The sequence below is a fragment of the Nyctereutes procyonoides genome, unplaced genomic scaffold (genome assembly GCF_905146905.1).
Source record: "Nyctereutes procyonoides isolate TBG_1078 unplaced genomic scaffold, NYPRO_anot_genome, whole genome shotgun sequence".
NCBI lineage: Eukaryota > Metazoa > Chordata > Mammalia > Carnivora > Canidae > Nyctereutes > Nyctereutes procyonoides.
The window spans coordinates 50,393,223-50,502,484 of record NW_026575133.1 but is presented as its reverse complement, the minus strand read 5'-3'; the positions used below and the strand labels follow the sequence as shown (position 1 = coordinate 50,502,484).

At 53.9% G+C, this 109,262-nt stretch overlaps 5 protein-coding genes across 23 annotated transcripts; 1 reads left to right on the top strand and 4 right to left on the bottom strand.

The window, feature by feature from the left end:
* The first annotated feature begins 701 nt into the window (after window positions 1–701).
* BIN3 (bridging integrator 3) lies at window positions 702–45,558 on the top strand. Of its 3 annotated transcripts, none has more exons than XM_055300330.1 (9): window positions 702–789; window positions 24,404–24,452; window positions 31,367–31,407; window positions 31,822–31,883; window positions 34,880–35,016; window positions 35,508–35,548; window positions 41,248–41,389; window positions 41,578–41,712; window positions 44,178–45,558. In XM_055300330.1, the coding sequence occupies exons 1-9, from the start codon at window positions 782–784 to the stop codon at window positions 44,322–44,324; spliced, it is 762 nt and encodes a 253-aa protein (XP_055156305.1). In that variant the 5' UTR covers window positions 702–781; the 3' UTR covers window positions 44,325–45,558. The 3 variants fall into 3 exon arrangements, with proteins under 3 accessions (XP_055156305.1, XP_055156306.1, XP_055156304.1); XM_055300331.1 differs by lacking the exon at window positions 702–789 and adding an exon at window positions 1,406–1,473; XM_055300329.1 differs by lacking the exon at window positions 702–789 and adding an exon at window positions 18,593–18,630.
* Window positions 45,559–45,706: 148 nt separating this feature from the next.
* CCAR2 (cell cycle and apoptosis regulator 2) lies at window positions 45,707–59,611 on the bottom strand. 3 transcript variants are annotated; one of them, XM_055300324.1, is made up of 21 exons: window positions 59,508–59,611; window positions 58,522–58,617; window positions 58,155–58,246; window positions 57,647–57,738; window positions 57,328–57,442; window positions 57,030–57,159; window positions 56,750–56,846; window positions 52,836–52,955; window positions 50,782–51,004; window positions 50,582–50,695; window positions 50,073–50,236; window positions 49,458–49,629; window positions 49,140–49,370; window positions 48,810–49,031; window positions 48,086–48,230; window positions 47,870–47,952; window positions 47,319–47,465; window positions 47,049–47,160; window positions 46,757–46,945; window positions 46,407–46,612; window positions 45,707–46,150 (listed from the first exon to the last, which is right to left on the bottom strand). In XM_055300324.1, exons 2-21 carry the CDS (start codon window positions 58,577–58,579, stop codon window positions 46,106–46,108), a joined length of 2,757 nt encoding a protein of 918 aa, XP_055156299.1. In that variant the 5' UTR covers window positions 58,580–58,617; window positions 59,508–59,611; the 3' UTR covers window positions 45,707–46,105. The 3 variants fall into 3 exon arrangements, with proteins under 3 accessions (XP_055156299.1, XP_055156300.1, XP_055156301.1); XM_055300325.1 differs by having other exon boundaries at window positions 47,870–47,949; XM_055300326.1 differs by lacking the exons at window positions 57,328–57,442; window positions 57,647–57,738.
* Window positions 59,612–60,414: 803 nt separating this feature from the next.
* CUNH8orf58 (chromosome unknown C8orf58 homolog) lies at window positions 60,415–65,009 on the bottom strand. 5 transcript variants are annotated; one of them, XM_055300691.1, is made up of 7 exons: window positions 64,865–65,009; window positions 63,309–63,820; window positions 62,806–62,946; window positions 62,523–62,649; window positions 62,284–62,417; window positions 61,955–62,061; window positions 60,415–61,403 (listed from the first exon to the last, which is right to left on the bottom strand). In XM_055300691.1, exons 1-7 carry the CDS (start codon window positions 64,911–64,913, stop codon window positions 61,292–61,294), a joined length of 1,182 nt encoding a protein of 393 aa, XP_055156666.1. In that variant the 5' UTR covers window positions 64,914–65,009; the 3' UTR covers window positions 60,415–61,291. The 5 variants fall into 5 exon arrangements, with proteins under 5 accessions (XP_055156666.1, XP_055156667.1, XP_055156664.1 ...); XM_055300692.1 differs by having other exon boundaries at window positions 61,955–62,037; XM_055300689.1 differs by lacking the exon at window positions 64,865–65,009 and having other exon boundaries at window positions 62,284–62,396; window positions 63,309–64,673.
* A 2,431-nt stretch (window positions 65,010–67,440) lies between these two features.
* On the bottom strand, window positions 67,441–84,869 carry PDLIM2 (PDZ and LIM domain 2). Of its 6 annotated transcripts, none has more exons than XM_055346405.1 (10): window positions 84,771–84,869; window positions 82,331–82,425; window positions 81,494–81,645; window positions 78,796–78,865; window positions 78,535–78,686; window positions 78,311–78,389; window positions 74,602–74,684; window positions 74,226–74,371; window positions 72,551–72,668; window positions 67,441–71,469 (listed from the first exon to the last, which is right to left on the bottom strand). In XM_055346405.1, the coding sequence occupies exons 2-10, from the start codon at window positions 82,421–82,423 to the stop codon at window positions 71,292–71,294; spliced, it is 1,071 nt and encodes a 356-aa protein (XP_055202380.1). In that variant the 5' UTR covers window positions 82,424–82,425; window positions 84,771–84,869; the 3' UTR covers window positions 67,441–71,291. The 6 variants fall into 6 exon arrangements, with proteins under 6 accessions (XP_055202380.1, XP_055202376.1, XP_055202377.1 ...); XM_055346401.1 differs by lacking the exon at window positions 84,771–84,869 and adding an exon at window positions 83,889–84,039 and having other exon boundaries at window positions 82,331–82,450; XM_055346402.1 differs by lacking the exon at window positions 84,771–84,869 and adding an exon at window positions 83,889–84,003.
* Window positions 84,870–87,274: 2,405 nt separating this feature from the next.
* On the bottom strand, window positions 87,275–108,934 carry SORBS3 (sorbin and SH3 domain containing 3). 6 transcript variants are annotated; one of them, XM_055346396.1, is made up of 21 exons: window positions 108,825–108,932; window positions 106,139–106,295; window positions 105,761–105,878; window positions 104,089–104,282; window positions 103,140–103,203; window positions 100,898–100,936; window positions 100,167–100,233; window positions 98,130–98,220; window positions 97,799–97,885; window positions 97,646–97,699; window positions 96,790–96,876; window positions 96,200–96,246; window positions 95,650–95,789; window positions 95,395–95,447; window positions 95,222–95,268; window positions 94,939–95,053; window positions 93,040–93,165; window positions 91,530–91,841; window positions 90,591–90,691; window positions 89,960–90,066; window positions 87,920–88,130 (listed from the first exon to the last, which is right to left on the bottom strand). In XM_055346396.1, exons 2-21 carry the CDS (start codon window positions 106,238–106,240, stop codon window positions 88,069–88,071), a joined length of 2,013 nt encoding a protein of 670 aa, XP_055202371.1. In that variant the 5' UTR covers window positions 106,241–106,295; window positions 108,825–108,932; the 3' UTR covers window positions 87,920–88,068. The 6 variants fall into 6 exon arrangements, with proteins under 6 accessions (XP_055202366.1, XP_055202367.1, XP_055202368.1 ...); XM_055346395.1 differs by having other exon boundaries at window positions 100,167–100,260; window positions 108,825–108,931; XM_055346391.1 differs by lacking the exon at window positions 89,960–90,066 and having other exon boundaries at window positions 87,275–88,130; window positions 100,167–100,260; window positions 108,825–108,934.
* Between the last annotated feature and the right edge of the window lie 328 nt (window positions 108,935–109,262).

Genomic DNA, 109,262 nt, shown 5'->3' with positions numbered 1-109,262 from the left:
AGTGGCCCTGGGACGGATTAAAGGCAGGATCCACCTTCTTTCTCAGGGTTGTGACCTTGAGGTTGCACAGGGCCCAGCACACCGCAGGATCCCATTTGTTAAATGACAGAGTAAAAGGAATGGGACCGTTCACATCCCCTGGGTTCTGTAAAGGGGAGCGGAGAGGGAAGGACTGGGAGACCTTTACTCTTTGTTCTCTTCCGTTGGGTCAATCTACAGAATGTTTCCAACCCAAAAAGCATCTATTTTATATTCAGAGCCTTGTGCCATCTTGAAGAAGGGAAGGTCCATTCGTGTCTGTGTTTGTAGGGGAAGGTCAGGGTGCACAATTTAAAAGACACAAAAATCCCATACGGTGAATGTAATCCCCCCCCCCTTTCCCCCAACTGGCTCCTTCCCCCATCAACAAGGACTACTACTGTCTCTGGATTAGAAAACTTTTCACAGAAAAACTGAGGCAGTAGCAAGGTTAAGAGGCACGAATGTGAATTTTACAAGTCGGTGTCTCAGGACCCGGGGTCCCCACGCCGCCCCCCCCCCCAGCCCCCCAGCCCCCCAGGCAAGGCGCGAGGTCGCGGGCCGGGGACACCGCGCGGGGCGCCCGCCGCTGCAGAAGGGTTAATGCAGCGAGGCCCCGCCCACCGCCCCGCCCACCGCCCCGCCTCTTCCGGGCACAGGAGGCGTGGTCGCGTCACTTCCTGGAGACTGGCTGAATCCGGAAGTGATCCCTGCGGACCCAGTCGCGGCCGAGGACCCCGGCGGCAGGGCCGAGTTCGGGACCATGAGCTGGTGAGTGAGGGCCGAGCCGCCGGAGCCCCAGGCCCGCCGTGCGCCTTGCCCGCGCCCGCCTGGGTCCCCTCGCCCGCGCTGCCCGCACGGACCCGCCGCCCTTGGTCGTTTGAGGGCCCTTGCTCCGGTGCTTTCCCGGAGACTCACCGGGAGTTGGGTCGAGGGATCCCCCTCGGCTTGGGATCCCGCGTCTGTTTCCTGACTCTTTCTGTTGCAAGGAACCGGTCCCGTCTTCTCCCGGCTGCTGGAACTGAGGAAGTCTCCTGTTTCCTCGTCCTGTAAATGCTCGTTGTGAGGTGGAGTCAATGCTTTCTCCCCCGTGGGCATCTCTCCACCGCTCCCATAGCCCCGGAGCTGTGGCTCTCACTCTGGCAGTCTGGGCCCAGTTTCACCGACCAAAAAAAATCCCCTCGCTTCCAGATGGCTAGCCTTTGCACCACTTCATTGTCTTGGAGAGACAGAACTTGCTTCTCTTTGGGGGTGGGTCCAGAGTTGAAAACCCACACCCACACTCCCAGTGTGGGATTGAACTAGCTTTCGTCGCTAACAGGGCCATTACCCCACTCACTGCTTTCTCTTTAAAATAGACATAGGTAAGCTTAAAACATGATGAGAACCAGCAGGCCATCAGAAAAGACGCTAAGGAGTCTCAGAGTAGTAGAGTCACCACTCCAGAGCCGGAAGGTACGTTGCTCTATGATGCCCAGCTCATAGTAGAGACTTCGTAATATGTAATGGTTGATTTATCTTGTAAGATTCGGTTTGCCCAAAGGGCCTTACCTTCAGGCCCAAGGACCTGCATATAACCACAACCGGAAACCTCAAGACGGTCCAACTATAGTTCGTTTATATGAATACACTGACCCCCAGAGATGTAGGAGATTAATCAAACCTCTCTTGGAATCCAAGGTCCATATGGGATGTGTTTGCCACTCTGCCCTCATATAGTCTAGCCTGTTTCTTTATGCAAAGTAAATGTAATATGACTAGTCACGAGTGAATGAAGGTAGTAGAGTACCCTTCAGGAAGGCTCTTGCAGGCTCACATTTGACCATTAGTGTAGTGGAAACTACACGCTAGCCACAAGCAGCTAATGGCAGTCAGCGTTGAGGACAATTCTCTAATGTAAAGTTTAAACCATTTCTGTCCCCTCCTCCCTCCTGCTTCTTAGACAAGATTGATGGACAAATGTCAGACAGTAGGTGCCAGCACGTGAGGGAAGCCCGGAGCAATGCCCTAATAAGCCCCGGCAGGAGCTGCTCCTTTTCCCTCCACCTTTGCTCCAGGAGGCCGATAGGGGGTTAGAGCCTTAAAAAGCTAACTTTCCCATCTTGTTATAACCTAGTTAGTGATGAGAAAAGTGGCAGTCCTTCGATTCCCTCTCCTTGAGGAATTACTTCCTTAAAGTGTCAGCCTGGATCCCCTGACCCTGTGATATAGACGTCCTCTTGCCAGCCACATCTTGAATCTTTGGAATTCTCTTGCTTAATTTTTCAAGGTAAAAAACAGAAAGTGCAAATGCTTTGTATTGCTTAGATTGGCATTTACAATTTTAAAAATCGATCTTTTCTTCACAAATGGGGAGAAGAACAGACTGGAGACCAGGGTAAAAGATCCTCTTGGTGATCTGAAGCATACTGTTAACACCTGTCTTGAGGAAGTCTTTTTTTTTTCTGAAAAAGTAATAGCCTGTTTCCTGAGGCCTGTCAGTTTGCAGAGAATTGAAATTGACAACCAACTGTTCAGCAAAAGCTGAGATTTTTATCCTGTAGAATTAATTCACTAGTCCATGTGCGGCTTGGCACCTCCCTAGACTGAGGGTCAGAACCAAAAGGGTGGCTTTGTCCCTCAATGCCGAGATTCCTTTTTCTTCCTCTTTAGAGGGCTTCTACGTCATCTCTTACGTGGACCCTGACCCTGTCTCACTAAGAGGGGAACAGCACCGGCGCCTGGGCACACAATCACACTCAGTTCCTGGCTCAATGGCTGGCAAAGGGATCGGGGCTGGGTCCTTCTGATTCACTCCTGGAGTGGTTTTCCTGCTCCCAGAATGAATCTATCCATTCATCCGAGACTGGAATTCTCAGTGGGGGAAGAGACCAGAGTGACGTAGGGCCATGATAGGAGGCCGATGCCCAAGGTCAAGTTCACCAAGCACATGGGGTATTCCAGCCATCATTGAATAAGGCCCAGGGGCACGCAGCACATGGTCCCCAGAGTGTAACCATTGTTCTGGGCTAGGCTGGGCTCTCAAAATGTCACAGTGAGAAATGTCCAATATTGATGCCCTTTGTACACTGTGGACTTTGCATGAAGAGTGAGCGGTCTTTGTTCCCTGCTTCCTCTGTGCATGCAGCTCGCCCACCGCGTTTGTTTAGTGGGTACCTGCTGCCTTCCTGTACCATCTACCCGTCCATTGGTCTGCCGACCACCCACATGTCTTCTCGCCAGCTGGCCCAGTGGTGTGCCCTGCTAGACAGAAGGCGTTTGATGTTCACATCTCAGATCACTGATCCACCCTCTGGGCCTAAGTCCAGTGCTTATCTCTCCTCTCCTCCTGCTTGTTTCCCCCTCTCTCTTCTTGTGTGTCCATGTCTTTACTGTTGTAAGGAGGGAGAACTCAGTAGAATTAAGAATATAATATATCTTGTTAATCTGGCTTAGCTGTCTCCAGTAATTGTAGCCTTCCCTGGAACCACACACCTTGATGCTCTTTAGGCTTAAGTGATGAGGAGAAAGGAGGCCTACAAGAAATCTTCCTCTATTAGGGGTGTAGAAGTTTGACTCAGGATGAAGGAAATGAGGGTCTGTACAGAGAAATCTGGCTGGGTGTTAGAGGGGTGAGTTCAGGGTCTGGTTCCTTCACAGCCTGGCCTGGGTAGGCATCCATGCTTCCTCCATCTTGTTTTCTCCAACTACGGCATGCAGAGGATAAGCCCGGCTGACGTTGTACCACCCAACTGTGTCGTGAGAAAAAAATAGACTATGCACATATGATTGTTTTCTGACTCTTCTGGGCTCTTCTGCCTCCCGCTGCCCCTTAAGTATCGGTATTCCTTGAAATCCATCCTTTTTCCCTCACCATGTTCTCACCATGTAGGCCCTCCCCCATCATCTTCAGGATAAAGGCCTGACTCTGGGCCATGACTTATAAGGCCTTCCTGGACCTGGCTGTCCATCTTTACTCCTCCCCTCATTGCCTTGTCCATCTGGCCAATGCACACTCATCCTTACAGAGTCAGGTTAGGTTTCACATCTTCTGAGGGTTTTCCTCCAACAGCCCCCCGCACCCTGCCAAGCCAAGTTGAGTGCCCCTCCTCTGACCCTCATTAGTGTCTGTACTTGAATTGTTGGTCTGCTTGTCAGTAACTCCACTGTGCATGAGGAAGGGACTGTGTCTTGGTCATCACTGTATCCCTAGCAGTGTTCCCAGCAAACAGTACATGTTTATGGGATGTATGAGCAAGGACTTTTTTTTTTTTTTCCCATTTCCTGACTTGCCTTAGCTCAGGAAAAATTTTCAGATAAAAACATGCGGAACCTGTAAGCCACTTCCTGAAATGAAGAGGCTCTAAAATTGCTGTTGTTAAATCAACGAGGGAAGAAGTGGCTTCAGAGCCTTTCGGAGACTGATTATTCTCTCTCCTCTCCCCCTGCCAAACTACTCTCTTCCATACATGCCTAGAACTCCTGTAGCACCTCCATATCCTTCCAGGGAGCACAGACGTGATCCTCTCCCGCTCAGGCTTTGTGATGGCAGGATCTACAGCTTCTTCACCTTTGTGTGTGTCTACTGTTTGCACATAGTAAGTACCTAATTGGTAATTGTCAAATGAAATGAATGGAATATAAAGAAAGGAAGGTAAACTGCCGAGTCAAACTGAACTACCCATTCTATTTCATACATGTTCTCAGTGGAGTCTCTTCCCTCTAGTGTTACCCTTGCTATTGCACATTTGTATAATGCTTTTAACTTTTCAAATGACTTTCCCATCCATTATCTGACTACATCCTCACATGTACCCTCAGAAGTATGCAGTTCAGGTCTTCTTATCTCCCTTTGACAGCTTATTAGAATTCATGTGCGGAGTACCCAGCAGAACTAGAACTAAAATCTGCTCCTGAGTATTCTCTGTGCTTGAACAGAAACATTAGAAGAATGGAAGACCAGGGGCATCTGGCTGGCTCCGTGGGCAGAGCACGTGACTCTTGATCTCAGGGTCCTAAGCTCGAGCCCCATGTAGAGTGTAGAGATTACTAGAAAAAAAATTTAAAAAGGAAGACCATTCCCAAGTAGATTGGGCCCCAAAGGAAGGTATTTTACTTTGACAGCGTGTATGAACTCTACCAGGGTGGTAGTGAATTACAAAAAGTCGCCAGTGTTCACACTCCAAGCAGTAGAGGAAGTCCTGTGTCCTACACAGCTCCACGTGTTCTGGACCATCTCACCTTCTTACTCTGAGGCCTTCCTGCCTTGGGCAGCCTTCCTACTCACTTCCTTGGACAGGCCAAACTCTTCCCAAGCTTTTTCCTCTTCTGTGGAGAGCATGGTCATGTCCAGAAGACAGGGTCCCCCTGGAGAGCCTGTGTGATTCTGTAGTTAACGTTGCTTTGGGCACAAATGTAAAGCATCTCACTCTTGTTTCTGCTGAAACATTCCCCTCTTGTAATGAGAGGGTAAGGGACTTTTTTTACATTTGGAAAGAGTCAAGTATCTTGAATCCCACAGCTTCTTTGTCAAAGATGTTTTGTTCTGTGTTATACTCTTTATGTGCATGTGTTGGGGTCACTTCGGAGTTGGCGGTTTAGTTATTAGGGTTGCTTCCCTGAACCCGTTATTTCAGTGGGTAATCCATTAAATATGGCCCATAACCTGTTGCTATACAGATAATGCTCAATAAATATTTGTTGATCTGATGCTCATTGAACATTTCTACTGTACAAGGGCCTGTAGTAAATGTTGGGGGACATTGAAAAGGCTATAAGCATCGATGCCTGTCTTGAGCCAGCGTATAGGAAGTGCCAGGGATTCATGGGAATGACAGCCAATCGCTAAATGTTGGGGTGACATCAAGAAAGATTTCAACCAGAGGATGTGATTTTAGCTGAACCTTGACTAGTGAGTGTGCACTGTCGCAGTGGGCAGTCAAAGAAGGGTCCAGGTAGAAGAATAGCCTTGACAAGGTGTGTGGAGACAATGCATCAAGTATTCGACACGGTCCATCAGGAGGCCAGCATGGGTTTCTCAAATAGGGATTTGAGTGGAGGCTTCGTTGATGACAGCTGGCCCCATAGTCAGGCCATGTTGTCAGTGCTTTCAGTGCAATGCCGAGGAACTGAACTGAGCCGAGGCTTTTGAAAATTGAAGGGATTTGAGCATGGAAGTGGCATGGGGAAAGCAGTGATTTAATCAGATGAATTTGGCGGTGGTCTATACAAGAGCTCAGAGGAGAGGAAGCATGGAGCCATGGGGACTGACTGGGACAGTAGCTTCCAAATTTTTTTGACCACAACTTGCAGTCAGAAATACCTTTGATATAACAGCACACATACATTTATACTTCAGATAAAAACTTTACATGGTATATGTCTAATGTACTCTAGCATTTTCTGTTATATTCTATTTCATGTTTAAAACAATGGTGTATTCAGTTGATCTCATGACTAATTTTGATAGGTTTACAATGGAGTAACATGTAGCAGCAAACGTGATTGATGCATGACCCCAGTTAGAAAAACACTGATCTAGGAGTTCATTGCAGGTATTCAGACTAGAAGCCAACGCCTGTAACTCCAGCCAGCTAAAGGTAGCATTGTTAGTTTATTTGTTTGTGTTTCGTGGGTTATAATAATAAACCTAGAAGGAGTAACTATAAAGAACCCCAGCTGTGTGCTTTCTAAGAACTTAATCCAGAGATGTGAAAGCTGTCAATCACTTTATAGAAAAGAAAACCCAAGTGGACAAAAGCCTTTACCAAGATGTTGGTTTGTTAGTAATCAGGGGAAAGCAAAGATGCCATTGCACAGCCATCCAACTGGCAACAATTTTAAAGTCAGGCAAGGGCCAAGTATCTTAAGGATGAGGAGCAGTGGGAGCTGGCTGTCCACTGGCATCAGGAGTGCAGAGTGGTGTGGGGGGTGGAGGTATAAATTGATACAACCCCTTTGGAGATTTCTACAGTGCCTCTGGCAGTAGGAAACATTCGCACCCCCTCACCCAGAGAAACTCCTGCCCTGGTGCAGCAGGAGACTACAAGGGAGGGTGAGTTGCTTCATTGTCTGTAGATGTCCAGCCTCTACAATGTGATATCTTTACATAATGAAACATGTAATCGTTAAAATGAATGAAGTAGAACTATATATATCAGCATGGACAAAATTTCAGAAGCATAATGCTGGACATAAGTTAGTTTCCAAGTGATACATTCAGTATTATTCTATTTACATAAAGTTCAAGCCTGTAAAACAATACTATGTTGTGCTCACAGATTTAAATGTATGTAGTGAAAGTATGGGAATAATGCCTACTGAATGCAGGGCAGCAGTTACCACTAGGGTGAGGAGGAGGAGGAGAGAGAAGAAGATGGAATGGGGCTGTAGCATTCAGGGAACTCCAGCAGTATTGGAGATGCTGCATTGCTAAAAGGGTAAGATCTGAAATAAGTGTGGCTTCATGTTAGAACCTGATGGTGCTAGGTGAATGCATGAGTGTTTATTAGTATTCTCTGTAATTTTTTGAGTGTTTACAATCATTTATAATAGTTTCTATTAACTTTTGTCATGCCTCGCCTGACTGGCATCACAGCTAGGGTTGACCTCACTGTTCATGGCAAGAGAATTATTGCCTTGCCCAGCCAGTGAGGATGACCTAGGGAGGTAGGCCTAGAAGCGAGTTTCCATCCCCCTTCTCTGTCCTGCTATCAGACCTTCTGCAGAGAAGGGAAAAGGTCAATGCAAGCTCTTTGTGTAATTCCCGATTGGTTAGAGACAGGAGTGAACATGAGATTAGAGGTAGTGCCTCAGAAGCTAAACAGTTGGTCTGGTGCTTCTCAGGGTCTGTTGGTGTCTGAACCACTGTTCGCCCATCAGAATGGGAAGCAGGCATTGGAGGCTTCTCTCTGGCTTCTTGAGTAAGCAGGATAAGCTTTTCACCTCAGAAAGCCTTCTGTGTTCCTTTTATAAAATGGGGAAATGCATCTTCTAAGGAGCTACAAAACAAACAAACAAACAAACAAACAGAATACCTCCCTGAATTGCCTTCCTTCCTTTTGTTTTCCTGACCTTTAGCTGCTTCATCAGCCTCCAGACTTCTGTCACAACTCCTTTCACTACTCAGGAGGAAGTCCCCATTCACTGTAGGCAAATGGATTAACTTGGGCCTGGCAGTGATGCACTATGATACAGGACTGCTGCTTGCCCCCAAAGCAGAAAAAAGCATTTCAGGTTTCCTAACCATACTTACCTCTGTGCAACTGTGTGTGAACCACCCCCTCAGGCCTCAGTTTGATCATCATCATCAAAATATCACCACCACTGTCTTTCCAGCAAATACTTACAGGCTGCTGAATATATGTCAGGAACTATTTTAAGCACTAAACTCATTTAGTCCTCTCAGCGACCCGACTCTACATAATATGTATGTTCTTGTCCAATTCTAGACAGGGAAACTGAGAGCCAGCAAGGTTAGGTAACTTGTCCAGAACCTCACAGCTGGCAGTCTGTCCCCCGATGCAGCACACCGTCTCTTGTGAGGAATACAGCAGTGGACCGCTTTAAATGAACTGATGTATCAGAAGCACCTAGCACAAACCTGCAATAGGAGATGCTCAATAAATGGTCACGTGAATTGAAGGATTTCTAAGATTTCACGTGCTGTGAGATCTCACTGAACAGTGTGATTCATTCTGTCTCAACTTCTCAGAGGTCAGCCTGGGGAGCAGTGGGGAAGGAGGGATCACAGCTGAGCTGGGGGACTGTTCTGATCCAAGTGACAAATCAGCCAAGTCACAGAGTCATGCCTTTTATTTTTAAACACACACATAACTCCTCGGACGGGTGGTAAGTTAGGGTAGCGTTGTGTGTGCTCTGGTTTTAGATCTGGCTAGTTTAAGGGAAAGGCTGACGGGAGGGGGGATGGTGGAGAGGCTGTGGTCAGAGGTGCTGGAAATGGCCATTTCACAGCTCTGTTTTCCTCCATTTCCCCTTCGGATGGGGTCTCTCACACCCTTGCTCGGGCTGAACTCTCGATGGCCGGGTGACACTGTGGCCAGCTGGCCTTACAGAGAGGATGACATCCAGCAAACAGCTGTTCTGCCGGAGCCAGCTGCCTCTCCATAAGCCCTGCCCTGGCCCCGGCCCTGTTTCCCCTTGGAGCGTCAAGGTGGTGGTAGCCTTGGTGGGCCCTCAGACCAGAGAAGGCAACGACCCAAGGATAGGGTAACAGAAGGATGGGGGGAGGAGGGGCTTGTCCTTCCAGCCTGCAGAAGCTGCTGCCTTTCGCCCACCTTCCTGCTCTCGCCCGAGACAGTGACTCAGGCCCAGACCACTCCCCGGGGAGCCAGGATTTCAGCCACTATCAACTGCCGCCTACTCTTTGCTCAGCCCTCCCTTCGTTCTCACCTCCCTCACCTCCTCCCTCCCCCCCCCAAAACTGTGATCCATCAGAAAGATGTGGGGTGGGGTGGGCTGAATCATTTCAGGGTTCTTTCCACCCCCAAGCCAGGCCGAGGGCTCATTCACATTCAGTAGAAACAACTTGCGGAGGCCAAGGCCAAGGTGAAGACCAGGGAGGAATGTGTAGGTTCCAGCTTCTTTTCACTCTTCATTGTAATGGAAGCGGAGGACTCTCTGAAGAAGGCGGGGCTTGAGGGATCTGCTGGGGTGACCAGGGGATCCCCACCCAACTGCCATCTGGGCCTGCCTCTTGTCTCTGCCTCTGCAGTCGAGGGGGTGGGGAAACAAAAGATTGAGAAACCTAGCAAATTGAAAATGCAAAAGAGCTGTTTTTGTAAATAGACATTACACAAGAGCAGGAGTTTTTCTGGAAAGGTTTTACTGAGATGGACAGAATTAGCCAACTGGCATCATGCTGCTAATAGAGATATTTACTGTTTGAAAAAGTATATTTGTAGCTTTGGAGAACATCCTGTTGACTTTTCTTTATTGTGAAAGTGAATTTTCCTCCTTTCCCTCTGTGCACATAGAACTTTTTTTTTTTTTTTTTTGAGGTGGAGCACGTTGAGGGTTGGAGAAGGGGAGGCTCAAGAGAATTGTTTTCTCCGTTTTGTTGCTGAGACCAAAATATCCCTTCTCCTGCCCTCTGGTGCTCATATTTACGGATTGGCAAACAGAACCAACCAAGGAATTCTCGTCCAGAGACTAGGAGCACCGAGCCCTCTTGATTTCTTCCGGAGCAGAGAGATTCTGTGGGGAGCAAGCCCTGTCTTCTCTCTGGACCTCATCTCACCCACCTGATGCCACAGGAAGAATCCCAAGGGGAGCTGTGAGGAGGAGGGGGACAAAGGTTCTGAGGCCCAGTGACCGTCTCCGGGTCCTGGAGGACTGCCAGCCTCGGCTCCACAGTTCCAGCTGGGCCAGGGCTCCACTGTCCTCTGAGATGCCACGATGCTCTTACTCTTGCCACGTGCGTTCCAGAGCAGCTGTTTCTCCCGAGGAAGTCCCTGCGTCCCAGCAGGGTTCTAGAACCACAGGGATGAGAGCAGGGAGGCAGTGTTGAGAAGCAGAGAGAAAAGGCAAAGAGCTGCTTGAAGTGTTAGTCCTTCTGCTCTGTCTTCTCACTCTCCCCTGGCCACCTTTCACCGTGTCAGTGGCAGAGAATCTGTTCTTCCCTCAGGGTACCTGCCCCAGTTTTCAGGCTATTGAGGGGAGCATATCTGCCATTTGGCAGCCTTGGAATAAATCCAGGAGACTCTCCTCCCGTCATATTTCCTCTTAAGCTCTTCAAAATATTAGTTTTGGGGGCGCCTGGGTGGCTCAGTCGGTTAAGTGACTGACTCTTGATTTAGGCTCAGGTCATGATCTCAGGAGCATGAGATGGAGCCTGAGGTTGGGCTTGTGCTCAGTGGGAAGTCTGCTGGAGACTCTCTCTCTCCCTCTCTCCCCCTGCTTGTGGGCACACTATCTCTCTCTCTCTCTCTCTCTCTCTCTCTCTCAAATAAATAAGTCTTTCACAAGAAAATAAAATAGTTTTCCCTCAACCCATATTCAGATAACATGTCTAGCCAGGCTTTACTGCCAATGCCAAAGGCTAGCTCTGTTTTCACAGTCTCCACCAAGTAAACTTTCCCCTGTCCCCAACTGTTGCTTGTGGCTGGGAATATCATCCTTTTAGGTTGGTTTTAGTTAGATAAGGACTGGGAAACCAAAGACAATGATACTACTTTTCTTTGTTGTTTATAAAGCCTTCTCTGAGACTAATTTTTTTCAGGAACCTTAAATTAAATGGGGGTATGGTGTTATATAGGGCCCTTGGGGCAACATAACCGGTTTACTCATTTATTTAGCCACTTATCCAACGCTTACTATGTGCATCAAACTGGACTATACACTCCCTGAGATCACAGAATGAGTCAGTCTTGTTCATCCTGATAGCCCTAGCACCTAGCATAGTTCTAGGTATAAAGGAAGCCCTTAGTAAATATTTACTGAATATTCATTCAATGAAAGGTACTTACAGAAGTTGCAAAAAAGCATAACATTCAGTCCCTGCACTTGAGGGCTTATGTGTCATCATCAGAAAGCAAGACAGATAAACAGCAAGTTGGTTAGCCTAACCCTTTACTGGGCAGAGTGTAACAGTGAATCACAGCACTAGGTCTGAGAGAACAAACTGGGCATCTAAATGCATGCTGAAAAAGCTGTGATATAACTCAAAAATCCAACCTTCATATCTTTTAGGAAACCAGGAACAAAAAGATATTTCCTTACTATTAGGAGGCTTCCTGGCTGAAACCAGTAGACTTTTTCATATTTAATAGTGAAAGGTCAGCCTCGAAGCATCCTTACTAAAGTCAGACATATTTTTCTACAATTTCAGGCCAATGCTACAGACAAGAAATGGGTACAAAATATCAGGAAAGAAAAGGGAAGTTTTATCATTATTTTCAGGTGCTATAACTATCTGTTTGGAAAACCTAATTCTTTTTTTCCTAGCTGAATTTCTCAGGCTATATAGGCTAAGTATGTAGGTGTGATGACTGGGTCAGGGTAAATATTTAATACCCAGTAGCTTTCCTGTGTACCAGGACAATAAAATGAAAGGGAATTCCACTTGCAGTAAACCAAGTGGAATTGGTTCCATGTGTAGGGCTAAAAATTTCACATGTAAGTGTTATTTTGGGATCTTGATATTCAGCAAAATAAAAGTAGAGGACCTATATGAAAAAACTCTTAAGACTAAAGCACATGATAAAAAAGACTTAAATGAGGGATACCTGGGTGGCTCAGTGGTTGAGCCTTCAACCCAGAGCATGATCCTGGAGACCTGGGATCAAGTCCCACATCAGGCTACCTGCATGGGGCCTGCTTCTCTCTTTGCCTACGTCTCTGTGTCTCTCATGAATGAATAAATAAAATCTTTAAAAAAAAAAAAGACTTAAATGAATGGAAAGAAATATTTTGGCCTTGAATGAGCCAACCTAATATTTGTAAAAATGTAGGCTCTTCAAAAGTTAATCTATAAATATAATGCATTTTTAGTAATAAGTATCCTGGGGTGGGAGGGCACACAGCATATGACTTTGAAGTTCATCTTAAATATCAAGACAAATTAATTACCTGAAGTGAAATGTAATGAGAAGGGATCTGTTTGGACAGGTATTAAGAACTCTTATAAACCTAAATAATTAAATCTATGTTATTGGCAAAGGACAGGTCTGTGGTATGGAATAAAAGTATTTAACACTAAAGAAATTATTTCTTGGGGATCCCTGGGTGGCTCAGTGGTTTAGTATCTGCCTTTGGCCCAGGGCATGATCCTGGAGTCCCGGGATCAAGTCCCACATCAAGCTCCCTGCATGGAGCCTGCTTCTCCCACTGCCTGTGTCTCTGCCTCTCTCTTTGTGTGTCTCTCATGAATATATAAATAAAATCTTTAAAAAAAAAAAAGAAAAATGATTTCTCAAAGATAGTTTATTTTTAAATTAGGTTAAAATAACTGGCTAACCATACACTCAAACTCTAAATAGAATAAGGATTTATTTTTTTATTTAAAAAAATTTTTAAAGATTTTATTTATTAGAGAGAGAATGAGAGAGAGCATGAGCGGGGGGGGGGGGCAGAGGGACAGGGAGAAGCAGACTCCCTGCTGAGCAGGGAGCCCTATGGAGGGCTTGATCCCAGGACCCTGAGATCATGACCCAAGCCTAAGGCAGACGCTTAACTGACAGAGCCACCCAGGTGCCCCTGGAATAAGGATTTAAATATAAAAAATACACCACTAAAATTCATTTGGAAATGCAAGGGACACAGAACAGCCAAAACAATCTTGGCAAAGTTGGAGGGCTTACTGCTTCTCAACCGCAAAACTCTCAACAAAAGTCCAGGAATTAGGAAATTGTGATACTACCATAAAGATAGTGTAGGTCAATGGAATCGAAATAAGAGTCCATAAATAAACCCTTAACATTTATGGTCAGTTGATTTCCTTTTTTTTAACAAGGATGCCAAGACAGTTGAATAAGGATGGAATAATCTTTTCAGCGGTGCCAGAATAACTGGGTATCCACATGCGAAAGAATGAAGGGAGGCCCGTACCTCACACCATACACAAAAATTAACTCAAAATGGATCAAAGTCCTGAGTGTAAAAGCTAAAACTATAAAATCTTAAGAAGAAAATATAGGGGTGAGTCTTCGTGACCTTGAATTTTTTTTTGACCTCTGCTTTTTTTTTTTTTTTTAAGATTTTATTTATTTATTCATAAGAGAGAGAGACATAGGCGGAGGGAGAAGCAGGCTCCATGCAGGGAGCCCGATGTGGGACTCGATCCCAGAACTCCAGGATCACGCCCTGGGCCAAGGCAAGATGCTCCACTGCTGAGCCACCCAGGCATCCCGTGACCTTGAATTTGGCAAAGAATTCTTAGATGTGATACCAAAAAGCACAAACAACAAAAGAAAAAATAGATTGGACTTCTTCAAAACCTAAAACTTTTGTGCTTCAAAAGAAACCACTAAAAGAGTGAAATAAACAACTCACAAATGAGAGAAAATGTTTGCAAATCATATATCTGATTAGAAACTTATACCCAGAGCAGCCCCGATGTCCCAGTGGTTTGGCACTGCCTTCAGCCTGGGGTGTGATCCTGGAGACCCAGGATCAAGTCCCACATTGGGCTCCCTGCGTGGAGCCTGCTTCTCCCTCTGCCTGTGTCTCTGCCTCTCTCTCTCTCTCTCTCTCTCTCTCTCTCTCTCTGTGTCTGTCATGAATAAATAAATAAAATATTTTTTTAAAAAAAGAAAAGAAACTTATACCCAGAATAGATGAAGAACTCTTAACAACTCAACAATAAAAAAAGACAACCCATTTTTAAAATAGGCAAAGGGTTGGAATAGATGTTTCTCCAAAGAAGATATTTAAACGACTGATAACCACATGAAAAGATACTCAACATCATTAGTCATGAGAGACATTCCAGTCAAACTGCGATGAAATAACCCTCATACTCGCTGGAATGGCTAAAATAAAAAAGACAATGACAAGTGTTGGTGAGGATGTGGGGAAATTGGAACCCTCACTGCTGGTGATTTTAAAATGGCACGGCCATGTTAGAGAAGTCTGGCAGCTCTGCAGAAATGTAAGCATGGACTTAACCATATGGCCCCAGCAGTTTCACTCCTAGGCATATACCCAAGAGAAATGAAAATATACGTCCATGCAAAAACATGTGCAGCATTTATAATGGCCAAAAAAATAGAAACAGCCCAAGTGTCCATCACCCAGTGAATGATAATGGAAAGTGGATTTGTGGATAAAGATGGTATATCCCTACAATGGAATATTATTCGGTGATAAAAGAGGAATGAAGTCATGATATATGCCACAATGTGGATGATCCTTGAAAACATTTTGCTAAGTGAAAGAAGCCAACACAAAAGACTTCTTATTACATAATGCCATTTATATGAAATGTCCATGCTAGGACATTCCATAGATACAGTAGATTAATGGTTTGCCTGGGGGCTGACTGCTAATAGATACGGGGTTTCTTTTGGGGTGATGAAAATATTCTGAAGTTGGATTGTGGTGATGGTTAACTCTCTAACGGTACTAAAAACAACCAAATTGTACAGTGAGTGAATATTATGGTATGTGAATTATATCTCAATAACGTTATTTAAAACTTAATAAAAATCAGCTTCCAAGTAAAGATGACAGATTGAATACATATATCTAAGTTATCTCCCTCACAAATCCCACAAAAAGCACAGTAAAGTGATTTTTTTTTTTTTTAAGGCACAGATCTACAAATTCAGGGAGAATAGAGACATCAGCCACATTTAGGAATTGGAATGCAGTAACATGCAGTAACAGTCTTAAGTTCCAAGAAAGCCAAATCCTAAACTGGCATTTAGGAAAACCAAGAGCCCTCATGACTTACATTATTGAATCCTCTAAAGTACAGGAATTGGTGGCAATAGGAACTTCTAGAAGTGGGGTGAGGCCAAGCACTCAGATCAGAAGGACTGCTTAAAAGTGGTTTCTGAGTAAATTTTTTTTTTTTAAGATTTTATGTATTCATGAGACACAGAGAGAGAGGGAGAGACACAGGCAGAGGAAGAAGCAGGCTCCCTGCAGGGAACCTGATGCGGGACTCAATCCCAGGACTCTGGGATCAGGCCCTGAGCCAAGAGCAGACACTCAACCACTGAGCCACCCAGGCATCCCTCTGAGTAAGTTTAGAGCCCTGCCATCTCCTCCCCAACTCCAGTGTCCCTGGGAGACTGTCCCTGCCTCACCCTAGCAAAAGAATGAAGCGGCCCCACCCCTTGGAGAGTATGAGACAGGGAGTTCCTCTACTAGGCACACAAAGGTGGATTTACTGTGTGAAAACTATTTAATAAGGTTTAAGCTTTGGGGCCCCTGACTTCCATGAACCTTGTCCAAGGCCCCAGAAGGAACCCTGGTGGTGTGTTCACATGATGCTGGGTTTTTGTAAACATCAAAAATATATTTATACTGCACTCAGTTAAGAAAACCTCTGCCTTCACTATCTCCTTTTTCTGCTTATTCTACTCTTGTCAGGCAGCTTTGGAGTAGCACAGCCCTTTCTGGAGATGTGACCCGAAGGTTGAACAGGGAGTATGCTGTTTTAGCTGCAATTTGTCGACATTTGAAAACTTTGATGAAACCATGAGATATTGCAGATTTCTGAATGGCAGATATACAACGAGTCCCTCTTCTTGTCCTCTTTAAATGTACTTAAAAACTAAGGGAAAGGGCACCTGGTTGGCTCAGTCAGTAGAACTTGCAACTTGATCTTGGAATTGTGAGTTCAAGCCGCACGTTGGGCATAGAGCTTACTTTAAAAAAAAAATTGTACGCCTTCAATTTTCACAATGCTATATATATATATATATATATATATATATATATATATATATATATTGTGTCTCAATAAATCTGGAAAACATTTTTAAAAGAAGAAAAAAAGCTAAGAGGAAAATTGGGTCAAAAATAATGGAACACAATATAAAAGTGACAAAGGTGAGCAATTAAATCAAGAGATTCTGAAATCAAAGTACAACAAAATATTTTCAAATTGTACTAAAAACTAGTGATTCATTATGAGAACGAGATCGGTTTTAAATAGCGGCAGTTGCTTGATAATCTAGTTAATAAAGAGGAGGAGCAAATCATGAACACATTGATAAAACATTTAAATTTTTTAACATGAAAGATAACGAAGATGACATAACTCATGATGTACCCTCTTCCAGGGACATCAGTGACAAAACAATTAACTCCACTAATTCAGAGAGTGGTTAAGATTAGTAATCATACAAGAAAACCTGAAATGTGTCCTAGAATCTTAGTTTATTTATGAAGGAAACATGGGATTTTCCTAAATTTTACAAGTCCTAAAATTTATAGTATATTTATATATTACTGGTAAGCTGAAAAAAAAGCTTTTCTAAACTGTCAGTAATAGAAAACAAATCTTAGTCAACCCTACTAGAGGAAAGCTGAATTACCTTTCTTTTCTCTCTAAGAAAATGATGGTACCCACTCTGTGTCATATAAAGAGGCAATCATAGACTACGCAGCCAAAAAAAATGTAGGGAAATAAATACAGAGGTGTGTCAGGCAGATGATTAATAAAAATATTAGGTGATTCTTGATTTTCTGATGTTCATGTTATTTGTCAGCTTTTATAACTTATAATTTGTTATGTTCTTTTCTCTGTCTAAATAAATACTTTCCTGCCTATTTTTATATTTGGGTTTTTTTTTTAAGTTTTTTTAAAGATTTCATTTTTAAGTAATCTCTATACCCAACATGGGGCTTGAACTCACAACCCCGAAATCAAAAGTCACACATGCGGGGATCCCTGGGTGGCTCAGCGGTTTAGTGCCTGCCTTCACGCCCAGGGCGTGATCCTGGAGTCCTGGGATCGAGTCCCACATCGGGCTCCCTGCATGGAGCCTGCTTCTCCCCCTGCCTGTGTCTCTTCCTCTCTCTCTCTCTCGAATAAATAAATAAAATCTTAAAAAAAAGAAAAAAGTCACACATGCTACCAGCTGAGCCAGCCAGGCACCCCATCTTGTTTTTATGTTTGTGAATTGGCATCCTTTTTCTTTAAAAGGGCATGCAAAATCACATAAGCTAAGAAAAAAAAATCACATAAGCTACAGGCCCACAAACCCCAGATCCATTGTAAGCCCAGTTGAAGGCCAGACTGCATCCTGAAGGCAGGAATGAAGTGAAGGAATGCATGGGGAGAGCTGACACAACCCTGCGCCTCATGTGTGTGTGCACGTGACCTCTTCTCACTGAGCCCTCAGAACACTCCATGGCGAGACAGCAGAAGAATCTTCTCTAGGAAAATTTACCTGCCCATGATTAGAGACAAGTACTAATGTCAGGGGCTCCCCCACAAAACTGCCCAGCCAGGCCACTCTACATAGTAGACAGACATCATCAGAGCACTCCCGGCTTCTAATCAGCTGCTTTGTCTCCTGTCACGCATGTGAGCAGACACCCAAGAATTACCATACCCCAAGGGGAGTGTTGAGAATAAAAAATGGAAACAAAAGCAGAAGACAACTTGAGGGGAAACTGAGACTACAGGAAGAAGAAATGTTTTCTAAAACTATCATTAAAGTCTTTACAGAGATAAGGCATCCATGAAATAAAAAACAGGATACATAAAAAATAAAAATAAATTAAAAAAAAAAACAGGACATCCTGAAAATTAAAAAGAGCTCTCGGAAATTAAAATTATGATCACAGAAACAGGTGCCCACCTGGCTGGCTTGGTCCGGAGAGCTTGCAGCTCTGGACTGGGGTCATGACCTCAAGCCCCATGTCAAGTGTAGAGATTACTTACCTAAATGAATAAAAACTTTGAAAAATGTATGATGGCAGAAATGGAAAAGTTGACAAGTGTTAGAGGATAAGAAAATGTTGAAAAATTGAAATTGTGGAAGCTACCAAGGAGGGTCTGCATTAGTATTACAAGAATTTCAGAAATAAGAGGCAGAAAAAATGGGGGGAAGAAACCACAACCACGTTTTTTTTTAAATTCCAGGACAGAAGATGATGAATTGCCAAACTGGAAGAGTGGCATTCAATTTCAATGAGTGAAATTAGACCCACAAGGTACATCGCTGTGAAATTTCACACCGCCACCGCCAGGGACAAACATGATCCAATAAAGTTGCGTGAAGAAGTAGGTCACCTACAAAAGATAGAAACCAGGGTACTTTAGACTTCACCACCACAGTAGTAACTGTGAAAGGAGAAGCCAGCAAAGCAATGCCTTGGAGATTCTGAAAGATAAAGCCCAGCCCACATTCTATACCTAGTCAAACTAACTGGTGTGAGGCAGCATCAGAAGGGTTTTGGTTATGCAAAGTCTCAGAGTATTTGGCACTCACTTTTACTCCGCCCAAACAAGGAGTAAACCAACAAAGAGGAAGATGTGGATTCCAAGTGTTTGAATTCCTGAGAGAAACAAACGGAATCTGGAATCCCTGTGAGGGAAGACATGGGGAGAGCCTGGGCCCCCAGCTGTGCACCAGGGCCTGAGCAGCTAGCTCACAGGCTGCCACCAACACTGCTTCAAAAAGTGAACCCCCATACAAATGAACGTATTGGTGGTAGACTGGGACAGCTGAGACAGTGAGGGATAAATACGTAGGAAATTCTGCACGTGCAAGAAAAATGACAGTTTCAGGGAAAGCAAAAACCTGCAATGTTATTAGTTATGTATGGCCGCGTAACAAATTACCCCACAACAGTAGTGTCTCAAAACAACAGTACCAGTTTCTGCAGGTCAGGAATTTGGGAGTGGCTTAGCTGGGGGGCTTGGCTCGAACACTGTCTTCTGAGGGTTTGGCTGATGCTGAAAAATCTGTTGGCCGCTGCCACGTGTAGGAAGGAAAAGAAATCACATTATTGTCCTAATAGTTTACTTAGTATTGATCTAACCAAATCACATAACTATTTCGAGAAGAAGAAGAGATGCAGATGTGCCTCTGTGTAGTGGGGGTGGAGGCCTAGAAAAGGTTGGTTTGTTAAATCTTCCTCTTCCAAAATAAAAAGGCAGGAGCTAGTGCCGAAAACATAACAAGAAATAGCAATAGAAGCATTTTTATTTAGAGATGCAAGGGCACATGCCAAAAAAACCAGTGGAGTTGAAAGCGCTTGTCTTGGGCAAGTGAGACAAGGGTGGGGAAGGGAGGATAGAACCGAATGTTTCACTTAACAAACCTTAATGTCTTATTAAACTATGCCCACGTAGAACTCTGATGAAAGCAAACTTAGATTAATAAAAGGAAACCAATAAAATAAATTTAGGTGAATTTTTATATATTGGGGTGGAGAGGGCAGTTCTTTCTCACTAAGACACCTAAAGAAGACATCATAAAAAAGATTTGGTAGGGATCCCTGGGTGGCGCAGCGGTTTGGCGCCTGCCTTTGGCCCAGGGCGCGATCCTGGAGACCTGGGATCGAATCCCACGTCGGGCTCCCGGTGCATGGAGCCTGCTTCTCCCTCTGCCTATGTGTCTGCCTCTCTCTCTCTCTCTGTGTGACTATCATAAATAAATAAAAAAAAATTAAAAAAATAAAAATAAATTAAAAAAAAAAGATTTGGTAGATTTGACTTCATACCGATTGGAAGCTTCTGTACATTAAACACATATGTACAGGGGATCCCTGGGTGGCTCAGCGGTTTAGCACCTGCCTTTGGTCCAGGGCGTGATCCTGGAGTCCCGGGATCAAGTCCCACATCGGGCTCCCTGCATGGAGCCTGCTTCTCCCTCTGCCTGTCTCTCTCTCTCTCTCTCTCTCTCTCTCTCTGTGTGTGTGTGTGTGTCTCATGAATAAATAAATAAAATCTTTAAAAAATAAAAAAAAATAAACACATATGTACAGAAGGGAAGGGCAAACACTAAGCCAGAAAAAGAAAAAAAAAATCCTGATAAACAGGCCAAAGGGCTAGTGGTAAAATGTAAACCATCTCAATCTTTTAAAAAATGTAAACTGTCTCAATCTGCCTCTAGGGTGATTTGGCAAATGTATCAAAGTCTTGGACATGTATATATCCTTTGACCTAGCGATTCCAATTCTAAGAATTTAGCCTATGTGACTAGTTCTTGATGTACACAAAGATTTAGCTATTAGAGTTTTTTATAATAGAAGAAAAATTTGAGACAGTTGAAATGACAACCAGTAAGTGATGTGGGACACAAAAATAAAATGGTGAATGAAGTACTAGGTAGCCTCATACAAGTTAGCCTGGTGACAAACCACATACTGGCATATAAAAGCCCTTATGAGGGGGATCCCTGGATGGCTCAGCGGTTTAGCGCCTGCCTTTGGGGCCTGGGTGTGATCCTGGAGACCCGGGATCGAGACCTGGGATCGAGTCCCACATCAGGCTCCCTGCATGGAGCCTGCTTCTTCCTCTGCCTGTGTCTCTGCCTCTCTCTCTCTCTCTCTCTCTCTCTCTGTCTCTCATGAATAAATAAGTAAATAATCTTTAAAAAAAACAAAAAGCCCTCATGATATGTTTCCTTTATTCTTTAAAAGTTATGTAAATAGGGGATCCCTGGATGGCTCAGCGGTTTAGCGCCTGCCTTTGGCCCGGGTGTGATCCTGGAGTCCCGGGATCGAGTCCTGCGTCGGGCTCCCGGCATGGAGTCTGCTTCTCCCTCTGCCTGTGTCTCTGCCTCTCTTTCTCTCTCTCTGTGTGTCTATCATGAACAAATAAATAAATCTTAAAAAAAAGTTATGTAAATAGGCATATATACCCATGTACATATATGTACACACAGATTCAGGGTGTTGCTGTTTATTTTTCTGTGTGTGTGTGTGTGTGTGTGTGTGTTTGTATTTTTCCATGTTTTCCAAGTGTTTGACACTGATCAGGTGTTATTTTTGTAGTCAAGGAAAAAACAAGGGATTTTTTTAGTTTATTTGAAAAATATGGAAAGTGCAAAGAGGAAAACAGTAATCACACACCACCCCAAATTAACCGCTACTAACATTTGGCATATTTGCTTCAGATTCTCTTCTTTCGCAAACTTTTAAAATATAATTAATACCAAAACATTAGCCTTGGTTATCTTTAGATATGAGATTGTGAGCTGTGTTTTGGGTTTTTCTCCTTCTTTTCCTTACCTTTCTCTCTCTCTCTCTCTTCCTCCCCCCCCCCATACTTTTCTGTATTTCCCAAGTTTTCTCTGATGATTGTATTTTACTTTTTAAAGGCATAAACTTCAATTAACTATAAAAGGTAGACTATTTTTAAATACCAAATAAAGTCTTAGGTATTTAGAAGAAGGTAAGCAAGATTTTGGACTAGAGAACAGCTTTGATCAAGCTGGGAAAAGGAAAGGCATCCCACCCCATGGATGGGGTGGCCATAGGTCCCAGTTGCCCTGGATGGTCCAAGTTTTATACCTGTCGTCCTGATGACATTTTGCACTCAGTTGACATGGTACATATAACCTGTCATTTGTGCAGAAGGAGCTGTGTTTGCACAGCCCCTTTCCTCCTAACAACACTGTTCTCTTCATTTCTTGTGTTTCCAGTCTTTTAAAGAACAATGAGCCCCTTTGAAATTCCATGGTGTTTTAAGGTTAGGTATTTTGATCAAATGATTTTTCTTACTTGCTTCAAATAAATATAACAAATTCATGTGAAAGAGTAGTAAACCATGAATAGCAGAGAGAGAAGTGGATTGTTTACTCCTGGTTTGGTTGTGAAGGAGCAGAATGACCCTGGGCTAGTCATTGGACCTCTCCAGATTGGCTTTCTCATCTACAAAATGAGAGGGTTGAACTGGAACAATTTCTATGGTAACTTGCAATTCTAAAAATACTGTGATTCCAAATTAAGATTTAGAGAGGCTGTGGCACCACAAGTAATGGCATCTAAGTTCCTAATTTCTTTGTAGCTAGTCTGTAGTATTAGACTCCAAGTCAGAATCATTTTGAAGACCACTCAGAATTCTGTAGAATTCTCATCCAGCTCCTGTGTTCCTGCAATGAAGATTCAGTTTAGAATTCAAGTTTTATTAGATGGGCTGAAGGGACCCTCTATTCCATCTCCTTTGTCTTAGAGTTTAAGAAACTGAGTTCCAAAGAGATCGTGATTTGTCCACTACACAAAACTAGTCAGAGACGGAGACAGGCTTTCTGATTCCCAGGCTAGAGCTTGTTAAACCGCAACATGCTTCACACAGAACAGAGTCCATCTTTTCTCAATGCCACTAGGGCCTCATTTGCACTGTCACCAAAATGGTCCTTGAGGGCAGTTGTTTGCTGTACAAAACCATTGTGTCAATCAACTCCAGTCCCTAATTTTGGGAAGAATAACTGGGGGCACGAGGAGGGAACTACAGAGCTTAGCTCCCCTAACCTCTGTTCTTCAGATCTGAAGAAGGGAAAGAGCAATTTCGCCTTTTCTCTCCTTTTCAGTTCCAGAGCTTACCTTTCCCCCCTGCTAATTATATAGCCACTGATTATTTGTTTACAGAAGCCACGTGAATCAGCCAGCCCCCAAAGGGTTAATGCTCCTAAATTACCAGGCTGGGTTAACAATAAACAGGATGTCCTCCAGAAATTAAATTTAAACCACTGTGACTCAGGCTGGCCCATCCTCTCAACCGGATCGTTGTCTGGGGTTATTATCCGTGGTTAATTATACCATTGGGTTTAGCAACAGCGTTGGTCAGTTTGGGCCAAGAGAAAGCAGGCTTGGGCAGAAGGGGGTGCAGAGGGAAGGGGCGGTGGATGGGTGGGTGCGGCAGTGGAAGCGGGAGGTTTGAATGGGAGGGACTCTGGCTCCAGGGCGTGCCCTGAGTGCTACAGGGAATAGGAGTAGGAGTGGCATTGTCCCCTCAGTGTTGTGGTGTCCCCTAAGTTGATCCCAGGGGGGCTTAACACACTTTTAGCTTGAGGGCCTCCCGGAGCCTCTGCTTCTCCAGCAGTTGGCACCCTGGTGTTTGCTTCTGGCCAGGCCACACTTCTCAGAATTGTAGAATCAGAATTTTCAGTGCCTCCAGGAAGCTCTGAATTATCCAGTTTAACCCTGTCCTTTCACAGAGCAGGAGATGGGTCCCAGGGCAGTCATTACCTGCTGAAGGGCAGCCGGCTCCTCAGAGGTGGAGGCGGCAGTGGGGCTGGTGCCTTGGTTTAGAGCCTAGACCTTGACCTTCCTTCTTTTAGGCCAACCTGTCGACCGTTTCCAATTGGGGAACCCGAGGTGCAAGAGCTTCCTAGCAAGTTGAGGACAAACTTGGGCTCGGTTCAGATTCCTCTCTAAGTTAGCCACCTTTCAATTTTGTCACTTCTTACTGGAAATAACCCAGCCTGGTTGGTTCTTCACGCCCCAATAGTTTGCTGTCTCCAGCCACATAGGAAGGAGGCTGTGTAGGGCTACTGTTCGTCCCTCTAGAAAGAAGTAGTGAAGCACCTAATACAGACGATAAGTGGTTCTTGTGGTGTTTTTTTAAATGCTTGTTTTCAAAGATGACAGCTACCTAGGCAAGCCTGTGATTTCTGACTTCACAGCCCCTCAGGACAGACTTACAGTGACCTGTTAGTGAAATGGCATCTCTGCTTTCCCACCTTCACTTCTGCAGTGTGTCTCAACACCAGAGTCTTGGTAGGAAAGATGGTCTGGGGCAGAAGGCTGCACCCAGGACTTCCAGCTGACACTGTCCATGGAAAGATCACTTTCCAGAGCCCAGCCTGGCTTCCGATGGCCTGAGACCCACGGGGCATGTGGCATGAGTGCTGAGGAGCAAGCCATGGCTGCTCTTTGCCTTCCTGGGGAATAGCAGCCTAGACTTCATCAATTATTTCCAGCCACATCCTTTCCCGCATCTCCTAAAAGCCCCCTTTGTCTCTTTCTCTCATAGGATTCCTTTCAAGATTGGGCAGCCCAAGAAACAGATTGTCCCCAAAACAGTGAGTAACCCAATTCTTTCATTTTAAGACTCTGTCTCACGTGGCCTTTGCAGAGAACCAGAACTTTGACTCAGCACATCGTGGCACTGGGAGGGCAGACCCTGGGCTGCCTTCTTCCCAGCCGCGTCACTCTAGAGCCTCACCTAGACTGGGACTTGCAAGGGGCCTCCTAGCCTGGGACATTTTCCTGCCGCAGATCAGCCTGGGCTTGTCCCCATCGTCCTCAGGCAGGTTGAGGAAGTAGGTGATGGGTGAGGAGAAATCCATTGCTTCTGAATGGCCCAGCTCTGCGATCTGGCATGACATCTGCACTTTCCTAAGAGGGCTCCTGAAACATAGGCCCCCACTGAAGACATGTCCCAGGCCTTTATCTCCAGCCACCTCGGGCTGCATGAAGACCAAGACGCTTCTCCAGGGGGGTCCTTTTCTCTCCACTGCCAAAGGCATGTTGGCCAGGACCCAGAGTCAGTGGGAGGGCATGACTGAATCCTGCCCCCTTGAAAGCCCACAGTGTTTATCCCTATTTTATCTCCAGAATGGGAGAGGAATCATAGATTCTTAGAAAGTTAGAAATGGAAGCCCTTTCAGATCATCTAGTCCAACTGACAAGAAAACCCAAGCCCAAGGAGTCACAGTGACTTCCTAAGGTTGTTAAAAAAAAAGACGAATACTGACAGAGCTGAAATTGGAACCCGAGTTAGAGCTTCTGTTCAATACACATTCCAGTTCTTTGTGCTACCTCACTCAGGTTGTGATGGTCTCCCTAGGTTTGGGAATTCTGGTAAAGAATGACGTCTTGAACACCCCCCCAAACCACCCTCCAAAAACCTAAGCAGGCTCTTGGTTTTACTGTGGGGAACCGTAACTGCACAGCGCCTCTCATCGTGACAGTTGCAGGAAGTGAGTGCTGTCAGCCTGGTAGACGTCCTGATGGTCCTCCTTGTCTTAACAACCTCGGCCCTCCTTGGCTCCAGCCTCAGAGCTACAGGAAAGATAACTGCTTCAGTTTGGCAAGAAGGGAAGTTCAGCACACATTTGACCAATGGCTTAGTCTTTGGAAAATCCAAAGTCAGGCCACTTAAAAGGAAATGGGCCTGCATTTCTCTTTCCAGTGAAGGCAGGCCGGGGACAGCCTGAGAGTTTACCTCCCATGCAGAGGCTGACCATCTGTGGAGGCTCTCAGCTGAAGCGCCGAGAATTTGGGCGTGCAAGTGTTGGGCTCTAGCCGGCTACAGGAAGTAGGAAGGTGTGGCTTGGAGTCTCCAGAGTTTAATCCAGGGCAGATCTGAAAGGGAAGTGGTTTTGAGAAGGGTCCTTTATTCCCAACACTCACTACCAAAAAACAAACAGACAAACAGAAAACTCTCCCAACACCCTTACCTTTGTGGAGATAGTCGTCGTTCTCCACAGAAAAGTCAGTTTCTGGCTTCCTTACAGGAGTTTTTTGACGGAAAGATCTCTGGGTCTTTTCCTCTGAGGAGTAGCAAGGACTCCCCAGAGAAAGGACAGAGATACAGTCCCAGCACCCTACAGACAGGCCCACGGCTGGGCCCCTGGCCTCTCTCTTCCCTCCCCACATGGCTCTTATTTGGGATAGAATCGCGGTCCTCTGACTTCCATAATCTGCTCCCCCGGACAGACTGGGCAGCAAGTAGTGGTTACAAAGAGGGATTTAGGAGGTTTCCTGCCTGGATTCCCACCGCTCTGCTGCATGCTGTGTGTGACCACGGGCAAGGCCCTCACCCCCTGAGCCTTGCTTCCCTTCTCCATAAGTGCGGATGAGCCTTGAACCTGTGCCATTGGTGTATTATAAGTCTTACATGAGCTCCTGCGTATGAAACACTTCACCCAGCGTCTGGCACATAGTGCGCCCCCAATAAATATTAACTACATGGTGGGAAGATAGTTGATTTGACTCTTAAACCACCAAGGACTCAGCCTGTCCCCAGGAGCCAGATCCCTAGTTCAGGGAAAGGGTAGGCGGGGCCTTTGATCTCTTACAAGGAATCAAAGCAGAGTTAGGGCTTTAGAAGAGAGTTATTTGCTCCCTCAACTCCCCAGAGGCACTGAAGTATAAGGAATGAGAGCCTGCCCCTTCGGTCTCATTCTCCGCCACCCCTCCTGGCCCCCACAACAGGCCGAGCCCAGGCAGCTGTCTCGGCGCCTCTGGCGGCTGCCCCTAAACAATGGTGACGCACTGCTGTTCTTGCCCAGGCACTGTCAGAAGGGGCCCAGATGTGGCTGCCTGCTGACTGGAAAGCCTGGTGCCCCTGTCATGGGAAGAAACACTCATGTTATCTTCAGGGAGTTTCAGGAGGTTTTTGGCTCAAGGCACCCAACTGTAAGACACAAAGAAAGCATTGTGCATGTGCTCTCACTGTTTGTTCTCCTGTGCCCAGGTCATGAACACGAATTCCATTATTGTCAAGGTTCTGGCTGGAATAGCATGTTCTCTGCAGGGGCTGGCCATTGGGATGGAAGTGCAAGGACAGAAGGTCCCCCAACTCCAGGTCTGAACCTCCTGCTCAGTCCCCCTCCTGCTCTTGCAGTCCCATAAAGTAGCTGGAGCATCTTGGTGTGACAAGAAGTAGCTACTCCTCCCTCCATCACCTGCAAGGATGGAAGAGCTCTTGGAAGCAGATAGCCTGGGTCTTGCGGGTGAAGGAAAGCACACACTCAGAGTCATAGCTACGTAAGTTCTCCACAGCATCGAGGCAGAAGAGCATCCACCGTATCGAGCCTTCACTCGAGAAAGATTTTCGCTTGCAAAGTGGAGCATGTCTCAGCCTCGTTTAATCTCGTTGCAACATACCAAAGGGATAAAGGGAAGCTGCTCCCCCCACCAACACCTCTCAAAGAGAGGCTTCTTAGAGCACCTTGCATGCCCCTTGCCTCTGCTCTGATCTGACACAGCTTAACTCCATGGCTAAAGCCCCAGCCCTGCCTGCCGGCCTCCTTTTTCACGTCACCACGCATGGCCGTTTGGCTGGGAACTGGGCCCACTCACCCACTTAGAGACTGAGGCCTGCCCTGGGCCAGCCTGCCCCAAGGCGGTGGCGGTTGAGCAGTGAGCGCACAGTCTCACCCTTCCACCTGCAGTATTCGAGAACACAGGGAGCAGGCGACAGGGTGGTGCTCGAGTTCCCCTGTGCTAACCCCGCCAGCCTGGCCCAGCCGCCCCTGACCCTCTGACAGTCCTGCACATGTGTTTACACTCGCATTGTTGACTGGGGGCCAATCGCCTCTTTGGCAAAAGCATCAAGCGTTCAAAGATGTTCCGATCTTTTGTGTTTGGCTCTTCCCTTCAGAATGGATATACCTCGGACTGAGGCTCCAGTGTGTCTCTTTATTCCTTCAGCCATTGTCTGAGGGGCCAGAATCCTAGCTGTGTGGCCTTGGATCTTTCCCCAGGGGAAGAGAAAGATCTTGAGGCCAGGGAGCTGTAGAAACAACCCACACCTGGCTTCCAGAAGCAGAGGAGGGAAACGCTTATGAACATCGCAGGCACGATGAGCAGTGGCAGAAGGACCAAGCCCCACCCTGACATACTTCTGAGCTGCCAGTGTGAGACCTCGAGTTTCTCACCAACCAGAGTGATCCGGCCCAGTTGGAAACCCACAGTCGCTCACTCTGTGTGCAAGTCCAAGCAGTCCCAGCTGGGGGGACCAGGTGCTCTCTGACATCCCACACACACACACACGCATCAGCACACGTGGGGATTGCAAAAGAGAGTGCCGGGAGCCAAGGCTGGAGCTCCGGTGGGTCGGCAGGCGTTCCTTGAGCCTGCCTCCCCAGCAGCAGCACCGACTCCACGTTCTTGATCTTCAGGAAAGCTGGATTGTGACCAGCACCTCCTTAATCTTAGTTTCATTCTCTTGGGAAGAAAAGACTTTTCATATGTGAAGACTCTGCTCAGCAATCATGTCCTATGAAGTAAGAGGTGATGTGTCCTGTCAAGGGAGGCACTGGTACCATCCCCAGGCACAGGATCCAGGCTTAGGCAAAGACAAGGTTCATCCTAGCTATCAACCAGCCACATGCTATGCACTGCCTCGCCTCTCAGCCAAGGGGCTACAGTCCACTCTGCACCCCCAGACTGCCCTGGGCTTGGCACGGACTCCTGGGAATCCTCCAAGCAAGCCAGTGGGGCCCCATGCTACCCCCTTGCCTCATTGGCTACCGGAAATCTTCACAGGGAAAAGCTAAACAAAGTTTTCCCATGCTACAGGAAAGAAACTGAGACTCAGAATGTTAGGTAGTGTGCTGCACAGCTGGCGTCAGAGTTCATGTCTCATCCATCTCTGCTCTCTCCTGTCCCCGACCGTCCTCGGAGAAAGGGCTGGACTGCCTCTATGCCAGCTTGCTGGGCCTGGGCCAGGCACCCCCCTCCCCGCCCCCCAGAACAAAGCCACTACCTGTAGTCACGCCAGATGCTCTTCAGTCCTTGGCTGAGACTTTGATTCCTGCCCAGCTACACATCCCCTGGGACAGGTGGCACTTGAAGCTTTTACCAGGAATATATGCTTTAGTGAGAGCAAATTTTGAATTTCTCTAGAGCAGCTTTTGATGGGTCATAAGGAAGGCAGTGATGAAGATGTCCAGTTCCTGGAAACAGAGATGGAGGGTCTATAGAAAAGAGGGCAAAGACTGTGGGAGGAGGAGAAACCAGGGGTGAATTTTACCTCACACTTTTGTGCCAGATCCCAGATGCTGGGATCATAAAGTAAGGAAAGACCCTGGGTTCCTGCCTTTAAATTTTACAGTTCAGATGAGGAGGATGAGGTATGTCTGTGCAAGGGTGACACATGGTCATGCCCTGGGACCCTAGCTACTCAGGTTCTCTGCACCATTCCCACGGTGTCATGTCCACCATTTGGGTTACATGTGTGTGCCTGTGTGTGAATCTGTTTCATCTCTTCCACAAGGCCCCGCGTCTGTTGTATTCACCAGTGGATCCCTCACACCTGGCAGAGTAGATGGTCATAAGTGTTTGTGGGATTAATGACTGTCATTTTCTCTTTTTTTAAATTTTTTTTAAAGATTTTATTTATTTGACAGGAAGAGAGAGAGAACATAAGCAGGGGGAGGGGCAGAGGGAGAGGGAGAAGCAGGCTCCCCGCTGAGCAGGGAGCCCAACACAGGACTCAAACCCAGGCCCCTGGGATCATGATCTGAGCCAAAGGCAGACGCTTAACCAACTGAGCCACCCAGGCACCCCCCGGAATGTCATTTTCAAAGTGGGGGAGGGTGCCGAGCTCGAAGACTGAATTGTAGCCTTGCTTTGCCACTAACTAGCCCCTACGTCCTTCTGTCAATCACCTCCTACCTCCAGGCTTTGTTCTTCTCATTCATAACATGAAAAAATTAGCCCAAATCATGTTCTATGACTATGTTGAGTTTACCTCGGTACACATGAGGAGTATGGGGTCCATGGGGCTCCCAAAAGCTCCTTGGCTGGGCACCATGAAGGAAGGGTGTGCTGGGTAAAGAGCAGTGAGGCCGTGACACTTTGCACGATTTCGCACTCCATGAGCATCAGCCTGCCTGTTGTGAGCATGAGAATCAGTTCAGGGCTCTCACTGGCCGGAATCTTGGAGAGCAGCCAAGAAGGCACCTTTCTGAGATCATGACTTTAATTCATCAGCAAATACATTTTTCCCCTTTCACTAGAATGCTGGCTAAGAGCACAGGCCTTGGAGCCAGGCCACCCATGTCCAAATCCCAGCTGGGCCACTCACTAGTGGTGTGATCTTGTACAGTCTGTTTCACTGTGTCCTAGGGAGCTCCTGAGTACGGTGAGGCCCATAAGTACATCTGCCTTCTCCAGGTGTGCAGGAACAGCGGTCCCTAGAAGCGCGGGGTGAGCGCCCTGTGAGCGTTAGCTGCTTTTACTTGAGACCCTCAGCCCAGAGGCTCAGCAAGCCACCCCGGGGAGCTGGTACTGCCTCTGTGGAAGGGAAAGAGGAGAGGCCTCGGCCCCCTCCTTTCAGCTCTCAGAGGTTGTATAACTCACGGGCCACTCTCCCGAGAGACCATTGCCAGGGCCCTGGTTGATGGATGGGGAAATTCAGGCACTAGACGTGCAGATGACTTTCTTAATTTCTGATATGTGGGCAGCAGAATTGGGATCAAGACTCACACGCATCTGGGGATCCCTGGGTGACTCAGCGGTTTAGCGCCTGCCTTTGGCCCAGGGCGTGATCCTGGAGTCCCGGGATCGAGTCCCACGTCGGACTCCCGGCATGGAGCCTGCTTCTCCCTCCTCCTGTGTCTCTGCCTCTCTCTCTATCTCTATGTCTATCATAAATAAATAAATAAATCTTTAAAAAAAAAAAAAAGACTCACACACATCTGATGTAAATATTGCTGGCATCGGGGAAATGTGGTAACTCAATCCAGAATTTTAAGAGAGCCTTGCCTGAGTCAGTAGTAATAGTATGTGTGCTGGGTACAGCACACAGAGCTCAGACACAGGATCTTTCAAGATCCACCCGGAACCTCCTTGCAGGTGGCAGGCCCTGTGAGGAAACCAGGAGCTGAACGGGACCCACCTGCTTCCCCGCTGGGCTGCCTGAGTCTCGTCACATTCTGAGCACCTCACCTGAGGGGAGAGGGAGGAGAGGGAACCCAGCTGAGTGCCTCGCTCCCTGTGGCAGAGGAACAGAGCCACAATCCGCTGCTACTTGCCTGGCTGGTCCATCTGGGAGGGGAGGCTTTTGCCCTAAATCCAACACTTAATTAATTTGGGAACACAGGGATACTGTGTCGTTAACGATCTGCTGGTGCTTGTATGGGCTGGACCAAGTTGTTCTCCACAGCCGGGGGGAAGTCGTGCAAGGAGTTTCGGGAGGCTGGAAGATTTTTTCCAACGTGTTGTCATTTCTCTGATGATTGAGTTATCTCTTTGGTTACAGGTGGAGAGAGATTTTGAAAGAGAGTATGGAAAACTCCAGCAGTGAGTGTCAACCCCCAGAAGGATGAGGGAAGCGGGGAGGGAAGGGCAGGAGCCTTCCGCCAGGTCTCAATTTCTGCTGTGCCCCTTCTGGCACCGCCAGTGGTGGGCCTCTCCTCTGCCCCACTAGTACCCTGGGAGCTGAGGGCGGCTCAGTTCACAGCCTGCCGGAAGTTCTCTGCCAGCTGATGGCTGTGGGAGAGTCGTTAACTCATAGCCTTTGGGTGCCTGGCTTCACGCAGAGCTGGTGGTGGCCCTGCGGTCAGTGGGAAAAATCCCCGCAGAGTTAGGGGCCCCTTCTTCTCCTGGAAGGCATTCCAGAGTGTCAGGTTGGCCTTAACTCAGGTGGATGGGAAGGAAGGGGGTTGAAGCAGGCTGGTGGTGCCAGGTGCCTGAGCCTGTGCCCCTGCCTTGCAGGCTGGAGGAGCAGACCAGGAGGCTGCAGAAGGACATGAAGAAGAGCACCGATGCTGACCTGGGTAGGTGGCGGATCCCCAGGCCTGGCTGGGAGGGGCGGGGGGCACACAGGGTGGGCCTCCGGCCCTCCATCACTTAGCACTGGCTCCTGTGGTCTGTGCACAGAGCCCCCTACCACTGCTCACCCAGAGGCTGCAGGTGGGTCTGAACACAATTGCCACGGCGTCTCCATACTGTGTGCACAGCGAGCCGAGGGTCTGATTTCGGAGCCCATCTGTCACTTGTTTTGTGGGTAGCTGCACTTACCTGGGTGGCATCTTTATCATTTGCCACTGCCTTTCTAGCACAGGAGAGGCTGCAGCCTACTGCTTCCTTTCCTCGGTGCTTCTCCAGACCACTGTACTGTCCAAGCACAAATGAAGGGAAGGTAGTGTTTTTATTGTGAGCAGCTTTGGAAGCAGTGGAGTGTCAGGGGTCCATGAAGTGGAGGGCGTGGTTGTCCAACAAAGAAATGGGGCGGGGCAGGGAGCAGTGCCCTGGAGCCCAGAGTCAGAAGCAGAGTCTGGGCAGGAAAGGCCCTCCTGAAACAGCGGCACCCCAGCCCAGCCCAAGGCCTGAGCCCCACCCCAGACAGTGTGTCAGAGTCTCCGGAAGGCCCACCCCAGACAGTGCCACTGCAGCTGCTCCAGGGACCCCATTTGGAGAACCACTGCTCCAAACAGTTGAGGGGAATCAAGTTTCCTGCTCTTGGAATCTAGTCCGCTCCCTGGACAAGATCTAATGTCCCATTCCATGTGCCCAAACCAGATCACCTGCATGTGACCAGTCCTGGTTGACCCTTACATTCTGAGGTTGCATTGCGGTTCCAGAGACCCATGTGGTGTCTAGACCCCTGCTTTCTTTAAGGTTCAAAGACAACCAGCCTTCCAGTTTGCATTAGGCTGGCCACACAGTCCCAATGCCTGAGGGTGGGGGCCCAGCGGTCCTTGGATGTGCTCACAGAGGCGGCTGAGGACTCCCAGGGGGCGGGGGTGAATTCCGTGCTATTAATGGACTTCAGATGGTTCAAACAAAGAACCCCCCCCACCAACGAAGGCATGAAGTGTGAAGGCTTTAGAAAAGAAAAGGAAAGTTGAGAAGAAAGTCTCCCCCCGACTTTTCAGGGATTTTTCCCAAAATATTAAAAAAAATTTAGAAGAAATTTTTCAGACATTTCCAGTTTAGTCCAAGTTTTTATCCTTTCATGACACTGTCTTGAGACCATTTCATAATCCAGGCAGGTGACGTTTGCTCCTTGGCCTGCAAAGTCACCTTGCAGATTTGAAAGAGGGGTTTTTTTGCTCCACTGCTTTGACATTTCTGGGAAGTTTACATTTCCAGGGTTCTCCTGTGTTTGGCCTGTTTGCTGGGTGACTGCAGCAAGCTCCCAGTTTCGAGAGGAAGCCAGGACAGGGTTCTGCCCAGGCCAGTCACCCACCTTGGGCCTCTTTGCTGGCCTGTGGAGGGGCCCAAGTGACGAGGGGCCTCTAGGTGGGTTTCTGTCTCTCCCCTTCCCCCCCAGCGGGCTAAGGCTGGGCTTAGGGCTGCTCCCTCCTCGTATACAGTGGCCAGGCAAGGCCACATCTGTCATGAAGCGGAGTGGCCCTGATTTCGTAAATTCAGAGATTTTTTTCACGTTGAATAACACCTCTGAAATCTAGACACCGTAACACTTAATGGTGTTTAGTTGGCAGCATTTTTGTCCTTCATTGGTTCGTATGGTAACGATGTCTTACAGTTGCTGGCATCTTAAATCCAATGGTGTAAGATAATAAATACATTCAGAAGCTTGTTTTCCCCTGAGACCCTGGATTTGGCACAGACCCTGTGGAACAAGCATGACCCTTCTCCTGTCTCTCTTTCGGCACCTGGAGACTTCGTTTTTTTCTCCAGAGCTGCCACTAGAGCTCCATCCTGCCTCGGAGCTGCCATGGGATTTCCAGACTCCCCTTATGTCAAACAGGGTCAGAACACGTGAACAAGGCTACAGCAGGGCAGTGGTCTCTATCCATGTGGAAGCAGTCTCAGGAGCCTTGAACACCATAAGCCAACACCCCGGCAGAGAGGCAGGTACCCAGAGGCTAGGCCTGGCCCGGCACTCGCAGTTGGCTGGCCTTGAGGGAGTTAGAAGTTCCTCTGAGCCTAACGTGCCTCATCTGTAAAGTGGAGCCAAACATGACTCCTGGGTTATTGGAGCCCCGAATAAAACAGTGGGGGCATGGGAACCTGTTGGCAGCTATGTAGTTCTTGGCTTGTACAAGTTTTTAAGTCTCCATTGTCTGTGAACAGAAGTCTCAAGGGGCAGGAAGAGACTGCAGAAGGGCCATGGTTCTGGAAGATCTCCGGGGAAAAAGGGTTTCTGAATGTATGTCTTACTGCTGTGTGGCACTGAAGCCTGGGGTGGTCTGAACACATCAAACCTGCCCTTGTTGTGTCGATAAGATGATATCGGAAGCAGGCCACCCCCATTCTGTAGGTATATCTGTGGTGGAGCTGAGTAATGACAGCAGAAACCAAGCAGCCCCGAAAGCCTAACCTCTCCATTTCTAGCCCTTTACACTGTTTGCCGGCCCTGGTGTGGAAGGCTGTTACTCTTGTCCGTGAGGGAGTCCCAAACCAAGCTTCACCTCCAAACTGCCCAGAGAGTGTCTTTAGAATGCACGTTCCTGGATTCCAGACTTACCGAATTAGAATCTGTACAGCTAGAAATAAGTTTGTTTTTTTAACAGCTTCCCACCCAAATGATTCTGTTAAAATCTCGAGTTCAGAAAATTAAGTCATCGCAAAAGGTAAAGCTACTCAAAAGAATGACCCAGAGCCGCATCAGATGGTCAGGAACAACCACCAGGTAGTAAGGACTCGTGACTCACGGCTCTGTGGTGCTTTGTAGTTTTATGGCCCATGGCCGGGGTGGAGGTCAGGGGGCAGCCCTTGGGCTGAAGGAGGACAGGGTCCTTCCTGATGACAAGGCCCTGAAGCCAATCCCCTCGTAGGTTCACGGAGCTTTGACTTCTTACAGCCATGTCCAAATCTGCTGTGAAGATATCCTTGGACTTGCTCTCCAATCCCCTCTGCGAGCAAGACCAGGACTTCCTGAACATGGTGACAGCCCTAGACACGGCCATGAAGCGGATGGATGCCTTCAACCAGGAAAAGGCAAGTGGGGTTTTGCCCTCCCCCTTCTCGTGGCTTCTGCCCGGGTGGAGCTCCTGCAAGGGGTCCTCAGCAGGGACTTCTCAGCTGCCTCAGCCCTCGGAGACCCGTGTGTCCAAGCCCCATGAGCTCTTCTGTGGCTTCAGCACTGGAAGCTCCCCGTAGTTCACTCACAGTGCGACCCTGAGGGAGACAGGGGAGCCCCTCACACTTGCTGCATTGCCCTCCCGGCCTCCCCACTGAGCAGCCTGCAGACAGTGGCTGGGGGAGGAGAGCCCCAGAACGAGCACAGTTCTCCCTGTTGCCTCGCTCCCGCCACAGAGGTAGGGACGCCACGCCTCGCCTGTTCGCTCCTCCCCACAGTCTCGTCCCTGCCCAGGGCTTTCAGCATAACCCTGAGGCCCCCTTTCTCTTCTCAGGAATTTGGAGGCCCCTGTGTGAGAAAGTTTGACTCCCCCTCAGATTTGTTTTCATTGGGTATTTTCTTTTAACAGGTGAACCAGATTCAAAAGACCGTGATTGAACCCTTAAAAAAGTGAGTAAAGGTCATCCAGAGACCACAGGCCTCAGGGAACTGGGTTCGGGGCACTTATTGGAAAGGCAGGTCAGCTGCCCAATTGGCAACCAGATATCATCTCTAGCAGCCTGTCCGCAAACACGCCAGGGCTGACCAGAAGCTCAGCAGGAACGCTGGCTACATGACCTGTGGCCCTAGGGGTGCCACACCCGTGGCAGCTCCAAAGCTCCCGCTTGGCTGGGGCACACTCAGTGACAGTGGGGCATGTCTGAGCCACCACAGCAGGCGGCCTTTGCTCCAGTGGTCACTTCGCCACTCTCCCCTTTGTTCCCGACTGAGAAGCAGAGGCCGGGGGGCTGCCGAGTCAGGCGAGCGAGGTCTTGGCTGGCCCTGAGCGGGGCTGGGCAAGGCCTTTCATCTCGCCCGGCCGCACTGGGAGAGCAGCTGCCTGCCGCACTCAGCTTTTGAAATGTGGGGGTGGCTGCACATGGGGAAGGGCGCAGCCGCGGGGGCCTGCCCGGGAAGGTCCCCTCACTTGTGACCTGTCAGGGTCAGAAATTCTTCTGTAAGACTCATCTTCTCTCAGGCAGGCCCTGGGCAGTGATCAGACAGGCCTATTCCCTGAGTCCCTGGAGGGGGTGGGTTGGCGGCGGGCTGGGGGGGAACGGGGGGGGGGGGTCCAGGCAGGAGCCTTGCCTTGAAGCTCCCAGATCACTTCATCATCTTCCCTAGCCTCTCCCAAACTGACTCTGACCTAGAAAGGCTCCCGCTCCAGCCCGGCAGCTGCACTTTATTACCTCTTCTGTGGTGGTCCCTGGCAGCTGCCTCACCAGGCCTGGGTAATGAGGCTCTGCTAATTACCATTAGGCCTGGATCAGGGCCCGGAGGGAGACGAAGAGCGCAGCTTTTGGTCCTCCAGCCCCTGGCGTTGGGGTTATGGAGCTCTTCGTTCCCTGCTCAGGTCCAAGGGGTGGGGTTAGGGAAGGCTCCTTCTAAGCCGGGGCTCTCTGGCGGCTTGGCCACGGTGGGAAGGGATTTCACCCTGCACCCCACTCCTTCCCTGGCCCCTGCTCGGCCCCAGGTTGCAGGCTGCCAAGGAGGCTGGTGGCTGGTGGCTGGTGGCTTGAGATGTCAGCAGGAGCTCCATTGCTGGTGGCCTTCTGAGTGGGTCTCCGGGACTGAGGGTTTGCACCTGGGTGGGAAGGACCATGGGCAGAGCACACCCTGCCCCCCCGGGGTCCCTGGGGCTGCCGCAGAGGCTGCCATGGACACCCACAGCTGACAGAGCTAGGCAGGGGACACCAGCTCCGAGGACTAGGGGGACTGACTCCAATCTCTCCAATCTCGATTTCACAACCAAGGAGGCGGCCTTGAAATCTGATGCCTGGCTTCTAGAGCCAAATGGAGAGAAATCCCGGCTGCTTCCCACCCCAGCAGCCCACCACCTGCCAGGAAGGTGGGTGAGTGGCACAGGGGGCGGGCACCATCTCCGCAGCGGATCCGCTGACCTGCCTGAGCCCCCGGCCTGCCTGCCTGGTGGCTGGCTCCTCCGGCCCGTAGCCGACATGCGATCCCCCCCAACCACATAAAACCGCCACTGCCTGCTGCCGCCTCTTGCCAGGAGAGAAGCTCCCAGGGACCCCGGTACCGGAAACAGGAAACTGCAGCTTTCCTGTCCTCTGATGAAGAACATGGCCACATGGCCACCCCGCCGCCCCCAGCCTCCCCCCAGGGGGCTCGGCCTCTAATCCCCCATCTCTGGGCTGCGTTCACATGGTCGGATGGGGATGCTTTCAATTTCCCTTTCCTGGTGGGTGGAAGATCCCGGCTGTGTGGGCACAGATTGAGGAATGGCAGGCATTCCCCACCAGGGCCGGCTGCTCCCAGCCTACCTCCCAGCCGGCCTCTTCTCCCTCCGCCTTCCCCTCCTCCCTCTCCTGCCTCCTCACCCCACCATTAGCCCAGGGGAGGCAGTTTGGTTGAACCTTAGGACAGTCACCTGGGCAGAGCTCCAGCGATGGCCCGGTGTAGGCCCAGCCCTGTTCCCCCTTCTCCAGAGGGTAGACACAACACAGATTTGAGGAGCTTGTGGCCTAGTGCGGATGCTGCAGCAGTGCTCTGGGGAAGAAAGACCCGGATAATCCGTAACTGCCAAGGTGGTGCAGCTCAGTGGGTGCAGCAAGTGCCAGGTGGGCCAGCCTGTCCCAACCAGCCCACGGCCCTGGCCAGGCCCCACTCCTCTGAATCTGTTTCCCCATCTGGGAAGGGGAGGCCTGAACCCCGACCCTCCACCCGCCACCTGGAATGGTTTGGTCAGCGCTCAGGAGGAGGAGACAGAGGTGTCCATGGGCTGAAGTGGTGGGTTGAGCTGCCTCTGGAGGGTGGAGTCCACCCTGGGGCCCTGGCCCGGGGCCTCCCATGTTCCACATCACTGCTTATTATCAGGGGGAAGTGGGAGATGAGCAGAGGGCCCCGACTTCCCAGCCTTGTTTCTTTGTGGCAGCCGAGTGAAAGTGTGGACTTGGTACCTGCGGGACAGCTAGGCCCCCACTGCCCCTTGTCAGCTGAAGTCAGCAGATAACTCTGTAGGGTCCTGGGAGCAAGTCTGGGAGGGCCCAGGTACAGGGACCAGCCTCTGGCTGTCCCCACCTTCCTGCCCACCCCCCTTCCCTCCCCGACCTGAAGGTGGGCGAGAGCACTGGCACCCTGCACCAGGGCCTGGTGCTGTACGAGCTCCCAGCGCAGGCAGCGTCCCGTGTGTTCCGTCTGTGTAGTTAACCAGAGCCAGGATTACAGAGGGGGTCCCCCTGGGTCCCCACGCTTTTGTCACCACCTCACCTGTGCCATCCGGTCCCCCTGCCTGCCCTCGGTTTACCCACTTTAATGTAAGAAGGGTATGACGCCTGTCTCGACTCCGAGGGAGTCCTGCAGCCCAGAGCCCAAAGCCACCCAGGTGGTAAGTGACTGACTCGTGACCCATCTGTGGTGACCTAAGCCAGCCAAGCCTCCCGAGGTCTGTTGGTGTGACCGAGGGGCACCATTTTGGGAGGCAGAAGTTACCATGGTGAAGAAATGGTTTTCCTAGAGTCTCTAACAGAGCAGCTGGGACCGGTTTGCACTGCAGCCGCTTCCTCCCCACAGGGGACAGGTGCTCCTGCTTCCAGAGGCCGCGTGGCATCCTGGAGACACATAACTCGTACACTGCCTGTCCCCTGAGGTTGCCTGGCACTGCATGGAACTCTAGTCCTGGACCCATGCTTGGCTCACTCCTCGGGGCTCAGGGCTTGGCCCTCGGTGGGATTCCTGTTGCCTTTATGAGCTGATCCAGTCCTTGCATTTAGTCAGCATCCCTGGTGCCTTTGACCAGAGAAGACAGGCGCTACAGGGGCCAGAGGGCATCCAGAGCTGCTCAGCTGACCAGCAGGGTGGTCGTCCACACGCCTCCACCCCCACCCCCGTAGCGTGCATCTCGTGCTGTGGACGCTGCCGTGCTGCCCTCTTCCTAATAGGAGAAAACCCTCCAGCTGCCGCTTCCTGCCTCCTTCCCATCCTGTCAGCACCCCCTGCCCCCCCAGGCCACCAGCAGCATGGACAGCAAAGGCTCAGGCCCTGGGGCCACCCAATCTGGGCACCTCTAATGAGAGAATGAAGGTGGCCCCCAGTGGCCCCTCGTCTGGCTGGGGTGGAGGGGGAGGTGGCGGTGGCTCCTCAGGCTCCATTGCACCTGCTTCCTTGAGTCACATCCTCTCAGCTACTGGTCACAGTCCTCCCAGGGAGGGAGAGGGGCTCACCGAGCCTCTGAGACCCTGTCAGAGCCACCACCTGAGGCACAAACAGCGAGGCCTGTCCCTGCCGGTGGTCTCAGCTCTTCAGACCTGCCTGGGGGGGGGGGGTGTCCTGGAGGTGGCCACTACCCACACCCGGCCTGCACCGCACCCGGGAGGCCTCTTCCACTGGCAGCTCAGTCGGTAGTAGTGATTTGATGACTGATCTGTCCAAGGGCCTGTCTTACCCACTTCTGGCCTTTCCACTTAGGTAGTGAGCCCATTAGCACACGCCGTCAGCTAGAAGCGCTCACTTTAGTGCTCTTCCTCGGGTGTAAGAATCACCAGAATTTTCCTGCATCTATAGCCTCGCCTGGGGAATTCAGTGCTTTGGTCAAATTTATATTCTCTGTTCTCTGGCAAAAGACACTGTCACGAGCACCCTTCATTTGTTGAGGCTTTTGTTTTTTTTTTGTTGTTGTTGTTGTTTGTTTTTAGGATCTTATTTATTTATTGGAAGGGGAAAGAGAGAACATGAGGAGGGGGAGAGGGAGAAGCAGGCTCCTCACTGAGCAGGGAGCCCAATGTGGGGCTCGATCCCAGGACCCCGACCTGAGCCAAAGGCAGTCACTTAACCCACTGAGTCACCCAGGCGCCCCTGTTGAGGTTTTTAAAACCCAAATTCATCAAACTAGAATTTTACATAAAACTTGGAAAGAAAAACCAAATTCATGGGTATGCCTCTCCCTTTGAGAGGCAGACTTGGGGAGTCATTCCTGATGCGGCATCTGAACTACCTAAACGTGGCCCGAGTGGCCCTGGGCGCTCGTGGAAGGGGAGAACCCCACTGCTCGCTCCTGGCCCTGAGTCGCCCCCTCTGCTTCGCAGCCCCGAATAACTGCTGTGCCCCCCCCCATTTACCTCGATTGCGGGGCCGGATCTTCTCAGGCTGCTCACGTTCCCACCTTGCAGGGAGGACACCTCCAGCTTCCCACAACAGTGACAGGCACCTCCTGCCCTGCATGCTTAGCATTCCAGGAAGCTGGCCCATCCCCTCCTGTCCAGTTCCAGAAAACCTGCTTGCAGGTTTGCCTTGCCTCCTCCACCATTCCCTTGATCAAGGGAAGTCCAGCATCCCTGCCTGGGATACAGCCCTGCCCCATGTCTATCTCACGGTCTCCCGCTCCTCCCCATTAGAGATGACACCTGCCGCAAGGATGATGCCCACAGAGCCAGAGTGTCCATTGCCCCTCTGTGAATGGCATATAGTCCTCAGCATTTCCCTGTGGTCCTTTTTAGTCATGGTGGGGCCAGAAGATGCCCTGGAGCCATTGCCCTCAAACATCTGGTTTGAGAGTGTAGCCATTTGAAAGAAAGCACCAGAGGATGCCTGCTTTTCCCGTGGTCAGCTGATAGAGACCAGTACTAGGTTTCCACTGCAGTTGTCCCCTGCTGGTGGCATCATGAGATGGTGGGGAGGTTCCCTGAGGACTGGGATGCTTGAGTTCTCTGCTGGACAGTCACTACCTAATTGTGACCTTGGAGAAGTCACATCATCACTCTGGCCTCCATCTCGTTGGTTGTATTACAGGAGGATGTTGGACAGAGGACTCCAAGGAGTCCCTCGGCTCGGCCACCCTCTGTGACAGGTGTCTGTCACGCACGGGGCTGTGTGAGATGGGCAGGGAAAGAGCAGGGACCGCCTCGGTGGCCTCCTTGCATTCCTGCCTCTGTGGCTCATCTCAGGTCAGTAGGGTGACCCTTAGCCCTACCTTCTTTCCCTGGGCCGCACCCCAGATCGTATTCTCAGCAGCGGGAGCCCCACGAGGCCCGGGCCTCATCTGCCTTGCTCATGCGAAATCGCCAACACCTAGAACGGTCCGGCACTCGGTAGGCGCAGGCTGGGCCGCAGCTCCGAGAACGGCCCGCATCCAACGGGGCTGTGTCTGGCAGGTTTGGCAGCGTCTTCCCGAGCCTCAACATGGCAGTGAAGCGGCGGGAGCAGGCCTTGCAGGACTACAGGAGGTTGCAGGCCAAGGTGGAGAAGTACGAGGAGAAGGAGAAGACCGGACCAGTGCTGGCCAAACTGCACCAGGTACCAAGAGGTGGGCGAGCTGGGTGTGGACAGCGGGCCCCCTGGGGACACATGGCGGATGCCTCCTTTACCTGGGGACCGCCCTGGGGGCTGTGGGACTCTCCTGCCCCCGACGGGCACGTCCTGCCCCAGTCAGGGACACCGGAGGAGCCACCGGGAGCCCTGCCAGCCCGTGTCTTGGTCCCCAGGCCCGAGAAGAGCTTCGGCCTGTGCGGGAAGACTTTGAGGCCAAGAACAAGCAGCTCCTGGATGAGATGCCGCGCTTCTACAACAGCCGGCTCGACTACTTCCAGCCCAGCTTCGAGTCCCTGATCCGCGCACAGGTGAGGCCGCGCCCCACCCCGCCCACAGGACCGCGGACACCTCCCTGGGGAGATGCGACAGCGGTGCCATCACCCTGCCCCCGTCACTGCCTCCAGAGACTCCAGCTCTGAATGTTTGCCCGACTTCTCTGTCTTAGCTCCTCCGTGGCTCCTTGGTTAATCCCAGCTCTGGGATGAGGCCCTTTTTGTGGAATGGCTTTCCCCTCCAGTTCTCTCCTTCCTGTCCTTGTACCACCTGTGGCAGGAAGAAAGCAGGCCACACTGTCAACGCCTCCCTTTGGTGGGCAGGTCCTTTGCGCGGTGTGCTCAGGAGGCCAGGCGCAGGGGCCTGCAGGATGAGGGCCCTTGGCCCTGCAGCCCCACAGCAGTCACTCCTCTTCTGATGTCCTGACTTGTAGCAACCCTTGGAGGGCTCCCTAAACCCTGGGGAGAGCGTGCTCAAGGCCCCTGCGTGGGGGCCAGGCCAGGCGCACCTTCCAGCAGAGAGGCCAGCCGGCCTCAGACCGGGTGTGGGAGAGGCAGTGGGAGCTCTGGGGTCTGGCAGTGAGATGGTGGCAGGCCACAGGCTGTGACCCTGTCCCCCAGGCCTCAAAGGTGTAAGGACACAAAGTACAACTGCCCACAGCTCCTGCCCTCCTCGCTCCCCGTTTGTAAGGGAGAAGGTTGAGGTACAGAGTCCCCACCAAGAAGGACCCCCAGCCCACGGCCGGTGCCCTGCATCCTGCCACCTTTCCCACAGTCCCCCGCAGGTAACAAAGCTGGCGTTGCGGCCGCCTCCAGCCCACCTCTGCCCTTGGCCTGGGTGTCTGGCGCCCTCCAGTGGACACATCCGGTCCTTGCAGTCAGCAATCACAGGCGGGCCCCCCAGCTTTGAGAACATCGAAGGCGAAGGCGGGGCTGCACACCCGGGCTCAGGAACCCTGAGCGGGAACTTGTTAGTGGCCGTGTCCTTGGTCGCTAGGGAGAAAGGAGGCCGCACATGACTTTGCACGAGCGAGTGGGGGTTCCTGCCCCTGCCCCCTGAGCAGTGCCCCTGGACATGAGGCTCCCCTCCAGCAGCTCAGCCTAGGCCGGGGAGAAATGGGCTCAAGGAGACCTGCGCCCTCCCTCCCCTGTGCCGCCACCACCCCTGCTCCCGGCTCCCGCCCCCTCCATTCTGTCCTGAGTTAGCTCCAGGGTGCGCGGACCAGAGCAGTTTAGGGGCTAGGGATGCCCTGTAACCAGGCAGCGGGGTGCCTGGGGGCTGTGTACTGCCTCCTCGGCACCAGCCTCCCCCTCCCGAGGCTGTCGCTGCCATTAGTCACTAGAGAAGTGAGCATCCCTAGTGACTCAGCCTGCGCAGTGCAGCTCTGGGGCAGGGAGTGGGGGAGGGCGGGCCAACCCCTGCCCTCCGCTCCGGTGGCAGCACCACTGGCACACCTCCATTCAGCTCCCCTTCGGCCCAGGGCAAGTCCAGCTGTGGACTTGCCATCAGACCTGCCGCCCCTCCGGGCCTTGCCCACCGGTGACAGCACTCCAGGGTCCAAGTGGAAGCAGGGCTCCTGCTGCCCAGGCACAACTTGGAGCCGGACATGATACCACATAGGGGTGGGTGTCCAAATAGTGTTTCGAGGGGTGGGCATCACTTTCATGAAAGTAGGTGTTTGATTTGGTCATGAAGTGGCGACTGGGGCAGAAGTGGCCTCTGGAAAAGGTGCTGGGTCTGAGCAGCCCTCCGCCACCTGAGAGTTGCTGGTGGGTCTCCCGGTACCTGAGCACACCTGCACCTGCCCCACTGCAGGCCTCTCCTATCCCCCCTGGACGCCCCCCCCACCCCGACATACACACACATGGACATGAAGCGGACTCTGAGCCCTGCCCTCAGCCCACGACAGCAGAGGTGGTGATGAGCAGGCTGTTGCCATCCATTAACAGTGGGACAGGTCAGGAAGGAACAGAAGGCTGGGGAGGTGTCACCTTCCTCATCTTTGCTTCTGGGAACTCCCAGGGTCTGGCGGCCACTACACCCTCTCTCCTGTGGATGAGGGTCCCGGGCTTCTAGCTCTGCTAAAGCAGCCTGTAGTTAGCACCAGCCTACCCAGCCTCCTGGGACCTGCCTAGGGCCCTGCCAGTGCCCCCACCCCAGCCTCAGCTTCCCGAGGGCATGAAGGCCCTCCCCACCTCCGCCTCCCCAAGGACCCTCTGACTTACTGCCATCCTGGCAGCAGCAGCGGCTGCCCCTGAAGGGCTGGGGCCCGTGGCTTCAGTCTCCTTGCCTGCTGTGCAGTTTCGGGATGGGCCGAGGGGACAGTGGAGACAGCCCTTCCCCCAGCGTGAGTGCTCTGCTTGAGGGCACGGCAGTGTGTGGGCCTCTGGGACGCTTCTCTGGCCCCGCTTGTCCTGCTGTGCCCGGGGGTGCCGTGCTGTGGGGCCTGGTGCCACGGGAGCCCGGCACCTGCCAACCTCCTCCCCGCCTCTCCCCCCAGGTTGGGTACTACTCAGAAATGCAGAAGATCTTTGGAGACCTGACCCAGCAGCTTGACCAGCCTGGCCACCCTGACGAGCTGCGGGAGAGGGAGAATGAGGCCAGGCTGAGTGAGCTCAGAGCCCTCTCTATTGTGGCAGATGACTGAGTCCTCGCTGCCCTTTGGAGACTCCAGGGACACAAGTCCGCCTCTCCAGTCTCTGGCCCTGTCAAGCTTAGGCTCAGGTATGAGCCAGCAAAAGGCCCTCCCCTGAGAGAAGCACAGGGACAGCAGAGCCCCTGCTCTACCTCACCAGCCCTCTGAAATGACCTGGCACCAGGAGCCCCACACAGGCTGCTATCTCCCCACCCATAGCAAGAGCCCAGACAGGTAAGCAGAGCAGAAAAACTCCAGGGGCCTTCTCCCCTCTAAGAGAACCGTCCAGAGGGCATCCTGGCCTGGGGCCTGCACAAGCTTCCAGCCTTCAAAGGCACCGGTTTTGCTCACCTGGCATCAGCCTTGCTTGCAAGGTCGTGATCACATCTACCTCCAAAGACCCCTGGGGAGTCCACCTGCCCTCATTGCCTTTCTGCTCCAGACTCCTCTATTCTGAAGAGGCCCGAGACTGCCACGGGGAACAGAAGAGCTGTGCTCCCCCAGCCCATAGACCCCCCCTCACTCCAGCCTCCCAGCACGACAAAAACTGGCTTAGCCCACTTCTGTCCCTTAGGTCAGGTGCACAGAAGAGTCCCAAGCCTCGTAGGTTCCCTAGGAAACCAGACTCGGCTTGTGTAAATAGGCTACCAACCACACAAAATGTCACAGCCTGATTCATAGGCCTCAGAGAAACAACAGTGGGTTTGTCTCACCGGAATACTTGGAATTTTATTTTTTCAAGTAAAGTTTTCAATAAAATCGCCAGCTGTTACTGTGCTGTGACTGAGAGGAGAGCCACCCTAGGATTGTGGCGGGGTGTGCTGCCCCCTGCCGAGCTGGCCGCACCTCTACAGCACTGCCTCTCTCGACCAGCAGGTGGCAGGGCCCAGAGCACCAGGGGCCCGCCCTTCCCACTGCCCCGCCCTACCTTCTGGACTAAGGGCTGGGAGGAAGGGGGCCTGCACAGGCAGACCTAGAAGAGGAAGAAGGGAAGGGCTATGGAGGACACGTGGCTTGTTTTTGACTTTGGTTTATTTAAAAAACAAAAAGCCAAAAAAAAAAAAAAAAACCAACTTTATATACAAAGTCAAACTGAAACCACGGATTATGGAAAGAGGCGAGACTTCTGGGGGGAACAGGGAAAAAGGCTGGGCCAGAGCCAATACCACATTCTGAACATGGGGAGGTGCTGGTTTCTTCTGGCAAGTCTGGGGTGGCTAGAACACAGTGCTCTCTGGGAAACGCAGCCCAACACCAAGAGTTTGCTAGCACGGACTCCATTCCTGCGATGGCCAAGGGAGACCCTTCCCCCAAGAACCTGCTCCTGGACCTAGCAGGATTTGTGCCATCCGGAGGAAGGGCTCTTACCCCCCCCCCCCCCGCCAGATTCCACGTCTGTTTCTTCAGTTTATTGGCATCAGACCTTATGACATACTTGAAAAGCCTTTTCCTCCCCTGTCTTATTCTAAACTGGAAAAGGACAGGAGAAAGCACAAGACTAAAGGGCCCCAGGAGAAATCCCAAGGTGGAGGGCAAAATGACATTCGAGGGGTGCAGAAGGTGTTGGATTTAGTTGTTAAGTGGAACCAGGGTTCCCCACTCATCCATCCCACATAGCGCAGACCCCACCCTGATGGCCTGAGCTCCTCTACAGAGGCTGAGCACAGGGGTCAGCCACCCCTGCCCATGGCTCCCAGGTCCTGCTCCAGCTGCTTTCTGGAACCAAAAGGGCTCGAACGTCAGCAGGCTCCATCGCTGACCCCACGGGAGGGCAGCTGCTGCGCCAGGCCCCTTCAGTTGCTAGGTGCCGGCTCCTCCTTCTCTACCCAGCTGTCAGCCTGTAACGAGAATCAGGACTTGAGGAGGAAGGTCCAGGACGGGGGTGCCCACCGACCCCCCTTGCTGGGAGCAGGCTGCAGCAGAGGCCAGACTGACACCCATCCCCAGAAAGGAGCAAGTGGGGAAGGCGAGGCGAGGTGTGGCGAACTGGGGTGCAGGCGGGAGGGGCAGAGCGGTGGCTGGCTATCGCCCTCACAGCCTCCCGCCAGGACACCGAGCCGGCCTGGCTCTCCCCCGGGTGGGGAGAGGGCTCACCTTCTCAACCATCCGCTGCATTTCCAGCTGCAGGGGGGTCAGGCGCCTCCGGAACTCCTGGAGCAGCCGTTGCAGCTGGTTCTTCTGGCGCTCGGCCGTCCGGGCCGTCTCCTCCGCCTCGGCCAGCCGGCTGCGCAGCTCCTGCATCTCCGCCGCCAGTGTCTTGTTCGTCACCTCCGTGGCCGAGAACCGATTATGGCTCTCCTCTGGTGGGGGGAAATGGCAGAAAGACCCCTGCTAAGGTTGAGTGTCGCAGCCCAGGGCAAGAGGCCCGAGGCAGGAGGAGCCTGTGAAGACACACGTCTGCATGTCCTATCCTGGTTGGGTCCCTGCAGCCGCAGGCCACTCACCCAGCTTCAGTTCCAGTGTGTGAATCTTGTTCTCCAGGTAGAGCCGTCCGCTGTCCTGCTGCTCTGCACGCTGCAACAGGTTCCCCACGTTGATGAGGCTGCCGTTGTGGGACACCAGGCCTTTGTGTTCCGTGGGAGCAGCACCTGGTTTTGCATTTTTCCCCGAAGGAGGTAGCAGGTCCAGGTTTCCTAGAAGGGGCCGTGAAGATTTAGGGAGAGGTTCTCAGGAGGAGAAAGCAGCCTGCCCTGCCCGTCCTCCTGGGAAGGCTGCAGGGCACTCCTCAGGACGCACCGAAGAGCACCTCCTCGGGAAGCCCGGCGTCTGTACCCTCCTGGCGGCTGTACTGAAGGCTGCGGTACTGGCAGATGTTCTGGGTCACCACCCTGCTGACCAGCTGTTTGGCCTACAGAAAACACACACCGAAAATACCCACTGACGAGAAGGGGCAGCCCTCGCCCCTGTGACATGCAAGCACCCTGAGCCACCCATGGGAGTCCAGTGCATGCACAGGCGCCAGGGGAGGCCATCTGAGGAGGCCTGAGGGGATATAAGAGCAGGCACCTGCTCTGCACTGAGCCGGAGCCCAAGGGTGAGCAGGATTCTCTCCAAGTCCCGCCGGTGCAAGTAGCCACACCAGTTGGCGTCAAAGAAGACAAAAGCAAGAAGACAGTCCAAAGGGAGCACGGCAGAGGGGTCCAGCTCCTTGGGCTGCAAGACAGACAAGGATGAACAAGATTTACAAAGCATTCTCTGAACAGCAAAATCACCCAGGAGGTAACCCCCTGAAAAAGGAGCTGACATCATCACACCTGGGTACCCCTTCCAGCTGGAGATGGGAGCCTGGGCCACTTGGGCACCAGGGGCTGTCACACACACACAGGAGCCGAGTGTGCTCCTGCATCAGACACCGCCCTGGTTCGCCCAGATGGAGCTACTAAAGCATCCCGGGTCCTGTGAAAGTACCGCTCCGCAAGCCAAGAACCACATTTGTCTTTTGTCGGTCAGAGAATGCCAGGAGTCATACGGTAAAGTCTCCCCATCCCAGCAGTGAGTCAGAGGCCTCGCTAGGCTTCACTGTCAGTGGGGTAGGGGGAGCAGGAAAGAGGTCTCACCATGTCCTGAAGAGAGGAGAACTCCATCTCTGATTGGTTCGAGGCAACCGACCGGACCTCTGAATCTTCCAGCTTGGCTCCTGCTACAGGAAGCCCGAGATAAGCAGGGAGCAAGGAGACCCCTCCCCCCCCCCCCCCGGGGGCCCAGATGCACAGCCATGACAGGAGAGCACCAGCTACAGAGCCAGGCGGCTGCTGCGTGATGCCAGAACGTACCAAACTCTTCTTCGCCGTCATCCCTTAGAAGGAGCAGCTCTGGGTCAAGGGCCATCTCACAGAGGTCCTCGGATGCCTCACCCCGGGGTTTTTCTTCTTCCTCTCCCCCGGAAGACGGAGGTTTGGGCAAAAGCCCATCTTCCTTCTGGAAGCAAACCAAGATGCGAATGGTCACCTGTAACCGCTAACGATGATAAGAGCCGACATTTGTGCGCTGGCCGTGTTTGGGCACCGCGGTAAGGTTTCTCCATACAGTCTGGTTTACTGCGTTGTGACATGGGGTTCGGAGTGAACTAGGGCAATTCTCAGGCACCTGGCATTCTCTTTAAGAGTCAATTTCAGTCCCATAAGAAATTACATTTACTCAATAGCATTTAGGAAGAAGCAGACCCATGCACTTTAGAAAGCATTAAGAAAATGCAGTGTGCTAGTTAACCGTCAAGGAGCCAAAACCCCTGTCCTCAGAGCATATTAACTTCTATGCTGCCGTGGCCCATCGGCCACACTTCCAGGCCCACCTCCCTCCCAGCACCCCACCTCCTGGCTGTGTGGCCAGTTGGCAGAGTGCAGTGCCCTGCTCCTGAGGACGTGCCAAGGCAACGGGGTGCATGCAGGCAGTGAGGGGACAGTGAGAAGAGCCCCGCAGGACCCCCAGCAGTGCTCAAACCCGCTCGGCACTCCCGTGTGCAGCCCCAGTGCCCAGACGGGCAGCAGAAGTACTCACCGGTGGGGCGTCTGACTCGGCAGCTGTGCCCTCACTCTGTACCTCATCCTTGGGCTCCTTGGCAGCCTCTTCCTTGACTGCTTCTTCTTCCTTGGCTGCCTCCTCCTTCTCAGGTTCAGGCGGAGCCACTACCTTTTCAGGAAGGCTCAGCAGCATTTTATAAATCCTATAGCCAAAATCCCTCTGGAGCATCTCCAAAAACAGCTCAGCCAACACCATCACCTTGTGGAAGAGACAACAGCAGCCCGTGAGCATCTGGAGAAAGGGAATGTTCCAAGCCCTCCATCCCATACACCCTGCCACACAGCCCTTCCAAACCCCTACACCTACTTCAAAAGAGATCCTTTCTTTTGGCCTCCGGTCCTCCACAATGCTATGGAGGGACAGGTTTACACAGCCAGGGCGGGCCATGACAGCAGGTTCTAGAGGGGGTGGAGGGGCCTCGGGGAGATCAGTGTCCATTTCCTGCTGTGTGGTGGCCTCTGGATTCTCCGCATTCTGTTTAGAGGTGTCTGCTACTTGCTCTGATGTATCAGCTGCCTGCTCCGGAGGCTCTGCTTCCTGCGACAAAAGCCAAGAGCTATGACCACCTGCGACCAGAGGTCAGGGCACCCACTCTGCCCACTTGTCTGTAAGGCTTAGCCTTACCCCGGACACCTCTTGGGCTGGGGGAGCTGCCTCTGCAGCTTTCTGCTGGCACAGGGCCTCCCACTCTTCCAAAGTAGGCATGATGGTCCAGACATCTGGCAAGTACACCACCACAGTCTGGAGCCGTCTTGGGGGACCCGGCTGCAGGTACTGAAACTCAGCAAAGCGCCACCTGCTCACGGCAAAAGGAAAAAAGAAGTCCTGACCCACAACCTTCACAGGTGCTTCAGTTTCCAACCAACATTTAATGAGCACATACTGCACATGCAGCTTTGAAAACATGAAAACAAAAGAGACCAAGTCCTCAAGAAGTGGTTCCCCAATGGGCCGACATGAGTAAGCAATTACTATCCAGGGTGCTCCCAGCACCAAGGACCACTAACGTGGCTGGGGGGTTGCATGTGACAAGCCTTGAAGGGTCGGCTGGCTCTCAACACACATACACATCCTAGTCATGCTCACAACCAAGACAATCATCTGCAAGGGCTGGAGGGAGGGGTGAGGTAGGCCTGGGGGAAAAGAAGAGTGCTGACAGTTCAGAAAGGCACAGGAACCTGGTCTCCCAGACAGTCGTGCCAATGAGCCACCAAAGAGAAGCCCAGGACAGCCACTCACCACTTAGTGCAGGCGCTCAAGTCAATGCCAGTCTGGGCTTGCGCACAGCGAATGGCAGTGCGGACTAGCACCTGCGGGTCGCCCTTGGGGTCGAGGCCATCCAAAGAGGGAGACCACTCCCCCCCAACCAGCACTGCTTCTTCTTCTTTCCGGCTCAGCAAAAACTGCAAAAATATATGAGATAAAAAAACAATTATCTGGATCTCTCACCAGGAGGCAGCTCACCACCCCTGGGGATTGAAAGCAGCAGGATATGGTGAAGAGTCTGCCACACGGGGTGGAAAGCAGGGGAGGATGGATCTCTCCACCTACAAACATGAACTAGCCATGTAACTTTTTCTGACAAGAACACCCTAAGCCATGCTGTCCTTCTGGTGAAATGAGTGGTCATTTCGGTTCTGGGCTCCTTGTTTCTATGAGCTCGTGAACAGGAGCCAGGCTGCTGAAAACGTGACAGGGCCTGGCCGTCATCCAGGACTACCTCCTGCCTCATGAACTCCAGCTCTTACTTTAATCTGCTTCAGAGGATGTTCTGGTGTCTCCCTTGGCTCAGCCAGGTCATCCACAAAGAGCATGCAACAACGATACAGTTCCTCCAGTCCCGGGGAAGAGAGCAGCAGTACCTGTGCAGGGCAGCATGAAGGACACGCTCAAGAACTTTACTGGCCTCCAACCATGGGACAAGGCAGCAGGACCTCAGTCCTCTTACCTTAGAACTGTAAGCAGGGTCACTGTCTGCAGGGGTGGGCTCAGCACCAGCATCTGGAGCTGGCTCCTTCTCAGAAGATACCTGGATGCGGCTTGGAGGATGGAGGGAAAAGGGCTGGCTCAGAGGGAAGGCTGACAGCCAGCTCAGACACACAGCCAGAAAATCTGAGGGCACCAGGAGGCTGCGGTAGCGGCGCTGGAGCTCTAAGAAGTCACAGGTAGGGCTGGGGGAAGAAAACAAGGGGATCCAGACTGAGCAAAGACCACACTATTTAAAAAATGGAACCATGAAAGACTTGGGGGGAGAAAAAGGGCAAATTATTTTCTAATCTAGGAAGAAGACATCTCTGAATAGAAAAAGATGGATGAGATTTGACCACTAAAATGTTTCAGCCTCTTAACAGCAAAGTAAAGTCGAACTGGGAAAGAAAAAACAGAAAAACATTTGCATATCTGACAGCTATGGCTCACTATCTTGATTGAAGAGAAGCAAACACAAATTATATCAGGTTCACAAGAAGGTTCACGAGTCTGAGAGAAAACTGAGAAAATGGTCATCAACAGGTATTTACCAGAAAAAGAAAAGAGACTTAAAAGCCTGTGAACGCCTGCTCAATCTCACTTAGAATTAAAGACATGCAAATCAGAATATTACTTTTCTCCAGAGAGACTGACAAGGATTGAAAAGTTTGGTAGCATAGCACTGCCAACAGCAGGGGGAAAGGAAAACTGGGCACTTCAGGCCCCTTGGGCAAGAATGGAAACCAACACAGCCTCTTTGAGAGAACCGGCAATGGATGTGCAAGTTCAACATCAGACCCTCTGAGCCAGCTACTCCATTTCCAGGAAATGACCTCAGTAAACTACTTGCCCCTGTCCACATGGACTGTTTGTGACAACAGTATGTAGGATGATTAAAATGTGGAAACAGAGAGCTGGTGAAATAAATGGTCTATCCATTCAGTGGAATATTGCGTAGGTGGTGAAAAGTATGAGACTAATCTAACAAATGCTAACATGGAATAAATTCTAAGACACATTAAGTGAAAAAGCAAAATCCCAACCAGTATGTACAAGAGGCTTCCGTAGACATGTGTGTGGCTACCTGCCGGCAGTCACATTCTGATTAGCAGGAGGCGCTACCTGCATCCTTCTCCAAGATACGGGGACCACACCATCCTATGAGACTAACCTGGGAAAGCAGCTGGGTTAGCAGGGGGCACGGGACAGGCCCTACCCGGCCCTGCAGAGAGGAACCACTGATGCCAGAAAGGGCAGCAACAAGCCCTCTTTCCCTTGCACCTCGAGGAGGAGGTGCCAGGAGGCTGCCCCCTCCCCTGAGCTCGGGCTTAGGTGAACTTTGCTACCGGGGCAGTGGCCAGAGCCTTGCCTCCACGCTGCTGGAATCACTCATCTGCCTCTGAGTCAATCAGTTCCGAAGCACGATACATAAGCTTGCAGGCCAGAGTCCTCCCATGCTCTGGAGCACTCTAAAAATGAGTCTAAGGTCCCCCTGGAAAACCAGTCCCAGGGTGCCTAAGATCAGGACTTTTCTACCTAAATTAGAACTGGTATTGGGTACCTGGATTCTGACTGGTAAACCTTAATGATAACCTGGCATAATTATTTCTGGTGATAAAATCACAAAAGCTCTATCAAGGCATCCATGTCCAAGGCACTATGATGGTCAAAATTGGAGATTCAGAAGCTAAAAACTGGGATCCCTGGGTGGCTCAGCATTTTGGTGTCTGCCTTTGGCCCAGGGCATGATCCTGGGGTCCCAGGATCGGGTCCCACATCAGGCTCCCTGCGAGGAGACTGCTTCTCCCTCTGCCTGTGTGTCTGCCTCTCTGTCTCTGTGTCTCTCATGAATAAATAAATAAAATTAAAAAAAAAAAAAGAATCTAAAAATTGTTAGATTAAGAAACAGAAAGGTCCTAGGGACATGACCCTACACACAAACACACTTATTCTTGCACAGACTGTATCTCATTTAAACAAGAAACTGTTACCAGCTGCAAAAGCCTCACCCCCCACCCCAGCCTCACCACTCACCTGTCCACAGTATAGGGAGTGAGATGGACCCGGTAAGGAGGCAGGTCATGCCTTGGTTTCTTAGCACCCCAAGTCTCTCCACCAGCCCTCTGCTTGCGTTTCTTGGAGTCATAGTCATCGCTGGGGGGGTTGATCCATCACCAGAAGGAAGAAACCACAATGTTACATTAAGATTCAATACCTACTGGCCTAAAAGAACTGGAAACAATCTGAATCCCCAACATCAAAGAAATGGATAAAGAAGCCTAGCTAACAGCCATCTAACATTTATAACATTGTTATAAAGTTATTAAAATGAACATTTAAATACTTATAAACAGAAAACCACCCATGATGAGCAAAAAGACTAGTACAGGAAAGTATGTATATAGTATTGTCTCAACTGTGCAAAAAAAGCTTTAAAAGACTGAAAAGTAGTAAAGTATTGGGGCACGCCTGACTGGCTTAGTTAGTGGAACATGTGACTCTTGATCTCAGGGTTGTAAGTTCGAGCCCCAGGCTGGGTGCAAAGATTACTTTTAAAAAATATATCTTAGAAAGTATTAATGATGGACACCTCTGACTGGTAAGGCTTGTGAATAATTTTCTTTTTTGTATTTTTCTGAACTTAAAAATTATAGCTAACATAATTTTTTGAAATGCCAAGATTTTAACTGATTTTTAACACGAGACACATATATAGCATCATGCAAAGGATTCTATAAAGGAAGTTTTATTAAGAGACAGTTCTTGTAACAAACCCTTAGCACTATGCATTTAAGTCATAAAAACACTAAAACCCTTTGATCCAATTATTCCATTCTTGAAAATATTATCCCAAGGAAGTTAACTCAAAAGAAAAACATAAGACTATGAATAGTGGAAAAAATTCACGCTGAGAGGCGCCTGGGTAGCTCAGTCAGTTAAGCGTCTGTCTGCCTTCAGCTCAGGTCATGATTCCAGAGGTCTGTGATCGAGCCCCACATCGGGCTCCCTGCTCAAAGGAGAGTCTGCTTCTCCCTTTCACTCTCCCTCTGCCTCTCTCCCTGCTTCTATTCACATGCTCTCTCTCTACAATAAAAAATAAATAAAATAAAGTAAAATAAAATAAAATATTTTTTTAAAAAGATTTTATTTATTTATTCATCAAAGACAGAGAGAGAGAGGCAGAGACAGGCTAAGAGAGAAGTAGGCTCCCCGCAGGGAGCCCAACGTGGGACTCCATCGATCCCAGGACCCAGGGATCACAACCTGAGCCAAAGGCAGACACTCAACCACTGAGCCACCCAGGCGCCCCCAATAAATAAATTCTTAAAAAAAAAAAAAAAAAATCAAGCCAAGAATACGAAAACCACATTCAAATCTAGTTAATATTTGAACTTTAGGATTATACCGCAATATGGAAAAAAATGTCTGATCACTTTAATCACAATGTATAGAAATAATTTGGACTCTAAAGTTAAAATTTTTTAAAATTAAAATTGAAAAAAATTATAAAAAGTATGCTTATAGAGACCACAAAAGAACATAGAAAAAAAAAAAGCAGTAAGCAATTTCTCTTTTCAAAATTGTTTTCTAAAGATCTTTAAGAATGGTAACCTTGGGATCCCTGGGTGGCGCAGCGGTTTGGCGCCTGCCTTTGGCTCAGGGCGCGATCCTGGAGACCCGGGATCGAGTCCCATGTCGGGCTCCCAGTGCATGGAGCCTGCTTCTCCCTCTGCCTGTGTCTCTGCCTCTCTCTCTCTCTCTCTGTGTGACTATCATAAATAAATAAACTTAAAAAAAAAAATTTAAAAAAAAAAAAAGAATGGTAACCTTTACAGGGAATGACACATTTTTATTGTATTTTAACTTTACCTACCTAATAGCATGTACTACTTTATACATTTCTATACTTATGACAGTTTCACTACTTTATGGGTTCAGAAGAAAAAACAAAAAAAGAAAAACCTTTAGACCATTATAAAATGCCAGACTGATAAGAGAAAACAAAACCCGCATGTCTCACGAGAGAAAGGAAATCACTGTCAGTTCTTCCTGCCCAGGTATGGCGCAGACTGCAGCCTATTTACCAGAAGGCCTCTGCTCTTCCCTTCAGACCCACCTTTCTTGTTTTCCTGATCATTCCAGCCCTGGGCATCTAAGTTCATTACATTCAACACAAAGTTTTTCATCATTTCTCTATCTGCCTGGCTCATTTCCTGGTTTATTAGCATCTCCATCCAAAAGCTGCCTTGCAATCTTGCCTTTACAGGATGTCAGTACTTGCACGTTTTCTAAGAGTCATTCTGACAGCTCTCCTCAGCTCATCCACGACTGGGTGAACACTTCAGTAAAGGCTGTCCACCCCTAGTGACGGTGGATGTCCCACTGAATCCTAGAATTCAATGGCCAGTTTTCTCTCCTCACTGTGAATTGTAAAGAACACATTAGAAAAGTGGTACCAGTGGGAGACATCTCAGTAACCTCAGCAGGATGCTGCGATGGCATCCCGCTGGATACGCCTGTCCAAAAACCTCAGCAGTTCAGTACTGGCAGTCCAACGGAGACACCGTTACCTCCACTACCTCCCACCACCATTATCCCAAAACCTGAAATTTAAAATAAAACTTGGCTTCCAGTCAGAATGCTAAAGTAGCTGGACTCCTTTGTAAATTGTTGTTCTCCCCGAGTGACCTAACTTCTACTGCTCCCTTTCCTACTTCGCAGCCTCTCTGTACTGACTGATGGTGCTATCTCTCAGCCAGTGGCAAGACCTCCTTTCTCTAGAAGTCACAACGCCAAAGCATTATGGTGAGAATCATGTCACACAGGCCTCACACAGGGCTTGGCGTGTCCAGAACAATCAAATGCATGTGACTATACAGAATTTGAAACTAAAGCACAAAGTCAATAGCAACCATTGATTCCCATCCAGGCTACACTATCCCTCAGGGCACTTGCTGTGATTTGGTAATGATGCCTTTAATAAACCCACAGGATAGGAGAGGTACAAAGTCTGAAAATTGGAGACAGGGAAGATGCACAGGACAAGAGGTGTAGGTGTATGCAAAATATACACCAGTGACTTGAGGACAGAACAAGGCGTTTCAAGTAGTGGAAGCACGGTAGAAAACAATCCTGGACCACAGAACCATTCTCCTAGTTAGAGTTCATGATGACCTAGCCCAAGGGAACATCCTTTTGTTTGCTTTGCTTATATTTGCAATTTTCCATAATAAAAAAATTAAAGTAAGGACCGACAGAAGAACTAAAACCAGTCTCCAACGAACTAGCCCAGAGCTTAACTCCTAGGAATATAAGCATAACCTTCTAGGGAGAGAGTAAGGCAGGAGAAGGAACACATGAGCCGGAGAGAATGGGGAGTGTGCTCCCAGCAGTCCCTGAAGCTCAGAGATGATACAGGATGGCCTAAAACACCCCCAACGTCCCAAAGCTACCATGCCGGCTGTGCCATGAAGCTATCTACATGTTCTAGGCACAGGCCTGGACTTTTGGGAAGAGTGCAACCTATAGACTCTAACACTACACTGAGGTGTACAGTGTATATAAAGAAACTTTATACTACAAATTAAGACATTTATACTACAAAGTTATACTACAAATTAAGACATTCCCATTTTTTGGACAGTCACCAGATTCTGCATAGTTTTGATTTTTGGCATCTCAGTCTTAAGGACAAGAATTAAAAGGGAAATTTCTATATTTTAAAAATTCAATGTGGTATTTTGAAAGATAAACTATATTATCAAATCCCTGCTGAACCAATTTATAAAGTTCTGACATCAGCATATACATCTCAGTGCATCAACTTATTTCAGGGGAAAAGGCCCAGGATCTAGTTGCAGAAAGAGAATGTTGGTGTCAACAGGTGGCAAAGAGACACTGCTCCTAGAGACAAATAAAGTATCTTCCCTATTTGATCATTCTCTTACCTTCGGCCTTGATCCAATCGTCCGTGAGGGCCCCGAGCAGGAAATCTGTTCAGGTGGCTCAGATGAAGTGTGTGGGATGTTTGGAAGAGACTCAGAGCTACAGAGAAGAAATGGCTGGTGACTCTAAAACCCTACATATCTGCCCAACTTCCCTGTCCCTTTCCTCCAGTGATAAAAGTACCCCCTCCTAGTCTGAGAGTAACAACCTGAGAGTTACAGGCTCATTCATCCAAAATACCCCATAAAGCCACACCCCAACATCCATCCCACTGGTACGCACGCTTCTGAGGAAAGAGCGGAGGAATCCGGTGAGGCTGGAAGATCAGCTGGGGCTGAGCTCCCAGAATCCCTTGCTTCTGGCCCAGGGCTGCCACATGTAGAAGGGGAGGTGCTGGGGACTTCAGCAGGGGCTGTAGGACAGTAACCAGGAAATTCAGGGAATCCTATGGCTGATGTGCTCACTACCTTGGAAAGATACAGCCCTACCCCTTGACAAAAGTAAGGTTCTTGCCCAGCTGTCAAGGCACTGGGGGATCCCCCCCTCCCCTTTCCAATGCAGACACCAGAAAGACGAATACCTGGTTGGAGAGCGTTTGCACCTTGACAGCATTCCAGGGCACTGCCTGGCCTGGGTTGTATGCAGCCTTCACCAGTACCTTCTCACCCAGCTGGGGCAGCCGGCCCTTCACCACACTGCCAGCACACAAGCCAGGAGACCCAGTCAGGAGAGAGACCCTGGCCAAGCCACCTTGCCTGCCCCTATGAGGCCCTGCCCATCAAGATTTCGCACACCTTGCATAAAAACAGCAAAGCAATGGCTTCAGAGGGGCCCTACCAGCATGGTGACAGAACTGAATTCAACAAGCATTTCCAGAAAGAGACTAACCTCAAGCCTACCTGAGCTGAAAAAAGACCTCTTCATCCACCACCCCAAAGTAGTCATGCAAGCTGGTAACAATGCCAGTGAAGACCCGCTGCTTCTCCCCACCCTGTAAGAGAATAGTGCAGTTTGAAAGTAACAGCATTTGTCCACGCTCTGCCATTAGTATCTCATCTCTGGCCAAACCCCATCTAGCTCAACAGAGGATGGCATCAAGGGTCACATGAAGGAAGCACACAGACAGAACAGTCATAATCTACTGCCGGGAGGAGGAAGAAAGCACACTGAACCTTAGCTCAAGGCTTCTTCTGGGATTTCCAGTTCTTTAATTCCAAGAAGCACCCAAGAGATTTCAGCCAGAACTTAGGACTCCTGGTCAGAGGTGTCTAGTTACCTCCATCCTGGCCCAGGCCAGGAGCTCCAGGAAGGATGAACATGGCAATGCAAGAATGAAAGCACCAGGCACCCATGCATGCTGCGCTAGTCCCAAGTGCTGAAGCTCACTAGAAAAAATGCACAACCTACCTGAAGGTGCCTGGCATTTTGGGACAGGTCTGTGGCCACAGGAGGAGTGAGCAAACCAGGAGGAGGACCCAGAAGAGATGTTGAAGCTGCGCCTATGTGGACAGAGAAGCAATCTCCAGGAGCTGCACCCACCATTTTGAGCACCAGAGTCCACCAGAAGGTACGGCGGACCCAAAGGGCAAAGGGACTCGAAACGACTCCTCCGCAGGGTCTCACTTGCCACCACCCTGCTCGCCTCCTATCTTCCTATGAAACGTGGGCAGCAAACGGCGCTCCCCCAGAGAAACCCCCAAAACCACATTTTAAAAGACTAACTCCAAAGCACATCATACCCACTACGGGGCCAAACAGGGATAAAGGTGATCACCTGAAAAGTTGCGTCCCCCTGGAAGCGGGTTGATCCGCTGGCGCTTAAACTGGGACATTGGGAATGCTGTCCTCTTTCAGAGTCTTAGAAAAAAACCTTTAATTGGAAAAGAAAGAAGTTAAGAGCTCAGAGGGAAATTTTCCATCGACTCCCCCCCCCCCACATACACACACAGACACCCCAGCCAAAAAGTAACGGAGGATCTTGATGTAGGTGTGCAGGTGGGTACGGAGAATGAATGGAGGAGCTGGAGAGCACATAAAGCAGGAAATGCAAAAACTACACCGTTCCAGGGTGCCCTCACGGTAGTGTCGGGGTGGGTGATGCTGTCAGGCTGTTTTTAAAGAAAAGGAAACTGAAGCTCGAAGAGACTGAGGCTTGCCGAGGGTCACATCACCAGTCGGTGACAGAGCTGAGCCTCGCACCCAGGTCGCCAACGACTTGGCGCCCCTCTCCCTCTCCGCGGATGCCTGCGGAGACCCCGGTGACACTCATTCATTCAAATACATCCGTCAAAAGGCCCTCCACCAGGCCCGGGAAAATGGAGGAGGCCGGTGCGGGAGAGGAGGAGGCGTGGGCCCTGTCCCCGGAAGCCCGGCCCGTTGTTCCCCGGACGGGCTGCTGCGAAGGGAGCCCCGGGGCCCGGCCGACGCGAATCCGGCAGCGCGCCCGCCCGCCCCGCCGCTCCCGAGCTCCCGAGCGCCCGAGCGCCCCGGGCCCCCGCTCCCGCCTCAGCAGCCGCCGGCACCGGGCCTCCCGGGCCGGGCCGCGGCGGGGCCACCGTGGGAGGACCGAGGCGCGCGGTTTCTCCTCCTCCTCCCGCCCGCCCCCAGGGCCGAGGCCGTTGCCAGGGAGACGGGGCTCGCAGTCCGAGGGGGGCTCGGCCCCTTCCGCGCCCCGTGCATCTTGGCCGCCCGGCCCTCGCAGCCCCTCGGCCGGGGGAGGGGCAGACGGGCAGAGGGGCGGCGGGGGGCCCCCCAACCCACCTGCGGGCCAGGGCCGCGACACCGGGGGGACAAAGACACCCGGAACCACCACAGCCGCTGCTGCCGCCACCACCGGAAGCGCCTCTCCGGAAGCGCGACCACTGGTCGGAAGCTGCCACTCTCCCGGATATGGTCCCTCCCTCCTCTGCACCGACTTCTCCCTTCCCCCACGCCGGCCTGCCATCCCGCTCCAACTGTGGAGCGGAAGTGCGCCTTCCCCGATCGGATGCGCGTTAGGAAGCCGGGCCTCGGTGGTGCCCCCGCTTAACGGTCCCATTGGAAAAGTAGGTTCTGGCGCATTGGTTCCTAATCCAAAAAAAAAAAAAAAAACCGGCAGGAGCAGGACCCCTACAGAGAGCACCTACCGCCCGACACCTGGCCTCCTTCTGGCGGAGCCCCGGGCTGCAGCCGCAGAAACAGCCCCTCCTGACTGAGGGCGGAGGGGCGCCCCCGCGGTGGCCATCTCTAGGAGGCGTTCCCGAGGGACTCAAGCCCGCGACTTCATCCCCAGCCCGGCCGTTGCATTGACAGCTCCCCTCCCGACCTCCGGATACCTACTGGAGACTGAGCCTTTTCCCCGTCCTCAATTCCCAAAGAGCTGGGAGCCTCAGGCGCTGCAACAAATAAACCACCACAATATCTTGGTAGACATTTACCACGTGCTCAGGAACATTTTCCTTTAGTCCTCACAACTCTGGAAGGTCACAGAGGTCAGGAATCGGTGCCCTAATTCTCAAGCTATGAAACCTAAGACCTTGGAGAAGTGACCTGCTTCAAGTCTTGCCTGCTCCTCACTGGCCACTTAAGTCTCCACTGGCAGCCCCAGTCCTCCTGTAGCCGCCTCAGGCCTCCCCGTCCTCCCTCCCTCCAGGGTGTCCCCCTCCCCGTTCATTTAACATTCACAGTGCACTTGGATGAGACAGTTTAATCTCATTTTATCTTCATAACAAGACTGTGAGGTAGGTGGGGCAGGTATCATGAAACCATCTGGGAGGTTAAGTAGGAAGCCATGGCTCAGAAAAGTTAAGGGATTTTTGTCAAGGTCATAAAGCTAGTAGGAGTCTCTGGTTTTGGCTCTGATGTGTAAAGGGACCGAAGCGGCGGAGGACAGATCTTGAAGGTTACTCTGCTCTTCTCCACGTTGTCCCTGACCTTCCGTTCCGGGTTCGGTCTTCAGGAGCTCTGCTCCACAGGCAAGCTCTCTGCAGAGGCACCCAAGGTGGGGCCCTCCTGCCCCGTCCTGGGGCTACCCACGAAGGTATGAGGAGGAAGCAAGACTCCAGATCAGACCACTGAGGAATGAAGGCCGGTTCCATCCTTCCGCAGTTACCTCACCAGTTATGTCACCCAGAGGACCAACCCCCTGAGCACATGATTCAGAAGACACTGGATGGATCCAGCCAGTTCGCAACAGTGACACACTCACAGAGATACACGTATCATTTTGCATAGCTCCACGCCTGTGACACGCCATGCCCCAGTAGGACATGGTGCCAAACCTGCTCCAAGGACTCCGGATAAATAAGTTAGTTCACATTGTCTAGGACCAGGGATTTCTGGCAACCAGTAAGGAGCCCGGGGGCTGCCACACCTGGGGGGCCTCTCAGGGAACCAGGGCTCCTCTACCAGGCTGCCCAGAGGAGAAAGATCCAGCTCTCTCCTCAGAGAGAAGAGTATCAGCAGCTTTTCCTGGCAGTGCCCAGAAGCAGCAGAGGGCAAAGGGCGAGGAAGAAGACTTCACTGCACACCCCTCCACCAGGGGTCACGTCCCGCACCAGGAGGTCTCAGCATACAGAGAGGTTTTTCGCTCGCTGCTTCTTAACCACAAATGATGGCATAAAGGTCTTCCGGAGTGGCTGGCATGGAGGTCTTTCGGGGACCCCCCTTGACTCAATCCTGAGCAAAAGGAAAGGTAGCTTTAGGCTAGGAGGGGGACACGAAGGCAGCAATGGCCACAGACTTGATGGGGAATTGCCTACCTGCCGTCGGGAGCCGGGGACTTCGGCATGGTGCTTCCTTGCCCCACTGAGTTATTCACCATCACCCCCCATCATCTATTGGGGAATCCTCTGTGTCCCATTGCTCTCCCAGCAAATCTGGGAGGTGGCCTAAGGTTCAGCTGCGAGGGGTGAGGGCTTGCTGGGCGGACATGAGGGGGTTTCCCCTCTTCTGGCCCTGCCCCTGCCACCGTCTCACCACACATGTGGCCTCAGGAAAGCAACTGCCTTCCCCAGTCCAGTCCCCATCCTCCTCCTCTGTAAACGGGATGTGTTAGCTACTTTCTGTTTCTTCCAGCACCCTCTCCAAGACTACCTGCATCTCTCAGATTTCAAAAGGACCCCCCCCCCCAAAAAAAAAAAAAAAACCCACAACTGGCAGTCCAATCTCAGCATCTGGGTTCATCACTCCTTTCCTTGCCCTAACCTGGGCTGGGCCCCAGGACTCACCTAGGGGCACGCCCATCAGAAGGGGCAGGGGACTCAGCGTGCTTCGGGCTCCTCCGACGGATCCGGTTGAGCAGGACTTTGACCTTGTTCCAGTGGGAGAGATCCGGCTGAGCAGAGGGTGGGGGGATCACCACAGAGCTCCTCCCCACAACGCACCCCTGACCAAGCTCCCAGAGACAGCAGGCACCACAGCCAGGACAAGTCACCCTCTCCAACCAGGAATTCCATCACTTTCTGAGTGTTTCCAGCCTTTGGGATATGTACACATCCCAACCAGCCCCTAACCCCCTCCATCCTGTCACCTGCCTCCGCACACACCCATCACCTACCTTGTGTCCCTGGGAGGGTGGGAAGATGTGGGCTGGCTCTGCAGTGGCCTCTGACAGCCTGGCAGGGTTGGCACTTGGCAGCCCTCCCTTTAGGGCTGCTGCTGTTTTTGCCCCTTCAGAAAGAATCAGATTACCTAGGGCCAGAAGCAGGAAGCCACCCATCAAGGCCAGGACTCAAAGGGTCTGCCTGGGGGGCCCTGGGCAGGCAAGACACAGTGGGAGACGCCATGGCCCCTCACCTGTCTCCTGTGTCTGGCTCAGCAGTTTGCGTGCCTCACTGCCTGGGGCACGAGAAGGTGGAGGTGAAGGTGCCAGGATTGGCTCCCCCACCTCCTCCTCTTCCTCTGCCTCCTCCGCTTCAGGATCCTGTGCACAGGACAGACGGGCACTTGGGACCTGACTAGAGGGCTGAGGCTGTTCTGAAGGGAGCCCTGGTTCCAGGGGTCCCAGACCTTCTCTGCCTCCCCCACTCACCTGTCTCCACCCACCCCCCACTGGCCTGTCCACCTGCAGCTCACTCACCCTTGGGGGCCTCTGGGTCTGCAGCTGCAGGTAGAGCTGCTGAAGCCTTGCCATCTGCTCCAGCACGAGGCACAGGTGTTCCAGGTAGCGGAGACCCTGCCCTGGGAGACAGGCCCAGGCTTCAGGCCCCAGGCCCCCGACCTGTGGGACAGAGTGAGGTAGGGGAGACCCCTGAACTCAGCCAGACGCCCATCCTGGGCAGCCAGCAGATGGAAGCAGAGGGGCCGGGGATAGTAGGCGCACACCACCAGCTGGCCTCCCTACCCGGCCAGGCATGGCCAGGCTGGCCCCGTACTGCCCCCCTCCACACAGCTGGGAGTGGGCCGAGGCAAGAACAACCCGTCAATTAGAAGCAAGGAATGCCCCACCCCGAGAGAGCTCCAAGGAGAAAGAGCCAGTGAGGCCCCACAGCCAGCAACCCACCCCCCGCCCCCCTACCCCCGTGGGAAAGGGCCATTTCCATTGCACTCTTCACCCAGCCTGAGAGGTGGCGTGGCACTCACCACCTCTGCTTCTTCTAGGCCTGCCTCTAGGTCCGTTTCTGCCTCAGTGGCCTCCCGTTCCCCTGCTCCAAAAAGGGGCACATCATATTCAGGCTTGCTTGGTGGCTTCAGGGAGCGGTGGTGGGGCGGCGCACCGGCAGGGGAAGCCGGGAGTTGGCGGGACCGCTCCAGCATCTGCTCCAGCTTATGGCTGGCCACAAGCCGGCCTAGGTGGGCGGGAGGCTCCATGGAAGCAAGGGCGGGGGGCTCAGGGCTCCCTGTGGGCTCAAAGTCCAGAGAGTCCTGAGAAAGGCCCGGTGAGGCGGTCAGGGGGCTGTCTCCAACCACCATCTCCACTCCTGAGTCCCGGGAGGCCAGTTTGAGAAGCGGCTCCTGCCTCCTGGGACCTCTCAACTGCCCATCCGCCTTCCAGGAGGCCAGCGAGCACCCCTGAGCAGCGTCCGGGATCCGTCTGTAGGTGCTGCTGACTCCAGGTACTACGCAGCCGAGTGCCAAGTCCTCAGCAACCCCATCTGCCAGGAGAGTGAGTATCAGGCTGGGCAGGCCGCCCCTGACGCCCCCAGCATTCCTGGCAGCTGGCAGCATTCCCCGCGGAGGAGTGTCCTGGGCCAGAGGTGGAGGGAGGCGAGCCACTGGGTGGCCACCGCCCTGCCCAAGTCTCTCCCTTCCCTGGCCTGGAGAAGTTAGGATGGGTTCCCATCACAAGTAGTCTTTGTGGGCCATCACAGCCCCCCGGGGATCTGGACGGTGTGGTAGGCAAAGCCTGGTAGGGCACATTCATCAGCTCCCTGTCTGGCCGGTCCCCCTTTTGAGGGGGGAGCTGCTGCTTCGTGGGATCCCTTGTGCCCTGGAGCCGGGTCCGCCTAAGACCTCCAAGTGGTGAACGCGGAGCCTCGGTCTCTCCAACTACTCCCCACGGGGCAGTAGGGCTGTGACCTACTGTGACCACCCCCACCCCCACCCCCACCCCCACGTCGGGACACGGGGAAAGGCACAGAGAAGGAAGCCTGGGGTCGGGACTGGGATGCGAGATCAAGTCCCTCCGGGAGCTCCCGGGGAGGGTAATAAAAATAACAATCGCCGTAGCCGTGGGGGGCTGCTGTGCTTTAAAATGAGAAATAGTGAAGACTTTTTGGAGAGCTGGGGGGAAAAGGCGGGGGAGCTGAATCGGGGGGACCGGAGGCGAAGCCGCGCCCGGCCCCAGGGCTGCCCTCGGCGCTGGGCCCACCCAGCCTGATGCACCAGCCCGGCGGGAGCGGACAGACCGACGGCCGCCCCCGGCTCCCCAGGCCAAGCGGCCCCCGCCCCTCCCGGCCGAGGGCGATCTCCTTCGGGAACGCGGCCGCCACCGGGGGGGGGGGGGTCCACAGGGGGAGTCAGAGCGACCGGGATGGAGGGGGCCGGTCTACCGCCCCGGGGGCTCCGGGGCGCGGCGCCACCCCCAGCCCGTCCGAGGGGAGGCGGCGAGGCCGCGCGCCGGGCGGGGCGGACGGGCAGGGGCGGGGGGCGGCCCCGGGGCAGGAGGCCGGGGGGGGGGGGGGGGGGGAGGGACTCACCCCGGCCGCCGAGCGGCTCCACCGCGAAGACCCGCCGCCGGCCCAGCATGGCCCCGACGCGGCGCCCGGCCGGCCTCCCCCGCCGCTGGCTGGCGGCTCCGCACGCGTCCGGCCGGGCTGGGCGCGGCCCCGGACCCTCCCGCGGGGGCGGGGGCGGGGGCGGGGGCGGGGGAGGGGGGAGGGGAGGGGAGGGGCGCGCAGGTGAGCGGGGCCGGGGGCGCGGGGGCAGCGCCTGGATCCGCCGATCTCGGGGCTCCGCGCGCCCCGCTCCCGCCCGCGGGCGCCGTCGGCTGGAGGTGCGGCCCCCGCCCCGCCCCGCCCCCCGCCCCCGGTTCCCAGGCTGCTCCGTCTTCCTGCCGCCGAGGTGCCGCCGCGGATGGGGGGCGTTGGCGGGGCCTGGACGCGAGCGCGGAAGGAAGTGGAGCCCCGCGGGGCTGCGGCAGAGCCCCGACCCCGGCCGGCGGCCCCGCGCTCCGCGCCGTGTGCCCGGGGCCCGCCGCGCAGCCGCCCCAAGCCCGCCGCGGCCGACGGTCCCCTGCGCCCAGCGCCCGCGCCCGTGCCCGCAGCGAGAGCCGAGCCCCTCGGCGCCGCCTCCTCTTCCTCACCCGAGCACCTCGGGGAACTGGGCCCGGGGGGCCGTGTCCCCACCCCCGTCCTCTCTGGGCCCATCAGTCCACCGTCCTTCACCCCCAGAGGCTCCCAGCCTGAAAGGGGAGCTGCGGAAGGTGACCCGAGGGGCCGCCGGCCTCCAAGGAGACCTCACTCTCCGGAGGAAGGGGACAGGGCTGGAAAAATCCCGGCAGAACCCAAACCCGCGGGAGGCAGATAAGGGAGCTGGTGGACGTGCAAACTTGCACCTGAGCCTCGCGGGGAGGGGCTGGGGCCGGAGCCCTGGGAAGGAAGTGGCCGTTAACTGGGAGGGGAGAAGACACTACCCACCCCGCTCTGCTCCTTGCTCCTTCATACCCTTCCTCAAACGCCTTACACGGGAGCCCTACCAGGGGGCCACAAACTAGAAGATTCTAACTGTATACGAAGAGGAAACGGAAGCCGGTAGCCAAGTCTGGAGACAGAATGAGAGCCTAGTGCCTTAATTACCTGCCATTCAATTACGTTGATTTTCAGGCCAAGCCCTACCCTGCTAGGCATAGGTCCTCTGGGTTGCCCCCTCCTAACCCCATCCTTCTAGGCAGCACCGCTACTCCATTCCCCTTGCCCAGTTATAGACGGGGACACTGAACGCAGGGCCTGGCAGGAACTGCTTTATGCTTGTCCAACAGGATGTGTGGCACCAAACCCCAGAGGCAGTGTCCGACCCCACCCCAGCCCTCCCTAGGTAGGAGGGTTGGAGGGCTGGCCCCTATCAGGTGGCTTCCTTCCTCCAAAGAGAGGGTGAGGAGGTAAAGGGGGGGAACCTTTGCCAGATCTTGCCCTGAATTTGGAGAATGTGGGGCCAGATTCCAAGCAGTCTCCCTGGTGACTCTGGGGCAAGAATGCATCTGGAACAGGAAGCCCAGCCAGCAGGAATGCAGTGTCTCAGCACAAGGCTTTGTGTGGGCTCAAAAGAACCCACACCCCCAAGCACACTCCCTTCCAGGCCACACGCCTGCACCCTGCCACACAGATATGCCTGAGGGGTATCTGGTGATGGGGATCCTTCATGGGGGCTCCACACTTCCCTCCCATCTGCCTTCTGAAGTCCTGACTGGAGCAGCCCTGTGACCAGGGCTAGGTCCGGCCTTCGCCACCCAGAGGGCTCTGTATCTCCCACCCTCCCTACTACTAAGGGAGAATCCTTTCCCTTTGAGAGATGCTTGAAGGAATGGCAAAGCCACCCCCTCGCTGCCCACCTGACTGGTGAGCAGTTGCCCTGAGTTCCTGAGACACATGGTGGCCGGGCAGAGCCATCTCTCAGGATGAAACCAGGGATGCCCAGCTGCCCCTCGTCCTCCATGGGGAAGTCCTAGCTTCAGGAAGCACATTTCCTGCAAAGCTCAGCACTGAGCTAGGCCCGGTGGGAGGAAGGTCAAAGCCAAGAGGCTGGGGGCAGCTCCTGCCAGAGTAGAGAAGGCTGGGAGCCATGGTGACCCCCCTTGTGGCCTGGGAGGCAGCCTCTGCTGATAGAGGGGCAAAAACTCCCCACCCCAAACCAGAAATGCGGGATTCAGACTCCAGGTGCCATTCCCACCCCTTCCCCTTACCAGCTAGGAGTGCTTGGACCGGTTACTCATCCTCCCTGTCCACAGTTTCTTCATTTATAGAAGAAAGGGGATAGCAATACCTATCTCAGAACTGTGAGGCTTAAAGGACTTAAAACGCCTGTGTGTTAAGATTATCTAGCCGTGTAACTTTGGGAATGTCACCTTCCCATTTCTAACTAAAGGGGCTATATTAGATGCTCTCTGGGGAACTTATTTTTTTTAGATTTTATTTATTTATTCACAAGAGACACAGAGAAATGCAGAGACACAGGAAAAGGGAGAAGCAGGCTCAATGTGGGACTCCATCCCCCGACTCTGGGATCACACCCTGAGCCGAAGGCAGACACTGTACCACTGAACCACCCAGACACTCTCTCAGGGAACTTCTAAATTTTTTTTTTATTTATTTATGATAGTCATACAGAGAGAGAGAGAGAGGCAAAGACACAGGCAGGGGGAGAAGCAGGCTCCATGCACCGGGAGCCCGACGTGGGATTCGATCCCGGGTCTCCAGGATTGCACCCTGGGCCAAAGGCAGGCGCCAAACCGCTGTGCCACCCAGGGATCCCCTCTCAGGGAACTTCTAACTTGAATCTGTCTTCATTTCTGAAGTTATTCCCCCAAATGCAAAAAAAAAAAAAAAAAAAAAAAACTCAAGAGGGCACAGCACTGGACAAATTGCAGTCTTATAATTAGATAGTTGCCACACACACACACTATATCTGGGTCACGTGGAGTGGGCGCTCACAGCTGGCTTGGCATGGGTGGAGGGAGAGCAAGGTAAAAGATCGAAGACTGCCCCCAACCTTCTCCTCTGACCAATGGGTTTGGCTAATAACTCCATCTTCCAAAGAACTTTGCTCCCAAGCTCAGGCTGGCGGTGTAGCTGCACAGCACTCTGAAATCCTCAGGCTCCTGCAAAGAGAGCTGCCTGCCACAACTAAAGAACTGGATTTCAGCTTCAACCCATCCAGCCAAAAAAAACAAAAACAAAAACAAAAACAAAAACAAAAAAACCCATCCAGCCTTCCAAAGGCATTCAGCAACTCACTGGCATACCCATTTCACAAGGGGCTCCTATCCCACATTTTGTTCTCCTCCACTCCTTAGAACACTGCTGGCCCACCAGGCTTGGTTACAGGTGGGGATCTGACCATGTTAATATCCCAGCCCACCTTTTCCAACCTGTCACTCCCCTGCTTTAAATTTTCAAAATGTTTCCAGAGCCTCAGGTGAAGTTCAGACCATTTCTTCTGGCATTCAAGGCTCCCATCTCCCTTTCTAGTCTTCTCTTGGTACCTCCTTCAGCCTCTGCCCTAAACTGAGCATTCCACCTGCACCCACCCCATCGGTTGGCGTCTGTCCATTCCACCTGTCAAGTCCTGTCCATCCTTACACACAGATGGCCTCTGCTCTGTACTCAGGGGGCCCGCCTCGTATGTTCCACATTAGCTCTTAGCACTCATTGCCATATAGTCTTATTTCATTCATGCCATCTCAGTTGCTGCCACTTGACCATTACCTTCAGGAAAGCAACAAAAAAAGGCTATATTTTTCCATATTCTCACTGTGCCAGGACCCAGGTATTGACGGAGGGGTGAATGGCCCCTTTTGGGCGCATTCTCCTCTGTAGCTCCCTGTCGTGGGCTACCTCTGACAGTAGGTGGCGCCAAGGAGGCCGTCCCGTTGCGGACCAGGTATTCTGGCCTGGTGCACTCCTAAGCCACAGAAAGCCTTGATCTTTTCTATGAAAATAAAGGCAGCCATCCAGGCAAAAGGTGAGACAATTATAGGAAGGTGTAAATTATATCAACAGGTGCCTGAGGAGCCAACACCAACAGTCTCCACCAAGGTTCCTTCCAAAAAGAGCCCCACAGCACAAAAGCCTCTGAAGTCCAGCTTTGATCATTTCTATGAAAATAAAGCTGAGGCTGTGGCCCATTCCTCAAGCTACCTGGAGGTGGGGTGGGTAGGTCTGGAGCACCCAGAAGCACCCATACACCTTTCTGGTTTTTTTTTTTTTTAAGTTTTTTTTTTTTTTTTTTTTTTTTTTTTTTTTTTTTTTTTTTATGATAGTCACAGAGAGAGAGAGAAAGGCAGAGACACAGGCAGAGGGAGAAGCAGGCTCCATGCACCGGGAGCCCGATGTGGGATTCGATCCCGGGTCTCCAGGATCGCGCCCTGGGCCAAAGGCAGGCGCCAAACCGCTGCGCCACCCAGGGACCCCCCCATACACCTTTCTGAAATGTCCTTTGGGATTAGGACTGGGGGTGGTGGGTGAATCAAGCCCTAAATCTGGTAGGGAACCTCTGGCCCCCACCTCAACTCAAACATACCTGAGGGTAGACTCACCTAGCACTCTTCACTGATTGTTTTTGTTTCTCAAATCAACTACCAATGAAGCCAGTGGGGTCTCCCAGGGTGGGTAGGGTGGTCCCTTGGGATGGGGACTCCACTGGCCTATCCTTCCCAGGCAAGGCTAACCTGCAGCCCTGTCCGAGGTTCTTTCTGGTGATTATCTTTCTCAAATGGGTGCAGACAGCCTTAGCCAAGTGCTAGAGGTGCTCTGGATGCTGCCCTTCTCCTGCCCACCCGGCTCATCTGGGTAAGTCAGCAAGGCTCACAGCATTCACCCCAGGTAGAGCAAGGAGCACAGAGTCCAAGGCTGGCCAGTGCCAGAGGAGTATGACACTGTCTCACCAAGCAGGCCCTGGACAGATTTTACATCCGGGCCTGCCTCCTATTTCTCCTGCCTGCTCTCCAGCACCTCTCCTCTTCTCCAGGCTCCCAGTGAGAAACTCACGCCTCTCATGGACCAGGAATTATCCCAGTAAAACTGGCATCTATAAAAAAGGGTCTAGGGGATCCCTGGGTGGCACAGTGGTTTGGCGCCTGCCTTTGGCCCAGGGCGCGATCCTGGAGACCCAGGATCAAATCCCACGTCGGGCTCCCGGTGCATGGAGCCTGCTTCTCCCTCTGCCTGTGTCTCTGCCTCTCTCTCTCTCTCTCTCTCTCTCTCTCTCTCTCTCTGTGACTATCATAAAAAAAAAAAAAAAAGAAAAAAAAAAAAGAAAAAGAAAGAAATACTTAAAAAAAAAAAAAAGGGTCTAGGAGGTGGGGCACCTGGGTGACTCAGTCAGTTTAGCACCTGTCTGGGGCTCAGGTCATGATCCCGGGATCAAGCCCCCCATGGAGCCCCCTGCTCAGTGGGGAGTCTGCTTCTCCCTCTCCCTCTACCCGACTCGTCCTTATCCACATGTGCTCTTTCTCAAATAAATAAAATCTTTAAAATAAATAAATAAATGGGTCCAGGAGGAGCACGCAACCAAATGTGCTCCACCAACTGTTGCTGTAAGTTCAAACCCCACATTGGGGGGTAGAGATTACTTAAAAATAAAATCTTTTGGGCAGCCCCGGTGGCTCAGCGGTTTAGCGCCGCCTTTAGCCCAGGGCCTGATCCTGGAGACCCGGGATTGAGTTTCATGTCAGGCTCCTTGCGTGGAGCCTGCTTCTTCCCTCTGCCTGTGTCTCTGCCCCTCTCTCTCTCTCTCTCTTTCTGTCTCTCATGGATGGATGAATAAAATCTTTAAAAATAATAAAATAAAATTGTTTTAAAAAAGAGGGGAAGTTGTCCAGAAAGAGCACAACCTTCCACTAAAAGAAGCAAGCCTCTTCAGTAAGGGGGATCACATAGTGAAGCACCTGGTAAGGCAGGGGTTCATGGGAGGGAGGGAAATAAAAGGGAAAAAATTAGTCAATAAGGACTTTCTCCCCAGTTGTAGAGAGAAGCTCTTCCCCAGGGGCCCGGGCTGGGAAGGAGAGAAAAGATCTACTTTGTTTTGTCCATGTATATATATTTATAGAGCTCATATGTGAAAACTATACAGAGTGAATACCTTTAGCCTCTGGCCCACCCCTCTCTTTCTACATATTTATCTCTGTGTCACATCCCCCACCTAACCCCTGTTGCACAGAGATACCCAATGCAGTGCCCACCTCAGACTTTGGTGCACAGCCTGTCCTGCGGGGGAAAGTGAGAGTACCTAGCAGAAGCCTGGGACGGTGAGACAGTGCATGAGGACAGGTCCCAGGCCCTGGCCTCACCTAGCGCGGAGGGTGGAACCCCACCACCTGCCACCACCCTTCCCTGCCAACTTGCTTTTGGCATGGCCGTGCTATACAGGTGCCCACAGAGTTGAGGGCAGGCTGAGAGCACAGCCAGGAGCTCAGGCCTGGGAGCTGAGGGTGGGGGGTGAGGAGTAGCGCTGGCGGGCATGCTTCTCACAGTACAGCTCGTCTCCCACCCAAAAGTGCCCCCGCATCTTCAGGTTCAGCCCACAGTCTGCACAGGAGTAGCAGCCCGGGTGACGGTAGCGCCCCTCCTGGATGCGTACAGCATGGTTCCTGCAGGGGCGATGGAGAGGGGAGAGCCATTAGCCTGGGGCGTTGGGGTGGAGATGGGGCGACAGGCAGGACGCTGCCATTCTCATTTCCCAGGAGCCTAGTTCCCAGCCCAGAGTCAGGGAAGATCCCCAAATCTCAGACCCTGGACTCCCTAAGGCTTCCTTTGGGGCTCTCACTTCAATAACTCCCAACCCTCACCCCTAGGACCTCTAGTTTAAAAAAAAAAAAAAAAAAAAAAAAGGAGTCCTTTCTCCTTTACACAAAGGCAGACATACTCCATCCTGAATTTTCTGGGTTGTTAATGGAGCAGTGGTTCTCAAAATGTGGTCCCAGGTACCAGGACCCTCAGTATTGCAACCCCTGGGGACAAGTCGGAAATGCAAATTCTGGGGCCAGGGATCCCCAAAGAGGAAGCTCTGAGGCATGGGCCAGCCATTCTGTCTAAGGAGCCCTGGGGAGCTCTGCCCTCTGCTCTGAGATATACCATTCGCATCTGCACAACGGGCATGAGCAGTATCCCATCCCACAGGGGGATTACGAAAGCCTGCAGAGGCTAAGGGCTTTGCCTAAGGTGAGTCATCCGCTCCTCAACACTGCACACTGCACGTTAAGAAATTTATGGCAGGGGGAGCGGGCTTTCAGCAATTTGCCAGAGAATGTGGCTGCATTATAATGCCACCCACTGAGAAAAATGAACCTACCTCTGGAAAATCTCTTTCCAAAGGGGGTGAGGGAGGGGGGAAGAGCAAAATTTTCCAGGAGGAGGCACCTCATCTAGAGGCAGATCTCCAGAGGCTTTGAGATTATTGGAGAGCAATCAGAAGCAGGAGCATTTCTTCCTCCTCCTCCTCCTCCAGGGTGGGGGAGAGAGACCAGGAAGGAGGAGATGCAGCAGGAAGAAGCCAGCAAGGCTGTAAGAAGCCTGAAAATAACCCACAAACCCCACCCCACCCCCCTCCAGGGGCCCTGACAGTCTGTTCTCTGCAGAGTCCTCCTGAGGGCATCCCAGGCTCCACCCCCCTACCCCCCCCCCCCCAGGGCCCTGCCTGGGCGTGCCTGCCTCCCAGCCGCCAATACTCACACAATGCTGGTGCCGCACTTCTCACACGTGTGGAGCTTGGGTGGGGTGGCCAGGGCCCTGGAGGTGGGCAGGGAGGACTGGGGGCTCAGCAGGCTGGGCAGGAAGGCAGGTGTGCCACCTGGGAGGGGTGGGGGGTGCAGACAGACACATTAGAGTCATCCACCAGCGGCAGCCCCCAGGCTATATTGATCCTTGCACACTCCTCGCACACGGACTCCTAAGAGGTGCTCTTATGCACCTCCAAAGGAACACTGGGTGTGAGGCAGGTAGATAATAGAAGAGCGTGATCATGGCAGCTCCTTGGCTAAGGCACAGTCAGCCCAAGCTAAGGCACCCGAAGAAGAGTATCTGTGCTGTGGCTACCACCTCCCACCAAGCAGGCGTTTCCTCTCGTGATCCAGTCGTGATGATATTAATTAAAAGATGGTAATAACAGATAATGGCAGCACCACAATACCTTTATACAGTTTTCAAAGAGCTTTTATGGACACTGTTGCATGTGAGCCTTGGAACAACACTGAGATGAAGCACAGATGTTCCTGGGCGGGTATGGTCCCTGTTGGCCGCCAAGGACGCCAAGGCTTGAGCCGTGGAGTCACCGACTGTCTGTGCTCCCCCCCACCCCTCTCCCTGGGCCCCCTCCCGGGCTCCACCAAGGCCTCAGGGTGATGATGCACAAGACTGGCTCCCTGCCCTCTGACCGCAGTGAACATCCCAGGAGCTGAATGTCAGAGTTGAAAGGAGCCACCAGATACTGTGCTGGTGAGGCTGTTGACCCTCCCTGTAGCCAGTGCTCAGGCCGGGCCTCCTCGCCTCTCCCCTGCACGGGGGCAGCGCACACACACGCACACGCACGCACAGTACAGCTACAGCCACCTCAGGAGCTGCGCAGGCCTGTCTGCCCCATCAACAGCTCCTCAAGGGCGGACAGGTGCCCGACTGCGCTCGGCCCCACGCTCCGCACACCCCTGGCCCATCCGACAGGCACAGTAAATGTCTGTCCAGTGAGTCACCGAGTGGCCGCAAGAGCCCGTCCCTGTCTTCCTGCTCACTTCGGCATCCGAGAGGCAGCGCCTGGCATTATGCACCGGCCCTCCTGGGTCAGGGCTCCTCAGCCCGGCACACGACACCTCTCAGCCAGGACTTGACCTCCGAGACCGCCGTCTGCGCTGCCAGGCCCCGCTGCTCGGGCTCCCACACCAAGCCCTCCAGCTGCCAGCCACAGCCACCACAGGCGCCGAGCTCCCTGCCACCATCTTTTTTTTTTTTTTTTTGGTGTATTCTCTGAGGCTCCAACTCCCAGCCGCCATCTTAAGGCCGTTTGTTAAAAGTTTTGATCTTTCTTCAAGGGTCAAGTCAAACCCACCCTCCTCTGTGAAGCCCTGCCTGGGGAGCCTGCCCCCCACCTTTACGCGTCCCTTGACACGCTTCCTGATCCCCGCGAGCACCTCTGGGTGCACCCCCCCCAGCACCTCTGGGTGCACCCCCCCACCAGACCTACCAGCTTGAAAGCTCCTTTCGTGCTGGAGCCCCCCTCTGGTGTCTACTCCTGTGATGAGCACTTAAGAAATACTAGTTCGGTATCATGTCCAGCCCCGGCCCAGGGGTGTCCTGCTGGAACCTACTTCCTACCCCGGGGGTTGGAACCCCCAGCCCTCCCCCCCCAGGGACTCACCTTTCTCCTCAGCCTCCAGGGCTTCCTGCAAGAGCCGAAAGGAGCTGGACTGCCGGGGGGCCACCCGCCCCTCGCGATTTTCCTGCAGCATCTTGTAGACTTCGGAGTCCTCGTCCAGAAGGTGGCTTCCCCTTTCGGAGTCCGCACTGCGGGGACGGGAGGCAGCCAGGAGTGAGGGTCCCTCCCCGGGTATGAGCGCCAGCATGGGGGCAGGGAAGGAGTGCCCTAGGGGAGACCCAGGGGAGGGGATTCCGGGCGGGCTCGGAGGAAAGCCAAGCCCCCCCCCCCACTACCCCATCCCTCTTCTCTGGAAAGCCCGTCGGCCTCAGGCCCTCCCAGGCCCTCCGGGACCCCCCCCTCCGGGGCCCGCCGGTACCTGAGCCTGGGGCTGGAGGGACAGGGACGCGGGGAAGGCGGCAGCACCAGCACCGCCGCGTCGCCAGCGCCGCCGAGGCCGGCCTGCGGGACAGCGAGGCACCAGGGGAGGAGTCGCGGCGGCAGCCTCGGGCCGCCCGCCCGCCCGCCCGCCCGGCCCCAGGCCCACCACCAGGGGGCGCCCGGCCCCCGCTGACCAGCAGGCCCCCTGCAGGCCCCGGGGTACCGGGCGGCCAGCGGCCAGCACCCACCTACACCCACCTACGGAGGTGCAGAGGCCCCGCCAGGAGATTGGGCAGGGGCTGGACAGCAGAGGGGAAGCAGATCCTCCTGCGGTGAGGTCGGGGAAACATGGAGTGAAGGGCCTGAGACCCCTCCAGGGGCAGGGCTGGGGCTGCACCAGGGATCTCGCCCCTGCACACGCCTCCAGTCCCAGGTGTGGGCTGGTGGGCCTCTCCTGGCTGCCCTGGAGCCTTGGGGGGTCAAGCCCATTTGCGGCCCACGTGCCAGCAGCAGTGCCGCCTCTCCAGGTGTGTGCTGTCCATCCGGGGCTCTTTACACTTGCTGTCCAGTGGAAATCTTGCCTTCGAATTCCGTGTTGCTCCCCTTTCTGGCCTGCACCTCTGCACCCACCCCTCCTCCCCTGCCTCCTCTCTCTGGGCACCCCCAGGGAAAGAGGGAGCCCCGCCCAGCCACAACCAGACAGGCCACAGCGCACCATGCTGGGAGCACAGTTCCCCAGAAGGCCAAATTCCCTCAATTTTATTTTATTTTTTAAAGATTTTATTAATTTATTCATGAAACACAGAGAGAGAAGCAGAGACACAGGCAGAGGGAGAAGCAGGCTCCCCGCAGGGACCCCAGTGTGGGACTTGATCCCAGGACTCCAGGATCACACCCTGGGCCAAAAGCAGGTGCTCAACCACTGAGCCACCCAGGCGATCCCCAAATTCCCTCAATTTAAAAATTCAAAATCAGGGACAAATTATGGGATCAAACGATAAAGCCCTATGAATTTTTAAGCTAAAAGCAGAAACTTGAGAGTTTTGAGAAGACAGCCCTAGACCCTCACCCCTGCAGCCCCCTTCCACCTGCCTACATTCCTCGTGCTCTCAATGCCACGCAGTCGACAGACAGTAAGATGGTTTCCTCAGGAAGGACAGTCAGCCCCTGCTACTTAAGAACCATGTCCCGTTGCGCCATCTGAAGTCAGCATGTGCCCACACAGGGGCAGCGGCTAGCCAGGAGGGGGTGCTGAAATCCACCCAGGCGTTCTTGGCAAGCTAAGTCCCCGTGCCAACCAGCCAGAGGGGTGCTCCCTTCACATCTGCTCACCAAGGCATGTGCCCACCCAGACTTGGCAACTTCCAGTTTCCAGAAGGGCACCTTAATAAAGGCTGGTGGTGTCCTGTGCCCTGGGCTCAGTGGAGCCCCAGCCAGCTCAGGAGCCAGCAGCAAGGCCCTGGCCCTGGCAGACTGGGGTGGGGGCACCTCATCTACAGTCACCTCTACCCCCCTTCCTCCTGAAAGACCACTGTGCCCTGGTGGAAAGGGGCCCAAACCCCTTACTGGGGAGCAGCTCTGTCTTCCTCCTCCCTCCCTCCTGGTCAGCTAGGGACACCTGCAGGAACCTTCATCCCCAAGTACAGGGGGTGAAAGGGCTCATCTATAGCCAACACCTCTCAAAATGTGTTCTGGTGAACACGGGGACGTTAATAAGTGAGTTGCAGGTGTGGGGCAGGGAGCGCCAGGAGAAATTCTGTTGTTAAAGTAAGTTTAGGAAAAATAAATAAATAAAGTTTAGGAAATTAATAAAATTAAATCTATTTCTCATGGGACTTCTTAGAGCCTTGAAGGTGCTAAAAGTACACAGTGACTCCCAAGAGGGAGGTGTGGGGCCCCGTGACTCCCACACCATCTGACCACAGCCTCCTTTATAGGCCAGAATGCAAAGCTTCATTGGGTTAGGAATTTCTGTTTATCCACCAGTGCATCCCCAGAGCCTAGAAGGGTGCCTGACACAAAGCAACTGCTCAATAAAAGTTTGTCGAAGGAATGACCACGGTCCTCAGGCCAAAGAAGGAAACTCAGAGCATGGAGACTAACTCTGAGGTCCAGAGAGAGCAAGAGGGGCTTATCCAAGGTTAGATGGTGGCGGTGGTATTAAGCCACGTCTCCCTACCACCCAGCCCAGGGCTCCTGTTTACACAGCATGGGTGGTCTTCAAGTCTTTGCATCAGGTCCCTGAGGGGGAAACACATATTGGTGCCCCTGCTCCGCACCCTCACTCCTGCATCTCAGGCTAGGACCTGAGAATTAGCATTTCTAACAGGTTCCAAGGTGCCGCTGCTGGCATGGGAGCCACACCCTGTACCACCAGCATCTCCCGTTTGCCCAAGTTTGGGACGCTGCAGGGAAGAAGGCCAAGATGATGGACCCTCTCCAGCCATGCCCTGGGCCAAGCGTATTTTCATCTGGTCTCCACCCCAAAGATCTCCCAGAGAAGCCCCTCCCCTCCCCACCCCACCGCCACCCCAAACATGCCAGGTCTTGCTGGTAACACCACTTTCCCATCTCCCTGGCTTATCGTTCCCTAATCTAAACCCTACCCAGTCCTACCTCCAACGTCCAGCAAAATTCCTGACAAAGCCTTCTCAGGCCACCCAGCCGACACTCCTCTCCCCTCCCAGAATGCCTCCTGCTTTTATAATTAAGACCACACTGTTCAGTTCTTAATTGTTCCAGAACTGCTTTACATGTTTGTCTTATCTCCCAACTACATTTCACATTCTTTAAAGACGGGGATCTTATCGAAGGCATCTCCATGCCCACACTGCCGGGCAGGCCACTGAGTAGGCCCACAACGAGTCACTGGAGGGGCCCTACCATGGGCTTCCCCACAGGAGCCCTCCCTCTCCTTCTCCAGAGCCCCCAGTTTCTAATGCCCTCCCCCAGCCATCTCCAAAGGCTCTGCCTTCTGGAATGCAAAATCAACCGGGAGGTAGGATTCCAGCGGCTGGGCCTCATCCCCTTCACCCCAAGGCTGGACATGCCCCCCCCCAACTCTGCCGCCAGCAGCTGTGGCCTCACTCCCTCACTTCCTCACCCCTGCCCTTACAGAGGAGAAATACCACCAAGGCAGGGAAGGCGGGGCCTGTCACCAGTTCAGTGGGACCCAGTGGGGGGTGTCCAGGGTAGAAGGGCAGGGAGGGGGGCAGACAGAAAGTAAGCCAAATGCAACTTGAGGCAGAACCACAGTCCCACTGGTGGTGGTTCTCTGGGCTGAGTCAGAGGAGGAGGAAGGGGGATGGGGGGACAGGAGTTGGGGGTGGGCATGGGACTTGGAATGGGGAGGAATGTGTTCAAGAGATGCAGCCAGAGCCAAAGGGAACCATCCCAACAACAGCAGCAAAACTATTTCAGCCCTGGCCCAAGAGAAACACTCAGGAAGGGAGGAAGCTAGCAGGAGGAGGGGAGGCGGCAAGTGGGAGTGCAAGAGGTAGAAGGCCGCTGGGGACTGGCCAGGCAGGGCTGGGGCACAGAGAGGGCGGCCCACCACAGACACAACGGCCTCCTGGCTCGGGAGAGGGGCGTGCTTGGTGCTGGGAAATGGAGGCCCCAGCTGCCCAGATGGGACCTGAGTGGGTCCTGCTGGTGGGCAGCAACCAACCAGGATGGGAGGCTCTGTCCTCCCCCCCAGGTATCCTCACCTGGCGGCTTCCAGGACGGCCCCCATAGGAAAAGCGGTCAGCAGCAGTGGGTCCCGGGGAATGTGCCAGGTTCTGGAAACTGAAATGCAGGCAAGGGCAGCTGGGTGCCAGGCATCCCCCATCCCCCACCTGCCTCAGGGACACAGAGGGTGTGCCCTCAGGCTCCCCTAAACCCAGCTGTGGAGACTGAGGGGCCTGGTCTGGACCCCACCCCGTGCGCTCACCTGCGGCTGACCACAGCCTCTCCAGGGAGGGTGTGCGGGCTGCTGGGGGGCAGGGCAGAGAAGGGGCTGCCCGGCTGGGGGCTGGAGGAGCAGGGGCTGGAGCAGGAAGACCGCAGGGAGGACTGGCTGTCCGAGTGGGTCCTCACAGAGCCCTGTGGAGAGAAGGCTGGGAGGGTGGCACCCAGCCCCTCCCGGCCCTGCCCCTCAGCGCTCCCCTTCACTTCAGGGTGCTGGAGTTCCCAGAAGAAGGCCCCATCCTACCTGGAAGCGAGTGGCCAGCACTTCCACAGAGCTTTCCCCATTGGTCTGCCTGGGGGAAGCGGCCCGAGACCTGAGGAGAGGCCGGGGGGAGGCAAATCACAGGAGTCCTGGAACCCTCCTAACCTGACAGGGGCTGCAGATTCCAGCTGGTCCCACAACAGACTCTCAAGATTAGTAAAATGTTCAAAACGTGGATATCAGGTTGTCAACTTGCAACTTTGCCAAATTCAAAACAATCATTATCAACAACCACCGCCATTTCTCCAAGGAAAGGACAGTTTAGCATCAATATGTAGACTGGACATACTTCATAAATTCAATTTTGTTAAAAACTCCTCACAGTATCCCCTGTCTTTTTCTTTTCTCTTTTCTTTTTATTCCTTTTTTAAAAAAGATTATTTATTTATTTATTTATTTATTTATTTATTTATTTATTTATGTATTTATTTATTTATTAGAGAGACAGCATAAGCAGGGGAAAGGGCAGAGGGAGAGGGAGAAGCAGACTCCTCAATGAGTGTGGGGCTCGGTCCCAGGACCCCGAGACCATGAACTGAGCCAAAGCCAGATGCTTCACTAACTGAGCCACCCAACCACTCCTCTTTTTTTTTTAAGTAACCGCTATGTTCAACATGGGGCTCAAGCTCACGACCCCGAGATGAAGAGTTGCATGCTCCACTGACTGAGCCAGCCAGGCACCCCTCTTTTAATTTTTTTTTAAGATTTATTTATTTACTTATTTATGATAGACATAGAGAAAGAGAGAGAGAGGCAGAGACACAGGAGGAGGGAGAAGCAGGCTCCATGCCGGGAGCCTGATGTGGGACTTGATCCCGGGACTCCAGGATCACGCCCTGGGCCAAAGGCAGGCGCCAAACTGCTGAGCCACCCAGGGATCCCCCCCCCCCTTTTTTTTTTTTTTCATTTCATTTCATCCAGACTTTGTCACTGGTCAGCATCAGTTTGTAGATTAATTTTGGGGGAGATTGCTGATTTCACATCAATAATCCTTAATCCTTTATCTTGCACCCATGGAGAAACTGAAGCCCAGAGAGAGAAAGCGATTTCCTAAAGCCCAACAATGGTCAGGCCAGCCGCCCACTCTCCTCTGCCCAGCCAGATGCTGTCCGCCACCAGCTGCTAATGGCTTGGAATACCTTTAAGAGGGTCATTCCTGGTCCCTTCTGAAGCCAACAAAGGGTGGAGCCTGTGCCTCCATCCCCCCACAGGACCCAGAGAGCTAAAGCAACAAGCAGCCCCAACCTCCCCACCAATCACCAAGGCACCCAGAAAAGAGGTGCCCTTACCTCAGCTCCCTGGGGACCCCCCTCCAAAGCCCTTCCCACTGGAGCCTTGAACAGGAAGCCATGGGAGGGCTGGGGCTGGCTGAGGGTGAAGAAAAAGCCCACCATGTCCCAATCCCACTACACCATTCGGATGTCGGGTCACTTCCAGAGAGGTCAACAAGAATCTCAGTCATCGCACACCACAGCAGCCACAGCCTCAGCCTCCCCAGGGAGGGCTGTGGAGCCAGAGTGAAGGGAGCTCAAGCTCGGGCTCCGGCTCCAGTCCAGAGTACTGCTTCCTGCCACAGAGCTTCTGGGTGCCCAAGTGGCCTCCTGATATGGGGGAGACTCGGAGGGTTTAGGAAGAGGCCAGACAAAGAAAGAAGAGGCAGGGAGTCTTGACCTACCCAACATGGAGCTGGAGGCCTGGAGGGATTCAGCCAGGCCCACTCCCTCATGGGACTGGGTCCCTCTAGAAGGAACTGTGAGGAAGTGATGGCATCAGCAGCTCCCTGCCCCTCTGCCACCCCACTCTGCAGCCTCTTATAGACTTTGGTCCCCTTCACATATGCCATAAGCTACTCTCCACCCTCCTCTTCTAGGCCCCACTCCTGCAAACACTCATGAGTCTGAGGAGGGAGTCAGGATGGGGCCAGGGTCATGAGAGCATCATGGAAGCCAGCTTCTGCAGCACTGTGGGATGGTGGGGGGTGAAGAGATGGCATGGAGCCAGGGCCTAGAGAGAGCCCAAGTGAGGGGAGGGGATGACAGAGAGGCTGGAGGTGCCTGACTCAGGTTCAAGGCTTGCCCAGAGGGTTCTCCTGGCTGGGGGATCTCCCAACATTCTTGCCCTGTGACTCACTTGGACGCTCCACCCCAAGGAGCCACCTGTTCCCCCCCCACCCCCACAACCAGGCCTCCGGGCTGAAAACCCAAGCCTAGGAATCTTCCTTCACCAGCACAGCCCCCAAGAGGCAGTGGGGAGGGACCGAGGGGTCCTATGGTGAGTGAGATCCCAAACCCCTCAAACCACCCCCCAGGATCAGAACAAAGGCCATCCTCTGTTGGAGGCAGGGGCCCAGGAGACCCAGCCTAAGGCACACCTTTCCCCTCTTCAACCCACTTCATGCCCACACCCTGTACCCTGCGCACTTGGGAACCCGTCAAACCCGGGCATCCAGGTGGCTGATGCCAGCCTGCCCTGCCCATGGCTGCATGCCCAGCCATGCACAGGGACACCCCCCAGCCCACCCTGCTGCAGCCCCAGAGCCTGGACCTTCTCAAAGATGAGCCCAAAGGGCCCAGGAAGGCTGGGGTGGGGCTGAGGGCAGGGGGGTGAGGACAGCCGCCGTGCAGCAGGCTGGCAGAGGAGAGAAGAAAGCTGGTGGGCCCAGCGGAGGTGGAGGGCCTACCGGTCTAGCTGCAGCCGCAGGGGTGAGGGGCTATGGCGGATCTTGCTCTGGGCCTCAGCATGGAGCATGCCCTCGGCGCTCTCCCCGTTGATGGCCACGATAATGTCTCCAGGCCGGAGGTCAGCAGCCTCAGCCTTGCCCCTCTCGGTTACCTGTAGGGGATGAGATATCCCTGCTCAGACAGTGATGACATTCCCATCGGGATGGAAGAGAGGGGGTTTCTCTCTGTCCTGCCCAGGGAACACAGATGCTGGTTTGAAGCAGGCTGGCCTGCTTCCCACTTTGTCCCCCGGCCCAGCAGGCTCCGCCCAGCTGATCGGCTCATGCCCTCCAAAAGCTGGAGGGGAGCCACCCCCCTCACCCCAGCACTGGCGTTCTCACTGGGCCTCCCGAAAAAATGGCAGCATTTCAGGGACTGTACTTGGAAATACTTTAGGATAGAGAGCCCTGCCCGTGCACATCACACCATGCAGGTGGCTGCCTGCATGCAGCCCGTTGGCATGAACGCTCCCTGGCCTGGGCCTGGGTCAAGAGAAAACTGCCAAGGACCTGGGGCTTCTGTTCTAGTAAACTCCCCAAATGGCTGCCAGCAGGTATAGGGTTGGTGTCCAAGGAGAGAGGAGCCCTGTACTTGGCCCAGCTCCCTTTCACTCCCTAGAAGTCTGTTCCTGGAGTGGTCATCACATCCCCATGGCAATGGAGCCCCAGTCCTCCCCAGGCTAACACTCCCAGCAGCAGACCTCTGGTTCCGGAATAAACAAAGAGAGGTGCCTGTGCAGAGCAGGGTAGACCCTACCTCTGGGGGGCACCTCCTTAGCTCCTGGAACTAGCCCTTACCTTGGTCACCATGATGGGCGTGTGGAAATCCCTGCCCCCAGTGATCCGGAAGCCCCAGGGCCCTGGCCCCGCCACATCCACGGTCAGCGCCATATCTGAGGAAGCAGAGGGATGGAGACGCTGTAAGGTGGCAGGAGAAGCAGAAGAGAGGGGATGACAGGTCCAATGAGCAGCCAGTTAGGGGCTGGGGAGGGTGAGGGGGAGGGTAGAGGAAGTGACTAACTCCCTTCCTCACCCCCCAGTTTCACTTCCCCCCACGCTGGGAAGCCATGACTGAGTTCCCCCTTCACCGCCACCCTCTCCAGCAGCGTGGCTCCCAGAGGGCGGGCTGTCAGGGTGCCTCTCAGGGGCTTGCGGGATGGAGAACAGGAGAACAGGCGGGCAACGGCCTAGGCAGGTGGTAGGAGATGCCACCGCTTCCTGCCTCTCCCCCTCCTCCACCAGCAAGGCTAAGTCGCTTCAGGGCCCGCTTCCTGTCCCCAAAACTGACTGCACAAGGTACTTCCTCCCCACTCTGGGGGAGGGCAGTGTTCTGGGAACAGGAGTGATAGCAAACAAGGGCATGATGCCACCGCAGACTGTCCCAGGAGTTGGCTGGGTGGGGACTGGCCCAGGGTCCTCAGAGGGGCCTCCTGGCTGCCTGCCTGGCCCCTGGCAATGTGGTCCAGATAGGCAAGACTGGGCTTCCCACCACCCCCAGCGGCCTGCTGCCCTCCGAACAGCCCCAGCCAGAAGGACGGGCTCATGTGCCCAGCTGGGCACATCCACCCCCTGGCAATGAGCAGCAGGGTGAGCTGACTGATGCTGCCTGCTGGCTGGCGCCCTGGGCCTCCCATCCACTGCCCCTCCGCTGGGCAAGGGAGTGTCCTTGCAGACCAGCCCTTGTAGGATTTCCTGAGCCTCTAGTTATGGAGTCAGGAGCCAACCCAGGCAGGAAGCTGTAATGCCAGCCTGGGCCACCACCCTACCCAGCAGCCCCCTGAGGCTGCCCCTGGGGAGGCCCAGAGACCGCAATTGCTGTCAGAATCGATCAAGGACACTGGGGCCACTTCCCAAGTTTAAGAACCTGGGGCGAGGGCGCTCAAGCAAGAACCGGCTGCCTGCCCTCTCCTCGGCCTTTTGCCCAGGCCTAGCCCCTGCCCCTGCCAGGTCCCGGGCCCCGGGCCGGCGCTGGCAGTGCGCAGAGCCCCCGCGTTCTCAGACCTTTGAGCCGGCGGTGGACTCCGCGCCCGGGCCCGCGGGGAGGTGCCCAGGCCGTCGGCCTGGCTCTCCCAGCTCTGGCGCCCTGTGCGCTCCGAGGCCAAGGTACCCGCGGGCCGGGCGCTGGAGCAGAAGCGCGGGGATGAGAAAGGCCAGCCCGGCGGGGGGGGGGGGGCGCCTCCGGGGAGGCTGCGGGAGGGCGCCGGGGCGCGGAGGGGGCGGCAGCGCGCAGAGCCGCCAGGGCCCGGGAGCCGGCCGTGCGGACGGCGCGCAGGTGGGCGCGCTCACCTGGCCCCGCTCACCTGGCCCCGCTCACCTGGCCCCGCTCACCTGGCCCTGCTCACCTGGCCCCGCTCACCTGGCTCCCGCTCACCCGTCGGGCTGGGCGGCCGGGCCCGGGAGGGAAGGGCAGGGAAGGAGGAAGGCTGAGGAGCCGCCGCCGCCGCCGCCGCCGCCCGACTCTGGGGAGAGCCCGCCCGGGGCTCCGGGACCTGCCTCCGCCCATGTGATCCCGGGGCCGCCCCTGCCGCCGCCTCCTCCGCGCAGCCCGGCCCCGGCGGCCACCTGGCCCTCGCCCTGCCGCGGCGTGCGGGGAGGGGGCGCGGCCGCCCCCGCCAGGTGCCCTGCGGCTCCGACCGCCCCCGGCCCGCGGCCGCAGACGCCCGGGCTGCCGCCCCCCAGGCTCTCCCAGGCCGGCCGCGCCCACCCGCCTTCCCAGGGCCTCCCCCCTGCACCCCGGGGCGGGGCGGGCCGGCTGGGTCCGTCTGCGGTCCGCCCGGCTCCCCCGCCCACTCCGGGCTCCGACGCCGGCGCGGGTGCGGCCGACACCCCCGGATCCCGATGCGGGGCCGCCGCCGCCGCCCCCACCCCCCCCCCCGCCCCCGAGGCCGCGGCGCTCCCGGGCTGCGGCTGCTGGGGCCCGCGGGGGGCGCTGAGCCGCGCTGCCGAGACGCCCGCAGGCCGGCTCCGCTCGGGGCGACCTCCCGAGCCCCAGGGCCGTGGCGGGGGTCGCCGGGCCCTCTCCGGGCTGGCGCCGTTTCCTTTCCGGGCTGCCCTCTCTGCTGCCCGGCCTGGGGTGCGCCAGCCAGCAGGCACCCCGGCCCCCGCTGCCCGTGTGGCCCGCTCGCGCCAGCCACCTGGAACCCAGGCTCCGGGGCTAGGGAGACGGCAGCCAAGGGAAGGCCCCAGGCCCCAGGCCCCAGCCCAGACCCCTCTGGCACACGGTTCCCCAGAGCCATACCCGGGCACCTTCACCCGGAGACCGAGGGTCACCGGTCCTCGCGCATCGCCCGCCGGCCGGCACTTTGCACGGTCGCTGTGGGGCTGGGCTGTTTTCAGGGAAGCACACCTGTGGGCACAGCTGTAGGCTGCCTGGCTCGGAGTGAGTCATTCCCTCGGCTTCCCCCTGCGAGGAGTGCCTTCCACCCTCCCGCCACCCTCCCCGCCTACCTCAGCCCCGGCTCGTCCTCCCGGCACTGACCCGCCATCAGCGACAGCGCAGCCTCCAGCTCCCTGCTCGGGCTCCCCCACCCCAGGTGTGAAAGCCACTCTCCCACCCTGCAGTCCCGGGCCTCCTGGATTGACCTCTTTGCAGGACACCACTGCTCTCCCCCCACAACTAGACTGGAGGCCCTCCAGGGAGCAGGAGACTGCAGGACAGGCAAGTGCAGCCTTGGAGTCGCACAGACCTAGCCTCACATGTCAGATCTGCCTCTTACAGCGTGACCTTGGGTAATTTCCTCAGTTTCCCCATGGATAAAATGGAGATAATGCATACCTTAGCCTCTGGTCTGCAGCCTGTCCTCCCACATGCAGCTGCTGACGGGCAGGTTCCTCTCAGGGTGGGAGGGATTTGTTCACTGCTCCATTCCCCGAGCCTAGCACAGTGTCTGGCACACAGCGATTAGCATTCGCTAATTGTAGAATGAATATTGTTTGAATGAGTGAATGGATTCATTTCCCTTGCTTCACCCCCAGTTTGTGGCAGGGCCTCTGTTTTATGTCTTTCTGTGCTCCTGACATCACCCTAGTCCCTAGCATCTACAGGTTAATCTGTAGGATTTCTACTCTGTGGCTTGTGCATTCACAAAACTCACAACAAAAACAAAATTGACTAAGCAAGGGCCAGACCCTGTGGACCAGAAGGGAGTACTGTCCCTGTCTAAGCAACTCTGTGGTCCTGGGCAAGTCACTCAGCTCACCTCGCCAATAGGATGAGCATCCCTCTCCCCCACCGTGGCCTGCAGCCCTTTCTGACATCTCAGGTCTCCCTCACCCCCTCAGGCCTCCGGCCCTCCCCTCCCCTCCCACCTCACACCAGGTCAAGGGACAGAAGCTGTCATTGTGCAAGCAGGTGGCAGGCAGCCCAGGGGCGGAGGGTTGATTTGCTGCAGAAGTTTCAGGGCTCCATCAAAGAGGGTGTGGATTTGGTTTCTGCCCCAGGGAGAGGAAGTCCCAATCAACCCTGATATCTTTTATGAGGGCATCAGGGAATGCGAAGAAGCTGTGACAGGGGATCAGGAGAAGAAGCTATGACAGGGGATCAGGAACGGGCCAGTGGGTTCCTGAAGGAAGGTCATTTCCACAAGATGGGCTGGGCCTGCTAACTTAGAAGCAGATGGTGGTGAGGACTGGGGTGGACAGAAGAGACGGGTGCACATAGGTCTTGTTCCTCCAGCTGCTGTTTAACCCCCACTGGGGCCCAGGCCACACCCCAGCTCAAGGAAACTGCCAGGGCCAGGCTGTGGCCCGGTCATTCACAAGCAGAACTGGGTGCCACCACCTCTTCCCACTCACCTGGCATGGGGGTGCCCTGTGACAGGTCTAGCAGACAGGACTGTCAGGAAGAACGTGAGAGGCCCAACCTGGCACTGCCCCAGGAAGTCCTGGGCCTCATGCAGGACCTTCCTTATCCAAGACAAGGAAAGGACTGCCTGGGCATTTAGTATACTTAGTGCAGAGAGGCGACAAGAGTCACTGGACTTGACTTCACATTTTACAATCATGTAACCCAGACAACTTAATTTCTCATCCTCAGTCTCTCGTCCCATAAAATGGAACCCCACCCCTGTCATTGGGACGCTTACATCAGATAACCCACGTGTAGCACCTTATACTTTCCTCAACGCCCAGCAGCTGGCAAGGAATGGAGTTTTCTTTCTCGGCAGAGCAGCCAGGCCCAGACTGTGCCACTGCTGTGGCCCTGCAGGAGCCACCAGGCCCCAGGACTCTGAAACCCCAGATGAGAGGCATTGCTTTGGCTAAGCTGTGCCCCACCACTCCCAGCTTCCCACAACCAATGGCTCAGAAACCCAAACCCAAAGAAGAAAGTAAACAAACACACGAGAGCTTCGGTGTGGAAATGGAGCACACAGAAGGAAAACATTAGAGCAGAACAGCTAGAAATGTCATCTAGTCCAGCAACCCCATGGCGGCTCTGGAATCAAAACAGCCTGCACACAAGGCCGCATTCAGCTCCCATCTCTGGTTTCTCCCCATGGCCAGGCCTTGCCCTGGGCCCTGTGACAGAGGTGCTCTCAGGGCTGCTTGTCAGACAGCTGCCCAATCCCGGGGGCTGCCCCATTCCGCCCACGAACTGACGTCTGAGATCTCCAGAGATAATGATGGTGCTGTCTCACCTCCCCTTTCACACACAGCCTCCCGTCCCACCTGGCTCCCGGCACAGCCAGCCGCCGAGACAATCCCCACAATCCTTCCCACCCAGAAGGAAACAGACTGGCGAGGTCCCTGGTATCCAGATTTATTTTATATTCTCTTCCAGGGGGGATTTGGGGGTTTGGAGGAGCGGGTGAGACAGGAGGGCAGCACACCTCAGTCTCCCCAGAAAACACTCGGGGCGGCGGCCAGTTCTCTGAGGCTCAGCCCTTCCTGGGCACTGCAGCAACACGATGACACGCATGGCCCAGGCCCAGGTCTGGGCAGCCTCTGGGAAGAGGGGACGTTCAGGCAAGGCCTCTTGCCAGGGCTTAGGCACTAAGGAGGTGCGGGGTCTCTCTCCCACTTCACTCCCAAGCCCAGCTGGAAGCAGGAAGACAAAGGGGGCATCAGGCAAGTTGGAGTGAAAGAGGACTCCCCCCTGCCGCCCCCCAAGGCAGAGGCGGCCTTTGGTCTCTGTTAGGTTAGGAAAGCTGGTTCTGGGTAGAGGAACCCCATGGGGGTGAAGCTGGGAGCCAGTCCCTGTTAGAGGAAATGCCATAGCAGGGCAGGGGGGAGTGGGGCTCCAGGGTCTGGTCTCAATAAGGCCTGGAAACAGTCTCCACTTCAAAGCAGACCTCTATATTTGAGGGGTGTGGTAGGGGGGGAATAAAAAGGCTGCTGGAGGAATGTTTGTGAGTTGTGGGTGGGAAGCATTCCAGGGGGCTTTGAGGGGGGCTCCAGAGAATGGTTGCTGGGGTAGTCTGCAGATGCCAGCAGCTCGGATCTTGGGGAGAGGATGGAGGGGGATCCTCTTTCCTTCCTGTAAGTGCTACTGCTCCGCACCCCATCCTGGCTGGGCTCTGAGTTGCCACGGAGACGACTCACACCGGAGCTACATAATTTCCAGGGAATGTCCCAAACTTCTGGGTCCTCCGAGAGACACCTGAAAGAGAGAAAGAGGAAAGGCATAAAAGGCATTCCCTGGACTTTAGGAGGAAGGTCGGGGTGAGGGATCTTCTCCCTACTGGCAGTGCCTAGAACTGCAGGTGGAGTCCCCCACCCAGGGAGGGAGGATTTATTTTACTCGTTTCTGCCCCCTAGTGAGCAGATGGGCAAAGCTACACTTTTTTTTTTTTTTTTTAAGCTACACTTTTTAAATGCAAGGACTGGGAATTGAAGTACTCTAGAACTTTGCTCTCAGCCCTGAATTACCCCGCCTTCCTCAGGAATGCCAGGAAGCAGGAGGGTGAATCCAGAACTTAAATGCGGAGGAAACTCACTGGTCTCACCTTCAATTTAGAGATGGGACAGGCAGGCAAGGCCTAAAGAGAAGGCCAAGTGAATCCCCAAAAAGCACTCTTGCTTAGAGAGAGAGGTGGGAGTAAAATCCAGGCCTCGGGTCTGCTACCACCCCAAAGAAACCCGTGTTCTGGGGTGGAGAAGGGAGAGTGCTAAAAGATATAGGAATGCAAAATGAAATTAAAGTCCTGAACCTTCCCTTCCTTGCAGGCTGGCATCCTGACTTCCTTCCGGGCAGCCCTTGCTCACCCTGCCGCCCCCCAGGTCTTGCTGACACAGTCCTGCTGCCTGGGATGCCTCATTTGCCCTTCACGGCCTCGCTCCCCCACTTCCTCCAGGAAGCCTTCCCTGATCTGCACTGTCCGAAATGATAACCACTAGCCACATGTAGCCGCTGAGCACTTGAAATGTGCTAGTCTGACCAAGACACTGAACTTTCTTAACCTTTCCTCTGAAAGCACTTATGGCTTTAATATCACAAAAACGGCACTTTTTCTTCTTGTCTATATTTGCACAATTTTATTAGTGGTATAAAAAAATTCAAATGCAGAGGCGTACACAGTAAAATGATAATGTGCCCCCGAGCCCACCCCTCCAAGGCAAGAACTGTTAACAGGTTAGTGCTCCATCATCACTGGTGTGTCCTAAACTTGGTGGGGAATGAGGTGCTAGGATTCAGATGAGAAAGGGTGGGTTGCCAGGTCAAGAGACTGCCTGCCCTTGGGGCCACCTCTGCTCTAGCAGCCTTGCCACCCTTTAAGCTCTGCAGTCCGCTGTGGGACGGGGCTTCGGGCTGTTCACTCTTTCAGGACAGCCCCTTCCTCTGAAGCTGAGGCCGGCCCTGCCCACTCTGAGGACAAGGCCTTGTGAAGCCTGCTGGCTTGGTCACCTTGAACCAGGCCAAGGCCAACTTGAGGCTTCCTGCTTCAGTCCTTTCATGAACTGCCCTAGGGCCAGCCCTGACGACTGGCTCTTTCTCTACTCCGTCCCATGGGGGGTGGGAGGGGCAGCTGCTAACTGGGGGCAGGGGATGGGTGATACATGCGTGTGAGACTCAGTCCTTTCCATCAGGAACTCAATGTCTCAAGAGACAGGCCCTTCCTTGCCAAACTGCTCCAGAGACAGGTGAGCAATAGGAAGGAGCAGGGGTAGAAGGGTCAGGAGCCCTGCTGCCCCGAGTCTGTACTGACTTCAGCAGTGACCCTGGGCTCGTCTGTCAGACCATGAATCTTTGCTCAATCAGCACTGGCAGGCAGTGACAGTCCACCCAAATCTCCCCAGCAACCCCAAGGTACTCCTTCTAACTTGCCCCCAAGTCATCTTCCCCAGGATCCTGGGATACTCCCTCTGGTCTGCACCCCCCAGCTACCCCACCTGGGGACTCAGAGGTACCCCCTTCTGGTCCGCCCCTCAGCCCATCCCCTGGGGACCCTGAAATACCCCTTCCAGCCTGCCCCCTCCAGGCCCACATACCCACAAACCAGCCGTCATCACACTGCTGCATGACATCCACCCGATCCCCCTCCTGTAGCTCCAGCTCATCCTCATTCTGGGGCCTGTACTGGTACATCGCCCGATACCTGTGGGGGACAGCATCGCGGCAACTACTAGAGCCCGGCCCCTCCCTCAAACCAGGCCCAGAGTCTAACCCAAGTGTTGCCACATCCCCCGGATTTTCCAGATGATCCCATTTGCCCTGGCCCAGCTCCTAGAATGCTGACTCCCATCTGGCTTCAGCACATTCTTCCCCAGGCCTGCTCCCTGCACTCTGAGCCCTAGCCACCGCAGCATCTCCTCCTCCGAGTTCCCACTGCCTCCAAGTTCGTTCTACCAGTTTCCACACTTCACGCATACACGCACTGACCACAGAGCTGGAAACCCAGTGAGGAGACTGAGGCCCAGGGGGCAGAGAATGGGAGGCTTGTTTTAAGGCTGTAGGGCTGGCAGGGACAGGTGAGGACCACCACAGACAACCCATAAGTGCCGGAGGTAGGAGTCACCAAATCCATCTTAGGGGGGAAGGGGCAGGCTATGGTCAATGTGCGTAGTAGTGCCTGCCAAGCAACACTCCACCCCTGATCCAGCATCCCCAGATGGTACTCACGGGGTCCAGTGTATCTGAGTGGTGGTGGGGGGGGTCCCCAGGTCCAGGGGACGGCTGGAGTCTCCAGGATGGGACAGAGTTGACCCAGGGGTGCTGAGACCCTGGGTGTTCATAGGAGGAAAAGCAGGCACACGCAAGCATGAGGGAGGAGAAGTGCGATGGGCCCTCCCACCTGTCCTGCAGCAGCGTTCTTATATTGCCCTGTCTCATTCTCTCTACCCCCACGGTCTGTTTGACAGTTTTGCTTCACAGGCGCCAGGAAGCTGCGGCCCAGGTAGGGTAGGTGGCTGAATTGAAATGCCAGCACAAAGCTGGGAACGGGAGCATCCCATGCACTGGCTTGAGCCTGCTCACAGGGGTTTCCTGAGTGAATGGATGAGTGTGGGAGCAAATGCACTCGTTTACGGGCCACATCAGTATGAGGACCAATGAAATCTTTTACCTGTTGGCTACTACAAACTTTTAGGTCAAACCCACCCAAGTACCCTCCCCAGGGGGAATTACTACCCCCATTCCACAGCTGAGAAAACCCAAATCCAGAGAGGATAAGAAATCTGCCCAAGGTCACACAGCAGGTGAACGGCAGACTTCCGACTCCCACGTGACCATGTCCCAGAAATTCCTATTGGCAAATCACAAAAGCGGAATCTATAGGGTCAGGAGGCCTGCGCTAGCTTTCAGGTCATTCCTAGAGCTGGCTGGCTGCCCCCTGCCTCTGTGGGCTGCAGCTGTGGCTCAAAGGCCAACCAGGGGTCTGAAGGCCACAAGGCCAGGGTGGCTCTGTGATGCAAGGCTCTGCCCAGCTCTCCCATGGGTCGGTCCGGGGCAGACCAGGAAGGAGTCCAAAGTGCAGACCCACTTGGTGGGAGGAGCAGGGAAATGGAGGAAATGGTGTGGGGAGCAGGGGTCAGCTCTCTAGCCCAAGGCAGATCACCCTACCTGGGTCTGGGCTCTGGGCTCCTGGGTGAGGAAGGAGAAGCCAGTGCGGCGGGGGGACGTCCGGCTCCCCCAGTCGGTGGAATCAGCTGGGCTGTGTGGTGTCAATGGGGAGCTGGAGTGCCGAGCCAGATGGGCGGTGGTGGTCAGGCGCGGTGACGCGGGGAGCTGGGGACCATCGTCACTGATCCGGAGCCGGGGCTCACGGCACACCTGCACGTAGCTGGCAGGGAAGATGCCCTGGCGCCCGGTGCCTGAGATGCGCCCCTCGTACCAGTTCTCATTCACCTTGCGGATGAGGCAGATGCGCTCCCCCTGGAGGGGCAGGCACAGGGGCATTAGCATCTGCAAGGCCCTCCTGGGCATCATGCCCCGAGGGGAGGGGCCTGTGTGGTCTGTCTCATTTAGACCTAGCGCCTTGCACAGAGCGAGCAGGTCAGCAGGAAGTCACGGGCACATCACGAGGCAGTGGTAGAGTCAGGAGCCAAGCCCAGGCCGCCTGAAGAAGCCCAGAAGTCTAGGCTCTTCCCACAACATGTCGCACTGGGTGTGGATCAGGTCCTGCCTCTCTGGGAAGCCTATCCGACACGCACCCCTCTGACTTCATAGCATCCTCTCCCCAGAGTTCTGGTGGCTATGAACAAATCGGGCTTTGCCAATTCCAAGTTGGGCGACACTGAACCAGTTACTTTGCGTCTCTTAGCCTAGTTCCCTCACGTGTTAAGTGGAAAGAACAATCCTGTTGCTGTGAGGAGCAAAGGAGATCAGTGACAGACTGGTAAGAAGCACTGGACAGTCATCAGCCACCACTCCTGTCCCTGCCTCCTCGCTGGGTGATCCATCACCAGTGCATCAAAAAACAAACTCTCCGAGGGCAGCCAGCACATCCTCCAACCTACATGCTCACTGACGTTAGGTGAGGCTGTCCTGGGGAGGGTGGTCCCCTGCCCCCCACCTCTCTCCACCCAGCCACCTCCCTCCCTGTCTCCTTGGGGCTAGCTCTTCTGGAGGATGTTCTCTAAGGGCATTCATGGCCTCTGCCCCAAAAATCAACCAAAGAGAGACCAGTTCTGTTTCCTAGGACAACATTTTTCAAACTTACCCTGACTATGATCTATAGTAAAAAATATGTCCTAATAACAACCCAGTATATGCACATGTGCATGGGTACATATGTAACCGCTTAAAAGTTTGATAAAATAGCCTTTTTACATGCAAGACATTCTAACACTTCCTTTATGTTCTTCTAAAAATGCTCACAGCCTATCAACCTGCAACTGTAAAAAAAAAAAAAAAAAAAAAAAAAAACACAACCACAACTACTCTAGAAGTTTCAAACTTATTAAAGAATGGGCTAAATTAAGGGAAACATAGATAAAGAGATTAGGGAAATTTTTAAATACTGGCTGAAGATTGGTGCACCTGACTCTTTAAAAAGATGTTTTTACTACACATATTTACCTTTGTCTTCACCTCCCCCCTCACCCCACCCCTACTTCCTGCCTGGCCTTACCTTGCGGAAGGACAGCTCCACCTCCAGATCCCCCTTGAAAGTGTACTGGGCCACAGCTTCTCCATACTCCAGCACCTGGTAGGTGGGGGGCTTGATGGGCTTAGGGATCTCATCTGCAGGCAGCACCTACAGGAAGAAAGGTCATGAGAAAGACTCAGCCTGGGTATCAACTGGGCACAGGTAACAGAAGATGGTATGGGCACGATCTGCCCCCAAGGCCAGCAAGGACACAGACACCAGCCACAAGCTTGAGGGTGGCCAAGGGGTGGTTAGTCCCAGAAGGCTACTAGAGGAAGAATTTCCCCAGGAGGTATGCAGAGTAGGCAATGACAAGCCAAAGATGGAAACCAGTCCTAAGAGACAGTTTATATTGGAGCCCAGATGTACATGAGGAGTTCCAAAAAGCAAGGCATAGGGATGCCTGGGTGGCTCAACGGTTAAAGCATCTGCCTTTGGCTCAGGGTGTGATCCTGGGGTCCCGGGATCGAGTCCCACATCGGATTCCCTGCAGGCAGCCTGCTTCTCCCTCTGCCTATATCTCAGCCTCTCTCTGTGTCTCTCATGAATAAATAAATAAAATCTTAAAAAAAAAAAAAAAAGCAGGGGATAGCTGTAACCTGATCTAAAAGTGAGGATCTAACTTTTTGTTTTTAAGATTTATTTACTTGAGAGAGAGCTTGAGCTAGGGAGGGGGGCACTGGCAGAGGGAAAAGCAGGCTCCCCACTGTAGAGGGAGCCCAATGTGGGGCTCGATCCCAGGACCCTGAAATCATGACCTGAGCTGAAGGCAGATACTTAACTGAGCCACCCAGGCACCCTGAGGATCTAACATTTGACCACTGCTGAGAACCAAATGTCCCTCTTCCCCCCACCTTTCTACCCCATCAGGTACCCAAAATTCCCATGTTCTCTTTGCTTCACCCTACTTATAAAAAAATCAAGAAGCTAGTAAACTAGTTCATACTAAGATGTAAATTACTAATACCACACGGAATGCTGTATATACTTGGTGGAATTTCAGAATCAGAGAAACTGTTTTGAAGGTAGGGGAGGCCTACTAATGCTTATCAAATCAAGTGCCTGAATTAAACAACAGCCCAATCCATGAGTCAAAGAGGAAGTCACAAAGGAAATGAGAAAATAATTTGAGTTGAATGAAAAAAAAAAAAACCTCACAAAATACCAAATCTGTGGGGTGGAGTTAAAGCACTGCTTAGAGAGAAATTTATATCTTGTATAATATAAATGCTTGTATAATATTTTTAAGTAAACTCTATCCCCAATGTGAGGCTCAAACTCACAACCCCAAGATCAAAGTTGCATACTCTACTGACTGAGCCCGCCAGACACTTCTGGATCTTGTACTCAACCACTTGTCTCTGAACCTTAGCAAGTGCATCTGTAAAACGGGGACGACTGATCACTTCTCAGGTTAATGAGAAAAGCAACAGAGGTAATAGGCGTGAAGGATGTGATGAATGTATATGTGATTTGTAAGCTGTCACACACTCCGTGCTTTTTCCTGTTGCCTTGAGGATCCTTCCCAAAGACAGCTTGAGAGAGGTGAGTGCTGAATGGTGGAAGTCTGGCCTGGTGGCCTCTGGTGCAGGAGCCAGAGGTTTCATTTGGTTCCCCATGGGCTGGGCTCCACCTTTAGTGTTCATTTCAGAAACATGTCCTGAGTGCAAGCAGAGCACTGGGCCAGCGTGGGCGCCAAGAGCATGAATGAGGCTGGTTTGCCCCAGCCTCCTGGAGTTCACAGTTTTACCTATCAGGAAGCCTGTCAGATGTGGGTTATCTCCAGAGAGAGGCTATGGAGGGGATAAAGGGATCTGCCCTCTAAGTCTCTGCAAACCCATCCACCCTCCCAGCTGGGCTCTCCTTTGCACCCCTGCTTACCTCCACATAATTAGCAGGGAAGATGCCCAGCCGGCCATGGTGTTCCCCCTCCAGCCAGTTCTTGTCCACCTCCTTGTGGATGTAGACAATATCACCCTTCTTCAGAGTCAGCTCCCTGCAGGCCAGTGCAAGGATGTCCAGCAAGGTGAGCTCCTCCCCATCCTCCTTCCCTTCAGACCCTGTCTAGTGCACCCAGTCTCCTCCACCCTCTGGGGGAGACCACTCCTCCCGTGGGGTGCAGACATGTGGGGTGGGGGCGGGGTGGAGAGAGAAGAGCACTTACTTGGGGGACTGTGCCTGGAAGTCAAACTTGAGTCTGGCAGCTTTCCTCTGGGCAGGGGGAGAGGACAGAGGCAGGCACCTTAGTCAAGCAGGTGGCAGGTCCAGAACAGCCAACAGGAGATCCATCCTGGATCCCCATGCACTCTGGTCCGAGTAGCTCCCATCCCTGCTTACCTTCTTCTCTTCCTTCCTGACTGGGCTGGCCCCGCGTTCAGTGGCCTTAGGGTCTGTGGAAAAGCATGACCTCAGCTGGGGAAGGCCACGTCTGGGGGGCGGGGTTGGGATGGGGTTCTGCTCCCCCCACCCCAGGACATGGACCAGTGGAAGCAGGGTGCTCTATGACCGCCGGCTCCCCGCAACCCCACAGCAGGGGGGGGGGGCACGGTGGCAGGCCTCCAGGTGAGAAAAAGTGCAGGATCCAGTGCTTACCTCGGGCCGAGGAAGGGTAGACGAAGTCCCTACGACCTAGGAAGGGGCTCGCTCCATCCGCCATTCTGTGGGGGCTCAGAGGCCGGGAGGAACCCTGGTAAAGTGCATTCGGGGAGCTGGTGCCCCAGGCGGAGGCCGGGCTGCGCGGGGACGCGGTGCGTGAGCCACCTGTCGGGGCCTCACGCCGCAGCCACTCACCCCGGCCGCCCGGATGTGTCCCCACCTCCCGCCGCCCCAAGGCGTCTCCCGCGTCCCCGGCTCGCCGCAGGATGTCCTACTTCCCCCGCAGCCCCGGCAGGACAGGGTGCGGCCCGGGCCGCGGGGGGCGGGAGCGCGGTGGGAAGCGCGAGGCTCCCCCGGGCGCGGGCCGCGGCCCGCCAGGCCCTGCGCGGGGACCGGGGACGGGGACGGGGACGGGGACGGGGACGGGGACGGGGACCGTCCCCCTGCGCCGCCGCCCGCCCGCCGCCAGGCCCCTCCTCCCGCGCCCTCGCCCGGCTCCCCCCGCCCCGCGCCACGTCCCCCGCGCCCCGCCCGGCCGCGAACTCACCGCGCTGGGGGCCGCGGCTCCCGGGACCGTCGGGGCGCCTGGGAGCTCTGTGCGGGGACACGGGGCGCGGTCAGGGCCCGGGGCGCCGGGTTCCCGCGGCAGCCGAGGCCGCCGCCTCCGGAAAAGTTTGCGGCTCGGCCGCAGGAGGGGTGGGGAGGGCAGGGGAGGGGCGGGAGGGGCGGAGGGACGCGGGGTCCTAGAGTCGGCCGCGCAGGAACCCGGGAGGAACAACGCGGGGGGTGGGGTGGGGGTGGGGTGGGGGCGGGGCGGAAGAGTGGAGGCCGGCCCAGGAAACCCGGCCCGGGTAGGTGGGGGTCCCTGCGGACAGAGGGGGGGCGGGGCGGAGGCGGGGGGCCCCCAGCACCCCGCCTGCCGGCTGACGTGGAGTCGCCGGGAAGGGTTCTTAGGGGTCACTTGGAAAAGTCAACGCCCCGCATTTTATAAAGGAGACAGCAGTCCGGGATGAAGTCCGTCCAAGGTCGTGCCGAGTGCGCCGGGGGACACCACCGCTTTGCCTGCCCCTCCCGCCCACGCTCGGAGGCCGTGCGGGGGACTCCGGGTCATCCGGGAGGGGACTGGGGGGCCGGTACCTTCGGGGACGGCTGCCGGGTCTCAATGGCCCGCAGGTCCTTGTCCAGCTCCGCACTCAGCTTGGCCAGCTCTCTCTCCAGCAAGACCTGGGGGCGGATTTATGGGGAGAGACCCGGGCAGCGGGGCTCGGCGGAGGGGTGGAGGGCACGGTGGGGGAGCACTGGTCACAGGTCAGATGTAAGAAACCCAGGGGGCGGCAGGACGAAGCAAAGCACACTGTGCCTGGGTAAAGGGCAGGCTCCCTGCCTGTGGGCCTGCCCAGAGCTGTGTCTCAGGGTGTCAGGATGGCCCATCCACAGCTCCTCGCTGGCCCCTCCCGTCTGACCTGGCTCACCCATCCCTACTCCCATGATAGTACCTTAGTACTTCCTGTTGGTGCCTTTTGTCCGTTCACTTCCCTGTTCAAGAGCCTATAGAGCCCCCTATTTCCTCCCTCATCAAGTCGCCCGCGGCTTTCCACAGCCTGTGCTCCACCGGCTTTCCCTCCTTTGCTTCTGCATCTCCCTCACACTGAGCTGGCTGTCTGCCAGAACCAAGCCCTCCCAACTCTTGAGACCTCAGCTCCACCTCCAAGAATACTTCCTGACAACTCCACACTGACCACTCCTTTCTCTGCTGCTGCTGCTCTGGTCAGGAGACATGTATTCAACACATCTTTGTGGGCAAACTGTATGCCAGGCACTGTCCCAGGTGCTGGGGATACAGAGGCAAACTGTATGGGACTGGAGAGGGTCAGAGCTTTGGGTCTCTGTTTTTGCTCATGGTCACTGGAGCTAACACCACCCCAAAGTCTCCCTCACTCATCCCCCTGCATAGCTGTCTCCCTCCCCCTCCAACCTGTCCTGCAGCACTCACCTCAATGGGCTGGGAGGGCTTCTCAACAGGGTCATCCACTAGTGGTTTCTTGGGCTAAAGGTGGGAAGAGTGAGTCAGAGGGGGTGAACTCACTTTCCAAAATGCACTAGCTAAAGAGTATCTTCACTTTTAGAGGGCCAGGAGGACACTTACCTTCTGTCCAGTTTCTAGTTCTTGCAGAAACTGGTTCCAAGAATCTTCCGTCCAGACATTGTCTGCTTTCTCTTGGCGTCTGGGTACCTGCATGGAAGTAGGTGGGCATCAGCTTAAGCAGAGGGGTACCAGGACACTGTCCAAGCTCAAAAAGCAGGCTTGTAGGCCCCTGCCTCACCTCTATGCCTTCCAGTGCCCTCCTAAGGATTCTAGGCTCTCCTGGCTACATAGGACAGGCCCCAAACTGAAAGGGCTTTCATTATCTGTGCTCTTCAGCACGGGTGCCTAGCCCAAGAGCACAGCAGTGAGGAGAGGATGCCGGGCAGGCTACCTGCTTTGGGGTCTGGTGTAAGGAGGAGGGTGCTCCAGGATTACAGTTGAAGGTACTTCTAGGAAACTCTTCGGAGGGGTTCCAGCTTCTTCTAAAGAAAGGGGAGGACATCTCTTCAAGTTTCCTTTTAGGGAGACTGAGGCATGAGTGAGAACACAGCCCTGCCCACACCACCACCATCCCCATCCCCCTGCACTATAGGTTCCAGCCTGTGAAAGCACTGTTACATCAAGGAAAGTTATGAGCTCTGAGTTCAGATGACAGCTCCACCACTTAGCTGTGACCTGTTGGTGAGTTACAGAGCTCTCAGAGCCTCAGATTCAATACCTGTAATATGAGAGTGTGGTGAAGCTCAGGTGAGGGAACACATGTGAGGCACCCAGGAGAAGGCCTAACACATGCATCTGTTCCATGAGTGGCCAGTCCCTTCCCACTGGTTTTAGTGAAATATGCTACATTTGTGTTCAGTCTGAACCCACGGCTGTGGCTATGTATGTCTGTGCAGCTTTGATGAAGCTGGTCTTCCTGGCTGTCACAGTCAAGCGGTCTTCCTCACATGCCCAGGGATGTGGGTGGGATGACATCCTAGTCTGAGAACCAGGACAGAGCAACGGGCCTGCAGCCTTGACTCAGGACCCCGGGGGCAAACTATTTCTGTTCCCTGAGCCTCAGTTCCCTGGGGGTGCTGGATTCAGTGATGTCATCTGTGAAACCATGCCAGCCACCAAAGCTCCACGCTGTCACGTTTGCCTTCATTCCCCTCCAGGGCTCCTTTCTTGGCTGGCCCAGATGCTCCAGCCTCTGTTGAGTCAGAATGTTTCCACCACTGTACCAAGCTTATCAAATGATGGAATGTCTGACCAGAGGGTCAGGATTTATTGGCTGTAACTATGACTCTATTCTCTATTTTAGCAATAATAATATTAGTAATACCACTGATAATGAGAACAGAACATATTATTCCTAACTTAGGGAAGCTCTAGTCATAACTGAGCCTGTATGTTAATAATATCCGTGGCTCAGTTGGTTAAACATCTGCCTTAGGCTCAAATCACAATCCCAGGGTCCTGGGATCGAACCCTGCATTGGGCTCCCTGCTCCGTGGGAAGCCTGCTCCTCCCTCTCCCTCTGCCTCCCCCCACCCCCCACACTCATGCTCTGTCTCTCTCAAATAAAGAAAGAAATCTTTTAAAAAATAATAATACGTGGAGATTTGCTATGTGCCTAAACTCTCACAATCACCCTGTCAGGGTCCCCACTTGGCAGATAGCTAAGATTGGTTATGTTGCCCAAGATTACATGGCCAGTGGCAGTGCACCAGCTTGAATCTGAACTCTGGGCTCAATCATGAGCTCTTAACCTCTATCTTATTGATGATGCCAAGAGCCACAGGCCAGGTATGGCCATGCTAATGAGGTTAATCCCTTCCTACAAAGGAATAAGAAACTCATGGATTTCATTTTGAGGCAAAGCTCCTGATTCTCAAGGTCTGGTTGAGCGCCCCGCAGCCCCCCGCCCCTCATCCCACCCCAGGACCCCAGCAGCCTGGGCTGGGCTTGTGTGGTTTGTGCAGAGCAAAAGAACTACATCCTTCACTCATGTGGAAGGGTTCCTCACTCATCCTCATCTCCCCTGCCTTCGAGGAAAGTTGGGATCATCTATACCCCTTGTTTTCTCCCAGGATTTGGAGTGAATGGCCACAGGTCCACACCTACCCATGGGCCACCCCACTTTCCATAGCATTATGACCTGTGGATCTTTGGGGTGATGAGTTCCTGCTGCCAAACACAAAAGCATCAGAGGCATTCCTGACTGGAAAGGGGTGCTTAAGTCCACCCTTGCCCGCCATTCCCCTTTGGCCCTGGCAGGAACAAAGAGAGTATCTAGAGTGGTAGGGACCCTAAGAAGGAGCAGCAAACTGTGGAATGGGGTGGGAGAGAAAGGCTGCACTGGCTTTGGCCACCAGGGGGTGCCAGTCCCCTCCAGGAAGCCAGGGCCCCTCTGCAGCCTTTGGGCCCCTTTCCCAGGATGGCTCACCCACTCAGAGAAGAGGCCTGGCCCGGCCTGGCAACTGGTCTTTGCTGGGGCCCTGGATGCCTTGAGTCTGTAGAGGCGGCACAGGAGGAAGGCACTGAAGGTGGGAGAAAACAGGCCAGGGGAGGTGAGAGCTGAGCTTGAGGGTACCCAGGTGAGCACTGAAGATTCTGGAACCCACTTCCACACATGCTCTTGGGTGGCTTGTGGGAACAGGGCTGGGGATGCTCTGGACCACTATATGGGGGTTTCGCATCAAGAGCTTTACACTCGGGGATCCCTGGGTGGCACAGTGGTTTGGCGCCTGCCTTTGGCCCAGGGCGTGATCCTGGAGACCCGGGATCGAATCCCACATCGGGCTCCTGGTGCATGGAGGCTGCTTCTCCCTCTGCCTGTGTCTCTGCCTCTCTCTCTCTCTCTCTCTCTCTCTGTCTGTGACTATCATAAATAAATAAAAATTTAAAAAATTAAAAAAAAAGAGCTTTACACTCTTTACTAAATCTTCACAACTCTGGGGGCAGGGAGTATCCCCATTTTACAGATAAGGAGAGAGAAGCCCCCAGAAATCATAGCCAGGGCCAGGACACTCTCAGGAAAGTGAAGCTGAGGCTCTTAACTGCCACCTACTGGGAAATTTGGAGCTCACTGAAAATGGATATATGAACTTTTCAAGTTGAACTAAGCAATTGGAGAGCCTCAAAGCCAGACACATCTTGCCACACCACCCCCCTCACCTTTGGGTGATTCCTCAAAGGTCCAGTCCAGCTGCAGGTCTGTGGGAGCAGAAAGGACCAGATCAGAGGTGGGGCAGCAAGCGAGGATGGAGAGCCCTGTGAGGCTGCCTCAGCTGCTCCCAGCCATCCCCCTGCCTAGAGCAGGGGCAAAGGGGCTGAGTCAGGGCCTGAAGAATGTCCCGAGGGAGGCAAGGAATTAGGAGGGCAGTTCTCTGGAGGGTTTGAAATGCCTCTGGCAGACTTAGGGCCTGAGTGAGCCAACCCAGGCAGTGGACTTGCCCAAACCCTCCTGCTCCTCCCTCCCTGCATTCCCACACACACCCTAGCCCTGACCTTTGTAAACCTGCCCTCACCATGTCAGGTTGGAGAAATTCCACTTCTCCTCCCTCCTTCCTTTTCCGCACCCCTTCTAAATGCTTGTCCTTCCTCCTGTGCCCAGACCTAGTCCTCATGGTGCTCATGACTTTCCCAGGCCTCTTTGGAAAAGCTACTGCCCAACCAACCCACTCGATCCCCTTGGCATGCAGACGTGCCACAACAGCACTTGTTTTAAATACAAACCAAAATGCCTCTCTCCAGATCCCATACCGTCCTCCAGCTCCTGGACTATTTTGCTTTCTTTTGCAGCCAACAATTGTCCATAACTAACTCACCGTCTCCAATTCCCCTTTTCGGTTAAGTAGACTTTCAGCCCAATCACCACTGCCCCAACTGCTCTTAAAAAAAGACCCCAGTGAGGGGCGCCTGGGTGGCTCAGTGGCTGAGTGCCATTGGCTCAGGTCATGATCCCGGAGTCCCAGCATTGGGCTCCCTGTGGGGAGTGTGCCTCTGCCTGTGTCTCTGCTTCTCTCTCTGTGCTCTCTCTGTCTCTCACTAATAAATAAATAAAATCTTAAAAAAAAAAAAAAAAAAGACCCAGTGACCTGCATGTTGCCAAATCAAAATACTTGACCCATCAGCAACATCTGTTACGGTAGATCATTCCTCCTTGAAATTCCTTTTCCACTTGGCTTCAGGAAGACAACTCTAGTTTTGCTCCCTGCTGTACCTTCTTAGTCTGCTCAGCTGATGTCTGTTCATCTCTCAAACCTCTGAACATCCAAGTGCCTCAGGGCTCAGTGATTAGGCCTCTGTCTATCTCCCCAGGTGATCCTGTCTAGTCTTCTGGCTTCGAAAACCCCATCTATTGCAGGGATTCACGTTAGAATTAGTTGGGGAGGTCTAAATCAAAATCTCCCTGAGTGAATCCCAGGTACTTCCATCTGCAGCTTAGGCCTCACTGCTGAACTAGAGACTTGCATATAACTGCCTACTTGACATCTCCAATCAGATGGACCTCACTGAAAACTGAATGCCTCTTAGACTGTGCCTGCCTCGGTTCTTCCTTGAATTTGGAGGCAACATCCTTTGACTTGCTCAGGTTTCAAATCATCCTTGACTTCTTTCCTTCATGCCACATCCAATGTATCAGCAAATCCTCATGACTCTGTCTCCAGATCCCACCAGGCCCGCTGCTACTGACCTGGTCTGAGACACTGCTAGCTTCTAGCCTGGATGAAAGCCAGGTCCCCTAAGTGGTCCTCTGTATCCTCCACTGCCTCATCACCCTCCCCCAGCTGGCGCCGGAGGGAGACTTCAGAGCATGTCATTCTTCTGCTCAGAACCTCCCATTGGCTCCTCAGCTCTTATAGAGTAAAAGCCAAAGCCCTGATCATGGCCCCAAAGGGCCTCCCTGACCAGATCCCATCACCTTGACTCTGTCTCCCACCAATGCTCCTCTCAGTCCAGTCTAGCCTCTTCTTGCTGCTCTGGAACAGGCCAGGTCTGCTTCTGCCTCTGGGTCTCTGCTGCTTCCCCTGGCTCTGCAGGACTGGCTCCTCCTTTCCCTTAGCTCTCTGCTCAGATGCCACCTACAGGGCCTTCCCTGACCAGCCTGTACTGGGCACTGACCTTTCCTTTTTCTCCCTTTCTCTTACTGCCATCTGCCATATTAAATATGTATCTGCTTATTCTCATGCCTTAAGCTTCACTGGGGGCAGTGACATTCTTTTTTATTCCCTGTTTTATCTTCAGCACCTAGTATAGTGCTTGTCACACGATATGTGTTTGATAGATGGTCAGGGGACAGATTGGACAAATAAATGACTGCATGGCAGGACAGAAAGGAGTTTGGAGGCACCTCCCCTTTGGCCTCCGTCCCCTGGCCCCAGGGGCTGGAGCCCACTCAGGCAGGGTGTTTTACCTGGCATTTTCCGGTGAATCTGCTGGAACATTTTCCGGTACCAGTCCCTGGGGCTATCAACACTCTGAGATCAGAAAAGACAAAGTCAGGCCGCCCTTTTAATATGAAGCCACGGAAGTTGTTCTTCACGGAGTCCTTTCTCTAGCTACCCTTGAAGCCCCGATGGGCGGGCTGTTGTGATGGGTCTAATAACAATAACTTCATATAGCATATTACATATGAATGAGGTGTACATAAGGATCTCCCTCGGCGATGATCCCAAGCCCATGAGATTTGGGGTGGTTTCTTTTTTTCTCTTTGCTTTTCTGTATCTCTGATGCTTCTACAACAACCATGTGTTTCTATGTCATGAAAGAATAAATGCAATGACATAGGAGCAGAATGGCATTTCAAAGCTCCTGCCCCACGGAGCCTGAAAATAGGCCCGGGAGGTATGCTATCAACTTCAGTTTCAGATGGAGAACTGGAGGCATGTGGGCTCGAGATAGGCATGGCTGTAGAAGACAGGCAGGCCCTGGAGCCTGGGCCCTGGAGCCTTCTATGCCTGCCACAGTGTAAGGCCTTCTCACCCAGAACTCTGCTGGTTTATCCAGCCAGGTCATGCACTCAGCGGCTGTGCCTGGCCCTGGGGCTGTGAACAAAGGGGGTCCCTGCCCAGGTCAGCCCTTATAGCAGGGGCTCTGTACCTCTGAGAACCTGGTGGCAGGGCATTCTAGATTCCCCTTCCCCCCTACAGACCACTTGTGCAACTCAGACACACAAGAACACCTGTAATTTTATGTGGCTTATGACACCCCCACCAAACTCATCATGGGGGAACCCCTGCTTTAGTCTGAAATGGCTTGGGTGCATTCTTTGCGGCTCCCACTCTAATTCACAGAAGTGGAGCTCAGCGTGGGTCCCCGGGCCCCATCTATCAGTTATCAGTGGCCCGCAGCCCTGGACTCACAGATCGGGGGGCAATAGGCATGCCGGTCTCATCCACAGGCCCGATTCCCTCGTACTTGACCCAACGCTTGTCCTGACGCTTGTTGTCCTTGGTCCACGTAGCTGACCAGTTCTGGGGATGCTGGGAGGCAGGGGTCTTCTGGCTCCCAGAGGGCCGGCTCCCAGGACCTGGCCAGGTCTGATACCAAGCAGGGTCTGTGGGAGTGAGCAGCACCGCATTAGCAATCGGCAGGGGCACCCCCTGGACTAGTTTGGGCCTTAGCTCTTCAGAACTTGATCCCATGGGTTCAAAAGTTTCAACATCTTGTTTGTTTGACTTGATGAAGCAGACTCTACAGACTTCCCCATCCCCAGAAGGACCACACGACGTTGTTTATTTTTTAGTTAAAGTGAATGAAAATGGATTTTGTCTTGGGGGGACATCTGTGCCCACATGTGCCCTATCCTTTCCACAGGCTGTCCTAAAAATCTTCAGAGTGAGGGCTGGGAATCATTACTTGCAGAGATTGCTGGGGATAATCCCAGCTGAGAAGGCAGCAGGGTGTGGCAGACAAGACGCTGGGCTTGAAGGGGATAAAGGATTCAGGTGCCAGCTCTGCCACCTACTGGCTGTGTGACCTGGGGGACAGCAGGCAACCTCTCAGTGCCCCTGCTTCCACTCCTGTAAAAGGAGGATAATCTTGGCAGACATCCAGGAAGAGCTAGTGTGTGTGACCGTGCCCAGCAAGGTGCCTGACACATAGTCACCTGGCTCCTCATAAGGGACAGAAACTCATTCACCAGACATGGCAACTGTGTCCTCAACTCCCCTAGAACCTTCAGCCTCCAAGTCACCAGAGTAACAGCAGAAGGGCTTCGGGGCTGGAACAACCAGGGTTTGACTCTCAGCTCAACCTCTGCAACTGAACATCTCTGAGACTCAGGTTCCTCAGTGGGAAGATGTTGACGATTGTATCTTATCTTTCCAGGACATCAAGGAATTATATGAGATAAGGCTTGTAGTATGTCCCACATGTTCCAAGGGTTCAACAAGTTAAATGAATAAACTATTTCACACAGTGCCTGCCTCAGTGGGATGCTCAAGAACGGATGTCTCCCTCCTCAGGAAAGGGGCCTCCCGGGTAGACCTGTACCCAGGAGGTCCCGGGATCTTCTGGACCCCATGGCCCAGACTGGCGTGACTTGCAGGAGCCCAGGGGCTGACAGGCTCTCAGAGCTGCCTTTCCAAACTTCTGCTTGGCTGGTGAGTACAGACCACAACAGCCCTCAGGGCCTCTCATGGGGTTTGGCCTCGTACTCTTTCTGCAACCAACACATGGTCACATCCCTCCCCCTTCCATCCCCAATCCAAGCTATTCCCCAGCCTGCTAGAGGTCCCGCTGCCTCCCAAGGCTGTGTCCCCTGCACACTTCCTTCCCCTGGCTCAGTGGGGGCAGGGAGAGGGGAAGGCATGCGTCAGCCTGTTCTCTCCCACAGCAGATTTCACACTCACAGCGCTCACATAGAGAAGGGCAGCTAGCTGAACACAGAGCCCAAGACCTTGAGAGCCCTTCATGCCCCTCCTGACCCCCCTGCCCATCACAGGGTGGTGCCAGATGTCAGGGCCCTGGAGGCTCTGATCCCCCCAACCCTGACATGGAGCTCCCAGAGCAGGTTTTCCTGAGCAGACCCACCTGGGTGCCGGGAAGCATCTCTCCTCTGGGGGAAGTACCCATTGCACACGGTCCTGGGCGCAGGGTCATGAAACTGGAAATTAAGGGTGTTGGAGCCACCATTCCGGATCACAGGCACCTGTGGGGAGGGGCCAGGAGCAGCAGCTCAGGCCCGAAGGTTTCACAGAGGGGTGGGAAGCATGGACACAGTTTACCCCCTGGGAAGGGCTGGAGGGCCACCCTGACCCCTTAGCAGGTAGCCCATCAGGCTCTCTAGAGCTCCCTCCTGCCCTGTCCCTCCATTCCTCTAATCCTCCTGCTCCCCACCCCTCCGCCTGTCCTTCGAGGTCCCCATCAACTCTGCACCCACAGGAGCCCACTTCTCACTGTCTCACTCACCCGTGCCCCCCGGGAGGATGACCCTCCGTGGGCCCGGAGATGGCCAGGGATGAAGTCGTCCAGGCTCAGCCCAGCAGGGAGGCTGCAAGGCGGGGCCTGCATGTTTGGGTCAAGGTTGGAGGGTTCCGGGTGTGCCAGCTGCTCCTCTGTGCGTCCTCTGCAGGGAAGGAAGGAAGAAGGGAATGCCCAGCTGGGCTCAGGCCACCTGTGCCCTCTGGGCTCAACCTTGGGGTGGGGGAGGAGGGGACAGCTGTGGGAGGGGGTCAGGCCAGCTGGGTGGGAGCTCAGGGACCCAGGAAACAGGCTTCTGCGGGCACCGGCCTGCAGGCTGCCCGTGCTGGCTCCCAGAGGCACAATGGGCTGCTTGTTAGTTAGGCCGCGGGCAGGAGCTCCGGGTGGGAGCGGGGGAGGGGGAAGCCAGGCAAGGAGGAGGGGAGGCTGGCCAGGAGTGGGCCTGCTGGACAAAGCCGTGGGCACACGGGCCCGCTGGCCAGCCCCTCTGGGGCTCTCACTGCACAGTATGGCCTGCTCCCCCAGAGGGAAGGCAGAGGGAACTGGGGCAGCTGGCAGAGGAGGTCCTGGGCATTCAGGACTTTGTTTCAGTTCCCCATGCCTCCTCCAGTCCCTCTTCTTCCCCTCCATCTGCTTGCCAGCAGGCACCACAAGTTTCTTGGGTTGTGGGAGAGGCCCCAGTGACAGCAAGGCCACCAGCCCACAGCCCAATAGGGCCAAGGCAATGGGAGGGGGAGTGGGGGGGGCATTTCCAGGCAGCAGGAACCACTCCTGAGCTCAAAGCAGTATCAGCTCCCTTCTTTGGCCTTCTTCCCTGGGACTGATGCCTCAGAGGGCTCAGGGTGCCAGCGAGGGGTGGGATGGAAAGCAAAGCGGTGCACAGCAACAACGTTGGACTTGCTCTTGGAGACGTGGTGCTGAGTGCCCCCCTCTCCTACAATCCCACTTTCTTTTACACCTCCAGGCTGGTTTTGTTTTTTAAGATTTGTTTTTCAAGTAATCTCTGCACCCCCAACTGGGGCTTACACTCACAACCCCAAGATCAAGAGTCGCACATGCTACCAGCTGAGCCAGCCAGGTGCTCCTATCATCTAGGTGGCTTTTTGAACAGAGTGTCTTCCTGGCAGAGGGTCTGGCTGGCCAGCCTGGTCCTTCTGCCCCACACAAAAGTTACCCCAGGCACCCAGGATATGGAGGTGGTCAGGCTGTCCAACAGGGCTTTTCTACCCTGTGCAGAGCATGAGCCTCCTTACCTGTGCAGTTGGACTGGACCAGAGCTGAGCCAACCTCTACTGCTGGGGCTGGACCCATTCTGGTGTCTGTGTTTGAGGTTAGGCTTGTGTGTGTCTGTGGGGCTTGGGGGCTCACGAGAAAGCCCAGGGGGCCCAGTGAGGTGCTATGTTTTTGTGTGGTGGGAGTGCAGTGCTGTGAATGTGACTTGTGGGAGATACCATAGGGCTGGGAGGTATGTGAGCAGCATGGAAGCTGTGGGTAGGGAGGGGTGTCAGCTGAATGGTAATTGGGGGTGGGTGGGTATGCAGTGGGGGTTCATAGGGGAAGCACAAGAGCTATGGACACCAGAGTGGGTGAAGGTACAACAGAGGGCTGTGATTACTCCTGTACCAGTTCCTGCTCAGGCCACAAGGGCTGGAGGGTACAGACAAGGCTGGTGGCAGGTCCCTGTCTCTGTTCTGAGTGGGGATTTCGCCTGACATTTGCAAAGACCCACTGGAGACATAGCTATTCCATGCCCATCCCTGGCTGTGGGGGGAGTGAGGGCTGAGGCTGGAGGAGGGGCAGCTCACCAGCTGGATCCAATTAGGGCTCTTACCAAAAGCAAAACATACAGACACACCCCAGTTCCGGCTGTGCTCCCTCCCCTTGAGAGGGAAATTGAGGCAGGGGAGAGCAGGAGATCCAGAGGCCGGGGGCAGGCTGATTCCTAGCAGCCACCCCTCCCTTCCCAGCTGACTTGCTTGTAGCCAAGTTGCGAGGTCAGCATCAGCAGTCCCAGCCATCAGCTGACCCCAGCCTCCTTCCCTCCTCCGGTCCCACCCAGTTCTGCTCAAGAGAACTGCCCCCCTAGCAGGATGGGTAGGACAGGAGATCCCCCAACACCACCCAACTTTTCAGGGGTTGCTGATCCTTGGTGGTCTAGCTTGCCCTCTCCCACACTGTTGCCTGCGGCAGGCACCCCCCAGAGACAGGGGTGCGTGGGCAAGAGCGGGCTAACTTTTGCTCTCAGTGGCGGAGCCAGGAGAAACTAAAAGCGACTTCTGATAGGGAGACGGGGTCCCAGAGGCATTGGTCCCGCAACCGGCAGAGGACAGACAGAGAGGGTGCCAGGAGATTTCTGGGGTCCTCCCATAATTCTGGCAGTCCTTCACCCGAAGGGCTGTAAGCTGTGAAGTAGCTCCGCCGTTCGTGGTGGGCAGACTCCTTTCCACCTCCAAGGATGGCCCTGCCCCTGGGGGCTTGGCCCTAGGAGCTTCAGCAGGTATTTTCCAGCCGCAAGTCCACGTGGGCAAGGACAGGATTTCTCGAATTTTGCCTTTTCCAGATTGAGAGGGGATTCCCCACCTCTTCCCCCCCCAGAGCTGCGGACGGGACCCCCCGGGGGAGGAGCGCGCGCCCTCCCCGCCTCCTCTCCGCCCCCTCCCCTTCCGGCACCTACCTTCCCCAGCGAGCAGGTGGCGCGGGCCGAGGGCGCCCGGGAGGGCAGGAGCATCTCCGGCCGGCTCCCGCCTGCTGCGGCCGCGGCGGGCCCTCGAGGAGGGCGGGCGGGGAGAAGTCCGGGCCGTGCCGCCCGCCCTCGTGACCGGGTCAGGACGGGCTCCGCGAGGCAGGGCGCGGGAGGAGGAAGAGGGGGGTCGCCGGGCCGAGGGCGCGCGGGGCGGGGGGGGCGAGGGGCGCGCGGGCGGCGCAGCTCGCCTCCCTCCAATCTGCGCCGAGGGGCCGGCGGTCCCCGTGCGGCCGGCGGGGCGTGCGAGTGCCCTCCGTCGGGGTGCGACGGGGGACGAGGTGGCCCCTGCCGAGGGGGCCGGGCCGGCCGCGGGCGGCGCCGGGAGGGGCGGCCGAGGGCCCCCGGGGAGCCCGCTCCGGTTTCCCAGCT

What these genes read in the sequence shown, in the direction of transcription:
- SORBS3 (XM_055346391.1), bottom strand. Translation starts at nt 106,240, where the DNA reads ATGCAGGCCCCGCCTTGCAGCCTCCCTGCTGGGCTGAGCCTGGACGAC. An exon ending in CTTTGAGGAATCACCCAAAG is followed by an intron (nt 100,261 to 100,897) that starts GTGAGGGGGGTG and finishes TCCCACCTTCAG; the next exon opens with TGCCTTCCTCCTGTGCCGCC. An exon ending in TCAGGAAGGAAGAGAAGAAG is followed by an intron (nt 95,269 to 95,394) that starts GTAAGCAGGGAT and finishes CCCCCTGCCCAG; the next exon opens with AGGAAAGCTGCCAGACTCAA.
- BIN3 (XM_055300329.1), top strand. Translation starts at nt 18,608, where the DNA reads ATGAGTGAAATTAGACCCACAAG. An exon ending in AGTGAAATTAGACCCACAAG is followed by an intron (nt 18,631 to 24,403) that starts GTACATCGCTGT and finishes TTTCTCTCATAG; the next exon opens with GATTCCTTTCAAGATTGGGC. An exon ending in ATGCCTTCAACCAGGAAAAG is followed by an intron (nt 35,017 to 35,507) that starts GCAAGTGGGGTT and finishes TTCTTTTAACAG; the next exon opens with GTGAACCAGATTCAAAAGAC.
- CUNH8orf58 (XM_055300688.1), bottom strand. Translation starts at nt 63,893, where the DNA reads ATGCTGCCAGCTGCCAGGAATGCTGGGGGCGTCAGGGGCGGCCTGCCC. An exon ending in AGACCCAGAGGCCCCCAAGG is followed by an intron (nt 62,650 to 62,805) that starts GTGAGTGAGCTG and finishes TCCTGTGCACAG; the next exon opens with GATCCTGAAGCGGAGGAGGC. An exon ending in TCTGATGGGCGTGCCCCTAG is followed by an intron (nt 61,404 to 61,954) that starts GTGAGTCCTGGG and finishes CCTTTTGCTCAG; the next exon opens with GATTGAGTCAAGGGGGGTCC.
- CCAR2 (XM_055300324.1), bottom strand. Translation starts at nt 58,579, where the DNA reads ATGTCCCAGTTTAAGCGCCAGCGGATCAACCCGCTTCCAGGGGGACGC. An exon ending in GAGGTCTTTTTTCAGCTCAG is followed by an intron (nt 57,443 to 57,646) that starts GTAGGCTTGAGG and finishes GTGTGCTGGCAG; the next exon opens with TGTGGTGAAGGGCCGGCTGC. An exon ending in CAGCCCAAGAGGTGTCCGGG is followed by an intron (nt 49,371 to 49,457) that starts GTAAGGCTAAGC and finishes CTTTTGTCGCAG; the next exon opens with GAAGCAGAGCCTCCGGAGCA.
- PDLIM2 (XM_055346401.1), bottom strand. Translation starts at nt 84,035, where the DNA reads ATGGGCGGAGGCAGGTCCCGGAGCCCCGGGCGGGCTCTCCCCAGAGTC. An exon ending in CTGCGGCTGCAGCTAGACCG is followed by an intron (nt 78,866 to 81,493) that starts GTAGGCCCTCCA and finishes GCCTCTCCTCAG; the next exon opens with GTCTCGGGCCGCTTCCCCCA. An exon ending in GAGGCTGTGGTCAGCCGCAG is followed by an intron (nt 78,390 to 78,534) that starts GTGAGCGCACGG and finishes CCTGCATTTCAG; the next exon opens with TTTCCAGAACCTGGCACATT.